Genomic DNA, 141,894 nt, shown 5'->3' on the forward strand with positions numbered 1-141,894 from the left:
GGGTCGCTGGATAGAATGGACGGGAAAAAAGTGTTTTTGCTTTAAATTGCTTTTATTTTTCTTCTCTCAATTCTTTACTTTGGCTTGTGAGGCACTGGATTGTTTTTGTCGCTCGAAATAATTTGAATGTAACAATCCCGATGTCAGGGAATAGCAAGCTTCTGCAAAACACAGACGGCTTCAGTGAAGGTGCCTGGCAGAGGGAGACGCCAAAGAACGAGAGCAAGAAAAGAGCGGGTACACTTCGTGCTACCGTTTCCACTGTTTTAATGTGGTGAAGAAAGGGCTTTAATCCATAAAGGGATCCTTGGCAGGTCAAACAAACACAGTGCAATTCCATGTTCGCGTCCTCTCAAGGAACGGCCTGTCATTGAGAGGAACTTAAACCCGAAGCAACACTGCACATCTAAACTTTATTCTTCCTCACATCTTGTAGTGCTGTATTAGAATATACAGAGACGATCCAAGTTTTGCTAGCGGCACTTGTGTAAGCTAGTTAGACATTATGTTTGATCTGACGCCTTTCCTTGAGAGATGATAAAGTGTCACTCGTATTGATTTACAACCGGCTCTATAGCTGATACGCGCTAATTGTGTGTAATACATCCAGTTTTGCATATACAACTGCACATCTGATGTTAATGCAGATTGAATGATGATAGTGGGAGATACGGCGAGGCCAGCAGCCGCTCACCTTCTGGTTTAAATCAGTTGAGGGGGCTTGGGGGTCGGGGGGGGGGGGGTTCCTCTCGGTAGGTTGGCTTTTATTGCTTCTCCCCTTTGGTTTTAAACAGATCTGCCTGTTTGTGGAAGTGTGGCTGGCGGTCGGCTCCTCAGCTGGCAAGGCAGCGGCGTTTAATTGCTCTTTGTTGTGGTGGGTTGGGGGAGAAGGAGGCCCTGTGGTCGCGGCTGCACAATGGTGCTTAGTCCTGCCAGCACACAAGTACAGACACACACACACACACACACGCATATATAGGCGCTGACACACACAGGAATACATACACGTGCATTTACAATCCACATGAACACATATAGATAAGCATAATCAGATGTACATGCAGTATGTGTACTTGCAAAAATGTATATTCTCCTCTCATGCAGCCCGATTCTATGTGTTTATAATAATGTGGAAGTTACAGCTTAAAAGGCTTTTGTATTCTGGCAAAATGTAGGAAACTGCTTAATGATGTAATGATGTTGGTTTATAATGGAGGAACAAAGTGTTTGAGGAAATAAAGGAGGAATTACAGGAGCATAAACAGAAGCAGCATGCGTTGTATATTTGCCCTGTTCTGTGAATGGGCAAGCGTATAATTATCACATTTACAGGGAAGAGCTGCTGAATAATGGGTCATAGTGGGTGTAGTGGGGCAGTGTGTCCTCCCTTATCCTGCCCCTCCCTTTGTGTGTGTGTGTGTGTGTGTGTGTGTGAGAGAGAGAGAGAGACAGAGAAAGAGGGGGTGATTTCTGTTCTAAACCAACGATCCTACTGCATTCATCTCATGTAACAGTAAAGTCAAATCATTCAGACATTCTGTGTTGCAGTCGGCCTTCCTACCCTTGAGTTACCGAGTAACCTTGAGGCTCACACACACTCTATTTAAAAGCAATTTCAACTTCCACCTTCGCAGTTTTGCTGTCTCACGTGATGCATTTGTCCCTGCCAAATATTTCTTTGCCTTGTTTACTTTTCCTGCTGCCCCTGCACGTGTGTTTATCCAAAGTTAAAGTATTCTTTTTTTTTCTTCCCCTCCGTCACGGTGGCTTTTGTGCTCGGCTGTGGTGAGTTTTGTGTATTTTTGTGTAATTTACTCCCACAATTGGAGAAACGACTGCTCTTCTGCTCTGCCTAGGCCCCCCCATCACCCCCTCACCCCCCTCTTCCCTCCCAGAGAGGTTCTTTTCCATTGATACACTTACTGTAAAGTGTTCCCTCGCTGACCACATCAACTTGGCCAATCACTGATGACTCATTATACACACATAAACAGAACAAAGCACAAACAGTCATCACAGATTTACTGCATACGTTTACACATGCAGTACAGCGGAGGTTCTCAGATGCGCCTGTCTTTGTTGTTCTTCTTCAGCCTCTCCTTCTCCCCCCCCTTCCCTGCACCCACAGAGAGCGTGGATGCTCACGGAGCGAACAGAGCGCTACGCTTCTGTAATTTTTGGAAATGAAAATGGAAACTGGCACCAATTAGAGAGACCAATAAAGTAACCTCAGCTCTATACGTCTGCCAAGTAGTAGAGGGGATTCAAGTGAAGAGTGTAGGATTACATCCAGCCTGTAGGTTATCATCCAGATAACATCATCAAGTTTTATACCAGCGATGCAGCTACATCTATGCATTTTGCAAAAGTAGGACGCCATGTGAGTCAGATTCTGCTCTGTAGTTTATCTGGTAACTCTTCAAATGAACTTGTTGCTTGGTGATTGAATGTGTGTGTGTGTATGAGTAGGTTCTATCTCTGACTAAGTGTTTTTTGATCTCAGATATCACTGTTTATTTTTCAACAAGACAGACTAATTCAGTCAGCTAAACAGCCTTTCATTAGGTAAGTCGATGTTTACATCCCGTGGCAGCCAGGCAGCACTGGAGTAGTAGAGAGAGAGAGACAGAGACATGTTTTGATTTAGGTCCACTTACTTACTAATTGGGACCCCCATGGGTGCTGCGATTAATTGGTTCCCTCAGAACACTGCACATAAGAAAAGGAAAAGGAAGGGGCAGATGGGGTGGCACATTTAATCCTGCCCCTGGTAGAGATGGAGTAATAGGGTAATGATGTTGTGGCCCTCAGGCGCTGATGTGGTGTTGAAAAAGAGAAAGGGAGAGAGAGGAGAGAGAGAGAGAGAGAGAGAGAGAGAGAGAGAGAGAGAGAGAGAGAGACCTGAGCTTCAGGGGAACCGCTAAATGCTGCCATATTCTTCCAGCTCAATGACGCCATGCCACACGCCAGTCACACGAATAGCCACACACACACATGCACACACACCCACACACGCAGAAACACTCCCTCATTCTCTTGCAGACATACACACACACACACACACACACACATGCCTTTACAAACACCCACACACACACACACACACACACATACAGTAGGGCACATATGCCGAGACACTGAGCACAAACACAAGCACCACAGACATAAACTTGTATATAAGTGCTGCACAAACACTGGACACACTACACACACACGTATAATGTGTAACACACAGGAAAAAACACACTGATGCATAAACACTCAATCCAGAGTAATAGGCAATGCAAATATATGCAAAGTCACAAACATCTCTGTGTTTTCCTTCCCCGAGTCCTCCCTCACACTCAGTCACTCACTGTATCCGCTCAAATATTTTTGTATTATGGCAACAATTTCATGTGGGACAGAAGTTTGTTTTTCAAGAGGAAACGTCCCAGAGCGTTTCTCTGTAGCTCTTTGTGAGCGCCCGTTTAGCCGTATCCCAACTTTTGCCTCCTTTATTGCTCTTTTCTTTCCCTGGGCTGTCACTCCTCCTCCACTCCTCTTGTCCTTTCCTGTTTCTTTGCTCTTTTCCTGTCTTCCTTCCCTCCCTTGCCGCTCTCTTTCCATCTCTACCACCCCCTCTGTCCCCCTCTGCGAGTCATTCTGGCCCCTCTGTCTCTGTCTCAGTTGGACTCATGTGGGACTGATTGAGCTGAGGATCCAACCCTCATCAAAGGCCGAGTGTGGTTGAATGCGAGCAAGCCACTGGGGCTCCAATCTCGCACTGGTTAATGAGCCCCCTCTCCCCCTTTCCTCTTCTTCCTCCTCCTCTTCCTCTCTCCCCCCTCACCACCAGCATGCGACACTGCTCCACCCCACCCCCCTATCTCCTCCCCTCTTTCCTTCCTCCATCTCCAGGCCTCTCCACACTTCAGCATTCTCATATAACGACACAGCTCATCCATTGCTCATTCTAACACAGCTTCCTCTTCTCCTCCATCATTACCCATCCCCTTTGCATTTCATCATATTCAATCACCCCTCCGCCCCTCTCCCCCCCCCCCCCCCCCCCCCACTCTCCCCCTAGTCCCTCCACACTCCGTCAGCCACAGTCCTTCCACAGGCTCGCTTCCAAACCGAGGCTGGCGTCTGTCTCTGTGTGTCGGACCCCCTCCTCCTCCTCTAACCACCACCACCACGGCCACACTGATGATACATTTACTCTCTCGCTGCGGACTGACTTTAATCACCACATGCATGCAGGCACACTCCACTGGCACACTTGTGCAAGTGCACGTACTGTTTGCACACGCATAAGCAGGAACTGTATACAGGTGGTCAAAATGCAAACATTACGCTGCACACATCACATCAGCTTGCGGGAGGCTTAGACACATTCATAAAAAATGTGGCATTTACGCCATCAGTTCTATTTAGCCGTGAGATGTGGAGAAATGAACTACAGATGATCATATATCTTTATAAGAGGGATCTGATTGCTTAATATAGTATTTGAATGATTCTCTGTAGATTCGGTACCAAAACCATTTTAATCTTAGTGGTCTTAAGTGAATGAGGCAACAGAGACGACTCAAATTGTAGAGAGCGATTATAATATTAAGTTCTTGATTTTCCTTTCACAGCAGAGGATTCTCAATAGACTTGCAGTTTTTTTTGCAGCATCTCAATTAAAGAATATTACATGAGACTATATAGAATACCTGTATGTCATATCAAGTTAACAAAATGGCTCCATTCTTAAGGAGCAAACGTGGAGACGCAGAGTTCTTTTGCTCTGGCTGACACATTCTTTATTGTCCTCAGTGTCCCACAATCCACAATGTGCTTGTTAGTTAGGGAAGTCAAGCAATTATCATCACCTTATAAATCTGTTGAAATATCATGTGATCATAGCATATTTACCAGGACTTGTCAATCAGTGGTAAATATAAAAAGAAAGAGCTTCATTCACATGTAAATAATTGCTGCCGGGTCTAGACGGCACGTTCTGTTACTGTTAATAGCAGGAAAGTTGTCGTTTTCCACAATGTTAGTAGCTAAATTTCACGAGACGGAACCTACCCACATTTCCCGACCGGGTTTTTGCCACTTTGTTTGCCATTTGAGAGCCACGTCCCTGGTAACAAACTTAGAAATACTTGGCTTTACGAGTTGGTGGGGCTTCCTGAATGCATCATTATTTGGAAAGGAGTTACAGGTTTAGACAGGCCCAGGATGTCCTTTATGACCTGTGTCTGTTACAGGGTCAAGACTCCTCCATTGAGATGTGCTTCCTCCCTTGAAGCTAAACTTATAGTAACTGATAGTCACAGCAATACTATTATATTTCATTGCTGTCTGAATGTGGACATTAAAATTAATTTCACAATAAGGACAAACTGAGTAGGAAACAGTATTAACTTCCTACTTACTTCTTGATAATTTTCGCTCAGCTACGCTCAACTATCGTGCCTTATACCAAATTGTTGACTCTAAAATGTCCAAGTTCCTTAACAGTGGAAATCTCCTAAATCTGTACATCATAAATCTGTGAATGTATGTTTCATGCCTAAGAGTTACGGCTATTCCCCTTCGTGTATTAGCTGTGTTTTTACATTCGTACATCACTTACCAATGCTTTTGTTTGGTTTTGTTAAACCCCCGTCACTGTTCCAGAAAACGCTGCCGGTCTGTTACGAAACACTGCCCATGTCATCACCTCGGTGCTTTTGCCTCACACCATTTCTGGCTCATCTCCCGTCTTTGTTGTGTGTGGTTGTCTGGATGAGGCTGAGGTGGAGGGGGAAGACCAGCAGTCAGACCACTCCATGTGTTTCCAATTCCCCCTTATAGACCTTTCTGTCTCCTCTTTCCTAATGCCCCTATCTCTCCTCTCCTCTCCTCTCCTCTCCTCTCCTCTCCTCTCTTCTCTTCTCCTCTCCCCTGTCTTTTGCTTGCCGTGTCCACTAAATTGCACATTGGACTTTCTATTTGTCTGTCGGCCTGTTTGTCTCTAGCGTGGCAGCCAGCTAAAACTATCCTTCCATCCATGTCAATTACACCATGGGAGACCACTTCTAACATTTTATACTACTTGTCTGCCAGAACCCAACTACATCCTTACACACACACACACACACACACACACACACACGCGCGCGCGCACACACACACACACACACACACACACACACACACACACACACACACACACACACACACACACACACACACACATACGCACATACACACACACACACACACACAATTCACTGGGATGCAAAACACATGAATATGCCATTACTGTTTACATTATCATACAATTCACAAAATGTAACTCTTTCTTTCTTTCTTTCTTTCTTTCTTTCTTTCTTTCTTTCTTTCTTTCTTTCTTTCTTTCTTCTTCTTCTCCACATTCATACATATTGAAAACCATGACTATGGCTACAGGAGTGCATTTTGCTGCCAATACTTGGTTTACTTTTCCTTTACTGCTCCTCTCTTACTGGTAACTTTTCATTGCGGTACTGCTGCTTTTACTTGAGTAAAGCTTCACTTCTTCCAAAAGAAATGTTAAAACATAATACACAAGGGTCCAACGTGACATCTGTTTTTATCCTTATGGAATCTCACAAGCAGTATATGTCATATATATGTTCTCAAAGATTGTTTTTCTGGACATCTCTCTCTTTTTGGAGACATTTATAACCTGGACCTCCGTTCCAAAAACAATTGACTGATCAGCCTCACACATTTCCAGCCCATGGCAATGACCAAAAGAAGTCAAACAATGCGGTCAAATCCTTAGCTAAACATTGTTGTTGCATTCTGTAATAAAGAGAGGAAGCCTTCAAAACCAGAAAGCTTCAGAGGGAAAGTTATTAATATCCTGTCAGCAGTAAATTAGCTGAATGTGTTGAAGTACTCGTGCCTTCTCCCTGTTTTGTCTAACGGTGGTCCTTGCATGACTGCTGGATCTATGTCTTCTTTGGCGGTGAGGACACTGAGCCTGTATACATGTGCTTGTCTTGTGTGAGGATGATCTATAGTTATTTGGTGAGAGTATGTGCTCGTGTGTGTAACGTGTCTATATGTGAGACAAAGAACCCAAGGAAGAAGTCTGGTCTGACTGCATATCTATATGTGTGCACCATGGTTGGAATTATAAATGGTGGGAGGATGGAGACAGAAACTCCAACAGAAGGAACATTTGAAGATTCGGAAGGACCAGTTTATGTGTGTGAGCTGTGAAGCAATGCCACACACAGCGAAAGGAGTCTTTTCACAATCCCGGTGAGGTCTCAGCGATGACAGGGGTGTGTGCCTGACCATCGTGACTGCAGTACAAAGTAATTAGAGACAGTCTCATGCAGGTCACAGTTTAGTCTATAGCAGCCTTAAAAGAGACAGAGTGGGAGTGAGCGCACAAAGAGGAAGGTGACGAGTAAGGACCAAGGAAAAGAGCTGTAATAAAGATCAGTCACCTCAAATTGTGTTGTAGCGTAACAAAAGCTTGATGTCAAAATGTGTTCTAATATATGACATTATATGGATATATAACATATATATTAATATATATACTGAAGATAGCACAGATTTAGCATTTCAGGATTGGCTGTCATAAGTAATTTGCAGACTTATGCGGAAGAAAAAGAGCACAGATCATTGCAGCATTTAGAGGCTTATTTCCCTGGAAGTGGATCAGACTACATCATGCCTTAACTGTCCAACCTAGTTAAAACTTGTGATCCATTGGAAGCCATTGGGACGGAGGAAGTTTACTCTGCGTGAGTGCCATCCCCCCAGTGCTGGTGCAGGCTCCTGCTGAAGTCTGCATATCCCGCTCGCCGCCTTGTTAACCCAGAATACCCTAATGACTTCCCCTCTCTCTCTCTTTCTCTCTCTCTCTGCCGAGCCACACTGTGAAGTCATCCATGTTTCCATGTTGCTGGAGGAGAGGTGAGGGGAGGAGAGGAAAGGAAAGGAAAGGAAAGGAAAGGAAAGGAAAGGAAAGGAAAGGAAAGGAAACTGGACAGGATGTGGTTAAAGCAAGGAGCATTAATGAGGTGTGCTTTGATGGCATAAAGCCTTCAGAGAGTGAGGTATCTTAATGCTCTCCTGATGAGCATCCCTCACACTTATGGCCTTGTTGGGCCAAATCCTGACTGACTCGGCCATAATGTTTCTTCGTTTTGCTTCTCGTAGTATTAATATTTCTCCTAACTCCACTAAAAAGAGCAGTAAAATATGTGATTGTCATTTATTGTTTCTCATTTGAGAGAAATTCAAGAATAATGGAGACGGACAGCGTGAGTGCCAGAGTGACAGAACAGGCAGGATGTGGTTGCTCTGCGTTTGAAGGCCACAGACATGTTTGCCAGCTTTTATCACTGTCTCTACATCCATGCCAGCTTGGGAGCATTGTTGTTGCAACAGCCTCACATGTACGATTCAGGATTTAAGAATCCAAACTCCTGACTGACAACCTGAACACTGAATAGTTTATTTCTTATCTTATTTTATATGCCAGGAGGGCCAGAACAAGGTTGTGTGAGTGTGGGGTTGGGTTTCTTCTCTTTGTTTTAGTTGTTTTTCTCTTCTCTTCTTTTCTCTACCACAGCCTATGATGCGACCTATTGCCTACATTGCTGTTTGACATCATCCTGTAAAACCTGTCTACCTATGAGATCATCGCATCAACATCTCTGATGCCATCCTGGTCTCTGTGTCCACACTACTGTGCCATGCTCTCACAACCTCCAGCGGCCGTGACTTCCTGCTGTTTCAAGATCAATCGACTTGAACGTCATATTGCCTATTTTACCTCAGGGTCTTCGAAAAAAGACAACAATAATAATAATAATACAACCTTCTTTCCTTTCCTCTCTCTCTCTCTCTCTCTCTCTCTCTCTCTCTCTCCTTTCCCCCTCGCTCTGTGTTGTGAAACAGTTGAATTCACAACATATGTTTAACTTTAAGCATTAGCATTTTTTATCTAATGGTATATGTGACAATGATATGTTTATTAAAGAAGAAGTTTATTAAATTATATTCTGCCTGATGATGATTGTTGTAAGTAGGGTTACGGCAATTGATTGTCGCCACCTTGTGGTTGAGTGTAACTGTGTGGCTCGCTCAGAATAGTGCCTATGGACTGGACCACATGATCACATGAGGAAACTTGCAAAAAAATACACACGCACAGAAAGATATTTAAAAAAAAACCATACAATACCTGCATGTAAACAAGTAATCTACCCATGCTGGTGCAGTGAATACCTTTGTGCCTGTGCCTGTACCATATGCATACAGTAAAGTGGTTAGATACTTGAGGAAAGCACCAGTCGGGCCATCTGGATGTTTTCCCCTAGTTCCACTCAATAGACCCTCGGAAGAAGTTAATGTAGACAACTTTATATTGCGATGTTAAGTTATTTCTGTATAAATCTTCTTAAATATTGGGGGAAATATCACTGACTAACTCTGATCACTGATATAAAGCCTACCAAGAGGGATTTCACTAGTGAGTTAGAAGCAAACGTCAAGTTAATTTGTAAAACCCAACATGACATACAAAGTCCCACAACAGCAACGGTTCCTTGTCAAGCTCAAAGTCTCCAGGGAGACAAGAAAAAAGTACCTAAAAACCATTACATGTCAGAAAGAAACCTCAGGGGAAGAAAAGAGATCAGTTTTCCTCTGCTGGCAGGCGTGGAATGGGATCTGTATAGAAGCAGGGTGCAGGGAATTACAAAGGAAGGATATTGTATTCACAGCTTGTACACTTTGTTCACCTGTCATCCTTGAAATTCATGAGATGTTAAACCTATGAATACTGTGAATACTGTGAATAAATAATTCACATCTTGTGGCTACACCTGTAAATTCCATCTACATATTCATACATTGCATAAATCAGAATATTGCCTCTTTTGTGCGACTTGTGCAAGCTGTTCAATCTCATTTGATGTTTATATGTTTCCGTAACAGTATCTGAATTTATGTACATCTTATATATCATTAGGTAATTTTCCATATTTCTCTTGTTGAACTGTGTGGAAAGCAAACATTGACATTTGTGGTAATAAAATGATATATCCAATTTGAGAAGTCCAATAAAACATGAAGACTGCTTTTACATTTACCTTACTTTTTATTGTAAAATAGAGAAGCTACTTGTTTCCCCTTGCACTTAATGATTTGCATTCATTACATTATGATCATTTGGCAGACACTTTTATCCAAAGTGACTTACATTAATATTACCACCCTTCGCAGAGAGGGGAGCAATTGAGGGTTTGGTGCCTTGCTCAGGGGCACCTTGGCAGGGTCTCAAACCGGTGACCCTCTGGTTCCCAAGCGGAAGCTCTACCCACTGAGCCACTGCCTCCATTCACATGTCTCTCTGTGACTTCTTGTTTATTCATATAGGAAGACATTTTGTGTTTAACCCTGACAAAAGTGCTTTTATTGCCCACACACAACACAGCACTTCCTTATCCACACACTCCATTATACTGTCCATGCGTTGCAAATCAAACGTCTCCACAAGGCCATACAAGGAGCCGTGAATGTTGCTCTCTGGCGCCCACGTGCGGTTCAATGATGCAATGACCGACGTCATTTTAAAACAGCGTCTGCAAAGCGCGCGACTGCTATTGGTTAAAAATGTCATCCTCGTCTTCTCAGCCAATGGGTGCGCTCGGTTTGATTTCTCAGCCTTTTAGCTCCTCCCTCTAATTGTTACCCCGCCGCTCCTCCTCCTCCGCCTCCCCCCGCACACACACACCCACACACGCACACACTCACACACTCACACACACACAAACACACTCTCTCTCTCTCTCTCTCTCTCACACACACACACACACACACACACACAGTAGCCCCCTCTCCTCTCTGTGATGCCAATCCTCCCGGCTGCCCTGCATGTGCGTCGCGGTGATATTTTTAGTGGAAACCCCAAACACTGCACTATCAAAATAAAAGGATAATAAGGAGATACAGACGATGCATGGTAAAGGTAACTATTTTACAGCTTCACACTCACACACACATACACTAATACACACACACACCATTCTATCACCACGCTTAGCAGTTAGCTGATGGCGCTAACTCGCCTCAGTCTTATCAGATGTGTTGCTATATTATTACTTCTTCGTCTCCAATTCACGTGATCAGAATCTGAATTTTGCTTTGCAGGTATGTTGTTCCCCATGTTGAGATGAAATATAAACAGCGACAAAGAACAAAAGGGGAAATAGAGGAATCTAAGTCCACATAATCCATCTGGGCATCAAGGGGGGAAGATGAGGAGGAGGATGATGATGGTGGCTTCGTGGAAATCAACACTATTCGTTATTCTGCAGTGGGGTGAGTTCAGTCTCTCCACCATCTGTCACATGGTATTTGCACATTTGTTTACCCGTGGTTAGCAGGCAGACATATGCTCTAATAAATACACTCTAGGGATGTGATAACATGTGCCAGTGTGCAATTCTTCTGCTGTATTTCTTGGTCTGTGGGGCTCATATGGGACATGATGAGCATTAACCACATCCCTGCTGACTGACACATTATATAGATTTGACTGATGAGGGGGAGGATGTGTGGGTTATCTGTGTGCGTGTGTGGTTGTGTCTGAGATGCTTTTAAAAGCATCCTGCAGACTAACAAACATTAGAATACGCTGATATATGCCTTTATAAAGAAGAATTGTCGGATTTTAAAGCGTTCAAAGCGAGGGGAAATAAGATCATACTGAATAGAGTAGCAAGTGATGAGATTTGACTGTATTTTAATTGCAAATTTAGGAACAGACAGGACCTGGTTAAGCCAAAGGGTATGAAGGCTTTTTGCAGAACTCAATGCCCTATCTGTCAATCTGCTTCTCCATTTTTCAATTTTCAATTTCAATCCAGAACCACCTTCTCGGAACAAGTTTATGGTCGCAGATTCAAACTCAGACACTGCTGAGCATTGTCACAGTGTGCGTCAGTCCCAGCCCACTGTTAATTAAGGCTTGATCAGCTTAAGCCTCCCCCTCGTGTCCCACGTCCTTATGGGTGTGTGTTTATGTTATCACTGTATCACTGTGTGTGTGTGCGTGTGTGTAAGTACAGTTGTTTTGACGCCTAGCTGACACATGCAGGGTGTGCCAAACGTACCTGTCCCGTATTTCCTGTTGTTCAGGTCATTTATCGGTTTTTGGTGGGTTAAAGGGTAACGGGAGGTGCTGAGCCTTCTCACAGTTTCAGCTGTTGAGTGGGTGGGTGTTTACTTCAGGGATGATGAGTCGTCAGTTACTGGTATTAAATCTGCATTAAGGCTCATACCATCCATACACCCACAACGGAGGAGCGTTGTTTACTTGTTAAGCATTGTGGATGCATACATTTGCTAAACGTAGATCTACAAGGATAATAGACATTTCTAATTAGTTTCTCTTAGTCAAACTTTCATACATGACACCTAGAGAGGCAAAAACTGTTGGCTGATGACAACATTGATCAGTTTCATGCTTTCTTACTTGATGGTATGTGGATTCAGAACTGATGGTTATCCTTCAAAACAGGGCCCATACTTTAGTCAATGTCAGTGATGAAGTATTTAGTTCCTCAAACAACCAGAAACCAGTGACTAAATGTGAAGTTTCAGTGCCCGTGGCTTTAAACGCACCTGTATCTGTTTCAGAGAGATTTAAGGGGAAGTGAAGTTTCAGACCAAACAAAGCAGCTCAGTCAAACTCGGACATTTTGACTTGGATGTTTGCTGATCACCACCTCAGGCCCTCACCAGGACTACTTCTTCACTATAAATCTGCCATGTTACTCACATTTCTTGATGCTTCTTGAGTAAATTAGACTCCAATTTTTCTATTCTCTCACAAAGAATTTTTTAGATTGTCTTCCAGTCTGTTTAAAATAACATTAGTAAAAAGATTATGAGAAAATAAGCCAATAAACCCATTGAACCAAGCCGAGTGTTTGTCCACCGCTATGTTAATCTTTAGATCCTCCATTAGTCAGTCATCAGCTGAGCGTATGGATCTGTGGTGGGTCTGTGTACCAAACTTGCTCCGAGGCAAGACTGACCCACAGATATCGACCTTTCTACCATTTCCTCTTTCCTGATGTCTATCCGTTGTCCTTCCTAACTCTCTCATCCTTCTTCCTCACCAGTAATCCAGTGCGCTGTGTGCCGCGATGTAACTCTTCCCCCGGGGCCGCTGTTCCGCGTAGCAGGGTTCCCCATGGCTTTGCCCTGTGTCGTGTCAGCCTACGAAGGCCCCCGTACCCAGGACTTTGAGTGGTACCTGTTCAGGGACGATTCTGGTGGGAAGCAGATGGGAGTCGTGTCCACCAAGGACCAAAACTTCCCCTACGCCCCATTCATGAACAGGGTAAAGAGCTCAGATGTGAGGATCGAGAGAGATTCGGGGGACAAGGCCCGACTGGTGATCCAGAAGCTCCGACCTGAAGACCAGGGAAGATTCGAGTGCGCCACCCCCTTCACAGACTCGGTCTACTTGGGGAATTACAGCGATTCTGTCACTGTCAAAGGTAAGCACAGTTTCTGCCCTGTTGTACTAAAAAGAGATGGAAAAATATTTTTATTTTGTCGTCCCAAGGAAACCAGCAGACTGACGTGTCCCATAAATGGTTGCCGGAGGGAGCACAGGAATATTTTGAGGCAACTTTGTACAACCTAATCCAGACAGATTACGTTTTTCATGGCGTGATCATTGCAACTGTTTCACTTGGCGCATTTCAGCATTCCCATCCCGGGCTGTTATTTCTTATGTCTTTTGAGAGTTTGATCTCTCCTCCTTTGCTGCGTCTCCGTCCCTGTCTCACCCATGTCACCTGATGGTATTTCTCCTTTGGCTTCCATCTGTTCTTCCATGTTTGCGTGGCACTTACAGTAGTTGTTTGCTTGGCACACGGCCTTGTGCAGCATGTTATTGTCCCGGGGCAAAAATTGCTCGGCCTTGTTCTCGACGACACCATTTCATAATTTGCTTTAGTGGTCTAAAAGTAGAAAGGACTTGACAACAAACAAGGAATCTAAATGAAATTTGCCATATTTTGAGCTCCACCTGGCTCCTGCAGCAGCTCACTGTAATGTAATTTGTCGATGTCCCTTTGTCTCTCCACAGTGATCCCTGACACACTCCAGATCAGCTATTTGCGCTCACTTACCGGCCAGCCCGTCTCAGAGGGGGCAGAGTTAACCCTAAAATGCTCAGCCGGCATCCAATCGGAGCAGCTCACCCATCTGTCCGTCATGTTTGGGAAGCGTAGTGGAGCAGACGGGGAGGTCGAGGAGATTATCTCCGTCGATAAGATGCTGGGGGTCGTCCCTGGAAGCGGCGGATCGTACACCAAGAGATACGACGACGGAGAGATCACGCTGGAGAAGAGAAATGGAGAAGGAGGACGGGATCAGTATGTGATGAAGATGAGCAGACTGCAGCCGGAGGACACCGGGTCGTATTTCTGCGAGGCCTCGCAGTGGATCCGGGACCCCGATAGGTCTTGGCAGAAGATTGCACAGAGGACGATGGATATTGGCAACTTGACTGTTCAGCGACTAGGTCAGTGTTACCGAGTCATCCTGCCGGTTTGTATGTATTCGCCAAGTAACGGTTGAATAATTAATCGACCACATCGGGGACAGAGATCACAAAGCCATTGAGCTCCTCTTGTGAGCAAATAAATCCCACTGAACAGAAATAGACCCCAGACAGACACGCATAGCCGAGCCCAGAGCCAGCAAACCGGGTCCAGCTCGGCTCTCTGCGGGCCTCAGCGCTGAGAAACAGCTCGAGTTTGGTCCCGGGCCATAAACTGACAAGTCGAGTCTCTGCCTGACAGTTTTTGGCTCTGGATTTACTCCTCTGTTGTTGCCAAGGAAGCGGTGTCAGTAAGCCTTTATGCCGAGTGTTTTCGAGTGCACTGGACTCCTTCCAGGATACGAATGCAAGCCGTGGCTGGCTGTGTGAGTCACAGGCTGGCTACATGCCTCATTCACGGGCTTGTTGACTAACCAGTTTACTCATTAGATGGGGATGGATCGGGGCGGTTAACTTCCTGGGAACATACAGCCGAGTTGTCACCTCGCTGGGGTGATTGGCTGCCCGGGTGGCTCCCTGGCCTGCCAGACACTCGGCGCTCTAGTTGACGGGTTGATAGTGGGCGAGGTGGCAGATTTGTGCTGATTGTTGCCTGCAGAGAGGAAACCAAACACGATTACTTCTTCAAAGCACCACTGTGTCTTGCGTCCCTCCCTGAAGTGTTTTGTTAAACCACCTAAAATGAGCACTCAGCTACATATAAAGTCCAGACGGCGTTCTGTGTGCTTAAGCGAATGAAAGCCGCCGCCCTCTTGCGACTCTTCTTAAGTTTGTTTTGTTAATTATTCATATTTTATCGCTGAGGAGATATGCAAACGCCAACTCAATACTTAAAGTAGTACTAAATTAATTGAAGTCATTCCTTTCCAGCAGCAATGGCTTTTATATTGCAGCACGAGTGCACACACACACATTCTTCTTTCAGACACGTTCTAATTTGCACCGACACAGTGTGGTAATTGTTGTGAGCCCCTACAGTCTCTCCTACACAATGGACCGACGCGTCTGCTTTCGCTTGGATTGTTTTGGTAAATAATGCCTCCATTATTGAGCAGATCTGTGTTGTTTGTAGTTAAATGAGGCCATGCGTGCCGTGGATCACTCTTAACGTCTCCGGATGATTACATGCTTTGAAGTTTTTGCAATTAGACTTTTAATAAAGCCTTGTAATTTACAGTGTATATACTCTAATAGTAAAGAGTTACTTTGCTTGTAAAGGAGTATATGTAGCACTCACACATCCCATTACCTACTGTGGGAATATTTATAGTTGATGTCGCTTTTGTGTGTTTAGATTCCTCTCCTCCCTCTAATCCTCTCTCTCTCTCTCTCTCTCTCTCTCTCTCTCTCTCTCTCTCTCTCTCTCTCTCTCTCTCTCTCTCTCTCTCTCTCTCTCTCTCTCTCTCTCTCTCTCTGTGTCTGCAGCTGAGTCTGTGAGTGTGACTTCCACGCCCAGAGGGGAGGTGACCCTGCAGATCGGCTCTCCTCTGGTCCTCACCTGTGATGTGTCGGGGCTGCCGTCCGGGGGGAACTCGGGCGTGCTGGTTCAGTGGATGAAGAGAGGCTCGGGAGGCAGTGATGTGGAGGTGCTGTCGTCGCTTAGTATTTCTTATTCCGACTGAACTATTCCCTGTCTGCTGTTGTGGGCCGCCAGCCAATGTGGAGGAAAATCAATGAAGACATCTAAAAGTCGGCTGTGATAGATCAGCGGCTGTATCTTCAGTCATCTTCATCTATCAGTCTAAAAAGCTTTGGTACGTTTTGCGTAAATGATCCATAAAGTGTTTGCAATGTGCTGCGTCTGTAGGTGGAGGTGGCCCAGGTAAGACCGGATGGCGTTGTCCAGTGGGGCGATGACCTCAGCCGAGTTAGCGGCGGCTCTGTGGAGAAGGTGGCAGAGGGCGTGTACTCTCTAAAGCTGTTCTCCGCCCGGCCCTTGGACTCCGGTGTGTATCAGTGTGTGGTGAGCGTGTATGCTGGCAGGCCAAACCCTAAAGCTTCTACGGCTCCCACTGTCACCCAAAAGTCTGCGGGCGTCACCGTCAACCTCAAGACCAAAGGTGAGAGGCACGGTCAATCAGCTGCATTATTCATAAAGTACATTTATTTAGATTTATAGGCTCTTGTGATCTCGCCTTCATCCAAACGTTTCATTGGCTGCCTTTGCCTGACACAGACGTCCTGGTCGACGCTGTGGCTGGACTCCCTCGTGGTCCCTTACTGCAGCGAGGCAGCACCATCACCCTCCTCTGCAACGTCACCGTGACAACCACAGGCCCCGCCCAGGTGCAGGTGCAGTGGCTGGTGCGTCCGATCCCCGAGCGACTCATCGCGCGGGGACAGAGCCCGCCGTCTGAATCGCTCCTTCCGGTCTTGGAGAAGCCGAGGCTGGTCGCCGCTCTGTCGTACGACGGCGTGGCGCGGATCTACTCCAACGGCAGCGAGGTCAGCGTGGACCGCCTGTCGTCTGTCAGCTACAGACTGAGGGTCCACGCGGCCGCCGTGGACGACCAGGGCCTGTACACGTGCCAGGCCGAGGCGTTTGGGCAGGACCCGCATGGGGGCTGGTACAACACGGGCGCCAGAGCAGAGGCACCCGAAGTCACCGTTTACCTCTACGCCCGACGTGAGTGTGTCGCCAGCTAAACTTGTGGATTTAATGTGATGATATTCTGACATCCAGTTTTCCCATTTCAAATGACATAAGTAACACTGTAAATCTGAAATGTATTTATGTTGTTTGTCTTTCCTCGTTTTCCGCAGCGGCCGACCTCCTCCTCATCCCGGTGGCCGTCGGCATCGCATCTGCCTTGTTTGTGGGCATCCTGATAGTCGCCACGGTAACCTGCTGCTTCATGAAGCAACTGGCAAAGCAACGCGCTCGGAAATAGACGGCGTACAGAAAGCTGAGTGTTTACGAAAATAGACGGCGGACGGAACGGAAGATAACATGACTCAAAGACTTAAAGACAAAATGAAGTGCTGATGGCTTTTTTTGTTCTGTTTCTCAGTAATTTGTCGCCCTGTGACGGCCCCCATTTGATAAAACCTGCCAATAATTATTTTATATTCTGTATTTTCTATCAAAACCTCTCTGAATACAGCCTATATGTGGCGTCTACTGCCTCGTCTACTCACAGCCTTTTACAGAGGTGCTGGAGCAGGAAATCAGCCATTGACCCGGTTTTTACTTTTTAACGATTCCTCCTCAATTTCTAACACACCTTTTCAATAACAAATAAGTCGCAGAAGCAAACTACTTCTGCGGTGCCGTCTCATGCTGTCTTTAAGTGCTGGAGTTATGAGAGCTTGTGTGTTTGCAGTTCTGCAGGCTACGTTTGACCTTCGCTGCAAATGGGAAAAAAGTATTTGCACCATTCAAAGGCCAAGCGAGTCACAATTAGATTTTACAAATTCAGCCTGTCAAGAGTTTTTATATATTTCCTGGATACATACAGTCGAGCGTCATCCTTCACTGAGTATTGATTGATTCTGTGGATCCAGAGGCTTTCCTGCTCAAACTGCGCTCTTTTTAAATCCAAGTCTCGTGTCTACATGTGCATGTAGTTACCGCGCTCACACTGCCTGACAGTCACATGAATGCTGACGGGGAGCAGTGAAGCTTCCACACACACACACACACACACACACACACACACACACACACACACACACACACACACACACACACACACACACACACACACACACACACACACACACACACACACACACACACACACTCACACACACTCAGTATGAGGACCAGGACGTTACACCGCCTGCAGGTCCCGCAGCAGTTTTGCATGTAAACAATGACGCCGTCTGTTGCTTAATAAGGACGGCACAGGCTGGGAGGAACGTCTGATGCCAAGACCGATTGATTACTATTCGTCTCCTGCCCCGTTTAGCTGAATGCTGTTTTCTGTACATAGATGTATACATGTGAGAAAGAGCGTGTACATTGTGCACTGAGCTGAAAGTGAATACTCGTTGGAGTTTTTGCTGTTATATTTTTCTTAATGTATAAAGTGAGACGATAACGTAACGCCACACTCTGCTGCGGTCTGTTCTGTTCCTTTGAAGCACTTGAGACCAAAATGGGACCGGGACCAAAGCTCCCTCCTTTTGGTGTCCCGCTTTTACTTGATCGTCTTTCAGTTGAACTCCAGTGAGTTTCTTTCATTGGGTTTTTTTTCCCCCGTCGCTTTTGTCTGAGACAGAAAAACGGTTACTGTGAAATAACGAACCCTGTTTGTTCCACTGAGTGAGGCCCAAACAGGACCGTTCTTCAAGTGTGTGTTTGTCTGCCATGTTTGTCCCTGAGGTGAAAAATGTCATTAGGCCACACAGTCATGTGACGGGAGCTCTGCGAGGTCTCTGTGTCGTAGTTAACATGTGATTCAGTTCACGCCGAGAGCTGTGAGCTGTGGCTGACTGCTGGAATCTGTTGCTGTGACCGCACACGTGAAATGAGTGAAATTCATCCTCCTTTGTCTGACTGAAAGAAAGGTTTGAGAGGAAGAATTGCTGCATTCTGTTAGATTAAAGGATTTGTTGAGGAGGAAATGCTGATATGCATCCCAGGGCTCTTGATGAATTTCAGGTAGCTTTTTGTTTCTTCCCCCTCCCTGATCTTTTTCTTACTCTATAAACACTGAGACTACTCAAGTGTCTCTGTCTCGCTGCGTCTCCCTTCCTCACTTTGAGCCCCTAAATCTGCCTCCTCCCTTACCCGACCTCCATTAATCCTGATTATTAATGTTTTTCATGAACATTAGTGAATAGAATCACGGCTGCACTCGATCCCAGAGCCACTTTGTTGCGGTTCTACCACTCAAAGCCGATTTGTTCCTCAACATACACACCCACTGCATGATCACACACACACAGTAACAACAGCAGCAGCAGCACGTCGCCGGCTGACATTTCAGTGTGTATCTGCACGTTCATCTGTAATCCCCGTTTATGGCTGCAGTGTGTGTGTCCTGCTGCCCTTCCCCCGCTCGCTGTGTTACAGTCTGTGTGCTTTCATTTGTTGCATTTTTATCTCCGCTGCTGTCTAAGTTGTGCTTTATTCGAAGAAAAAAGAAAGTATTTACCACTTTTCAGTAAGGTGTTGTGTTTTGTAAGGTTTGTTTACACTCTTGCTTGAATACCACTCTTGCTGAGTGCGATTTGCAGTCGCTGAAATGTACAAATGGGGTGAACGCTCAGTCTGTTTGTTATGGTGCTTTGGCAAAGTCGCCAATTGTTAAAACCAATAAACCACTCTGGCTTTGAATGGATGTCATCCACTTCTCTTCCTGTGATAAAAAGTTTGTTCCATGCATAGAAATTGGAAACGTGAACAAAATCTTGAGACCGCTGGAAAGAGTGTCAGGGTTGGAGTTCATTCTGCGGGAGGAAAAAAAAACAAACTCTGATCTGTTTGAAAAAGTGTTTGTGTGTCGGTGGAGCATATTTTCCGCCAGCACATTTCTTGTGGTTTCCGCAGTTTTGGAATCAGTCGAGCTCAAGTTTGCACTTATGATCAACTTCACTCACACACATTGAGATGCTCCACCAAACAATCAGAACATTTGGTTGCAGAATAGAATTTACACATGCTTAGCAATCTAACAGGGTTCATATGCATCCCAGGACCAAACAAGTTGTTGCTTAAACAATGTCTTTGCTATAAGTCCAGTGTTTGACACATGAATGGACCATTATGAATACTAAAAGCTCAAGTAAAAAATGGTTATGTGCTTCTTTACCCAATGTGCTTCTCTTTCCATTTCATCTGTTTATGCTATCATTTCTCTCAGTAAACCAACTGAATATCAAGTCATGTTCATGAAATATTCAGTTTATTTTTCCTTGGTGAAATGATCCTGCAGTACATCAGTGGTTGAATAAATCACACACAGCTTAAATGTATGCAGGACATGGACTGATAAACAGCTTTTTTTTATTTTGATGTATCTTATATTCCACAGATCACATCTTCTCGTGTCCACGCAGGGAAAAATACGCCTGCGGATCTGAAATTGGATCAGCAACGTGTGGCTGATAACTGCCTCCCACAGCTCAATGATATATGTCAGCTGCATTGGAAAGAACAAGCTGGTAAAATAAAACCGACGACACAAAGAAAATATTTAATAGAACACGAAAAACTGAATGAATTGCATTTGAAGCTGAGGACGAAACATTTTAGCTTCTGTCAGCCATCGACTGCACTGCTGACACTCGCCTGTCAGTCTTCACCTCTTCACTCTGAGCTCCCACAGGATGACAGTGTATCAGTTTGTAGAGCATTACATCACCAATAGCAAATAATCTACCAATGTTAATCCTCTTCCTCCCTTATGGCCGCACAGGCACACAAACACCAGCGGCTGATAAGAAGACTGTAGTTGGTTACTGTTGCCGTTGAATGTCAACCAAGGCAGATGACACATACACACACACACACCCACACCCACACACACACACTGCAGGCCAGGTGACCTCATAGAGAATTCTCAGATTAAACAAAATGCCACCAGGTCTAACTTTAATACAAATATTGCACACATTCAAACAGTATGTTGTCATAGTCCAAATGTTGTCATGGTTTTATAATTACAACAATCAAACAGGTTTAATAATTAACTTCAGAGGTTTGCAAGTCTCTGTAACCTTGTAAAAAAATCTGCATGTACAGTAAATATAGTATGAACAATCAGCTGAAGGCAGAAAGAAGTATTGGTGTATTTTGTAAACATAATCTTATAAAATTACAAAACTTGAAATGTTAAAAACAGTATTATAACAACTCAATTCTGGTCGAAAACCGCCTGAGACCCAGGGAGTATCATCACATTCACATACAAAGAATTCTTTACACACTGAATAAGAAAGTGTCTGTATTGCTGCATGTCTTCCAGTCCGTCCTTCCTCACTCCTTCTCTTTCTTCATTGTCTTCTCATTCATCCCTTTATAGTTCACCCCTCCTTCCCTAGACAAGGCCAGCTGTCACAGCAGCCCCATCTCGACTATAGCTGCAGGACCAAGACCGAGGGGTCACAAGCTCCCACAAGCTCTCCTGCTGGGAGAGAGGCAAAGTTTGACATCCGACCCTTTTACACACTTTTATCAAAAACGTTTCCTGGCTGCCACTTGTGTTTGTGTATATATCTGTGTGCTGGCTTTAGACGATGACGCCTCAGCTCAGGATCCACACAGATGCCAGCTGTACAAAGTTGACCATGTTAAGTACGTCTGTGTCCATCTGTCACGCAAAGCCACATCTGTGTTTTCTTCATCAAATGTTTGGGGCTGAAAGGAGTTTTGCGACATAGTGACACGTGTGAGCTGGCGTTGATGACGATACAGTAACAATGAGGTGAGAGGTTATTTGTGAGGTCCAGCACTGAATACACAAACATCTAGTCCAGTTTATTCACCTGCAACCAAAACAGCACATCAGCAGCTGTGGTCAAAGTGCACCGCTAAAAGTGAACAAACAGCAGGATTACTAATACTACGTAACGGCAACTCTGTGTATGTTTTCCGTAAGTGGACATAATGTCTATAGCTGCAGCACTGCGATGCACATGGAGTGACGACAGATTTATCTTGTATCCTAATACAGCTTTACACATTGTGGGTGTGCGGTTGTCTACCTGGGTGCTTTTGTTTTGCCGTCACTTTCAAAGTTTGGTCACTTTGATAGAGATTTGCACATTAAAGACTCATGAGCATATCACTAAAACCATTATACTGAATGTGCTCCCTTCATACAGACTCGGTGCATGAAGCGATCCAGCATGTAAATGATTGGGACAGAAAGCTTCAGTGCTGGAAAATAAGGATGAAAAATGGCCTCCAAATAGTAAAATACAGTTTTTGAAGCTGTATTTTATTATCCTGAATGATTGACCCTGGAATGTTCAACTGGGCTGTGAGCTTTTTGTTTTGGGGAAAGCAGTTTTATCTTTCTATTTGAAGGCATGAATAATTGCCCCATTGTACTGAGCAGAGCCGCAGCAAATGTGTGTTTCCTCCAACCAAGGCCTTTGATGAGGTTGCACTGTATGGGATAATAAATTATTATAAACTACATTTTAATGAGGCCTGAGTTGAGACAATAGTGAACCCATCCTTTACATCTTGTAGAGTTCATAAATCAAACCAAGAGAGTGCTGGCAGCGGCTTTACTCTATTTATACTTCCCACCATTACCACCTTACACCTTGTACATGTCTGTGTCGTATATACGTACCCCCGTGGGAGGACAGTGTATCTGTGCGTACCACTCCAGGGAGTACAGACACACCTGGACCCCCTGACCGACGAGGAGAGCCATCCACATGACCACGTTGAACACGGGGCTCTGTCGCTTGTCAGTTATAGTGAAGTTGAACACAGCTAAGCCAAGACAACAAGTCAAAGGTCAAAGATGTAACAAGTTCAGGTGATTTGTTTTGCACTGAAATGAGCACCGTGTATTTTCCCTCACCTCCAAATGTGGCAAAGAGGAAGAACATGACCGGGTAGAAGAAGCCAAAGCCCAGGGTGAAGGCGTACTCGTGCACCGCGGCGGAGACCATGAACACGGAGAGCATGGCAGCTGAGCGGAACTTCCTTTTCGACAGCTGCAGGGATCAGAGACAGAGATGGGGGTCACGGGAGGGTTCAGGCGTCAAGCTGGTTCAGCGGGGATTTAGTGACACTATAACTATAAAACAGGCGTAAACCACTATAAGCATATAACCACACGACGGGCTTTGATTCTTCTGCTTCTTTTCATTTGTTTATCAGAAGAGTGTTAATGTACAAGCTGATGTCTGGTTTTTCTATTTAAATCCTCAAGGATACAATATTGATTTTTGATTTCCTTTGTGTTATACTTGCTTTAGCTGTAATGGTAATCAACTCACCCATAGAAAGTCTCTGTATCCATAGTAATACAGCCAGTCATGAACCACAATGTTCCAGGTACGGTAATAGTTTGCAAAGGATGTTGAGTTCCACCAGTCCTGTTAAAACAGAGGATGATCAAATCAGCCCCAGTAGGGTTCACGTCACTTTAAGTTTGGGCCTGAAATTCACCAGGCCTGCTGTTGACAAGTAATTTATACTGCACATTATATCTGACTTCTACCTGCTATTGTTCTGAGCCTGATTTCCCTAAAGCGCCTGTGCACTGGGATTTGTTTCCAAATGAAAAAGCAAATCTATCAGAGAACACTTTGAACAGGCGGGCCGTGTCACACAACATCACACACCTTGTAAAACATTCTGTCAGCGAAGCGCAACAGTTCTCCGAAGAGGTTGAGCCAGCAGTGAAGGAAGGCGAAGAAACACAGCAGGAGCAGCATTATGCCTGAGTGAGAGAGATGGCGATGGAGAGGGAGAGAGGGAGAGAGAAAGAGAGGGAGAGAGAGAGAAAGAGGGGCATTGTTCCCAGCTGACCCACAGGTATTGTAACTTGACCCTGATATCAAACATCTCAGCACTTACTCAAGGAGAGCCACTCACTTAATGGACTCATATAAAGCAGATCAGTCATTGAATATCTCTGTGCAATTGCATAATAGCATCTTTAATCTTATCGTTCACTTAAAAAACACTAGAGACGTGTTCCCACCTTCTTCATTTATAATGCATTAGCCAGAATTGACTGACACAGATGATAGAAGTCTTTAGTTTGTTGGCTGTTGCTGATAGATCGTTTGAGGACACAGAGGGAGTCAGTTGAACGATGATGGATACACTCTTTGGAGTGCGTGTTCAAATGATGCCAGGGCAGATAATAAAACAGTACCTGGTAATATCGAGTGGAACACAGCCAGGACCATTGAGCGCTTGGTAAGCGGCCGGATGGTCTCCGGTGTGACGACGGGCACACAGAGGCGCACCAGGATGAAATAGCCGTAAAACAGGCACGCCAGGATCTACAAATGGATTATTAACATAGTTTTGAGCACTTGAGGCTTGAAGATATTGAAAGAATAACATTTATGATTGTGACACGACTCATCATGTCCTTAATATGATCGTAGATTCATCTCACCATGCCAACAGTAACACCAACATACTTCCATCTAATATTGGCGTTCCTGTGAAGAAATGAATAGACATCATTATTTTAGAGATGTATCAGGTAACACTTGTGTGTACTTTTATGTTTGATGTGGCCCGCAATTATTTTATGTCTTCGTTTCCTGATACAGATTTTGATTTGTTTTCAGCCTTTTGTGGTTTTGTAAGTGGTGTTACGATAACAAGGCCTCATTTTTCCAGGGGCAGGCGGAGAAGGAAATGCATCCCACAGGCCAGAGTACATGATGGCTCACCTTGGGTACGATTCCCTGTAGATCAGAGTCGGACAGAAGAGGAAGTAGAGATAGCTGGACATGGTGGGGAACCGTGGAGTTTCTCCTGAGAAGCAAAACAACCACCAGAGTTAAACTAAACTAAATTGGGTCTAGAATTGCACTTTTGATGCCTAAGTTAGCAATTAGATTTGGGTAAAAAATGCATGGAATGTGGTTTGTGGTTGAAAAAAAGCTCACAGCTGCTATAAATGCAAATTGATATGAACTCGGTAATATGAGATGTTCTCAATCTGCTGAGCTCACAGACGATTATCACCAGAACGGCCTGAAAGCTCCAGAGCTTTCAGCCACTCAGCCTGTTTCTGAGTGTTTAAATTATTCTGCCTGTGCAGAGACTGAATGGTTGAGTCTGAGGCACCAGCCTTGAATTGATTGACAGAGGATTCCAAAAAAAGAATTCCAAAATAACTTGTTTATACATTGGCATTCGTGTAGGAAATCACAGAGCCAAAGTAAATCGTTTCAGGTTGGCATTTACTTTGTTTAACATTATGATTTCGAAGATTAGTGTCCTGCAATCTTTGTTAGTTACATTTAAACTTGTAAATACTGTGCTTTGGGCGATTATCTCATAAGTAACAAATATCAGAACAAATATACACGCACGTGTTTAAACACAGAGCTTAATTTACAGTTCTGTCCAAAAACAACGTTGACCAACTAGATAAACAAACTTTAACCTGCGGCCTTTTCACTCCATTTTGTCTGTATTTGATAAAGATCCTTGTTATTGTTTGATTTACACTCACAGGCCTCTGGAGAGGAGCTTATTTCCACGTTTCATCTCTCAGTAAAAGACCTCATAATGATGTTTCACATATATAGGTACTTTGTGGTATAGGAGTGCTGTATATTGTGTACTAAGTTGCCACATGAATCACTAGGGAGTAAGCCCCTGGTGGTGTGTTTCAGTCATTCCTCTGTGTGTCTGGGAGTGTCGCCCTGACTAATGACACTGCCTGAGGAATAAATACACATGGCACCAATACAATACGCTACCTTCCTTTGGTGTGTTCCTCATAATAACAGGTGCCGTTTCCCTCATGAAGGAGTAGCTCTTCATCAGGAATCGAATCTGAAGAATTAAAAACAATATGTTACGATGGCAACAAGGTATTAATAACAGAATATCGATTGTCTGTAGTTATTAAATGAACCGACAAGGGTTCTGGAGCCCTTTATGGTGTTATGTGTAAATAACCTAGATCTTTAATGGCAGATCTGTTCAGCTGTGCTTTCTCACGTATCGACCCAGTGATTTATGTGTATTGTTTGGGTCTCACGTAACAGGAGGAAAGGCAAACAAAAGGGAAGTGCAGGCCAGAGGGAAGCACATTTGGAGAACTACTACTGAATTAGTTTAACATCTCATTATTTCATTTCAACACCGCCTCACCCATCGTCAAAATCCTGTAAAACAAGTGACATAAATGACTGGAAAAGCATCTTAGATTTCAGTGCTCCGATGGTTTACGAGAAGCAGGACCGCTGTAATACAGGAGGTCGAGTCGGTTTTACAGTTCGGGCCCATTGGGTTCCCTCATTGGGAACACTGTCAGACCTGCAGGGACTTTGGTGGCTTTCCAGTTGGAAGCCTTCCATATCTGGCATCCTACTGTTCCTTTATCATAATGTTCCTGCCAATGGCAATGAAGCGCTGCATTTCTCATTTATGTGGATTACCAGCGAAGGTAATGTTGTGTATACAGGGTGTTTCTAGTAAAGCCCTTTACCATCTGGCCTAATAAACATTTTTACATTTTATGCTTGTTTTATTGAGATATTAAATGAAGGATTCCAAGAACAAGATGCTGTGTTCACTTCGACAGCAAGCACATATAATATAAAAGTGCATAACACCTAATATCTTTCTTCAGCATGCATACAGATCTCTATTTCTGGTTTTCTAATCTGTGCTGACAGCCCGCTGTTTAACTGCTCCTCAGTAATTGTGTTATTAATCTAGAAATGTCGACACTTCAGACTTCAGACGTCTTTACCTCTGGAGTGCTGATGCTGGATCATTAGAGGTGTTGTCTGAATCCATAGCTGTCATATAAAAACACCTCCACTTACACCGTTTGCTAATATTGTTATAAATAGCAAGTATGAACTAGTTCCCACTTGCAAGTCGCTCACCTGCTCCAGTATAACAATGAAGCGTGAGGCTGGTGGCAGTTGGTTGTGTACGACGACGTAGATGGGGAAGATTCCCAGGACGCAAGACTGCAGGGCACACAGGAGCAGGCCCGTCCCGACCGACAGGCCCAGTTTGGAGGAGAAGCTGTGGTACAAAGCCGCCCAAAGTGCCAGCATGTAGTAAGGAACAACCAGGGTGTAGACGAACATCAGCGTCCAGGCCCAGGTGACCGTCCACGGCTTCCCAAAGGCAAAGAAGAGCAGGTCGAACTCCAGGACCAACCTTAGATAAGAAACAAAGGTGATCAGTTGATGAACTATTTTCGGAAATGAAATAAAACATGATACTCATTCAGCTCCTCCTCAGGCAGATTGCTCCATAAGCCAGCATAATAAATAGAAACATCCCGCTAGAGAAAAGTTACAAGACATATCGGTGTATCTATTGATGTAACACTCTTTATTAATCATTGTTTGAAAACCCTGGAATATGTAGCACAAATACTTTCATTCCATTTGTTCAAATTAAACAAGCTTATTGCAAGTGTGAAATAGTTTGGGTTTTTTGAAAATCTTAAGAATCAAAACCCTCGCAACACAGCAGCCAAGTCATTACATTATTGCTGCCTGAAGCGATGGCGGAAACACTCGGAGGGATTGATCATTCTGTCTGTTCCCAAAGAGAGGGAGGGATGCAGGGAGAGATGCAGAGAGATTTAGTTAGAGAAAGAGGAGGGAAAGTCGGGTGGAGAAACTTTTTAGAACGCCTCAGGGTGAGAAAGTTTTATTTCAGAATAGCCGTGGGGGTCATAGAGTTTGCAACACACACTGTACCTGCCCTGCTCTATGTAGTCCACCACCAGTGTGCTCAGGCAGAAGATGAGGAACACGGCTATGAACATGTGGTAGATGGTCCTGATGTGACTGATCTCAAACAGGTTACTGATGAAGACGGAGACGGACAGAATGAGACGAGGTAATAGTGCTGTTTGTCTGATTTATGTGTGTGTGTGAGTTGAGACAAAGCGAGATTTAACGTCATACTTACTCCAACAATGAGGCCCTGTCCATAAACACTTTTCCGTCCTCCATCCTGTTAGATCTTATACAAAGGACACGGATGGTCAGAAAGGAAGACAGAAGCGCACACACACACACACACACACACACACACACACACACACACACACACACACACACACACACACACACACACACACACACACACACACACAAACAGAGGTTACAAGACTGCAGTGAATGAGACAAACAAGTCAACAAATGTGTACAAGCAATTGAAATCACTTATTATTTAAGTCTGAAGACCAAAGTTCAGTTCTCACCTGGATGTGCAGCCATTTGTCACCTTCCCATTGGTTTCTGGTCGGCTTTGGCTTAGGGCCTGGACAGATTCAGTCACACCTCTGTCCAGTGGCTGCTACAAGGAGGATCAGGAGGGGAAAATTACATTTCTCTTTTCTAATCTTGAGTAATTTTGAGAGAGAGAACGGAGCAATAGTGGAGTGAAATAGCTCCATTCTGCTGTATTGTTTACAACCTGATAAGAGTCTTGGGAGTTATGGATGACCTGCGAATGCTTCTGCCAGAGTCTCAGATCATCTGTTTCTGTGCAGTTACGATCCCCAACAGTAGAGAGGAGAACAGGAGTTCATTACAAGTGTTTGACTTTGAATACATTATAACCTCCTGGATCTGAAATGAAATATTCAGATCACAGCTAGAGAGAAAAATGAGGACAGCCTGAGCTGTCGTCTATCTTCTGATAACTGCTCAGAATCATTAAAAAGACCAACTATGTTCACCCCCAAACCTATGAAAGTGTGTAATCCTTCAGCTGAAACTGAAATATCATATATTTGGTGCTGCAGGCAATCACACACACACACACACACACGCACACACACACACACACACACACACACACACACACACACACACTCACACTAATGGAATTTAACGAGTGTTTAAATATTGCATTAATCCCACCGTGATTGTTGATGATCTCATTTGACTGAACGGTCTTCATGTTTCTGTGCCACAGTCCATTAAGCGCCTCTGCGGTTGTCATGGTTTCTGCCTGAACCGGGACACAACACGTGAGAACGTGTGCCGACGCTCAGGATGGAAGAGTCTGCAACATGCATGAATCACTTTTCAGTCACACACACTTACAGCCATGGGGCTAAATGATGGATAATGAAACTGGGTGTGTGTGTGGAAGAGTCGTTACGATTGGCTCATAGCTCATCTTACAGTCACACTGGGCAGGGGGGGAAACTGCAGCTGCACACAATCTCACGTCAAAGCAGCCGTGTTGTAATTGACGGTGCACTGAACAGTAGAGAGCAGCAGAAGCTTTGGTGATTCACTTCGCTCTTATTTGACAGGATTGTGAATCTTGATGATGCATTCAGGACCGGAGGCGCATATTGTGGATGATTATGACGTAGAGCTCAAAATCTCCAGCCATAACTCCAGAGTCCAAATGAGGTCATAGACAGACAGAATGTTGGCAGCTTGTCAGAATCAGTGACATAGATAATGAACTTCTGTCCCAAAGATGTACGTTTATGTTTACAAACCTAAGGTCTGAATGTCCTACAGGTCAGGGGCGTTGAACCATAGTTACCTTATCCAATCAGCAGTTTCACCTAAACAGTGATCTACCAGGTCCCAGTGGACGTTTACACACCATAGATAACGTAGATGTGCTGCACAACAGAGTCTCATGCAGGAAGCAGCAAAAACACACACTGACTTAATTTTCTAATCCGTGTTGTTTGCTCAGAGCTCGTGAGAAATGTCGCTGGCAGATAAGGATTGCACAGATAATATCACTTGGAACTGAGCGAGACACAGAAAAACAATTCAGAGGGCAACATCAGTACGTCAAACATTGTGCAACATTTCTTGATAAAATCCTTTTTTTATCACTCTTGCAGCCTGACCACCTTCCCTCTTCTTTGCCTATATTATATGATATTATACTATTATATTATATTATATTATTATATTAGTTTCAATTGGCCGTGAATTAGACTTTTATAGCCGTCCATATGAATGAATGTATTGCATCAGACTTAATGGTGGCACTGGTGGATGTAGCTACTCTGACGTCACCCGTTAATTTGTATTCAGCACTTCCTATCTTTGGCAATTAGTTTAGAATGATCCAAATCCAGGTCAGAGACTGATTTTAAACCCATAAATACTTGAAATACCAAAACAATCCTACAAGAACATAAAGCATCCTACAAAGAGTTAATGCCTACAACCCATTTTGCACCAGAATGCCACATAGAACTTTATAATACTGAGAAGAACCTGTCAATAAAGCAAGTACACATCACAACATAAACCCCGTCCAATAATAATGCCTCCTTGAGAACACGATGATGAATTCAGAGAGCCGAGCGGAGCAAACGAGAACAATCTGCAGGCAAACTTGAGACTGTTTGTGTGAATTCAATCTTTATTTAGATGTAATAATTCAGCCTATAATTGACTACAGGCCAGGTTCAGGCCACTCTGACGCCGGGAGCTGCTGACTCTGCCAAAACCATCTCACAGTAGAGAGTTTATCCCACTTGATGATCTATTCCGCAGGCTTTCCCACCCTGTTTATGTGCAGGAATAAGGCCTAACAGAGGATATCATGCCAGGTTTTGTCATTATTTGTGTCTGAAAAAACAATTTAGACATTTTTGGTATAAGAATGCTGTATATATTCCGTATGCCCTTGGTATACAGCATATTACTACCATTAATACTTCAAACCGAATTTACGTTTGAGTAATATAAAGTGTAACGACCTGCACAGTATATGATGAGAGTGCAAGCGTCCAAACAAGTTATTTTGTAAGTAATATTTGAAAGGTTTGATGAAAGAGAAGTCACATTGTCCTCATCAGAGCCAAATGCTGTATCAATTATCAATTACAGATGATTATAATTGTTATTGTTATGATTTAATTTTTACAATGGACATTAAAATGTCAGCGATTGAAATCCATTTAAAAGTGATGATCCTCAATGAAACTGTCTCCAAGTCTGCATGACTGATGAGTGATGATGAGTGTATCACATTTACTGTTCCTGTTTTGGTGGATGGGTGAAAGCTGAGTGAAGTGATTTCCTGGTTTACAACATTCTGACTGAGTTACTCTATTCCACAAAACACCACCACTACATAAAAATGATAAATTGTGCAGTTGTATGAGCTCAAAGCCTCACATGACAGATACAGAATGTCTGGTGGCCGTGATGCTCATCCTAACATCTGTCATTGTCTCATATTTGTACTCACAGGGTCTTGTGGGCCTCTCAGGCTCAGCCGGTGGTCCACTGGGTGAGAGGCAGGTGTGTCTGTCAAACGCTTCCTGCTGGCAGAGTGTGTGTGGAGTGTGTTTTAATCAGTCCCTGTCCCACTTTTTGTGGTCTGTGTCCTCTCATATTCACCGTCAACATGCTGAACTTTGCCCTCTTTGGTTTGTGGCTTTTGGTCTTAAGTCACGCACACATTCCCTCTCCACATGATAGACCAGCAGACTGGAGTTTGTCTAAAGGTCTGACTTTAAAAATGTTCATTTATTTCCGATTTCCGATTTGCTTATTTATGAAAAACCTTTCCATGCACTCAATGCACCCGATGCACTTGTGTTCTTTTTCTTTCCAGAATTTGGGACAAAACAGCACAAACAAACTCATTGCGCCATTCCCTTGATGTGTACAGTACCTCAGTCCTTCTTGGCTTGGTTTATCGTGGCATCTCCAATGTTCAACCAGTACGCCAAATTTTAAGCAATCAATGAAACAAATTTAACAGACAAAGTGCAGAAAGAAGCCGCTTTTGATAGATGTAACTGTTTGTTTTGCTCTTATCAAAATACACTTTAGCCTAGCAAATATGTTCGGGGCAGATACAAAAAAACTGATTTTCTTGATCCAAAAGAATAGGCAGCACAGTTGAGTCGAGGTAATGTTTCAGTCAGGCTAATAATGAAGACATAAGAGAATAAAAAGCCAAAACAAGATAGAATTGTAAAAAAAAAGTAACAAAACCACAATTTAATACATAGACAGTTGTCTTTATTGAAAGATTTTCATGGATTTTGTTTCTCAGCTGCTACAGATACGGCATGCACTAAACCACACGCTATAAACAAACAGACATACAAATGCACAAGTACACAGTTTCCCATTCTCGTCACACCGCTGTCCCTAAACTACATCGCATCACATTTCCTTTTCCGATTTATTACAATTAAGACAAACAGACCAACAATACAAAAAAATAATTTCTACACTCATTTAACTTCAAACAGCTTGATATATGTACATCCATAGTGCATCTCTGAGGAATGGTTGTTTTCTTTGTGGTCGTCCTTGCGTAAGAACAGGTTGATAAAGGCCGTTCACATTTAACTCACGGTTTCTATAGGTTACGTAAACACACTCAACTTCAATAATGAGTGTACTTGAGTTCAACGGCTGTTTGACTCTTTGGAGCAAGTTGAATTTAAGAGAGTGATAGATCATCAGGGTCATCATCATAAACAAAGAGGGACATCAAGAAGCAAATCCTATGCCAGAGTCCATGCATAGCTGAACCAGTGGAAACCATTGTAGAAAGTAAAAAGCAGTATAGAGGCAGCTTGCGTTACCCCCAGAATACACACACACACTCACGCTCACACACACGTACACACGGTTTCACCAAGGTTACCATTGGCTCCTATCCTGACTGTCTGATCAGGATGCCAAAGAGTCATGGGTGGTGTGGAGCAAACAAAACAAACCAGTCAACTATGAGGTGTGTTCATTCGAGTTCATGTGTGTATGTCTGTGTGGGTGTGTGTGTGTGTGTCCCTGGGTGTGTGTGTGTGTCACAGGTTTCAGCCTGGGCTGCATCTATACTGCAAGCTCTTGATAATCTGCAGTCACCTTATGGCCTGCAGGACGTATACAGGCGACCATAGAACAAGATCCTCACCAGGAGACACCAGGGACAAACTGCTAACAGACCTTTGACTACAATCTGAGGTGGCTCACAAACAACTATGAGCTTAGTCATCTTCTCTTAAAGGAATTCATTTCACACATGCACATATTTCCATTCAATGACAAAACAGCTGAAAACTAGCATTTAGCAATATATCATCACTGTCAACACATGTGCATTACATTCAACACTTGCTTTGACTTAATAGAATAAAAGAATAAATAGCAAATAAATAGTTATTTCAGTAAAACATAAAATAAATACTTTTGTATATTTTTTTCAACCTAGAAGTTGCAGTACAAAAATAGTTGCTACACTTTTCTTTTTTTATCTTTTTTAACTGCCATGCTATTGGATGACATGTCGATGACTGAATATCTCAAAGACGATCCCTGACAGGCAATTTTTCTCGGGATGATTTACACCTTTAAAGTCTCTTCTACTCTGACATTGTCAACTCTTTAAAAAATAACCTCAAGTTGTTGTTTTTTTGTTTTTTTCAAACCTTATTCGTGGCTCAATGCAGTTGAAGCCACTGCTGTGTGACATGTTGTAAAAGTGCCAGACGTGCTCTTGCAGCTGTTTATCAATCAATATCTGAGTTGTCACGCTCTCATCAACATGCTGATGTAGAACTGGATCCTCCTGGGCTCAATGAAATCTTCCAAAGGATTTTTTTTTCTATTGCTGAGGCTTTCTGTAAGATGATACATGAAAATACTGGATATTTGGTTTGTTATTCCTCTTAAACCCACAAGAATCAAAGTATGTGAAATTTTTCTTCGGTGGAATGTAGAATAGAAAACAGCACAATGTGTTTTATGTCATAAATTAGAATTTGAATAAAAAACAGTGAGTAGTTGTGTAGGATTAAGGCTTGGCCAAGCTTTCAGTTCTGTGCAGTACCAGACAAATGATCTAATACCCCCCCAGGTTTTGGTTGAAGGTCTTAACACTAATTTCCTTTTCTGTGATGGCATTTCAAATGTAGTCAACATGTTCATGTATGTGTGTTGTTGTGTTTAGACAGTTGAATGCCCTGGAAATCTCATTTAAGTGTTTTTTAAAATGCTGTCATCAAGTGCATATAACATATAATAATGTAATTACTTTTGTATATGTTTGGTGCTATATAAGTGTGTGTCTGTCAAAGCCTGGCCAGGAGGAGAGGTCAAACAGGATAACAGACGCTATGACTAAACATTATGGACTACAGCAATGACTCGAGTAGTTTTTAAGACTTTCATCTGAAATAGTCTGGGGATGCTCAACTCATTTTTTGGAGGGCCTTTCATTCTCTGCCAGTCTTTGTAGTCATCATTGCAAAAAAACAACAACATGCACAGTTTTGTGTATTATTAGTATTGTGTGTGTTATCTGGACACAATCTGGTACAAATTGATTTCATATTGTTAACAAGGTTCAACACAACATGAAGTTTTCTGACTATACTGGTGTTTTTCTTGTAAAATCTTTATAGGTTACAAAAATGTCTATGTTCAGTTTTCCATTGAGGGAAACAGCACACCCTAGTGGTTATTTGCAACACTGCAAGCACGGCACCTCGTCTCCCCTTTCACCAGCTCATGGGAACGATAAGGTTTAGAGAAATAATGTGGCCAAGCTGCCGGCTCATTGGAGACGCAGTGTTTGTCATTGATCCAAAAGATTTAAACATCCCACATCACCTACAGAGATCGGAGAGGAATGAGGACTGAAGAGGAGCGAGGAGGGAGTCAGGATGAAGCCGGAGGGAGGAAGATGGAGGCTTGTTTACAGCAGGTGAGGGTGGGAGAGGAAGGGCTGGGTAGAGTGATCAGCTGCATGCAGATTTACAGGAGAAACGTCTGCCTGAGAGAGAGAGAGAGGGAGAGAGAGAAAGAGAGAGAGAGAGAGAGAGAGAGAGAGAGAGAGAGAGAGAGAGAGAGAATGTCAGGTCGGCAGTCAAGTACATTTGGCAGAAACAAAGAGAGAAAGATGAAAGAGAAGAAAAAAGGCAGCCTGTGAGTCGTGCTAACATTGCCACAGGGATCATGTCTGGGCTCATTTTGTTTCACTTCACCAAAGTCACCTGCACTGTGTTCTATAGAAAACTATTACTCAAACTACCATACATGAACTCATTACATTTAACCATGAACCATCTACAGTCCTGTCTTTAAGTGGCACATCATTTCACACACACACTTGCTTGTTCTGTCTTAATTACATAGTGATTCAGGTCTGTATATGATGAATGAGGTCATTTCACTCAGTGGTCCCAATGACAAATGGTGCCGACCAAGATTAAGATGAATAAAGAATGAACCTAATGAAACGGTACGAGGAAGTAATTACAACCCAGAAGCTGCTGTACTTTAATCCCCCTTCCTATGGGTGCATTTACTAGACACACACACATTACATATAGTCTGTAATGTTGAATAACCAAAGGTAGGGTTTTGGAATGGCAAACATTCCCCCAATCCCCACTCATATATATGTCAATGGAGCATCAGGAGTGACAGTTTTTATGTCCCGGGAGAGCGTCTGGTTTATTGTGCATCCTTACCTTCTCAGCACTATTAGCTGGCTGAAGCCTCTGACTGCAGGTTGTAGCGTTTGGCTGGATCCTGATTATCACAGACGCCACTTCTGGGCATAGAATTGACATTCAGACACACGCTGCACAGAATGGCAGAAATACAGGTGGCAGCACCATCATCACCCCCAGCAGCAGCAGCAGCAGCAGCAGCAGAAGCAGCAGAAGCAGGGGCAGCATTAGCAATAACAGCAACAAGGGGGCAGCAATGAAGCAGATGTGTGGAGCAGTGAATGAGGAAAAGCAGTGATACCAGCTAGTTAGTTACACAATCTTATGTTGCGTGTTAGGGATCAGTGCATTAGTGATGAATGTGGCAGGAACGTTCTATTCTTTACGGCAACATTTCTTCTCTATGACGAGTAATAAACACTGAAATGAACTACTTTCTGTATGATCCTATACACTACCTTATACGCCATTTACCTTACATACAACAATGCCTGCGGTAAGAAAGCAACAAACAGGATGGAGTGTTCTGTGGTACGTGAGTGAGGGTGCGCTGGTCTTACCTGTTGTCATTGATATCTGTGGTGTTTCCTGTGGACAGACAGAGGTGTGTAAGCAGGCAGGCAGGTGCACAGTGACAGGAGGTGTGTAAACTGAAATAAGTGGATTTAGGTTTGACAGGAACAACCCGAATCCAGTGAGGACAGATGGGTTTGGAACAAGCAGGACGTGGGTGACATTGTTACAATAAAAGTTAGAATAGCACTACTATGTCTGCTGTGAATACTACTTCTGCCATTACTAGTATGTGAAGTGAGGATAAGGCAGTATATGTTTTTAGATGACGCGTGGGCCAAACCCTGCAGCAGTGCAGCACTTGTTTGAGAAAAGGGCCCTTCCACCATGGCTTTATCTGTAGGTCGTCCATTACAGTTACATTTGGCGCAGCCCAGTCCAATACATTTCTCTTCCCAGTATATCCTTGAGCAGAAATATGTCTAAAACCTTTTTTTTTTTTTTTGCTACTACTACTCCGACAATCTTTACAGTGCCCTTGAGCAAACCTGGCAACCGTCCAGCTATACCACAAAATCTTCATTAGTCCTCATGTGTGACACAATGAATTGACACCCGGACAAATCAAGGTGTCAGCAGGCGTGTGGTTCTTTCAGTGTTAATTGTGTAGAACATGCATTACACAACGCTCCTTTCACCTATTTAATGAGATGTTTACTACCAGGGGAGCTCATGCTTGCCTGGCTTTAATATCGCTCTCTCGCTTTAGTTTTAGGATTACAAAAATCGATTCTGACTATTTATAACCATCTTATCTCCACTCGCACACCTAAACACACTCAAAATGAACACCAGAGAGGAGGGGAACGGGCGAAACGGAGCAGTTTAGCTTTGACTTTGACACTTTATTCACAAGCTCTCATTCAAATTCAAGACACAGAGGAAACTGACAAAGCTTATCTCTGAAAATACCACAGCAGGATTTTCCCATGGCGACCTTATTTGCTCCCCTGTTGCATTCTATGACTACAGGATGAATTATTGTTATTACACTTTCCTTCCAAAACTTTCATTTAGAGTACACTGCAACAAAAAATAAAGAAATGGATAAAACATACATTAAAAATCTAAACTTAATTGAATGCAAATCTTTTTGAGATGACAATGTTGGAACGACTGCCAATGGCTGCTGCTTTGTGCCAATATTGAATAGCTTTTCAAAACAAACTCAAGTAAATGCTCAGTGGTTTGCACATCATATTAGATTTGACAGAAAACCCCAAAAGTATTTAAGAAATCATGGGAAAACTAAAACCCCGGCTGATTAAATTCTTTAAGGGTCAGCAGCTTGTGTTTTGCCTGTGAACAAAGTAAATATCCAATATCTCATATTTAATGAAAGGCAAACACTGTCCCAGCCGACTGATGTATTGGCTCCAGACCTACTTTGGAGCGGTATTGATAATTGTGTCTTCACTGGGTCAGAGGCTGAGGAGCACCCAGTCTGCTCGGCCGGCTATCTGTCCAGCTGAGTAATGGCACCGCAAAGCTAATCTATCTCATCAGTGTCTGCTGATGATTGGGACACACAACCACAGAGGTGGTTAGAGCGTTTTCCCAGACAATATAAAAGGAGTGCAGGAAGGGAGGATGTTGTGAATATGCAGACACTATATCTTAAGACCATTACAACTCTCATAAGGCTTAAGTAAGGCTGTGAAACCCTATGACTCACATTGCAATTACAGCAAAAAACGACAAAGACGCTGATGTGAGTGAAAGGAAAAGGAAAAAAGACGTAGTGGGCAGAGTTTGTTATCTTAGCAGTGGGACAATCACTATAAACTGGTTTAACAGCTGGCACTCTGAGTGTATAAAACAACATTCAGAGCAAATGGCTGATACGACAGCGTAATCGCAGCAGCAATGGGAAAAGGCTGGAGTTGGCAACCAGGCTCCGGGCCTCGTAAACCCGGCTATAATAACAAGAGTAAATGCCCCTGCTGATCATGGTATTATTTCTCATTATTTTAACAGGCGTAAGCTGTGAGTAGAGCTCACCATTCTCTGAATCGAGCATCTCTGCAGCTTTGTCTGTTTGGCTCACCGCTTCAGAATGATTCCTAGAAAGAGCAGAAAGCAAAGTTCACATGAAACGTGTATCAAAATCCTCATGTTGCTCTTTGGACGTCTAAATGAAACGACAAATGCAGAATCTTTCACTGTTTGAGCATCGTTTGCATGACAAGTTTGCAGAATCAATAGGCATTAGAATACAACATAGCTTCCAAATGAATTCCTACATTGGTTCATGCTGTGACGTTGTATGTTATGTCAGTGAATTGGTCAGTGGAACATCCTTAACATCTCTACCCAGCGTGTTCAGTTGCTGCTGTGTGACCCACATGGACCTCCCATGTGACCCACAGAGTCGTCTGACGCTCAGAAATGCTTGGCTGGGTTTCTGCTCACCACTGACTCAACGGGTTTAAGAAGCAACTGGATGAGAGTCTGCAGAACATACAAGTGTTTACTCACATGTTGTTCTGAGCATCACTGTCACGCCCGTCATTGTTCTGTGCGTAGACGTGCTTGGCGGAGGGGGAGTTTTGATTTTTGGAGTTGTTCTTGGGTAACCTGGACTCTGCTGTAAGAGGAGGAGCAGCGGGAGGAGCAGCAACAGGACTAGGAGCAGCAGCGGGAGGAGCAGCAGCAGCAGGAGGAGCAGCAGCAGGAGGAGCAGCAGCAGCCGGAGCCTCTGCCTGCTTGTTGCTGTTGCTGTTGCCAGCAGCATTAAAGGAGGGGATAGGGTGCTCGCCGTAGCTTCGGATGAAGAAGGGGTTGATGGGACAGCATGCTGGGTAGTGGCCAGCACGCACAGGCTTGGCTGTTGGAGAGAGAACAGAAGTGATTGATCCCCTTATTCCCTTTCCCTCCATCCATTACTATTCATTTTTGGGGGCGAATTAAATGTCAAAACGCACATTATTTACAGCACCCTTAAGTGTTTGGTATTCATAATGTAGAGCGCAACCTGACTTCTCGGAATACCACCAATATATATGACTAAGAAGCCTTGTACGTCAGCATTGATATTAATGATAAATGCACTGTAGTAATATAATTGCAAATGCCTGAATTACCACTGCATCACTGCCTGCACACAGATCAGAAGATTTGCTCTCAGCATTTAATCAGATTATGAAGCTTTTATTCAAATGAAACATGCAGCCATGTCAAGTATCGTTACTGTAAATCACTAACAGTTATTATTTTGAAATGATTAAATCATTGCACGTGTGTGTGTGTGTGTGTGTGTGTGTGTGTGTGTGTGTTACCTATTTGTGCAGTGTGGGGCCTTTTGAAGGGGTAGCGGGTCCTCATCACATCTTTGATGCGTTCCACCTCCTGCTGGTAGCGATGCCGGTCCTTCATGGCTCCTTCCTTCGCCTCCTTCAAAGCGCCCTCCAGGGCTTTGACTCGCTCAGCCGTATAGCGGAGACGCTTCTCCAGTTTTGGAAGCTCGCAGCGAAGATCTGCATTGTCACGTACCAGCTGTGACAACATATTTATTTTAATGAAGTGTTTGTTTCATTATTACTGGTGAGGTATGCAGAGTCCAGAATATGCTGATAACAATGCATGTGATAATAAGAAACTTCTCTTCCTGTTACATTTTCAAACATCAATTTATCACCGGTGGAATAAATGTGACATTTTGTTATGATGCTTTTTGCTCCACCTGTGTTGGATTTGAAAGCTGCCTTTCATCCATCCTGCCTTTTACCGAATCGAGAAATGTTAAAAGCACCAACATCAAAGCTACACCCCTGCTCGCTCGCAAACACCAACCCTGTGATACAAGCTGCTAGATACCACCTCTCTCTTCGAGGCAAGGGTTTTGACTGATGAAACAAAATGAATGTGGCACCAATTTGCTGACTGTACTTAACGTGACAATTTATTGACTTAACGTAGCACAAAGCATCAAAGGAAAGTTAATCTTAGGCATCTGGTTTTGCTGGACCTGCTTGCATCCGAAAGGCTTCTTTAGTTCTGAGCTCAGAGGTGAGGTGAAACGTCTTCAAGCCAGCAAGTCCATTTGCTTTAGATTTACTTTCTGTGGATACCATGACCTGAACTGAGAACCTTCACAGAAAGCACAGAGCACCATTCTTATAAGTAGAGACGCTGCTAGGTGATATTGAAGAATCGTTCTGATATTCTTCTGCGTGTTCGTTTGTGGTGAATCAAGAGGAAAAGATGAGGCAAAGATGAACTGGAATCTTCAGAAGAGCTTTACTGGAATAAGACTTTGGACAGCGCTGGTTCCAACTCTCGCATGCATCAAAGAAGGACGATCAAATATTTCCGTGCTTCCCTATTTATCCCGCATATACATTTTAGTTTACATAATATTCTAATTCACTGATGACAATGTAGTTTAACTGTTATCTATTGGTCAGCCAGCTTCAAGAGGGGCAGCGCTAAGATTCAAATCTGAGGGATGAACAGTTGTCTGTGGGGGAAAGTAGAATACTCTTTGTGTAAATTAAAGAACAACAGTATAGTGTAATTAGCCCTTTGATCTGAAGAAGCTCACCCTGACTGCCCGTCCATGCAAACCCCCTCTCTTCCTTCTTCCTGACCACAGATGCTTGAAGCTTTGATAAAGTGATACAGTGACCTCTTCACCCATTGGCAGATATGTGTTATCTAGCCCTCCTGGAGAGAGAAGCAGTAAATGCTCGTATGTATTACTCCATCTCCAGACTTTCCCGGGGCCAGCCATTTGGGTACTTGTAACTATATTAACCTCAGTTACTGCATTTACTTATATGTGTGTTGACATTATTTGTTATATTCCAACAGTGACCATGTGCTTAAATGGGGGCGGCAGTAGCTCAGTCTGCTGGTCCGGACAGCTGGGAACCGGAGGGTCGCCGGTTCAAGTCCCCCGTGTGGACCAAGTAAGCAGACTGGTAGCTAGTGAGTTGCCAGTTTGCCTCCAGAGCACTGCCGAGGTGCCAATGAGCAAGGCACCGAACCCCTAACTGCTCCACGGGCGCCGAAAAATGGCTGCCCTGCACCCCCTCTGTAGTGCATGTGTTTGTGTGTGTGATATGTAGGGGGTGCAAGACAAATTTCAATTGTGTGTGATTGCTGTCAGTTGCACGCAAAATGACTTAAATAAACTATCTTAAATCTTAAATGATGATGATGAAGAGCAACCATTCAGCTGAGGTTTTAGCAACCAGGCAAAGTCTGCGAGCAGGAAAAGTAGGATAACCACCTGGGGGTTGGAGATACGTGTTTATAGTTAAACTGTTTCAAAAGTAAGAAATGGGAGCAGGATGAATATAGAATAGAATGATATCAGAGATCTTTTCGCTGTGTGTGTGTGTGTGTATGTGCGTGTGGGACTGTATGTGTGTGTGTTTGTGGACAAGCAGATAGACAGCCATACTTTATTATATTATTACATGGGCCACATGTACTGTGTGCTGGCGTCTGTGGGAGCCTTATCACGTTCCGCTGGGAGCGTGTTGATTTATGGACGTGACTTTGGTTCCTCCATTCCCTCAGTATCAGCAGGTGGTGGATGGGATGGCCTCTCCCAGCAGCCACTTTCCGATTGGTTTCTTTCTGCCTGAGAAACTACTGCACTGCACTGCAGCTCTCACCAATCTGTCTGAGTGCATGAGCCAGTGTGCAGAAACATTTAGCTCATCAACCTTTCCACTGCTGGGGTCCACTTATATAAAACAAAAGGGTGTGTGTGTGTGCGTATTTATGCATGTACACCGTCCTGCACGTCCACAAGGACTGTTTTTAATGCAGGCAGATTTTATGTTCACCTGCGCGCGGAGTCATTCATTTTGGATATAATGAATGTGAGACGGCTCGGCTGTGTATTGTCTCATCCCTGCAGGCTGCTGGTTTAACCCTCCTGCTGCTCAGTCACATTTCCAGAGGACTTTCATGTGAAGTTCCTTTGATAAGATGATTGATGGAACTCGAGAGCAAAGAAAAACACACTGCAGTCTATTTTAATTTGCTGGCTCTTGTTGTCCTCCCTGTCTCTATTCAGACATTTCTGCTTTATTGCTACTGCACTGTACATGCACATTTTAAATTGGATTGTTTATTCGAATTTATAAAGGGATGCTAGACAGGTGACAGGTAATTTCCTGCCCCCTTAAATAAAATGTATAGTTTCTATATTTGTTGCTCTTTGTGGACTCTCTGGATCGGGGTTCTGTTCTTCCCTGCCTATGCCTTATTGCTACAGGAGGGAGATCCATCTCTAAATTGCCTCTCCTGAGGTTTTATCAATGTCTCAGAGGGCCTGTAAAGCCCCCTGAGACATGGAGTGTATGTGATGGGAAAGACAAATAATCTTGACTTGCTTCTGTTACCTGTTTGTGAACTTTTGAAAGCTGCTCCAAGTTGTTCTCAAGAAAGGAAATCTTCTGTTTTTGAGTCACGTACCCCCGACCGTCATCAGGCTCCATCTTTGAACACTGCCAACAGATAGAGGAGATGTAAGACACACACACACACACACACACACACACACACAAACAACATACTTATTTATATTACATATTATGAAACATATTCATTTGCATACTGCATTTAGCTCATTTACAATATGTGACCCAACTTGAAAGGATGCTGGATTCATTAGTTGTGTCGTACGTACTTTTCTAACTCGAGTCGTTAGGTCTTGAACAAAAAGCCTACGAAGGTTGTGAAGGGTGTGGAGCTCACGAGCCTACAGAGAAAGAGAGAGAGAGGGGGAGAGAGAGAGAGAGAGAGAGAGAGAGAGAGAGAGAGAGAGAGAGAGAGAGAGAGAGAGAGAGAGAGAGAGAGAGAAAGAGAGAGAGAGAGAGGATGGAAAATAATACCGTAAAGTGAGAGAGAGTATTTATTGGCTCAGGATTCTCTAAAGGAAACTGAGTAAATAGTGAGAGCAAATAAGGACTTACAACCGTTTCTTCCAGTCCTTTGAGGTCTTGCTTTGATTGTTCATGTCGCTCATGGAGGAATCTAGAGAGAGAGAGAGAGAGAGAGACTTTACCCAAAAACCTGAACCAGTGAGTGAGCTCTTTGTCCCATAGAGACTTCACCATAGACACCTTTCTCTCCATGTGGGTGCTGCCTGCACCCCCCCAGAGAATACTTCATAAAAGAGGGGTACAAACACGGTAGACCACCTGACCCACTAGTGGCCCGCTAACCATCTGTCATCTGGTGCAACACACTGCAAAGGTCAGCCGCAACCTCCCAGATGCTGCTACGATATTCCAATTGTCCATAATGAAGAGTGAAGACAGAGAACCATAAAGGAAAAGGAGTCAATCTTTGTCTAATTTTAGCCACAGGCTGTGTTGCTCCGCTGTAGCTACAGACAGGTAGAGTCACACAGAGGGAAGAAAAATGGAGAAAAAGAGGAAGAATGACAGAGAAAGATGAAAGCTGTGAATTAACAGAGGCAGCTTGCCTGCAGGCGCCCATATGGTGAAGGGTTTGAGTGCCAGCCAGGACAGTAAAACAGACTCACGTCAGCTCCTCCAGCTGCTGGCTCTTGTGATGCTCTCGGCTCTGGAGACATTCAAAGTCGCCATGGAGCTGCTCCAACTCTAGGTGCTGCTTCAGGTTATGGCTGAAAAGGCAGAAAGTGAGATTCACTCAACTCATCATTCACTAGCTCAAATACTTTTATTGTTTTTATTATTCCTGTTGTTGGATGTAGAACGTTGCTCAGCCTGATTGATGGTTAATTAGTCTGAATAGATGTGAGGTTGGTTTCCTTTCTTTCCTGGAAACCTTCCAGTGATTCATTTTAATATGGAAAAACACTTAACACATTTTCCTCCCCAGTTGAATGGATGTGATAGATCGGTCTGCTTCTATTTTCACCTCACAAGAAAACTATTTTACCCTACAAAAGTAAGAAGACAGCTCATTCATTGTACTACTGGAGTGATCGATCACAGATTTCCAACGGTTTGACGGAACAATAACTAAATCGGAGCTCAGGGAAGAAAACATCTGCCCGGATGTCTTTGAGCAAAACATTGAATCCCTAAAAACTCAAGATTGTCCGACTGTCTGACCTACATTTACTGTTCCGGGTGCACGACTGCAAATCTCTAACTAAAGATGCAAATCAAGCAGGAAATCGTTCATCCGTTCACTGTCAAGCTGCTTATCCGGCTCAGACTTGTGCCAACTGGGCGAGCGGAGCGTGACCGGATTTGTTCAGCGATTCTCTCCAGCAAAAGTCGCACAAGTGGGACGGCCCCGGGGTCTCCACGCAGATGGCCATACCTGCTGAAAGGAGGGCATCTTTTCCTTTTCCAAGCACACGCCTCACTCAGCGGCTCGTTTAACAGCGATGGAGCAGAAACCACGTGGCTCCTAAATGCAACGTTACCACCCTTTGTGCCCACAGACACACAGACAGTTGGAGCGGTTCAATTGTCTGGATCCTTGTATAATTCGCGCTGTGTTCTCTCTCCTCTATCTCCCCTACACATACTCTCTCTCTCTCTCACCGTTTTCAACAGTTTTTAAATTGTAAAGGTGAGCCGACGTGCCCTGTACAGGAGTGCAGAGCCTTAAATAAGCTCTTACATTGTCCAATCTCAAGGGCGAAGTGCCTTTGTGTTCTGTGACTCCTGCTGATCCACTTTGACAGCTCTGATTAGAAACACAAACACAGTGCTCTGCTTGTGCTGCTTAGTCGGGTGTAAAGACTTCCAACACGGTAACTATGGGTCAGTCTGCATGCTAGAAAAGACGAGGGATCAAAACGAGGCACTGACTCAGTTAAGTCGTCGATGAGCGCCTGCTTCTCATCGATTTCGTCTCGGAGGCGTCCAAGCTGTTTGCTGTGCGACTCACGGCGCGACTCCATCTGCTGCTCCAGGGCTCTCTGGAGTTTGGGCGACAAGAGAGAGCGAGAGACCATCACATGTAATGAGAGAAGATAGAGAGAGACGGAGGCACACCTTGGCAAAGAGAGGTGTGAAATGAAATGAAAACAATCTGCCCAAGTAACAACAGAGGGAGGAATTACACACACCAGCGCACGGGTGGATGGACACACATGCACACACACTCCGGTCTGTGTCAAACACTGCCAGTGAGTATGAGTTTGGACATGGCTAATTAAATGGAAGTGGTACACTCATTAATACACGTATTAAACACAACAGGAACAAGAACACACACAAACACCTGCCTGCGGTTAGGCGGCGGTGTGGCAGCTGTGCGAAGAAAAGGTCATTATGTCAAACTGCTCACCGTAACCATGGTTACCTTTATGTCACCGGATTCCTGGACGGGCGATCCGCCGTCCCTCCTCGCCACCTCTGACACCGCAGCTGAGACGAGCAAGAACACACGTGAGGGGCAGAGAAGACAGAGAGAGAGAGAGAGAGAGGGAGAGATCTCACTCGCACGCCGGATTCGACATCCACTCTGTGTCAGGCTGATCTGCCCTGTTGCCGGCACCATCCGGCTTGCCCGCTGTAATGATGTGTTTACAGCGATCCACTGGCACTGAGATGGGCCTGACCCGCAGCGCCTTTTTGTTTGTCTGCTTCATTATGGATGAGCGTCGCCTCTCTCTACGTGGACAACAGCCAGAATTGATTCCCGAGCCCTTTAAATCCACTGCTTGTTGCTTAATGCACAGTGTTTCTCTTGCAGGACTCCCCGTGTGTCCTTTCATCAGGAGAGGTGTGACTTGTGTGTGTCCTGCTACCTGAACAAACTACAGCTTCACTTACTCCCAGACCTTGGAATTTAAAGTGGGCTATTAAAAACTCCAGTGCAGTGTAAATGTATTGAGGTCTCAGCCGTTCATCATTGATTATCCTTGTTTTCCCCTTTTTCCTGACTAAACTGAAGGGCCTCTGGCATCGACTTGAAATTTCCTGCAGAAGCCAATAAAATTCCTCCTTGCAGTTCCACCTCAATGGAGCGGAAACATGGTGGAAGATGTTTTTGACTTTGTGCGGAGATCATTTTGTTTGATGGTGTCTGATGATTCACCTCCCATCTGACTTTGACTCAAGTCAGCAATTAGCAAGATTTATAATGTAAATCAGCCTGATTATTGTCCTTGACGGAGCTGTGAGTGAGGTCGTCGTCCATTTATGGTTTTACAGCCTCTCTTCACGTGTCTCAATCAAGAATAATCTCAAACTCCTATCAGGGATCTCAAGAGGAACCTGTCATTTGTCTGTAATTCTCTTAAATGGTCCACCCTGCTGATTGGCATGAGTCTTATGCCACCAAAAATAATGACCATGTTAATAATTTCCTCTTTGACTCTAGAATCAAAATGAAAAATCTTGGTTTGTTGGCTTTCACGTGAGAGCTTAGACTCCTGTTCTGAACTAAACATGTTTTATCCTCAATGCGATTGTGTATTTGACCTCTTTGAGTTTACGGAGGAATGAGGCTGATGCTGTTGTATTTCAATTATAGTGCGTTTTTGACCCGTTATGGATTCTTCTACCTTGAGCTTGGACTTTGGCCAGCTCCTCGCTCAGATAATCATGGCCGTCCTCCAGCTGTCTTTTCTTCAGCTCCACAATCTGCAAGTACTCTGTTACAGAGCAGATCTTCGCCTGGTGCTGAAAGTCAGATAATAGCGCGACAGATTCAGGAAGAACACTCAACTCAATGCAGAAGAACACACTATTCTCACAAACTGTATAGATGTCATTTACCAGCTGAAAAAAAATGTCATTTCTTCTCACTGCGGCATGAATTTAACCCCCATAAACTATTTACAAGCCCTGTTTCATTATTTACATCATAATAGCGCCAAACAAGCAGATGACCCTGTAAAAGTCATCATAATTACTGTATTAATATCGATTGCCCACGTCAAGACAAAGTAATTATCACCACGAGCCCCTTTACTCCCCCACATACTTTACTTTCAGTTACATTATCATGCCGCTTCCTCTGTTCCTGTCTGTTTCCCCTCCTTCACCTGTGAAATGAGGAGGTGGCATGAAGATAACTCTCTGCCCGTCTGCTCCATTTTACGATGGCACTCCATCTGAAGGTTCTCCAGATGGCGGCAGCGCTTCACCATGGACTTCACCTCTGACTTGATCTTACTGATGTAGAGACGAGCCACTGTGAACTCCTCCTCAATCACGCCGGTGATCTCCATGGGCTGAGATAAACGAGAGGGGAGGAACAGAGGACGAGAGCGAGAGAGGGAGAAAGAGAGTGAGAGAGAGAGAGAAGATTGAGTGGGAGGAATTTAAAGACAACTGGAAAGGAAAAGAGAGATAGAGGGATCATGGAAACACTGCGGCATGTTGAATGTGTCTCTATTATGGTAAGAGCATCATTTGGTTGATCCTGTGGCTGGATAAAAGACGAGAATAACCACATCAATATTGGGAAGTGAGAGTGAGGTAGCAGACATACAATAATGTCACATATACTATTCATAGACTGAATGTTCTCGCTCCTGCTTAGAAACTCGCCTTAAGGCTATAATTTAGTTTGTGTACCACTGCAAAAACAGCTAAGCTCACACTTACAGAAATGTATCTTAAATTCAGGTCTTGCTGTGGAGGGAATTAGATGGAAAAATGCATTTAAAGTGATTTAAAAGACAATTCCCCCTTTGATGTAATGGAGCATCATAACAGTTTAAGTGAAGCTTTGGAGCAGAGGATACAAAGTTAAGATATGTGACTTTATGCTGCACCGTGGACAATGTATTCAAGGGTAAAATCTGGGCCCATTGATTTCTGCAGCCACACCCACCAGTTTGATGTCTCTGTTTCCAACGATGGTGCTAAACTCGCTCAGATCCCTCATCAGCCCGTTGAGAATCTCAGCTATGCGCTTCCTCTGATGGCTGCTTACTTCTCGTATACGGGACAGCTCCGCTTCCAACGCCATCAGGTGGTCCTGCGGGAGGACAGGGAAGAGAGATGAAGGAGAGAGCAAAGCACAAAAAGAGGGGCGAGGGAGAGAGAGAGAGTAAGAGTGATGAACAGACGTGTGGGAGGAAATTGCTGCAGAGAATTGTGATGGTAAAGCCAGAAGATGAGAAAAGGGCAAGAATTAAGGTGATAATGAAAGGAGGGACGTTTATGAGAGAAGGAACAGATGGAGATTGCGACCACACCCAGCAGTGTGAGGCATTCTAACTCCGACCTCATTCTTATCCGAGAAATGCAAGTAGCAAAACATAATGGCTGCTAAATTACAAATCAATAAACTACAGAGATAGCGGGTGATAGCCCAGGTAATGGATGAGAGGAGGGTAAAAGTGAGTGATGAGGTTCACTTCATCCCTCCTCATTTTCTGCAGCAGGCTGTTTGTGAACAACACTGTCTCGCCGATAACATTTTCGCGATGAAGTAATTTGCCTTCAATCATACGAAGAAAAGAAGCAATAAATTCAAATAGAAGGTATTAAGAGTGTATTAAGAGATTGGTGATTGAGCCGGGGTTTGTTCAAGAAGAACTGCACTCAAATTACCTCAAAAATGCATGATTTCATTGCTTTAGTGTGGCCAATTTCAATGCAAATTTATGCACCGCAAATACAATCTGCCGTCAAAGGTCTGCTTCCATACTGGTGTTGCTACAGTAACTAAAGACTGAGGGTTTTTCTGTTTCTCAGCATTGCAGATTGAAACACTGGCGTTTTACTTTCATAAATATTGAAAAGATCATCTCTATTTGGAGGAATAACACACTCAGGCTCTGTTTTTTTAAGTGTGTTTTTGCTCTAAGGCTCCGTTTAAATTGCATTCCTTGCTTTACAAACTTCTCTGTCTTCATCTGCTTCGTTGCCTGAAAGCCCCCTGAGCTTTTTCTGGGTCACTTCCCACATCAAAACATTAACATAGGATAAATGGCTGTAAATAATTCACTTAAATTGATTCATTCATAAATAAATAAAATGGGAAATAAAGAGGGGTGAGTGCAAAACATTCTGTTTTAATTTTCTGCTAAGACACTGATGGCTCACGGACTGCTCTTAGAAGGCCGCAGGGAATGATGGATGGATTTAATCATTTTGAACGAAGGTGAGTTACAATGGATGGACGGTTGAACGGATGGATGACATGGAAGAAGTAAGGAGGTTCCAGTGAGAGTAGTGATGAAGACAGCCGAGGAGGAAGAGGCACTGGGGTGAAAGCGGTGATAAATGGAGTCCATTCTAGGTCAGTGGCTCGTGAGGTGGAGATAGGGACTGTTTGAAAAGCCACAACACCGCACATTAACATTAACAGCTGGGGTGCAGCAGGTGTAGAATGAGGCCTAATGAGTCAGGGGGCCCGTAACTAAAGAAAGGTCTTAATAGCCTCAGATAAAAGGAATTCATCGTGGCCGTATGGTCTCCTGTGCTCAGCTCCACATCCTGTCAGTCACAGTGAGCTGCCAGGTGGCTTCCCTGTGAAAGAGCAGCGCCGAGTGAGAGGTCACCGTATAGAAGAGGCGTGCAAAGTGACCATGATTGAGGAGAAAAGAGGGTATTCAGGGAGGATTTGGTTGACTGAGCCGTACAGTGAGCGGCTACACTGTCAGCTTCTTCCGTCAATTTAACAAACTGGACAGGATTCCTGAAGAAGAAAGAGAAGGAGGCCAGGAGGGGAGGAGGACATCCTGGCAGACAGTCAAACGGTTGATGAAATATTAAAGAGGTTATTAGAGGGTGAATAATGTTCCACTGAGCTTGTCATGATTACATTATTAGGGACTGATCAGTGCTGCCGGCAGTCGTCCCTCTTTTATTTGCAGTTCAATATTTCTTCTTCTTCATCTTTTCATTTTCCTAACAGTATCAGTACTTTCTGTTCAGAACCAGATCCAAGACACCACATCACCCTGTAGCACCCACTGTCATCTACAAATCCTCAAACCTAGAGGGGCAAACCAAGCACTTCTTCTTCTAATAATCTTCTGGTGGATTCTTTGCAAGTCTCATTTGTTATTATGCAGCATTTTGATTGATGCCAAGTTCCAGATCCTTAATTTACATGACAAATTAAGCCAAAGGATCAATCTTGGGATAAAAATGGTTATTTTTTAATCAAAACTTGTTGTATTACTTTGCAATGTTTGGAAATCAATGAGATCATTTCTGATTCCGCCCTTGGATCAGAACTTTATGTGTTATCATTATCAAGTCCCAAACCCCTGCTGGGGATCGATGAAAATAGTCTGTGTCATCCCCTGAATGAACAAATATGTAAAAACATAACCTGCATGCCAGAGACAATAACACAACGCTGGGATATTCCCAAGATTTGTTTTACTGCAGTTACATAAGGAATCAATGCTTCTTCAAGCCCAAAAGTTCACTTCACCCATGGTTTGTTAACCTCTCAGTACAAACAACAGCATTTTCAGGCATTTACCCATTTAACCACTCACCCACCATTTTCTTTGCCAGCTCCTCAGCCAGCAGCTTATTCTTCACGCTCTTCTCCTCCACTTCTAGGCTCTTCTGGTCATAATTGACTGCCAGCTCCTCCAGGGCTTGCAGGACCTCTTTCACCTCTGCCTTCGCCAACTCGCTCTCTGTCTGCAGTCTGCCCAGCTCCGTCTGCACCCTCTCACTGTCGCCCCTGGACGAGGCTAGAAGCTGAGGGACATAGATTTACTCCTAAACATGTGAGTAGAAAATCAATACAGATTGACTAAAACAGCCAATAAAATGAAGCAAATGAAGCACTATTCATGAGATCATCTCTTTACTTTTAGGTAGAGCTCATATTCACTCACTAACAAGACAGCATGAACTTGGGATGAATGGCTGTGACCGCTCCATCTTTGTTCACCCAGCGGGAGTGAGCAACACAGCACAACCCTAAATCAGTGGCACTATAATTGAAGGCCATCATAAAGTAGCTTAATTTCTTTGAGGGGCAGCAGTGAACCGTTACTGTTGTGGTGTTGTTGTAAAGTGCATTGCAGGTAAAAGCCAAAACAAATTTGCATGTTAATGAGCAGCTACATATCTAAAGGACCGCTGCCATTGATCAAAGCCGGCAGCATCAACAAACTCATTTGCCACATTTTTGGTGAAATGTCAAAGTTTATTTGGTACAAAATGCTGCAACTTATAAATTGCAAGAGAGCAGAACCAATGAATGTTCTATCAGAAGCAATAGAAGTGTCGATAAAGTAAAGTAAAGTATTGAAAAGAGTGCACGATGAAAAAGTGTGATACAGTGTGTGAGGACACAGATGCGAGCTCGTCTGTGTGTCCTGCAGAGGCTGACAGTTGAGGAACGGAGCTGTGGTGCTTCTCTCATCTCTTATAAATGAGGGAACATGGATCTGCTCTTAACGACACATCAAATCTGACCCTGTATTACATAAATTTCCCCCCAATGGATCTACATATTTGTGTCGCAGTGCAAATTCTGCTGAGTTATAGACGCTGATCCCAGAGCTGAAGAAGCCGACCTTATTCTGCAGCCGTGGTGGCTGTGTGTGTGTGCCTCTGCAGCCCACTGTGGGACATTGTTCTGTGCTGGATGGATGTCATTAAATGTAGATGCTTCTCTATCCCAGGATGCACTGAGGCGCACAACCTCTGTTTGACCAAACGAATCTTAATTCATGTTACACAAGCTAAGGTTGGGTAGTTACCATGTTGACAGCTGGTGTGAAGTACGGCCCGCTGCAGGCCCATTTTGGAGACATACTGTAATTGAACCAGTTTTACAAATGGAGAATCTTCCACTGGCAATGTATTTACTATTACAACATTTTAAATAATTTTGTTTAACCCGCTGGTTTAGCTCTGAGATGTTGCTTTTTTTACCAGACATTTAACTGTTTTCCCTCACAAGCAGGCTGTAGAAGCATACACTTACACTGTACCTGTACACTTACTATGTTAGAGAGAAATTCCAAATTCCAATCATAATCTTAATTGCATCATTATAGAGCATTTATTTTTACATTTTATCTGTAGTTCTTTTCATTTTTTCCTCTCACCTGGAGGACTAATGCATCTGAAAAGTGGCAGAGGTGTCCTTTGGTCTCAGTGTAAACCTTTCCTTTCTCTCCGTTTTTGTGCTTCACCTCACTATTATCATTTTCTGAAAGGCAAATTCCCTGAATATCAAACAAAGATGTCCCTGAAGTACCTTATGGGAACTGAAAAGATATTTTTTTTAACCGTCTCAAGGGCAGAATGATAAATATCCCACGACTGAATTCTATTAAAAGTGTGACTTTGATTGCCACATTTATAGACGTAGCAGCCTACAGTGGGCCATTTAGCAGCACTCATAAAAGGTTACAAAGCAGAGGTCCTTTACCTCCTCCTGGTCCAGCATCTGCTCCTTCAGCTTCTCTACCATCTGGCTCTGATGGTTGATCTCATCATCCTTTAATGGTAAATATAAAAATAACACAGATATTGTATAAATTGTCATAAATTACACCCACGACACAGAAACTGGAGACCCCTTGTTGTTTTGATGCCTTCTTCAACTACCTGCCTTTATCTACTGATGCAGAAATTCAATAGAATTCCAGAAATACAATGACGCTCACTATAATTACCTAAAACAAATGTACAATGGAAATCTGTCAATTTATGATTCAGAATGCATTTGTTTTTGCCACGGTCAAGTGATTATATGCTAAACACAATTAGCTCAAAGCACAAAAGCTGAAAGTGATAGAAAACAATTGATTTCCCCTACGTGCGAATAAGAAAAGAGTCAACATCAAATCTGCTGCATCAGTGCTCCAACCACGGCTGCACTGCAGAAGGAGAAGATAATATAATGTATGCATCCCAACGGATTCCTCTGTGTGGTGAACTGTGCACCAGTATGTGCCTGCATGTGTTCAGATGACAAAAAGGGTTGTGAATTATTGTGCAGGCTTTCTTTTTTGTTTTTAATCTGCCTTACATCCATTTTAAAGGCAAGGAAAGAAGCTTAAATGAAATGAGCCAAATCGGTGACACTCAACTGGTTCAGCAGCATCTGGGGAAAATCCATTGACAAATTAAAATAAAAGGCAATGAAATGACACATTAGACATTGAGCGGCGTGTTGATAATGTATGCAGGCATAGCTGATAGTTTCAGTGGGTATCAGTGTAACACACGGTTAGTCCCTCATGACTTCCCTTCCTAAGTGTTGCTAATGTGCTTACTATTGTATCTGCCTGAGTCTGCATACATGAATAAAACATGTATACACAATACAATCTTTGCATTCATATATGCACAGCAGTATAAAATCTAAGCCGTCTTGATGTACATCACTGCATACAAATGTTCCACTCATCACCTTATCATCCAGCTGTTTGTAAAGCTTTCGGATTTCCTCCTCATATTTCTGCCGCTCCTCTTCGGAGATGCGCACCACTATGGAGGAGACGTCGGACGAGGGGCTGCAGGGGCTGCAGATGTCCAGCGGGGGCTCCTCGGCATCGGGAGGCATCGGGCGGACCTCGGTTGACCCTGGGCTCAAATGGTCAAAATCGGGAAGCTCCTCATCTGGGAAGAGGAGGAGGGGAGCAAACGCCCATCGTTATAAACTACTACCCGTATTTCTGCAAATGAGCACACAGAGAGAGAGATTATCGCGCTCATCAATACTTTTGTAGTTTAGATGAGACATTTTAATTCGTATTTGTAATCTAGCTGTCAGCACTGATGCAAGATAAAGATCAATTCAGAAACTGTGACGTATTTCTCTTCAAGGCAGCATCAATACAATCATTAAACCTCTCACTGACTCTTATTGACCCTCCTTGATACCCGACTTCACTGATTAGTTCTCGTTGTTTCTTTGTCCGTGCCCTAATCAATACAAACTAGCAGTTGGGCCGTTTAAGTGCAATGGAAACCTGCACACACTCGACTCTGGAGATACATAGATAGAACATAGAGGACAAGCGTTCCTGTCTTTGGCCATCCTTGGCTAAAGAGTGGGGTAATGTGCTACAAGAAAGGGGTCAACAACATCCATCTTTGGGAATTTCCGGGGGGCCTGGGGAGAGCGACGATACGGAGGGCAGCGTGAGAGGAGTGCGGGCAATGAGGTTGTCAAGATGATCCATTAGGAAATTAAAGGTGCTAAACTGTGAGTGAGACAGAGAGGAAAGAAGGGAGGGGCTGTGTGTGTGTGTGAGAGGGAACATGAGAGAGGGACAGCGCGGCAATGATGTGATAAAAAAGGATCATTTTCACTGATTGGTGTTCAATAAAGATGTAACGGCATTTTTTAAATTCCGGTCAAGCACTGAGGGAAGAATATTTACAAAAACACTAAAAATGATTCATTACAGGGTTGAATGTCAACCAATCACAGGCATTGAGTGCATTGACATTTGGAGGAGGCTCAGTCGTCTGTCTGGATGTGTGAATGGATGCACTCATGTAACATAGCGATCTAATTAAGAGTGAATGAGTGTAGCCAGTGTTTGTCTGTGTGTGTGTGTGTTTGTGTGTACATGTGTGTGTGTGTCCGCGCACTTGGCAGGAACCCAGAGTAAAATATGAATGAACTGTAGATGTGATTAGACCTTTTTTTTGCACAGTGGATTATTAATACATGAGGAAACACAAAACAGAAAGCCGCCAACATCTCCGCCTCCAGCACAATGTGAGGGAATCCAATTATAGTAAGTGTGAAAGTCTGAATATTGTGCAAGCAACATAGCCTGAAAAGGGTTTTTGAAGTATTTTGGGAATAAGTCCTGCAACCCAAGCTGTCCTCCTTCCACATCTCTCCTGGCATTCTGTTCGGATTAACTCGAATGAGTTGAAACGTGGACTGAGATGAACTGAGACATCATGGCGTCTACGGGCCTGTAGAAAATTCATTCCCTTTAATCCGTACGGGACAGACAGGAGGAGAGGGAGAGATCTGTGTGAAGTGAACCGTGCGAGATACTGTGTGTTTAACTTTAACACAGTGTGCATCACGTCTCGCTCAGAATACTTTACAACTTGAATGTCTTCAACTCCGTTCAGTGTGATGTTCAGTGTTTTGGTGTGATTACCATTCCTCCTGCGATTCAGCTCCGCCTCCAGCCTCTGCATCTTCTCCTTCATCGACCTGTTCTTCTCCTTCTCCTTCTCGTACTTCTTCTTCCACTGCTCTGCCGTGAGCTCCAGATTCACCGTGACGGTATTCCTAATGGTCTTTGCTCTAATTGGAGGGAAAAGTCAAAGAGAGAGAGCGCTGTTGTAAGAGGATACGCACTGTGGAGTAAACAGCGTGAGAGAGTGTGAGGGGGTAAAACAGGCTGAGAGGAGTGGAAGCTGTACAGAATTAGCAGAGCAAGAGAGAGAGAATGGAGGAGATGACAGAATGTGTCACAAAGGGGTGTTTCTCATCGCTCAATGAAAATGGGCCTGAATCTCATTAATCGCTATGCAAATCGAGCTTCTGTCGACCGCTTTTATTGACGGGCGCACCCACAGGAATGTATAAGGTGACCGGGGAGACCACTGAGAATCTAGAAATAGACTCTACCTCTTCTATACGCACCAGAATATAGAGGAAGCTGTCGTTCAAACAGAGCTGAAGTATGACAACGTGCTCCGACCAAAACATGGAGCTCCAGCTGTAGCTTCATTTCACGCTTCACGAAGAAGATATAATGAAACAAAAAGCTTTTCTGGATATTCCACTGTTTCTACTCAAATAATCAAACAATACTGATTTGTAATATTAACTCTAAACCTCGGCTGTCTGCATTTAACGTTGTCACCTGAAATCTGCAAACTTGTGGACCATTAGTGTTGCATTGTAGTCCCATGATGTTAAATTATGTATATCAACTCTGAACTATCAACGTAAAGTGTGACAAAAATACTTTATATATAATTATGTTTGATCATGTTGCACCTAGTGATGTTAATGGCCAGATGAGTGAGGTCATTGCATGGCCACACTGACTGAAACTATAGGAGATAAAAGAGGAATATTCTCTGTGCGTGCTGCAAATACTCTCAGTCATTAATTATTTAGATGGACCAAGGATTCCATACGGCTGGAATCTGTTTCAATTGCCCGTGAGAGGTGATGAGGCTTTCCCCCGTATCTCTCTGAGTTAATTTCTCTGTGCCGAGAAAGCGAGAAATAGAAGGTAAAGCTGCCGTGGCAACCAAACGTTCTCACTCTGGGTGTAGCTAAGCCTAAAGATTAGCAACATAAACCCTCTCTGAGGCTGTTTGCAGGTGGTCAAAGGCAAACATGGAGGCTGTAGTGTTTGTATATCAGAGCTGAACACATTTCAGCAGACACACAGAGCAACACCGGGGACGTGTTGCTCCACACGGAGCATCAGGCTGCTGGATGAAGCCCATATTACCTTTGGCCAAACATCAGTGTTGATTTGGTCTCTGCATCATTGTAGCTGGATGGAGAGCAACAGATGAACATGGTGGTGCGACAGTTCCCACCCAGCGAGTCCTGCAGGATCCGAGTCATTTTGCTGTCCCGGTACGGAACGTGAGACTTCTGCAGAGACAAAGAGCAGACCGGGGGGGAAATTAGAGATAAAGGAAAGGAGAGAGAGAGAAGATGTTCAAGAAGTTGTAGATGTTCACCAGCGTCACGCCACTACGCACGCACACACACACACACACACACACACACACACGTGCCTTTTCCCAGGAACTAAAAATACAACCTGCTGCAAAAGAGCATCAGTGTGGAACGAAGAGAGGATGTGATTCTCTCTCTCTCTCTCTCTCTCTCTCTCTCTCTCTCTCTCTCTCTCTCTCTCTCTCTCTCCCTCCTGCTACATTCAGATAAACCACATGTACAACCACCTGGAAGCTCTCAAAAAGAAACGTGTGTCAAGCAAATGAATAAAGAGTGAATGTCAGCCCGGCTGTCACTACATGGATTTGCAACGCATTTACAGCTTGCAGCTTTTTTCCATGAGCTCTATGAGGAATTCAGTAAACCCCCTTTTGAGTTATATAAGGAGGAGAGAGTGGATGTTTTAATTATGACGGGTGGGCAGAATGGGTGCAGCGGATGAACACGCTGGCTGGGTGTAAGTAGAGGAGATGGGAGCACAAATGGATATAAGACACAGTTAGCAGTTACCAACGAGCAGCACTGTGGATTATGTAACGCTGCGTTTTAAAACACGTGAACTGGAATAAATCCCTTTTTTTATCCATGGTAGCGTTATTCAGTAAAATGACAGAAAACAAACTAAGATCCTTTGTCATCGTAGCACTGAGTGTTCTCTGTTAGTCGGCTTTATGGACTGCTGGTGCAGCTCATTACTACACAAATTGCTTCACTGAGGACATCAAAGTTCTTCTAATCAAATGTTCTTCTGTAATACTCTGTAGCCCGGGACTCAAATTTGCAAAATTTAGGTTTGTTAATGATCTAAATCTGTTGTTTTGTGAGGTTTGTGCAGCTCACCGTTCCCTCAGCCAGGGCTGAGATGACGTTCCCCAGAGCAGACAGTGACTTGTTGATGTTCTTGGCTTCATCCAGCACTGATCCCTCAGCGCCCGTCTTACTGACCTGAAAGTGCATTAGAATCCTGTCAGTGGGATGATTTCATTACCCGACAGGCATCATGTATTTTTATTAGCCTTGTGAGTTGCCGTAAACAGATGGAGGGTAAACACATTTTTGCTGGATATTTCGGTTTAATAGGAACACCATAGCATATTGTTTCAGAATTGTCAGGGGATACAACTGTTTACTGTGAAATAATGAGGAGCCTAATTAGGCACAAGAGCAACTTATCCTGTCTTTAGTGAAGCATAAGCCAGCTGACAGGTATAAGTTTTACAGGAAAGTTTACTGTGAGAAAGCACTGCACTGTTCCTCCTCCTCCTCCTCATCATCACAGTGGGTCGCACACAGCATCAGCACTTATATGTCCTGGTATTGATACGACACACACTTCCACAAACCAAAGGTCACATTCAGTTACGTCTCTGATGCATGGTCTGTCTGTGTCTGTGTCCTTGACAAATTGTCTTTGGATACCATAATGCCTCCCGGCTCAGACTTTCATCCAAAAGCCCTTGAGACAGGGAGACAATTAGTTCTTTGTGGCTCTCCTGCTTTTGTCCTTATGTCTTTTGAATCTTTACGACTTGAAAGAGATTTTCGTAGCTTTCATTGTTTCCAATTCAGTGGAATTGAATGGATTTCTCAGGATGAGCAAACCTGAACTCTTGACATTGCATCAATGATGCAGATGCAGATGTCTAGCACTCTAAAACGGAGACTGCGCTATCAGCATCTGAAACAGATTCATTGAAATGTTCAGTGTAGTGCCAAACACTGAGGAGATGCAGCCGATGAGGACAATGATCTCTGGTCGCTGAGTCTCACTGACAAGAGAAGTCAGTGGTTCAGAGCTCTGCTAGTGTACGATAAGATTCTCCATCTCCCTTACCTTCTCACTACCAGCCAGGTCGACAAGGTACAGCTTCCCACATAGCTTCTGCTCTGTCTCCACATTCTCCTGCTTGATGTTTATCAGGAAGATGCTGTGACTGCGGGAACTGTGCTCGTTCATGTCTAGAGACGAGAGGAGAGGAGAGGAGAGGAGGGGGGAGGAGAGGAGAGGAGAGGAGAGGAGAGGAGAGGAGAGGAGAGGAGAGGAGACGCTGACAAATGTGTTTACACAGACAATCTTTATCACTTTGCACCTCATTGTGCACTTCCCACTTTGCATCATGATAATTCCTTTAATTAAACTTTTATTGTGTCAAATTCTCACATTAAACGTCTGACACAGCGAGTGTTTCAGATCAACAGCAGGAAAGTGCGGCGTGACTCACTAGTTACAGCGACGTGACGGTTGGCCTTTCCTTCATCTATCACATCCATCACCTCCTCGGGACTTGTGACAAAGCGTTCGGTGCAACCCTTAATCAAAGAAACACACCAAAGCATGACCTGAAAGAACCCCACAACTGCACCTCATATAGCAATTCAAAAGTCTGGATGCAAACACGCGTTAGGCTGCAGGCAGGAAACGCTGACACATGCTGTTTTAAATTGAATCAGTGCTCCCAAACATGCAATACAACATACGTATAAGAGACAGAGGGGAGACATGTCAAACAACTCCATGGCTCACCTTCACGAAGGGAACTCTGTACTTGTCTTCGTGCACAGACAGGTTAGTTTTGGTCACTAGGGTAAGAAGGGAAGTCATGAGAGGCATCATCACATAGCGGCCAAGAATCACCCAGTTAAGTCTGACATGTTTAGCTTCCAGAGGATCAATGTGTGTAAATACTGTGAGAGAATACATCCCCCCCGAGCCAATACATGAGGTTCAGAGCTTTAATGAAACTTAACTATGTTTCCCCAAAGTCAGTGAGAGGTTATGAAATGCTAAATAAGCAGCGAACCTCACTGACCCACATTTGCACAGGGCTGTTCATCACTTCACACCCAAAGTCCATGTATTGAATCTTAATTAAGTATCCCTGGATTGTGGTGGTTGTTTTATCCTGTGCGCACGACACGCGTGTGTGTGTGTGTGAGAGAGAGTACAAGGCTGTGTATTAACACCCGACAACCCCTCTTTCCTCTCACAAATACCTCCTCGGGGTGCTGTTCCCCTGCTCTGCCTCAATTCATCTCGCTTGTTGTCTACTCTCTTTTGTTTTTCATAGCTTTGAAATGTCCCACAGCCACGGTGAACCGCCCTGCATACCAATCGGGGATTTGGCCACCGTTTCTGGCTCCATTTAAAATGTAATCACAGCGATACCGCCTTCAGATCTCTATCAGGGCCACTCCAGCGTTAACGTTAGTGATGTTGCTGGGCCCTCAGACGCCATAATGCTGCTGTGTTTGTGCAAAATCAACAAGCTTTACAGTCTAAAATGAGGTTTCAAAGCAGCGAGTGTCTCTGTGATCACCCATCTCCATGTTTTCACACCATTCTGAGCTCCTTGACCTTATCGTTCTCATAGGGAACACAATCGTACGCAGTGACACATTCTAGGTGTGTGTTTATGGTTCATGAACGCACCGTCCAGCAGGTCCCGGATTTTGTCCATGTAGATCTCAAAATAGGAGACCTGCAACATGAATAAGAGAAAAGCACCAGACTGCTTATATTTGGAATAAAGGGCAGAGACAGAGACAGAGCGAGAGGGAGAGAGAGAGAGGGAGCGAACAAAACTGACAATAGCAGTGATGCAGATTAATCGGGCGTATGGGACGAATGCTGATTGTGCAATTTCTTCAAATTGATTGTAGAAGAATTCACCCCTGTGGGCGTTGTAAGGTATTAAGCTCTCGTACAGTTAAGACTACTGGGAGAAAAAAAACAATAAAAAATGTCTAGACTTTCACACCAACCTTAATGTGGAACTCTAAATTCTCATCCATGGCAAATATGTGTTCAAAAATGTCCTCTGCGATCCGAGGAATGATGCCCATTCCCTGGGGATCGTGAAGGTTTCCCTAAGAGAGAGTGGAAAGAGGCAAAATAAGAACACACACGAGAATAGAAGAAGAGGATAAATGCCGACTTTGGGGTTGAATTAGGTCAAGGGAGAGAGTTTGAACAGTAAAAGAAGAGCGAGCAGAGAGGCTTTTGACTTGAAAGGGAGCAGGGTTATTTCCCGTGGAGAGTTGCAAAGGAGGTTAGTTCACACGCAAGGCTGAGAAAAGAGCGCTGGGATGGTGATGACAGTGATGGGGCGGGGGGGCGGGCGGGGGGCGGGGGGGGGGGGGGGGGGGGGGAGTAGAGAGAGAGAGAGAGGGAGGGAGAGAAGGATGTGTATGTGTCTGTATGTGTTTGTGTGCCACAGCAGGAGGGTTACTGTTTGAATAATTTAGTACCACTGTACCTCCATGGTATGTGTCTTTCCAGAGGATGTCTGCCCGTAAGCGAAGATGGTCCCGTTGTATCCACCCAGTACATCTTCAATTCAGGAAGGAAGCAAAGCAGAAGGACAAGTCAACCAGCTGTGACAGACGATAAGACATGAAGGCGTCTGTGACCTTTGATCTGGAAAGCAAAACCAGTCTCTCAGTCTCTCTCTCTCTCGCCCGTGTGTGAGCCGGGTTTGCTGCTGACCAATGTCTACCTACAGCGTTTAAAGCGTGTCGTGCAGCCTGAGTGGAAACAAATTGGTTTCCCCTTTGCTCCGATTGCAATCAAAACCAAGCAAAAATCTTGTTTTTGGTCCCCGGTGAGTGTGTGTGTTATAAAGCATCACACTGCTGACCGCTACATTACCAGCACAGAGTAATAAACCCCAGTGGTAAAAAGGCAAAACGCCTCACCCTGACAAACTACCTGCAATAGGTTATTTGACTTCCTTAAGCTTTGCTACTGGCCCCAGTCATGCTCGCCTCAGCTCAGCAACCCGTCTCACTGCCTTGGAGGGGAAATAAAGGCAGTAGCAATGGAAGATAAGATCATCACTCCACAAGAGACCACAGCAGAGGGCAATATGAGAGGAGTGATAAGGTGTGTGTGTGTGTGTGTGTGTGTGTATGTGTGTGTGTGTTTGTTAGAGAGAGACCGCCAGATACGCAGAGACAACAATAAGGAGACACAGCCAGATACGACCAACAATGAGAGGAGGTGTGATGGTCGTTACGGTCCGGCCTTCAGTCAACCTTTTCCCGTTTCATCTCGCTGACCTCGTTTCTCAAATCTTCTAACGCCGCAATTAGTCCTGCCTTTTTTTTCTTTCTCTTCCCAGGTAAATCAATCTGTCCCTTTTTCATGTCGGGCACAGGGGCACGTTCTTTGAAGATGGTGTAAGAATAAGATCCTTGCCGACAAAAATGAGGCAGACAGATCGGGGAGGAGCAGAGAGGAGGAAGAGAGGGAGGCAGGGGATCGACTCCCGGGGGTGTCGGATGCGTTTGATCTGCGCCTGTACTGTAGAATGCCGCCGTCTCCTGCTGTGCGATGCTCTTTGTTAATCTGTACATTCTGACACTTTTACCTGTAGGTGTGTGTGACTACATCATGTCAGGGAAATTGCTTCTCTGTCTGTGTGTAACAATGTGCTAATCTTCCACAGCAGGAGTCGGCGGAACAGACGATCCACATGATCCAGCAGATCTGATAAGGAGAATCCAGGGATATCGCAATTATCACAGCGTTTCAGCTTCCCATCGGGGCTTTTCCTGTCACCATCTTCGCATCTTTGGACAAGTGAGACAGAATGTCCACATGGGGACTCACCTTTGACGATCTGCTTGGCGCAGGCATTGTAGACTTGCTCCTGGGTGGTGTTGGTGGGGAACACCTGATCGTACACATAGGACTTCCCCTGCACAGAAACACACACACACGGTTAGAGACTTCTGCAAGTTCCCGTCGACCCCGTACACTCCCCCTGTGCCTGGATGTTATAATCTGACATGTGTGTGTGTGTGTGTGTGTCGGTGTGACAGAAGGAGATTCAATGAATTCAGACATCAAGTTTATGACGAAAACATTATGTAACCAGTAAAGCCTTCATAAAATATATTGGCGCGTCAATATTTAGCTGTGGCCACCGTGAACATGCTTTATAGACACGACGTCCATGTGTATGTGTTCAGCCTCGGGAGCTCACAGAGCAGCGCATATATCACTTTAAAGGACCCACAGCACCATTTATCCAGAGTGTGCATGTCTGTGTGTGTGTGTGTGTGTGTGTGTGTGTGTGTGTGTGTGCACGTGTGAATGACCTCCACCAAGGATGTTATGTTTGTTAGTGTGTTTGCAGGATCAGATTGGATGGATTGACTGATTTTTTTTTATTACATTTTGTGGAGCGGTGAGCCTTGAGCAAATTGATTCCATTTTCAGCCGAATCCAGATTTTGTTATTTTTTTCATTTTTTGGGGCAGTTTCTTAAAATAGCCTTGTGTCTTATTGGGATACAACTGTGTAAAGTCACTGTCTTCTACTTGAGACAACGGGAATCGACCAACGTATAGCTCTAATGTACATATCTTTCAATCTCAACCACAGGTTCTCAGAGTGCTCTCTTGTTTATATTTGTACATTTGTCGTGTTGTTGAGGATGTGGGTGTCTGGATGAGCAAAGAGCGGAGCTGAGTCTGAAAGTCTGCTTGACCCCGAGAGACAGAGACCGAGAAGGAGAGAGAGAGAGAGAGAGAGAGAGAGAGAGAGAGAGAGAGAGAGAGATCCCATCTACAGTGAAACCATTAGAGGCTGCATTCAAGGACTTGAATAGAGAAGTGCTGGAGCAGAAAGGACGGAGGAGTAGAAGAAGGAGTGCAAATGCAAGGCGGTTAAAAGAAAACAGATGACCTGAAAAGAACATGAAAAACTCAAGGAAAGAGAGAATGAACGATCACGGCTGTTTTTCTGACTGGCTTGTTAATGGCCTGGTGTTAATTAACCAGGCTGCCAGCCAGCAGAACAGGCAGCGAATTGCTGTAATCACACAGCCAACCAGCGCCGCCATCAGGAAAACTGTCCACTGCTGTCTGTCAGTCACACAGCCAAAGCGGGATTTCTTAATTCACCGGGCAGGCTTTGGGCTGCCTGTCACACAATAAGGCAGCAACAATCATTCAGCTGAGCAGACATTTCAGCCTGATGTTTAGTCAACCTCTCCAGTTGGACGTCTCACACACACGCACACACAGACACACACTCCCATCTCCTTGATAAAACACAGCGAGTGTCTTTCTCCATCTCCCCTGCCACGGTGCTTCCCCTCCCTTGACTGCAAAGTGTGTGTATGTGTCTAGGAGTGTGTGGGTGTGCACATTTCCCTGCACCGGTGATATGAAAGTAGAAGAGACAGCTGAGCCCGCACAGCACATCCCTGTGGGGAAACACAGTGTGTAGCAGAAACACACAGACAGACTGACTGACCAAATATATGAAAGTACTGAAAGATGTGTGACCCCCCACGCCAACCATTTCACACTTCGATATTTTGCCCTAATGCGCTTATTTGCTGCCTCGCTCACAGGCGGAGGTGAAGATCGATATAAATTTCATTGTTGTGGGGTTAGTGCTGCAATACCACAGGTCGATTGATAAGTTCTGACCCTGCAGGCCTCGCTCCAGCTCAGGTATCTCTCTGCAACCTAATGAAGTTTCTTGGCTCTGATGAGGGCAAGTCAGGTGTGTCCAGAATGCAGTGAGCTTGAACAAAGACCAATGAGAACCTAGAGAACTTCTTTTATACTGTGCATTAACCCGTAAAAAGCATTAGTTAGATATCAGGCTCTGAATTTATCAACAAATTTGTACAAGCTCTGCTACTTTGATGATCTAAGAGTTCTTGTCTGTACAAATTCTTAACAAAATGTAATAATCCACTTACTCGTGCAAATGGTGCTTATAATGCATATTTAGTCCAGTTTGAGTTAGATACGTAACATAAACCTCATTTAGTTTTTTTGGCCCCATTAAACACAGAGCAGTAAAGAATATGACTGCAGACTGTCTAATTTGTCAGTATTTCATTTAACAGCCGATGATAAAGATTATTGTTGCTGATCTGGATGGATTACAGAGCGTTTAAATCACACACACCAGCAGTTTTCCATTGTCTACACACTGGTGAGACAATTGCTATAACTCTTGTACCGAACAGTGTTGAAGGTAATGCATCACAAACTCATGTGTTCATTTAATCATAAAAGCCTTCCCACTATGGTCGTAGTGTATTGCTCTTTCATTTTCAGATTTACAGTATGAGCCAGCAGGAAATTGAGCAAATATGTTACTCATAAACCCTCTGCAGTTATGCCATGTCACACTGTCTTAAAGACGGTGTCAGGAGAATGATTACTCCTCAGCTCATAGATCATTCCACTATAAACTCATGAAGAACATAAATAAAGCAGAAAAGGGCAGAGGGGCCTGGATGCTGTGATAAGTGGAGATGTTTCCCTGTTTTATTTGTATTAATGTCTCATGAAGACAAGTTGTGTCCGGGTCAGGACTGCCTCTCTTTGATAACAGAGATGTCCCATCATGTGAGAGAGTGTCACTCCGATAAATGGATTAAGATCAGTTTTACAATAACGTCTGATTTAACCAAATTCTAAAGATGACTCCACTGAAGGTAAGAGCTGGCATCGCTACTATTCATCTCCTGAGTGATGAATAATGAAATCTCGTTTCTATTTTAAAAAGGTTTTAGGATTTAATGTTTCATACATAATCTACTGTGAAGAAAATGAGTTTTCACTCACTGATTGACCTTTACATCAAAGCCATGTTGCCCTGAAGCATTATTACTGTATGCATCTGCAGTCTGAGCTCCAGGATAATAAGCCACTCATCTCCTACAGCTCCATATAGGCTGCTAACCTTTTTAAAGCCACAGGGAACAACACTATAGACACAAACTCACTGACTTACAGGGCTGTCAAGCACCGGTGCATTCCTACTTCAACATCGAATCTTGATGCGTCAAATCACTTTACATTGGTTTATTTATCCTATGGATGAACGCAGAAATGCTGCCTGGTGCTTGGGTTCAATACACACAAACACAAACATGACCATTAAAGGAAAGCAGATGAATTATTTAGAACCTGAACCCTACCAGCAAACTAACATCAATATACAGAATTGACCCACTGGGATTAGATGAGCCTTACATATTTTATCCTGCTGAAAGACTGTTTCCTCTATGAAAGCATGTGCAGAAGACATAAACCTGAAAACTGCACTACTTCTATACTTTATGCTTCTCCCAAGAGGGGATGTATGGGAGCATTGGACAATAATAACAATGGCTGTTGATTGGAACTAATTACACTGTATAACAACCACGGCTTTCCATTTTTATCTGTGCATGAAAAGACAGACGACAATGTGATTCAACTCTGTATTCATAAGAGGAAGTGCTGTTGTTCTCAAGTGATGTAATCACAGCTGCAGGTACAAACAAGCTCCCCATCAGAACTGATTAAGTCGGGCTCTTTTTCCAATGATGCCATTTTAATGGTAGACACACACACACATGCATAAGAACTAAATAATAGACAGGGAGGGAGAGAGAGAGAGAGCCCTGAGAATTATGCTGTGGCCTTCAATGGGGGGAGGGGGAGAAATGAAATGAGTCAGTTATATAAGCTAAATGAAAAACATCCATTTGCCTGTCATTTGTTCCAGTGGCTGTACCATTAAATCTGTTCCTGTCCTGCTTACACATGATAATAGCATGTAGGAGACGTTCTGTCCGCCTCATTGCTGCATGAACAGATTGTTTCCTGTTTGGATTAAAGGACATAATTGCAAATACCTTAATCTGCACATGAGCACACATAACAGTGGGGACCAGAGTGCATTTGCATGTGATTGTGTGTGTGTTTATCCATGTGTGTGTGACTTAATAACAGCAATTATAGTGTGTACCCAATTTTGAGTGTACAGTGCGTGCGGCGTTGTATGCCACCAACGAGCCCAGCCCAGCCTGCAAACTGCTGCCTGCCAGGAGACGAAGATCCACACGCCAACGAAAAAGAAAAAGAAAGAACAAACTGAGAGGGGACGAAGGGGAAGAGGAGAAGAGAGAAGAAAGAGAGGGAAAAAGTATGATCGAGTGAAACGCAATCAACACTGAGCAATGAAAGAGCGGGGCAGAGAACGAAATACATGAGAAGCAATCGAAAGAAAGTGTGAGAGAGAGAGAGAGAGAGAGAGAGAGAGAGACTGTGGCAGAGGAGAGAGAGAAGAAGAATGGAATGAGCTGAATTTAGATGAAGGCCTGCTTGTAGACAGGCTTCTAATGGCGAATACCCCGGGGACCAAAGAGGCCCTTCACTTAAGAGCGTTGGGCATCAGTCTCTCTCACACACACACTTACACGCTCACACACACCTGAATGTCTGTAGTACATGACACATCCACTAAGGTACGAATGATAATGGTACCACAACAGCGCCTGTGGCATTTATTTTCAAATGTTTTGGACATTTAATCAGTTGATTAGATTAATTGACCATTTTCCTCACCACTGTAATCAAGTGAACACACTGATAGATGAGAAAAACCCTCTCCTCCTCCTCCTCCTCCTCCTCTTCCTCTACCTCCCCTCCTCCTCCCTCTCCTTCCATACCCGATCGATTCTCCCGCAGTCTGGGAAATATATGTAAATATTTTAAAGCGGAGCTGATGGAGGCCATAGGAAGCTCAGCAACGTGTTTCTCCTCCTCCCACACTATTATCGACAGTTCATCATTCCGTAAGCGCCGACCCAGGGCAGCGGGGTGCAGGGTTGCTGTTTTCCATCAGTCTGTTTGTGTGTTTGTCTTTGTCAATCTCACTCTCAACCTCACTCTCAACCTCATCAAAACTCCTATTTCTCACTCTCACGTACACACACACACACACACACACACACACACACATATACCACGAGACTGACAGGAGAGAGCTTGAGGCACAACTGTCAGCTCCATCCGTCATCCTAATCAGGCTTTAAGTTCCAGATAACACCATCGTTAGCCGTTCTTTCAAGAGCAAAGAACTCCTCAGAAACCTGCATATGAGCTCCATTCAGGCAATATTGCTAAACTGCATCGTCTTTCCTGATTCACTCTGCTGACAAGTCTATGAATAGATGGGCTGGCATGGCGCCTGCAGTTTGAAGAAGCTCTCATATATACGACGTCGCTTGAGAATCAATACAGCTGTGATGGGAGCTGTATTGTTTTGAAAATGTCTTCTGTCGTCTTGAGAACGAATGAGAACTTTTTTGCAGTGATTTTAATTAAATCATCTGGGGGAGCTGAAGTTTCGACACTTAATCTGATAATTTCCTCTTATTTTCCCGCAGCATCAACTTGTTTATAGATTCTCACACGGAAAGTGGAGCAATTAGTCTCCCATCAAAGAGAAATACGCTCTGCATAATTTATCAAGGGGATTCGGGGAAGAGAGGAGTTAAAGAAAGACCGGGCTGTGTTTACTGATTGAGACAGAGAGAGGGAGAGGGAGAGGGAGAGGCAGAGAGAAAGAGAGAGAGAGAGAGAGAGAGAGAGAGAGAGAGAGAGAGAGAGAGAGAGAGAGAGAGAGAGAAAGAGTGAGAGTGAGAGTGACTTGACTGATGATAAGGATGGAAACCTTGACATGTAATCAACTGAGAATTACAGCAGTGATGAAGAGGCAGACACGCCCAGATACAGAAAGTACAACAATCAACACAGAAAGAAAAATGACTTTGTTTTCACTCAGTAAACATGCATACATACAGTACATGAGGAGGGCCAGGGACATACAAAATGATACACACACACACAAACAAGCTGCGTGTTGATACAGATGGATGATGGGTAGGGTTGGGGTGCCTGGGGTGGATTTTTTGTCAGCTATGACGAAGATTGTTCGTCATCCGGGCAGCACATTGGTTGTTCCACCGGGTGCTCCCGATGTCACATGGGATTCAGCCTCTGGCCATCACATGACTCCCTGCCATTCACATTACACACACATACAAAATGTAATGTGAAACAGAAAGGAACCTCCAGTAAGACGTGAGTTGCGTAACATGAATTGGGATCACTGACCTTCGCCTGGAGGAGAAAGGTTCGATCACAACCTGACACATTCTGATAGAGCAGCTATTAGCCACCTCCCATCTCAAAGGGAATATTTGATGACAAAGTGAATATGTAATAGCTTACAGTCTCACAGTCTCACAGTCACTGTCTCGATGTCTCTGTCAATCGTGTCTCTGTTACGATTTCTTGTGACCTGAAGTTCTTTTATCTACCTATGTTGAAACGCACTTATTGGAAGTCGCTTTAGATAAAAGCGTCTGCTAAATGATCATAATGTAATGTAATGTAATGTCTTCATTTCTGCTAACAGCCGCCTTCTTTCAGCTCGACCTGTGTATAACGAAATCGGGTCCAACGCAATTCACACGGGACAAAAGATTGCTCCTGACAGCAGCTTTGTCACCAGTCAGCATCTCTTCTGCACAGCAGGAAAAAAGCCAAACAATATCTGGCATTTAATTCTGATGGAATTATGTAGGCAGTGAGCTTGCATTACAGTCCATACTGCCAAAGTGTAAATATAATTCTCAATGTGTAAGTGATCGTCGCTGTGTGTGTATGAATCCAATTAACACTCACAGACATTGAGATATCAAACAGAGAATATTTGTCACAAGTCAAAACGGGATGAATATGTATCTATAGCATTAGGTGTGGAAAGGATTGCGCAAGGATTTTAGTGTAATGTACCGCTCTGCCTGAGAGTCTGGGAGTAAAGCCACCTTGTGTAAGATCGCTCGAGACAGAGCCATCGATCCCTCACTACCAGTAATTCAATTAGTGCATAAACCTGCAAGCCAACTGTATCAGCTGGTATAAGGAGAACGGAAACGCTCCAATGAAATGGTAATGGCAGCAATGTTTGCGGTGGACATCTTGGTCTTTGCCAAATTGCGATGAGTTTTGTGTCATTGTGATGTGCGGCCCAGCTTGCATGCGAAGTCAGAGCTTGGCGCCGTGAGTCATGCTGAAAAAGCACGAGTGCCAGAGGAAGACACATTACACATCCAATATGTGAATGGATTGTATCACAACATTAGCATGTGCTCAGATAATGACCACATATGCCAGGGAATGAATAATGAATCACACCATAAAAGGCTGAGATGGAAACCACAGACATCAACCAAAGTAAGCACACTGTTCTATCAACACACAAAGGCTGTTGAAAAATAATCCATCTACGAGGAAGCACTGAGCAATGAATACAATCTGCTGCAAAACCCAACACCTTAATTCAAAAGAGTCCCTCTATGCCTCTAACTGGACTAAGTTGGATTGTAATGGCTTCTAGGAAATGAGCATAAGAAATTGCATGAAATTGAATTTATTACAAACACAGATAATAAATTGTGGTGATCATCAATGCCTGCTGGAAACCATGAAGAAGAATCAACATCAAGATGCACGCAGCAAAGATTGGGACTCAATCCTGTGTCATGCAAGGGTTAAAATAAGCATGCACTGTTATGTGAAGTTGTTTGGGTAAAATTGGGTTGGAACCCTAAAAAAAGTAAACAATTAACACACTTGAGATCAGAGAAAGTCAAGTGAACCAGGCTCAGCAAAGACAGATTGACAAACCAACGCCCTCAATGACGTCAGTGCTCCCACACTACAATTCAATGAGCTGAGCTGTAATCAATATGTGAATACGTCCTGGGCAAGCAAAAGGGCAGGGATTCTCTTTTCTTCTCCTCAGGATTCCTCGCTGTTATATCACCAGGCATATATAGCGCCAGGCTCTTGGCATGTGCACACGTGTGTGAGCATGTGCGCCACGTTATCCTGCTTAAAGATGCCAGGGGGCAGACATGTGAATCAGGCAGGATCCAGGGCAGGCAGGGCTGTGGCTCACTGGGAGGAAGATGCTGCCTTTAATGTCCCACCCCCTTGAGCTAAAAGCCCTGTAGTCACAGTCGGCATGTGCCATCATGGGAGAGCCAATGTGGACAAACTGGCACAAGCTTATCTAACTCTGGCATGTGTGCACACTGAGTATAAATAAAGACGAGCTGAAAGGACCGTCGCTGGAATCCTGCAGTGAGTGGCTGAAGGGGACTAACTTGGTGTCTGTGCAATATTAATGCTAGAGAAAAGATTATGGGAAGAGTGGCGGCCCTTTTGGATATGAATTATGGGTAGATTGGGTCCTCTGTAGTAAACTGTAAAATTGACTGGAATATTGATTCCTCTCTCGGCACTCCTGAAAATATCCCTAAAGTGAGTCTTTTCTCATCATGCAGACCCTCAGCTCTCTGCCCCACACTTTGTTCCGTAAACCTCACCGTTGTAACTTGATATCTTAATGTTCCGGCTCTTGAATGACAGCAGCTCGCCATTTGACACCATTAAAACCCTCCAGACGCCTTCGCCCCAAACTTAATGAGATGGGAGACGAGGCATTTCGGCTTCTCCCACCATCTTCCCAAACTGCTGCTGAGTCATGGGGAAATGAGCAGCCGAATCCATTGCACCGTGAAATATAGCTGGACAGAGAAAAATACAATGGAGCACATATTGGGGTTGGGGAGAGGAGATAGTGAGAGAGAGAGAGAGAGAGAGAGAGAGAGAGAGAGAGAGAGAGAGAGAGAGAGAGAGAAAGAGAGAGAGAGGGATGAAGATGAGGTTTGCTCTGTCTCTAGAGAGACTTAATGGCAGCTGCTCTGACACTGATGGTGGCATCCAACAGAAGAAATGAGTGCAGATCTTGACCCTTCGCCACAATCCCATTACTGTGTCTAATTGGATTGGGTGCCTGCACAGCAGTGATAGAATTAGAGCACTAAAAAGGGGGCACTTCGTACCTCCATTTCTGATAGAATTTGCCGAAAAATATCCTCAAGGAGATACAGCTATAAACAGTATAAGAATAAATAACAAAATGGTAGAAGACAGGTAGATGGCATCACGTGGTGCCTGACATGCTCTGTTAACAGTTTGTTTCGGCAGCAGCTGTTTCTCCCCCTATTTGCTACCTTGGCGTGTAATCAAGAAATGGCGAGGAGAAGAATGAGCTCTCAGCCAAGCATGACAGGAGAGGAGCTGCTGTTCCATCAGAGACCATGCGAACGTCTCACAGACGCCTTATGAAGCAAGCAAGGTTGCTGTTAAAAGATCAATTCAAGGTCTATACAATGAGTTGCCTATTTGCTGCAACATTGGCACAGCGTATACGATCTCCTTTCATTTTCATAGATCTCATCTGAATATAGGGTGACATAGTTTAACGTAATTGGCAAGGCCATGAGCTTTGATGGAGATGTTCACACCGCGCTGTTTCTAATCTTCCTTGAAGAAAATAAATATAAACATGGTCAATTCCCTGCCGTTAACATGGGAGGTTTTGTCTGCTGAGCAAACACACGAAAGAGCAAAGAGCCATAGGTGACAAATGGTGAGCAGAAAATGGAGAATCAATATTTCTATAATGTTAACTGAACTCGCAAACAGAGGCGGACGGACCAATTTCAATGCACACATTACAGCCTCCTTCCCGCTCCTGTTCCTCCTCCTCCTCCTCCTCCTCCTCCTCCTCACTATCTTTCATGGTCACAGATGGCATCAGGGCAAAGAAAGAGAGCAATTTTATAATACTAGTTTTATAACAGGATAACACTGACACAGTAATGGCTGATGGTTCGAGTGACAAATAGAAGCGGCAATAGAGATTCTTCCTGTTTCTGCTTTTTGGCCTCAGTAAGACAACTAAATGAGTTTGGGGTTGCTTCAGCATCCAGGCTCATTAAAATACACCTCTTATCTTGGCAAGTAATGGCCCACAGTAATAAAGGACTCCTGATTTCCGAGATCTACTGTCCTGCCGTCCAATCCAAGCCATCATCGCTGAATTCTACATTAGCATTTCGCCCAGTAGGGAAATACTAATTTGTGATAAAAAAAGGTCATGTCAACATCCTTTACCCCCTGCAGTTAAACTCAGCTCAACCACGCTGCTTTAAATAATCGCCAGAGTTTGTAACGACGACAGGCAAATGAACCGTTAAATTATATTTCCCCCCGAATGCGGGTTAGTTTCTTAATGTTCTTGCAGCTTGAGAGGAAAACATAACAAACAATGAAGGAGTGAAGAGGTTATAGGTCTTAAAATGCAGTTTACAACCCTCTACATCATAATCGGTTATCAGATACAGTCATTGATATGCCTCATATGCACACAATCCATCTATAATAACCCTTTCTTATGCACACGTGGCACTAGTGTTTGATATCTACGCGTCATTTCCTCTGAGCACGGGAATATTCCACTGAGTTGGCCAAGCTCATTTATTTATTCATAGTCCTGAAGCGTGATTCATCTAGGCAATTCTTCGCCTGCCAAAAGATAAGGAGGAGCAATCTGGCCCTGTGACGTGCAGATCATTGCAGACAGCGAAATACTCCAGACAGCTGTGTCAGTCCACCACGGAGCAAACACAAAGGCCAAGCCTAAAGGGCAGAGCAGGGTGAGGACGGTTATTACTGTCATAGACCCTGCAGGACTCCACAGGTGGCTTTCAATGTGGGATGGAAACTAAAAACAATAAGGCTATTAGTGATCTCAGTCATTTTCATGACACACAGGTCACAACTGTTCTATAAGCTACTATTTAAAAGACTCTGAACCAATTCCTCTCAAAGTTCTTCCAGGAAATAGTGGAAACCCTGACTTTCTATTCACTTGCTTCATTTTAATTGGTGATTCTGCTTTGTGCTCTTGCAGATGTCCTTATGAAGCAAAAGTCCTTTCTGTTTTTTCACATGCTTACTGCACCACACCGTTGCAACACAAAGCATCACACCTTGAACTATAAGACTTGAATTATTCTTCCATACCGTGACTGTGTGGGTGTGAGATCAATCTCCTATGATGGCAGTGGTCAGTGTGTAAAATGACCAAACCTTGACTCCATACACAGTCCAGTCTATAAAATCAATGACACGCACGTGTAAGCTTTGATTCTGAGTCTATATGTATTGATTTCATTTCATTATTTCATTATTCATTTCATTACGATCATTTGGCAGATGCTTTTATCCAAAGCGACTTACATTACAGTTACCACCCTTCGCAGAGGGGGGAGCAATTGAGGGTTCGGTGCCTTGCTCACGGGCACCTCGGCAGGGGCTCGAACCGGCAACCCTCCGGTTCCCAAGCAGAAGCTCTACCCACTGAGCCACTGCCTCCCTTTCCTTCAAATGTCAGCGAAATGCCATAATCAGATTGCGCTTAAGCAGCAATAAAGTGCAGCCTGAATCATAGACCTAGATTACACAAATGTCAATCAACTTTACTCATGCATGTAAATGCTCCATCTTTGAATCGGGGGGGAAATGTTCCGTGCATGCATTTCATCACCTGTCGTACTTCATCCGTTAAGCCGATTAAGCAGAGGATTTGTGTATATTCCCTTGACAACAGAATCCTATTAATTCCATGCATGTATATGTAATCCCCATTTGCCAACTGCATTAGAGACAAATTTCTTCTCGACTAGAACTACAAATGTAGTTACAACATTGACTGTGTATTGTGGATTTTTGCAATTGATTTAGTTTAATGTACAGCAACAGATATGTTTCACCAGTCCAGCAGCTGTAATGTTGGTGAGCAAATTGAAGGTGATGCTAGAAGGACGTGCAGCCAATGTCCAAGGAACTGGGGCGTTAACTTCAGATCCTCCAGATCCAAGTTTGAATCCAAGTCAGATGAAATTCCAATCCAACCAGACTCAGGAATTTTTTCAGCAGAAAAATGTTCCTTGGTCCATTCGCTGCACAGAAACATGACCAAATTTCATTATTTCTCCTTTAATCTCTCCAGACCTCCTTCGCCTGTCACCAAGGTGGCACCAAAACATCACTCAACATTTCAAAACCTTGTCTCTGTCAGATAACAAATGCTGTGAGGAGCCTTCCTTCAGCAGACATCTGCAGCCATCAGCACGGGCCAGATGTAGAAAAAAAATTCAATCAAACATGAGGCTACGAGTGCTTTGTTGCCACTACCAAGTCCTTGGAGCGTCCCTGCATGCTTGCTTGACGGCCGGATATTTGTAATCCTGATCTACTCTGACGGCCACCGCATTTCAACTCTCAGGAGACACATTTTTTACATCCTCCACTGGGAGAATTGCAGAGCTACAAGAGGAATTCTACAAAGATGATGATGATGATAAAGAGCCTCCACACTGAGGATACGAGCTGGAAAAAATAGCCTGCATGTCTCCAGAGTAATTACAACCTCAAGGATGGAAACTGCACATATTCTTTTGTAATTGCGCTTATCTGAGCAAATAGAAATTGAACAGAGGGAAATTGAGGGGCACTTATTCCATTACATGAATAGAAATGTAAGTGGAGAGCTGCACAGTTATATTTCTGGATGTCAGTTTGAAAGGCGGCTGTGGTTGGTATCACCAGTACGCTGGTAGAGAACAGCAGAAACACCTTTTCCTCTGTTCCTGTCACAGTATTAACAAATCATAATTCCTTTCATTGGATAACATCATTTCAGCACACTGCAGGCTCATTTCCTCTATCTGTCTTAGTACGCCTCAAATGAAACCCAAACTGTGTTATCATCAAAGGAATCATTTCAAGAGAATGACTCCAGCGAATATGGAAGATTTTCACCTGAGATGGTAATAACTTCACAATCCACAAAAATGATCCTTGTCCTCATTTTTCATCCCTCTGCTGTTTTCAACTGCATCCTCAAAACATCTCACGACAGTCGCCAAATGTGATGCGTCTGTGATTTCAAGCTGTTTGTGGCAGTTTGCTGTTAGTTGCTTTCCCCAAATAGAATACAAATCATGTGATAATGAGAATTCGATCTGCTTGTGGGAAATAACATGCTGACAGAGAGCCACAGTGGGATGTCTACCCAAAAAAGGTCGAGTGTTTCAGTGTGTGTTTGTGTGTGTGTGTGTGAACAGAGTAAGACACTAGGGATTTTCTGCTGTCTTCACGATGACTTAAATTGAAGCCATTGGGCCAACGGGGTGTGGATTTTTGTGAATGTCTCTCTCTCTCTTTCTCTCTTTCTCTCTCTCTCTCTCCCTCTCTCTCTCTCTCTCTCTCTCTCTCTCTCTCTCTCTATGTACATTGTAAGGTTGGAAAGAGCCCATGCATGTTTGATATGCATGAAAGCTTCACAAACAACGCATCTGCAGCTTATGTGGAAGTGGCTGTACGCACAAACGTGTGTGAGCATTTACATAATGATATGCCCCTGTGTAATCTACAAAAATAAATCCATTTGTAAGCACTTTAATCTTACTCCTTATTATTGTTATTCCATTATGTTAAAATATCCCCGTGCTGCAGACCACAATCATTCTCTTATCCTCTACCTCAGGTTGATCCAACAAACAAATACTATCACTTTATCGTTCGGATAATTGTCACTGCTGATTTAAAGATGGAACAGCAATTATCATCTGCTCTTTGCTTCGTGCTGACACGAAGCCAAAATCCATTCAGAGAAGTGAAACAGCCCACAGAGCACAATTAGGACTCTCATTACGTTTGGAGGACTTGATAATTCAACTGTGCAAGACATCTGTCTGCAACATACAATACCAATGGGATCAATCAACCATGGGTGCTTATACTCTGAGACAGGATACACACCTACATCCAATCCAGTGGTGCTAGAAAAGCAGCAAGTAATGACCAGCAGAGGGGGGGGGGGGGTTACAAAGGTGGGGTCACAGGAGATCTTTTCATCACGTAAAGATCAGGCTTGCTTGAGTTAATTGATCTTAACACTAGATTTTTAATGAGAAGCATATTCTGCTTATCATGCAAATCCTTTTGGTCCGAGTCCAACACACACACATGACATGAGATGAATTGAGATGAAGCCTTTTTTTCAGTGCTGATCTATAATGGTTAATTTATGACACACAGTATGCAAACCAAGTTATTATCATTATATCGTTATGCAACATGCTGCTGCTTCCCCAAAAATTAACGGGAGAGGCCAGACTTTATCCAGTTTGATCTCTGGGTTAATAACAGTGTGTCCGGCGTGTCACAGATGTTAAGTGTAACCCCTCTAGCGTCAGGCTGCGTCGATTTCAAGAAGAGATGACAGAAGCAGGGGATCGGCTGGATCAACTTACCCCGAGGATGACAGTGTCTTCTCGGTGAAATATGGGGATGAACTTATCTCCACGGAGGGTTTCGGATCGATTCAGAGGACGAAAACGGCACAACACCTTAATATTACATTCTGCATTCGCATCAGCCATTGTGCCAAAAACAATTTGAAAAAAATAGTCTACGCGCTTCCAAAAGAGAAAGAAGAAATTCCAAAGAAATGAAATCAATAAATCCTGTGCACAACCTTTCACCGTGGGCGACTTGTGCGTCGGCTAAATCGGGCTGTGCAAACAATAAATGGCAGACGAAGCATTTGGGCGAATGCAGTTTCGAGTTTTACGAGTGTAAAGCCAAATATATTAAAGAAACGTAAAAACAATTGAAGGAGCCATTAAGTTTCTCCTGTTTCCGGATGTCCTCGAGCCAAACTCAGCTTGCAGCAGAAGGTTTGACAAAAGATGGAGAGTTGTGGAGAGGAGTGTATTCCAAACTGGTTCGGCCTGTGTGTGAGTGGGTCTGTGAGTGTGTAAGGAGTGTGTGTGGATCGGCTGCAGGATTTCCAGAAGCATGCCCTGCATTACTGTCAGACTGCTGCTCTCTGACTGGGGGCGGGGCTGGAGAGGGAGCGAGTCCCTCCGCTCTCATCAGCACCACTGAGCAGAGGGAATGTGAGAGGAGAGGTACGACTCTGACTCTTACTCATGCTCCCATAATCTCTGCTCTCTGTGTAAGGGACCCTATGGAAACACATGACATCTATTATTATTGCATTATTAATTATCCTATTAATTGAATTAATCTAGTGCTTAATCAATCTACAAACTGTTATGCATAATGTCCCCCTGTCCACGTTCTGCACATGCTCCTGACTTGATGCCTCCTCAGCTGGTTCCTTTCAGCGGTTCCACTCCAAACTCTTTCCCCTGTCCCTAAGGGTGAAACTGACACCCTGTAGAATGAAAACTAATTTCATTTGTGTCCACAATCTCATTAATTTGGTCTCTATCCAGAATTCATGATCGCAGGAGAGCATTGGTATGTAGATTGGACAGTAAATTGAGAGCTTTGCATTCAGGCTCAGATCTCTCTTGGGAACAACATAATGATACTGTGTCCACATCCCTGCAGAAACAGCACTGATCTACCTGTTCATCTAATGCTCTATTCTACCTCACTCGTGAACGAGAGACACTAACGTACTTGAACTGCTCCACCCCCGGAGAAGACAATCTACCATTTTCTGGTAGGCAGAGAACCATGGCCTTACATTTAGTTATGAATGAAATCGAGAAAAACGACCAATTGTAGGCTGTTAATGTAATGTGTGGTTTATCTTCTCATTTGACGATCTTTGGTTAGAAAGTTTAGTGAGTGGCTTGCTCGGGGCTGTAGCGCCACCTGGTGGCTGTTATGTACACTAAAAAATCATCAACCAAAAAAATAAGTGAATAAATGTGATTTGTTATACACGAATTAATAAAAACATAAATAGAATAGTCAAATACACCGACGCTGTAATGAGATAGAGGACACATTTGAGTTATATTGGACCGAAGTGACGCATGCGTGGCGATGTTGCATTTTGTGTGGCGTTTGTTTTGTTGATGTGGGTAGTACGGGAGTGAGCGATACTATTTTTCTGGGGACGTTGGTTAAAAAGCACCGCACCTTCTGCTACGCCGTGAACAAAAACTAACGCCCACACTTCCACGTCAAGTCCAATGAGCGCATCAGCAAGCGAACTAAGCGAAGCTTTCACCGGCTGAGGGACCGCTGCTGCTGCTGCTGCTGCTGCTTTTGTCACGGTTCACTTCGGTTCATCGATACAAATCAAACGTTTTAGGCACTTTTCTTGTTTTCCTTCTTATCCCTCTGGTGTCGTTAACCCACCCACTCACCAACAATGGCTGATCCTAAATATGCAAACTTGCCAGGAATTGTAAGTGGTTACGCTATCCGACAGATTAGCTTGTTTGCTAGTTAGCTACATTAGCACAAAGCAAGTGACAGCTATCGGCACTTTTGGTCACCAGGGTTTGTGTCCGTTTCTTTCTCCCGTTTGTTTGTGCTCTTAATCAAAAAATGGCGAGTCATTGTTGAAAATATTTCGCCGGCACGCTTTAAATACTGCGTGTTGTTCTTGACAGTGGCTACCAAGTTAGCCGCTGTTAGCTTATTTCGTGTAGCTGACTGGACCGGGGCGTTGGCCGGGCGAAGCTAGCAGTGCCGTGTTGATGTGTTTGTATTTGACATTTTTAACTTTATTTTTTATCTTAATAGGCTTTCAACGAACCGGACGTCTACGAGACCGGGGACCTCCCAGAGGATGACCAAGCTCAGTTTGAGTCGGTAAGTGAACGGAGGCAGTGAACGCACCAGTTAGCTTCAGCAGGAATGTTGAGATGTGTTTACACTGAATATCATGCGTAAGTCGCTTATTCTCAAGCAAGCGATATTTACCTGTGCAGTTAACTCACTATGACATCACCAGTATTCAATTATATATGTTATTTCTTTGCTGCTATGTCTGAATGAGATTCTGTGCATGAAACGTAACGTAAACTATCAATACTTCTCTTCTATTGAGACGTTAGTGTTATCGCTTATTTTTCACTAGAAGGTTCTAGATTCCGTCCACCTCTGATCTGACTGCTTCATTATAAATTGTAAATCAAAGCTTTTGATGCCACGTTTCATTTATTGCACTATCTGCATATTGACACACAAACAGGAGTAATGTCAGTCCAAATATTATATCTAAATTACTTGTTTGTCTTAATAACAGCTCAACGAAAACATTATTGATGACATGTTTACTTGAAAAATGACTAAAATGATTGATTATTGACGTTAGCTTTCTGAACCCTAATCAGAGTTATTCACCACTGGTCATACCTTAAAATTCAACATGTTTGGGCTGTTTGCTGACATAGAACAGTTCATTCTAATTGGCTAATTCTCCCTCCCATCTTCTACATTCTTCCTCCCCTTATCCTTGTCCACCATTTGACTCTTCCTCACCCCTCCTGGGACCCTAGTGTGTACAAGTAAGACCGGCTCCATATTGCCGTACTTTCTGCATGGGCTTTTCTACCCTCGTACTCTCTTAACTTGCCTCTGGTGATTTGGGATGGAATGAGAATCAATTGATTTTAGTAACTCTTATCTGCGCTGTAGAGTCCTCCATCAAAATGCGATGACTTTGAATGCAAGGTGTTTGTTTTGCTAATTGAAGCTATCTAAGGGCATAATGAGGTTATCAATCTTCAGTAAATCCCCTCTTGCGTTGGGTTATTATGTCTTGACAAAGCAGTGAAAAACTGAAGTGTGTTGTTGTCTGACAGTGTGAAGTATGTTGCCTATTTTTCTGTAGCGTTTAACCCTTTATAACCTGCCACGTTCTAACAACTGCTTCCCGATTAACCCTGCTACTCTGACTAATACTTCTTTATTCAGAATAATTTGCACGAACCTCGGCTGAACAAGTTTAGACTCCTTGAACAAAATTCAATTCGTGGTCACAGTCTTTGTAGCCTACAGGTTTCATGACTGTATGTAGGCACCAGTAGTCCACCTGCCACCCTTCATCCTCACTCATGCATCTATCTCCTCCTCCATTCTTAACATAATGTGGTGCAGCCTTTATAGCGTAGCCTGGTTCTAACAGAGAAAGTAACAAATGGCTGTTGGGGTTGACAATCCACCCTGAAGTGGGGAAGAATGAAAGAACTGGAGACATCATAAGTTACAGGAATGAACAGCGTCTCCAGTCTTTGCTGCAGCCGCTCTGGGCACACTGCTTTCTTTCTTTCTTCTCTTCGTCCCCCCCCCCCCCCCCCCCCCCCCCCCCCGATCCCAGCCAAGTGTTCCTGATGCGTGCATGGCATGTGATAACCACATTAATCTGTGTTTGTATTTCTCTCTCTCCCAACTTTTCTCTCTCTCTCTCTCTCTCTCTCTCTCTCTCCCTCCCTCTGCTCTTCCGTTACTTTCTCTAACTCTCTTTGGAAACCCAAGGAGCTGGTAAGAGCCTGAGTAACCCCTCCCCTCCCTCCCACTCCCCATACGACTGTGTAACTGTCTCGTGTCTGCATGCCCCCGTTGGTCTCAGTGTTTTCCACTCTTTGGACCTGAATCTGTGTGTTTGTCTGTGTGTGTGTCTTGTGTTTTTTTTAATCTTAACCATTCTCTAGTTCTCACCGCATATTGATCACGAATGATGTCGTGATCAAGTGATTCACAAATTTGTGTTTTGTGCTGCTCAAACTCATCTAATCCACCAACTGTCATTTAGAACGGCACCTTTTAATGGCTTTGAGCTTTGGTTCTACCTTTTCCATTCCGTAACCTTGTTTTTACCATCGTCGACTTATCGTTCTACGGATGTCGAGCCCGCCTGAAAATATCCTGGGTGTGAATTCTATGATTTGCTGATCTGTTTCTTTGCCTGATGGTATTCTGAGTTGTGCTGAGATCATTTCATTCTCCTCGAGTCTCGAGTCAACCTACAAGTCTGAAGCTACAGCACATTTCCAGGATTGGTGGCTAAAGTGACTCTTCAATATTTACACACTGGGAGATCTACATAATTAAGAATCTTTAAAAATCATATTTCTGGGGCAACAATCAAGCAAAACCGTTCCTCTGATTGGATCTAATCTACCTTGGGCCTTCAGACTCTTGGCTTGCTGGCTCAGTTAGCCAAGGTTCACTCTTTGCTGCCTGTAAGCTCAGAGACTGCTTTGATTTTCTGAGTGTTTGTTTTGCCCACACTTCCTGTTTTTCCCCTGGACAGGAGGAGCTGTGCAGTGACAGCGTGGAGAGGATCGTGGTCAACCCCAACGCCGCTTACGACAAGTTCAAAGACAAGCACGTCAGCACCAAGGGACTGGGTCAGTTTATGAAACGGCTTATAAATCAAGAGAATGCTGACAGTTTGGACCATTTCATTATTGATTCATTGACTTATAGATTATGGCTAAGACTGATAAGATCAGGCTTTCGGAGCAGTTGTCATGGCTACAAAAACAAACAATCTTCGGAGTCTGTGGTTGCCTTGGCTCTTATTGTTATGAGTCTGCTATCTTCTTTTCACAGATTTCTCCGACAGAATCAGCAAAAGCAGACGGGTGGGCTATGAGTCAGGAGAATATGAACTCGTGAGTACAAACTGTTCTGCAGAATCCATCACTTCGCTTCCACTTAGCATGAAAGGTGTATTACATTTTGCAGCATAACAAGGTCATAACAATTTTGTTTTCTCACCAGCGGGACGTGTTTTCTTATCAGATGAAGCGTTGTGTCTCTGAGCTGCTCTCACACACATTTCACACACCTGCGTTTCTCTTCTCCCTCTCTTTGTGTTTAGCTGGGGGAGGACTGCGGAGTCAAGGAGACGCCTCAGCAGAAGTACCAGAGGCTGGTGAATGAGATCCAGGAACTCACCCAGGAGGTGGACACTATCCAGGTGGAGAGAGGGGGACACACACACACACACACACACACACACACACACACACACACACACACACACACACACACACACACACACACACACACACACACACACACACACACACACACACACACACACACACACACACACACACACACACACACACACACACACACACACACACACACACCTCCTATTCCCACAATTGTTGATGGCTAAGGATGGTCAACCATTAAGCCCCAGACATCAACACTTTGGTTGTCATTGACCTGGGACACAGACAGGACATTTCTGCTCTGAGACCAACCAGAAGATTGAATCCCGGCCAATCTGGCGTCGCAGACGTCCTGTTTTGAGCTCACCGTGCCACCATACGGCAAATCAAGCCGCCCGGTGTGAGAGAACCAGCAGCTTCTCCGACCCCCCGTCTAAATTTAACCTTCCATAAAGCCTCTGTGTCGCAACTCATTTGCACTGCGCTCTCATTAATCAGAGTGAATGTTAGTGGCTGGTAAAGTCTGTCCTGCTGCCAATCTGAGTGCTCTGCGTGTTCCCTGGTGCATGCAGCATTTAACAGGGGGGCGATGGCGTGTTTTGATCAGAATGTCGGCGTTCTCATTACGCCGCAGTCTCGGCTGTTTGGACGTTTAGCAACAAATTATCTGCCGTCAACAACTTTGAACGTTTTCCCTTCAACTCCGAGTATTTTCAGTCACTGTGTCTGAAGCTTAATCAGACTAAGTGAACTGTGTGCGTGCGTGTGTGTGTGTGTGTTGTTGGTTCATACTGCAATTAAGCTCCTGCAGCATTTCTTTTCTGCTGTGAATTATTACACAAGGTATTCTTACAGTTCTTCATCTAATTACTTTATTTAATGTCTATAGGGAATGAGGCAATGCAAGACACAAATATTTATTGTGAGCATAGTACAAACATTCATCTATCCACTGCATGTTAAACACACCCAGTCTGCCTCTTCTGACTGGATGCGGCCAAAGTTCAAGCAAAAGGTTTCCTACAGCACAGCGTGGGATTTTGTGCGTCCTCTGTGCGTCCTGTGCCCAGAGTGACAGTGATGTCGCCCTAACAGTGTTTGCTGCCTAAACCGCTGTGTCACTGCCGTCACACGCTCAGTTATTTATAGCTCCGTGTCTCCCCTTTCCTCCAGGCCGCCACAAAGGAAAGTAACGCGGAGGAGCGCCTCACCCCGGTGGTACTCGCCCAGCACGCCGCTCAGCTCAAACAGCAGCTGGTGTCCGCCCACCTGGACACGCTGCTGGGGCCGCAGGCGCACATCAACCTGGCCGACCCGGACGGAGCGCTGGCCAGGTTAGAATTTCTTAGACTGTGGGAAAGATTGTGATGAGGATGAAAGAGAGAGGGAAAGGAAATGGGATGCATAATGAAATACAGGGAGTAAGAGCCCAGAACTAAACAAGAGCGAGGTGAAGTACAGCTGGTACTTACTTCCAGCAGTTGCCGGGGGAATATGGAGGACGGGTAGATGGAGTACATGGCTGAACACTTACTGATCGAGGAAGGGACAAGAGATTTGGTGAGGCTGAGTGATGAAGCGAGACGAAGCGCAGAGGGAATATAGAATAAGCGGCCGGGAAATGTTACTCCTCAGCCCGGTTAGGGGGGAAGAGAGCTGAGGATGATGGAGGTGGAAAGAGGCAGTGGCAGGTGAGAGAAAGGGACGAGGCAGGACGATGAGCGCCTCGACCTTGGGAGTTTACAGACAGAGGGCGGGAAAGTTGGGAGACGCCGAAAGCGATAACGCTGTTCAATGTTTAATCCTCCTTCGTCTTCCCGCAGGCGTCTGCTCACGCAGCTGGAGGCGGCCAAGAGCAGCCGCGGTAGCTCGGCGGGGGGCAGCAAACCCGCCGCAGCCAAAGGCCCGGACGGAGTGGTGCTGTACGAGCTGCACAGCCGGCCCGAGCAGGAGAAATTCAACGAGTCTGCCAAGGTAAACGAGAGAGAGAGAGTGCGGGGGCGGCGGGTGTCTGGGACGAACGCACGCCGGCTTTATACAATAAGCAAATGTTTCAGATTTGTTTTGTGCCTCATGGGACGACTGTTTTGGTGGAAGGAAGCAGGACAAAAAGCTGGAAGCCGCTCGCTCGTGCGCGCGTGTACGTGGGCGTTTGTGTGTGCGAGCGCGTGTCTGGTCGGATTCTGTTGTTGTCCCTGCCAGCCATGTGTTGTTGCCTTGTTTTCCATCTCCGTAGATGGCAGAATTGGAGAAGCGTCTTGCTGAGCTGGAGGTAGCTCTTGGCTCTGGATCAGACAAACAGGTACACCACTGACACCCACACACACACACACTTATCGTCTCGTCGTTTTCTCTCCCTCACTCGTTCTTCCTCTATTATACACAGACATTTCATTTCATTTCCATGCTCCTTTTTCTCTGTCCATGAAACGAGAATAAACCCCTCTGATTTATGTAAAGTGTGGGTGTGAGATGCTCCTTGTTAAATGTGTTTTTCTTGCGCGTGTGTGTGTGTGTGTGTGTAACGTTGCAGGGTCCTCTGTGTGCCGGGGTGCAAGGATCCAGTTTGATGGTTAGTATTCCACCGCTTTCTCTCACAACATGGGCTGGGAGTCTTTGTCTGCCCGTTTACTGCCGCAGAACACACAAGCTGATTTTGTCTCAGAGCTTCTCTATGCCGTAACGTGCATTATAACCCCTCTGTGTTCTAACCCCGTCAGGAGATCATAGAGCTTCTGCAGGCGAGGGTCAGCGCTCTGGACTCTGCCACTCTGGATCAAGTGGAGGCCAGACTGCAGGTAGCCGGACGCTCACACAGCCAGAGGGGCAAAGGATGCTATTTGAAACTGTTTATCCAGTACCAGTCGGGGAAATGAACCTCTTTGTCCATCTTGCAGAGTGTCCTCGGGAAGATGAACGAGATCGCTAAACACAAGGCCGCCATCGAGGACGCTGACACACAGAACAAGGTTTGACATTTTTGGGAGATTTGATATTCCTCAAAGTTTAAATTCCAGTCAATCTAGACACATTTTCTAGAAGCCGTGTTTCTAGATGGTAATGATATTAATAAACGTGTGTGTGTGTGTGTGTGTGTGTGTGTGTGTGTGTGTGTGTGTGTGTGTGTGTGTGTGTGTGTGTGTGTGTGTGTGTGTACCCGTCAGGTGTCGCAGCTTTACGACGTGGTGCAGAAGTGGGACGCCATGGCAACGTCCGTACCTCAGGTGGTGCAGAGGCTGGTAGCGGTCAAGGAGTTGCACGAACAAGGTAACGCCTCGCCGCCGCTTGAGTCCCGGGTTAACGCGCCGCACTTCCTCTCCTCGCTCTCACAAAGCTTACCAGACCATTGATTAAGTTACTTCACATGCAATGTTACATCAGCGCGCTCTGCGTTTGAATAAATGCTTCACGTTGCAGATATTGTAGCAATTTATCTCCAAGGGCAACATCTGTAAGGGTTATAACAATGGAAAGTTGTGTCTTTCATGTGGGGGGAGAAGAACCTTGAAATGACACCCATGAGAGTTCAAGGAGAAGCTGTATGTAGGTCAGTGGGGGGAAGGGGGCGGGCATTAAACATTCACCATATGTACGATGTAACCACAGATCCTAACAAGAGCGCAAACCCAGATTCATCTCAGTGCTGCGAAGGAGAATGCATTGTGGGAGATTTGCATGCACGGCGGCGTTCCGGCATGAGACAAAAAGATGAAAACGATGCGATAATGGAATTATCCTCAGCCGTGCTATTGTTTTACAGCGGAGGGCACGAGAACGGCAGGAGAATTAGACTAAACCAAGCAAAACTATTAAAACGCGCCGCCCCCGAGGAGAAAGGAGAGGCGGCTGGGTTTGTGTATCGCATTAACATCTTTTTATTATTTAGCACATGAAAGCAGAACCTCTGTATTAATAGATTGTATTGATAATTCATTTGTCGGCGGTCATTTATCATCCAGACTCTTTGCTCCAATATGTCACAGTCTGCAGCTTAAGTCGATCAATATGGTTTAGTTCAGTGACTTTTGGTCGGGCGTATTTTTTATTTTTTTTTCTGCCCGTCTCTCTCTCTCTCTCTCTCTCTCTCTCTCTCTCCCCCTCTGTCTCTCTCTCTCCCTCTCTTTTCAATTTCTCCTCTGAATACAAACAAGCTTTATCTTTTGCGGTCCTTGTCTTCCCCCCTCCATCCTCAAAGCCACAACTGAATTTCTTTCAGCAGAAATGTAGAAGTCTGACAAGCAACACTCTTATCTGTCTTATTCTCTCTCTCTGTCTCTGTCTCTCTCTCTCTCTCTACCCGTCACCTTGTAGCCATGCAGTTTGGTCAGCTGTTGACTCACCTGGACACCACTCAGCAGATGATCAATAACTCCCTGAAGGACAACACCACCTTGTTAACACAGGTAGGTAGATCGATATCCACAAAAATGCCAAGGCTGTCAATCCTCCGTGTTCAGGCAACGCGGGTGGACAAACCAGACAGCTGCCATCACTACTAGAATGTTTTAATCTTGTAAACCGTGTAAAATGTCAGCATTGGGTTTGATCCACACCTGCTGTAGGAACGCTGGAACTCTACGTTGATGTTTGTGGCTAAGAGAAGCAAACTAAGGAGATGAAGTTTCCTGTTTTGGAGCACTCTGAATGTTCTGAATGAGTCTGCTGTTGTTGGGTTTTGTTAAGAATCCGCCCGGTGCAGCCCGTGTAAAGTCCGGGCCTCTTGTTTGTGTAGACGTTGCTCCGCGTTCTTTGGAGTGTGAGAGCCACAGAGGTTTTGCTGATTGATACGGACTTGACGCGCCTTCACAGAGAATGTCAGTCCTTGACCTGTTAAGCAGCAGTAACGTGTCAATACAGCGTGTTTCTGTAACACCTCTGCTTTCATCCTCTTCCAGCGCTCCAACTCCACATCCTTCCACGTTTCACCTTCTCTTTCTCTTCCCTCCTCAGGTCCAGCAGACTATGAAGGAAAACCTGGTGACTATAGAAGAGAACTTTTCCGCACTAGATCAGCGGATGAAGAAGGTCTCCAAATAAGCCAGGGGGAGACTTTGGATTGGTCCCGGAGAGTGTGTAGAGTGCGTGGGGGGCAACATGTGGGACTGAACGCAGACAGGGGTGGGCGGGGGTGGGAAAGGGGCTCATCCCCCTTGCGGCCATCTCTCCCTTTGTCTCTTTCTCCACCCCTGCCTTTTTTTTTTTTCTTCACAAAGCAGAATGTTGGAAACCTGTTAAAGCCGGAGTACGAAGAAGGAGACCAAATGTCCTCGCCTGTCCAGTTCTTCCTCCCTCCCGTTCTTTCTTTCTCTCTCGCATCAAGTTGATCTCAACTGAAAACACTTAAGTCCACTCTAATACATGCCACTGATTGCAGTCTCCTGTTAAGCTTATTGCGTTTTAGACTGGATTGTTTTTATAATTATTAATGTTGAACATGATCAGTTCTTTTGGACCTCACACTAGCACTGGGTTTGTACAGATGGCCGGCTAAAAGGGTTCTTGGTAAATGTGGGACGGCTTAGTTAAACACATTAATGCACACAAATGGAGATCTGTCGTCATGGAGTTAGCAGCAGGAGCGACTGAAGGAAAAGCTTGTAAATACGCCTGTGAACCTAACCTTTCTTCATGCTCAGTCGCTTGTAACTATATTATTATGACTGAGATCAGATGCCACAGACAAACTTTTAATCTGCTTTGTCATCGCCTACAAAATCAACTGTGTTGTATATCTGTGGTCACGGAAACTGATCAATAAAAGGAAGTGTGATAAAGCGTGTTCCTTTTTATTTGGAAAAGAGATGGTGTGGAAATAGTAGTGAAGTTACTTTACCAATTCACTAACTCTTAATTTATTACCTTTTGCCTTATCTACTATCTATTACCTTAATTTATCTACTGTCATGTTAATATGTTCAAGTAAGGATTTAACAGATTTGCATATTTTGACTTCTGTCCTCTTAATTCAATGCTGATCTGCTGGCATGTGTTGGGATTTGTTTTGTTTTTTAAATCCTAAATAGTTGGTGATTCTGTGGCGCTGTGGCTGTGCCGTTAATGAACACTAGATGGCAGCATAGGGCCTCAAGAAGCCTCAGCTCCACATGGCACACAGGTATTCAGTTTTACCAAATGGACACCGTCACTGTTCCTCTTGCTACAGTTTTCATTTACCAGGAGTTTATTACGCCTTTAAACGTGTCGTTCCCAGCAATTCCTTACAACCACAGATGGTTGAAAGGATGGATTTGAAATCTATGATCCATCTCTTTCTCTTATTTTATGTGGTGGGATTACTCCAATAGTCCCTCAGAGTGACTTTACGTGAATATGATCTGGATCGTTTTAGCTAAGCATGAAAGCAAATGATGTCAATTGATAGGTGTTGATAAGGGATTAGATAGGTGAGAGAGGATCAATACTACTAATTTACTGAGATATGGCCTGAAATGCTGGTTGTGCATAGAAACAGGTCAGATTGTGTCCTCATCAACTGAGTCAGTGTGTTCAGATAGGATGGCCCATTGTTTAATTTGCCTAATAAAACAGGATAAACCTCTGTTGCTCATTATCTGGATCACTCCTTTATTTGAGGCTGAACACAGAGCTGCCCTGTGTTCCTTCAGAGAACAACAGTTTAGCACACACTAGAGTGTTCGATTTCCCCTCCCTCACACATACGGAGAGGCCAAGTGCTGGCCATAAGCGTTAGCGTGGGCAGAGACCGGACAGCTCAAGTATGACTTGCAGGGAAATAGATCCAGCGCTTGAACTTAGAAGGGAATGCCACAGAGACAAGCTGCATACTGTATATCATGTTATACTGTATTTGTCCTTCTATTTTGGGTGTTGTACACGTGGTCAGCTCCACCCCCTTCTGTTTAAAAGACATATTTACCAACTTTTGGCTGTCAAAAATGGAAAGTGTCAGCTCAAAATCTCAATAACAGCAAAAGTGTTTGATTTTTATATTCACCTGTAAGCCCACCGATCAAGATCAATAATGTGAATCACTTAAAGACCAATCAGACACCTGTTTCAAAAAACATCTGATTTTAGTGCCATAATCCGAACTGAACCTCTTAAAGGTATTTAAGAACATAAATAGAAGCGAAGCTCTGGTGCAGTGGAAACACTGAACTCGAATGCCCCCTAACTAGGATTCCTGGCCCACAGACCTTTAGCCCACTGGGCAAAGTAAATATGGAGGCTTGTAAAGTCTTCAGGCAGCACGTTTGTCAATAGAGCGGCTGAACGCTGAGGAGGTTGTAGAGAATTGCTCCAAAATCCTCATATCTGGTGCTGATGAGGAAAACTAAGAAAAGGAGAAGAGAAGGATGGAGGAAGAGCCCGGAGTGTGTGTGTGTGTGTGTGTGTGTGTGTGTGTGTGTGTGTGTGTGTGTGTGTGTGTGTGTGTGTGTGTGTGTGTGTGTGTGTGTGTGTGTGTGTGTGTGTGTGTGTGTGTGTGTGTGTGTGTGTGTGTGTGTGTGTGTGTGTCTCTCTCTCTCACTGCAAGCGATCACACACCTGTTCAGACAGGCTTTTAATGTTTTATGCCCCACAGTCTCTGCTTAGGCTTGGTTTTTTTGCCTTTGCTTTTTTTTTTCCCTCTTCGCGTCTCATCTTTGACACATGTCAGAGCCAAGAAATGTCTGACAAATCATGGGCACTGATCGTGATTTAAGATGGTGACAATAACACACGCTTATCAAAGTCGTGCGCGTTGGAATAAACTGTCCATCTGAATTATATATGTGAGAGGAGTAACTGAGGATAATCAGCCTGATGTAACAGAGCATTAATAGCTTTGTGGAAAGTGATTAGAGACATATACAATCCAATATTTCACATTGTTAAGCTTAACAACAGTGAAATTAGCACCTATAATAATAATCCTGAACCTAAAATGTAGGAGGGAAATACAGATGTAGAGAACTTGCGTGAAAAACATCAAAATCAGAGACAGGGAAACGAACAAAGACCATCTGAGTCCCTGCATCCATGTGTCATGCTTCCTGAATGAGTCTGACCAGGACAGATGAAGATGAAGGACAGACGTATATGTGGAGGTCAGTGGAGTGAAGGAAGGTGGTTACTGTTGTGAGGCAGAATGAGGCACAGAGTGAATTAAAGATGGCAAACGGAGAGAGCTGAGTGAAGGGAGGTGAGGCTCCATAGTGTTTAACGCGCTGATGGGGTTTTATGTAAACAGGGATCACATCTAACAACAATCTGACCGCACATTTACTTAAATCCGGACAAAGATCACACTCCGATAAATTAATAAATCCCTGACGTAATTGCTGACTTTATAGGGATAAAAACAACATTTGCCACATCGCTTGAATGTTAAACATCCACCTTGTAACTGATGATCAATGGGGAGCAACTTGGGGGAAATTCAACGTATAAGGGAGATGATTAATGGCCATCTTCTATAGACAACAGCATTGCAATATTGGCCTCAGCTAAGATGGGCATTGGCAAATGAGATGAATGCAATAACAGTGTGCGACGGGGTAAAAGAAACTTCATGAGAAAGCATTATTAGTCCTAATTGTCAGCCTTCAAATCTTATCTTGTGTCACTGCCTTTGGGGACGCACATTCAAGTGTCATGGCACATGTAGACACAATGGCACATTTCCTCTGTGGTTGGTGAAAACAGGGCAGCTTTTCCTCAGGTTTAGTGAGCAGCTGCTGATAAGGTGATGCGTTACTGCCGCATGTTTCAGGGAAAACACAGTAAGACAACGAGAAAGGGCAAGCAGGGGTAAAGAGGATTTACTGTATCACCATATATGTTAACAGCTGTATCACTTGGTCTCAGTTCAGAGAGGGAAGGATTCCGACAGCTGGTGTGTGTGTGTGTGGTTGTGTGTGTGTGTGTGTGTGTGTGTGTGTGTGTGGGTGGGTGTCCAGGGGAGGCTGGGTGTGGAGCACTGACCAAGGGAGAATGGAGAAGGGAGAGCATGGTGACTGGAAATTCCCCAGCCTCTTTCTGCCTCTAAAACAGGACAAACACATGAGCCAACACGGATTCAGAGAGGGGGATAACAAATAACTACATTTGAAACATTACAATTCATTCTGAATCTGTGTAGCAGCATAAGGAGGAGCAAATGACAAAGACCTTTGTCCATATTTAAAGTGGAAAACAACAATTTAAGAATTCAATTCACTGACTAACAATGCAGATCATTTATATTTAGTGGCTGATTCCCGTCCGCAGCCGGTGCCCATATCGCAATAACACTGCAATTTATTAGAGCTTGAACAACAGCGTAATTGCCGGGAATTGATATTTGGAATTTCCGAGCAAAAGAAATGAAAAATATCTTGATATATGATTTTTTTTTTTTACACACACATAACACAATAACACATTTTTGCCCCACAGCTTCATAAAGCAAAGATATTAAACATTTGTAGCCATAGATATTCTGAAGTGCTTTGTAAAATGTATTGTTTTTGATGAAAGCAAACACAACAGGAATGAAGACAAAATGAGGTCATACACTGAAAAATGCCCTGCTGGTGTAGAATACATACAATATTTTTTATAAATATTTATTGAATATATGATACAACAATTAACATCTGCTCATATGAAAGTGTCTGCTGAGCTGATCCAGGTGAACAATGCAGTTTGGTGCGCTTGTTTACACTCGTGTCAGCTCAGCTGGCTTGACAACCTAAACAAGAGAAGACACTCCCGGAGAAACTAAATGAATTTTAAATGCGATGTGTATTGAATTATTGACATTGCATCTTGACTTTATTTGTATTATTTTCTGACTTTTATCCCTTTCCTACAGACGTCTTTGTTGGAGATAAGCTCAGAGACACAGACGCACAATGGCAGAAAAGAGAGGCAACCCAGATTTGCGGTTGTAAACAGTGTTTTATAATGACCGCAGCACAGACGACGGGACTGACAAAACAAACAGACGGCAGGGATGGATGGAGAGGAGGAAGAGGAGGGGGGGTTAGAGAAAAGTGTGCTGAACTACTCAGCAACAGCCACTCGGTTGGTGACGTGTTCCCGGTGCTTCCTGTAGCTTTAGCCCGGGTCCTAGAGACAGTATTGGAGCTTTCTATTCGCTACTTGGCGCTGTTGCTATGGGCTCCATGCACGCTGCTGCTGCGCCGTGCATGGAGAACAGTTGTGTGCTGAGTTTGGGATCAGGGCAGAAGTGTCAGGACCCACAGCAACATGACGAAACGATGCTTTTCCTCCTTGTGGCACCTCTTGATGTGGAAATCTGGACTCAACATTATAATAAAAAAAAATACACGCACAACATCTAGAAAAAGTCTTTATTCGAACCGAAATTCTTCTACGCGGACTTTGGTTATGCGTGATGTTGTTTGTTTGTTTGTGGGGCACGTTTCCTTTGTTTTTGGAGGATGATAGCTTCACGTCCTCAGTGATGTTCTGTTCTGGGTGTCAGTGTGTAATGAAGCAGGTGTGGTCACATCCATGTCCGCCGCTGTGTGTGTGTGTGTGTGTGTGTGTGTGTGTGTGTGTGTGTGTGTGTGTGTGTGTGTGTTTGTTGTGTCTGAGGGAGTGATAGTGACCTCAATGAACTTTGTGGCATGAATCTCATTCTATATATATATTCTATAAATAGTAATATACGTCGTATTTTACGGAGTTAATTGCAAGTGTGCTGTCCTGCGGTAAGTTTAAATTGATTTTGGTTGCCTTTTAACTGCTAAATACTACATATATTATATATTAAATATTACATTTGTCACATTTTCATCTTCACCAGTAACATTTAGACGTGACCACAATGTGTCTATAGGTGAACATTTTGCGATTGGAAAACAGCAAAATAACATTCTATATTTTGACCTATTTGCTATAAGCTCCAGCTCCAGCACACTGTGATATAGGGGTTTACACAGTGTGATGTTATATTGGGCGTGTCGTGCCATATGTCTGTCTCCTGTCTCCTACTCTACACTATTGTAGTAGGTGGGAGGCTTTTGTGCTTTTTTTCTCATCTCAGTACGTTTCATGTGTTTATAATGGAAAAAAAGGGACACAAATGAATCATTATTATTAGTAGTAGTATTATTATTATTAATATGAAATCACTCCTGTGACAGATGATGAAAGTTTTCATTGTGTCCCAAGTAAGAATCGTGTTGTTATAAAGTCATCATTTTATGATATGGAAAGCAATACGGTGTCCGGATGGTTCCGCTCCGCCACCGGGACTCGTATAAGGCGGTGGAATGGATGGATGGTCTCCAGATTGATCACACCCCGCTCAGACCTTGCGTTTCATTTCTCCCTGCGTGTGTGTTTGTGTGCGTGTGTGTGTGTTAAAGTCAACCATATGCAAATAGAACAAGATACAATTCAAATTTAAAAACAACACCTGTCCTCCATCACCACACATGTTGGCCCGTTTGGGATGATGGTCTTTTTTTATTTATTTTTAATCTGTCTAACATGTTGTTTTATAAGAAGGTGTGTGGTCTGAGTGCGGGGCAAGGTACAGACAGACACACGCACACACACACGCACGCACGAACGCACGCACACACCTGTCACCAAAACTCGGGAAACTCAGGTGAAAACTCTGATGGAACCGTCCAAACAATTTACAAAAGACATCCCGAAAAGCTAAATGTAGTTTTTAATGAATTAAAGACCGTTTTACACCATTATAAAACGTATCTGTATGAAAACCGTTTCGGCTATTGTACTCCGGGAACCAAACAATTCTTCGACATTAGATATCCGTGCATATATGTATATTTTTAGATTTTTGTTAGAGCCTAGTGTGTTTAATAAAACATGTTCTGATTCTGCTGGTGTTATCCCCAGCTAGAAACCGGTTGCCAAGCATTGCATCATTCCTTTCATGTGACTCCCATACGCCCCAAATTCGTCCTGGCCGTCTTACGACTGCATCACACTCGCTGCTCGTACAAACTATACAAAATAGACAGGGAACGACCAGCAGGGCCCGCCCTTAACCCCGCCTCCTCACCGACATGTACCCATCCCATTGGATGTCACCAAGGAAAAGATCTTAACTCTCTCTTTTTGGTTGGCCTGTCGGTAGGCCAATCAACGTCGCGATGTTCGGTTGTAGCACAACGTCCTCCTTTGCATAGTTCGGTTGGCCTCTCCCTCGATATAAACACCGCCGGGAGTTTCCGAAAATTCACATTCAGCCATCAAGACTGAACAATGGTTAACATGAGCTATCACCAATTTTCACTAAAATATCCACATTCGAGTTCCAGACAGTCTAGAAGGCGAGCGAATAAAAGAAAAAGGGTAAGTCGGACTTTCGTGTGAATACTTTTGGTGGAAGGTTTTGTGTCGGGGTGTTTGTTAAGTTGAAGCGTGTGGTTTACTGGGGCAAAATGTGCATGTTTTTGGCAGCTTTCCCAGAGCCATTTTTAGACAAACACTTGTCTAACTCCATCATATTGTGCACTGACCTACTTGTTTTTACGAGTTGTGCGTAAATGCAGCGCGGCCACCAAGTTGTCAACCCCGTACGACTCACGGCAGGGAACTTTTGACAGTTCGGGGTCCAGGCGGCATTACCGGAATGTTACGAATGTTTTTTTTTTTTGTAAAGACACCATGTCGTTTAACAGACATTTAGGACTCAAAATATTGACATTTGTAACGAATTCCACAACAGTGCGGACATGTCTGAGTGCCCACTTCGCGTGACGTCTTGATAGTAATTAACGGGTCTGTTGACGCGACGTGGAAACGCGTCTATTTTGACGGCTTTATTCGGTTTCTACTTTCCCACCGGTTGGACATACGCGGTTGTAGAGTAACGCGAGCACGTACCAGTGAATAAAAATAAGTGCGTCTTCTTTGTTTTGTCCTTTTTCGTTGCCGTCTATTCCTCCCTTTTGTTTCGCCCATTCCTCCGGCCGGACTTGCATTTCCATGACGTAATTGTCTCGGCTTACAGTGGACATGAAGCCTCAATCGGACACATACAAGGAACACACTCCTCATGTGAAGTCATTGTAAATACATACCTCGAACAGTTTTATTCATTTTAGTCGCCCGAAATGAAGTTTTAATACCCACACGAACGCACAGGAAAGGGAAGTTTTGCATCTGACATTAATTGGAGGAGTTTTATTATAACAAAATGACTCTAAAATCAATAACATTGATCTAAACCGAGAAGCCAAAGTAACACCCACAAAATAATGTGATTTTTGCATTACTTTTCACCTTTTAGGAATTAATTTAATCTTTAAAAAGCAGATTTATCTTGTGGGCTAAATCAGGTGAATTTTGGCTGAGATTTAAATCCAGTTTTTTGTGTTCAGTCTGTGTTTTCACTCCAGCTGCAGGTGCTCGTCAGACCCAGATGGCTCAATATGAGCATATATTGGACCTCTTGTTTTTGCGCCCAGCGTGTCTTGTAGGCCGTCGAAAGCAGGGGGCGCAGTAGAGAATTTATTTTTTTGCCTTTTGTTTACAACAAATCTAATAATATGAATAGCCTCGTTATCTCCAGCACTGCGGTTCACTTAAGCAGTTATTCAACACACTTATGGTTTGCTTTTAAAAGCAGCCATTTGTTAAGTTAACATTGTCTTTTGTTTCCACTTGAAGTTTGTCCTGAATTTGTGCAAATCATCATTTTGATTCTGAAATCTCAGCACATTTCAGACATCCCAGATTACATATTTGATTTAAAACACAACTAACCAATATCATATTTTTGTCTTTCAGAATTGTTGGGACAAGCTATCTCCGACAAATTGGCAGACTTGATTAACAGAGACTTTCTGAAGGTGAATTGGACTTCTGTTTACGTTATGATTATGTATGTCCGCCAACTTGCTTCATTTTGATTTATTCACTGATTTATGCTGCTTTTTCTATTGAAATTAGGAGGGAATATTAATATTGAAATTAAGCCTTCCATGTTTTTTTTTTAAACTCTTCTTTTGGATCTTCTGGTTTCTGTCATCCCTCCATCATTTTAGTGCAGCACGGTAATTAATCACTTTGAACTTGAGATGGCTTTGGTGACCTATATTCCCGTAGTAAAGGTTGACTGCAGTACTTTACGACAGTGTAAAGTATACAGATAAAGCTGTTGGCTGTCTTGTCAGCAGTGATGGACGCCCTTGTTTTTCACCTCATACCTACTAACAAGACGACAGTAGTGCGTCTCGCCCCCGTTACCTCCGTTAGTTTCCTAACTCTCTGATGTCACGCTGTCCTCCTCAGGTCCAGTGTGAACTGTGTGGCCGAGTATCTGTGCGTTGCGACTGAGTGGCGAGATGACTGCCGAGTGGCTACACCTGCCCCCGCCGTACCCCCCTGGCGTGGGGCCGCTGTGTGGTGCAGAGTTGGAGGCGTGGTATGAGGACCTGCAGGATATTCTGGGCTCCGATACGGGAGGGGCAAAGCTGGCACGCGCCCCCACGTGTACCGAGGTCAGTAGCAGAAAGAACGCAGCAGCTATCACACACACACACACACACACACACACCATGAGTGTGAGTTCTTCATTGTTTTGTCTTTGCCTTAGAATTTCATTTTGGGTTTTAGTTGCTTGGTGAAGACAAAGTTCCCCTCACATATGAAGTGATGGGTAATGGCGTTATATTTAACATGTTGAAGGCGTCAACAGTGTTTTTTATTCTTTCTTTCTCTTTGTTCTTGTAGAAGGAACCGGAGTTTCTGGATGTTCTGGAGAGTTGTTCTCTGACGTGGCTGACGGACGGAGGCCAGACATGGGGTGAGAGTGTCCAGAGAACAACAGAGGAGGTCCCCAACACTCAGCCTCTGCATCACACCTCTTCATCTTCCTCTTCGTCTTCCTCCTCCTGCTTGAGTCCAGCTGGTGGTGAAGAGCGGCGGGCGGAGGATGAAAATGGCAGAGGAGGCTCAGGAGGAAGTGGCAGTGACCTGCTGCCTCCTGAGTTCTTTGAATTGCTGAGCGAAGGAGGAGTGGGAATGGTGGAGCCAAGCGGCGTTGTGGTCAGCAGCAGCTATTATCATCACCACCACCACCACCATCACCAGGCTGATGTTCATCCTGCTTCCCCCTCAGCCAGCGAAGAGGAACTGCCCTGTGTTCCTGATTCTCCATCTTGCTCCTCCTCAGCCTCCCAGTCGCCATCCCAGATTTGCTCTTCGCCCTCCTCACCCATTTCTTCCCCCTCAGCCTACCCAGCCTCCCGCCAGGAGAAACGCAAGAGGACAATCAGCGAGAGGGGCTCGGGTACCCCGTCCTCTTACACGTCCTCCAACCCACGGTCATCCTCATCATACTCGTCTGCAAAAAAGAGCCGGAAAGAAAGAGAGCAGGAGAACGAGAGGAAGGTACATGAGTTGACTGAGCAAAATGAGCGCTTGAAAGCGGAGATTGAAAGGCTTGGAGAGGAGGTTCAGAGGACGCGTAGAGCTCTGATAGAGAGACTAGTCAACACCAGGAAATGAAGGAGAGGTTAGGATGAGAACGAGATGACAGGTCCTACAGAACTAGAATAACCAGCGGTATGGAAAAGGTGCGATATTGCGGCCGTGAAATGCCTCTTAGACAGAAAAAGATGGAAACCAAAGATTTTTATTGAAGAGAGGAAGGACAGTACGGTAGGAGAGGGAAAGTGATGAAAGTAAGACATGAAAAGCAACCGAGCGAAGGGGCTGCAACAGCACTGCGGCAAAGACAGAGACACAGCATGTAAGGAAGAGGGAAGAACAGAAAGCTCCGGACGGTTTTGATGAAGGTTCGTCCTTTAAGAACGCCTAACCACGAAGCGTCCTCAGAAAGGGTGGAAAGATAAGGTTTTGATGATTTGTACGTCGGACTGAGAGGAACTCGGTGGTACTTGAGTGCATTTCACCCTCCTCGTCCCTTCCCACCTATTTTGCAATAAATTGTAATTCCTTCTTTAAGGGCTGAATTCTGGCTTGCAGAGATTATTTGCCCCAATGTACGAAGAGTTTAGGAGCTCAGGAAGTTTGAAAGTGCCGGTGCGGTGTGAGTATGAGAGAATGGGTTTTTATGAGATAGAATCGTACGCTTTCTTACTTTTTTATAACCTATGGCTTTGTGTGTATGCGTGTTTTAGATATGGGCGAGAAATACCTAGCTACTCTTTCTAAGCTGACTTTTTCTATTCAAATAGAAGTTGGAGGTAGATGCTGTATGCTTTGTTCTACCCTGATATCATATTTTTCTATAATAATAATGTAATATAGTGTATCCAGCTGTACTGTAATATACCAATATATCCCCCGTCATGTTATTTTCTCATTGTAGTCAACTTAATTAGTTGTAGGATAATTTGCATGGCCTTTTATCATTACAAGCGTTATACATGTATTTTACCATAACCGTTAAGTTTGTTCTTCACTGTAATCTCAAATTTGTAATAAAAGGAAAAACAAGCAATTCTAGTGTCTTGTATCGTTAATGTATTTTTTTTTTTAACTATGTGGAGGAATGTGACAAATAATTGTTCCGGGTAATTACAAAAAGAGACGGGACATCCAAAGAATTGACTTTCATCGATTTTATTTTCCGGATTCAAAAAGGATATTTACAACAAATGGCATAAGAACAATTTTCAAGGGGATATAAAAACATACCTTTAAATGCCAAACACACCTTCCAGCGCTAATATGGTATGCCGACTTCATCACAGCAAGAGTATAAAATCAGTTTCTTTTGGTGTAGGGATTTGGAAAAATCCCTCCATTCTGTAGCTGTATTCATTTCCCTCTCTCTTTGTGTGTTTTCGTTTCCCTGTCGGCCTATCCAGCATTTCATTAGTCCTCAGTGCCAATACCACATTGTCTTAGATCCTGTCACGGCTTTGCCTTAAGCTAATACCCTCATCTCTCTCTTGGTGTACATCTTCTTCCCATTCTCTAATATTGTATCTCAAACCATTTGAGTCTATCCTCCGTCTCGCTAACAGCCATCATTTTCCTGTCTCACTTCTTCTTGCCCTTCGGAGGTGTGGGCTCAGGGCTCTTCCCCTCAGCCAGCGCCAGTTGTTTCTTCAGGTCTAGCAGGACGGCCACCTCTGCTGTGATCGCAGCTTTCTCTGCCTTCTGGACTTTGAGTGCTCGCACTTTCTCCCCCTGAAACACACACACACACACACACACACGAGATGACAGGGAGCCGTCAACTTCTCACACCTACAATCTGTGACGCTTGATTACGCTTGAGGACAAAAACCGGAGATTGTTCTAATCAAGTGTTAAGCCATTAGTTAGTTTTAAAATTTTTGTGAGCCCAAAATTAAACATTTCTGTCTGCATGAATCGCTGTACCGACATCATTTAAAATCACATTTTAACCTGCTGACAGAACAGTGTGTTTCTATTTAATCCTTACCTGATAAGACGTGCTGTGCTTTAAGGTTTTTCAAAATTTCAACCACAATGTGCAACACGAAAATATTGGCAAATCTTCAAAGATCATTAAATTGTGATAAATTTGAATACAATTTTAAAAAGAACAAACCAAACCACCGCCAGCTGATTCTTTAAATGGAGATCAGTGAAGTGATTAAACAACGTATGTCTGTAAAATGAGCCGCTTTTTATTTACAGCGGGCAGTAACTCCCTGATTTGATTTTTGTTGTTTTTTTATTTCTCACAGTTTAACAGCTGCTTTGTTTTGTGAAAGCAATTCTCCGTAAACGACATTGCAGTCAAAATAATGAAATTGATAACGATGAAATTTAGCACGCGGAAACTTCTCAGTCTACTAAAGGGTCTGTAATAGGTTATTGATCGCATGTTGTGTTAAAATGCAACCTTGATTAAAACGTTATCAGCACTCCATGAATTAACAGGGTGTCGTTGGCCAGCTGGTGATCTCACCTGCTCAACCACAGCCTGCACAAGCTGCTTGGCTTTCTCTGGGTCCACGCCGTTCACCGCCGCCGACGCCTCAGCAGCGGGGACAGGAGCAGCAGGGGCAGCGGCTGGCTTGGTGCTGGCAGCGTTCTGGGCCGTCACCTGAGGACAGACATGGATGAAGATCAGTCTTAAACAAAGCATCTTAAATGTTATAATTTCAAGCAATTATTAGTTTCGTCTCACAAAATATCACTCATCACTCAACTCCAGAATGTCACAATTTCACGAGTCGTATCATGCAAATGGACGATGAATCACATCGGACAAACACATGAATGAATGAATTGAAATTCAAACATGTTAGAATGTTAAATGAGCCGCTGCCGTTAGTGAGAGTAGTGCTGAAATCAAAACGGCACGTCAGTTTGTTCAGTCTTCACAAACAAACGGCGCTCGATACCTTTTTTTTAGGTGGTTCCTCCTCAGGCTAGATGAGAGCGGGTTGAGGAAAAGGTTTAAACAGGGATTATTTGTCTCGACAGCACACGCTAATATATCATTTAAATATTCACTTTTTCTCTGTATGTTTATGGTACTGGACGGACTCTTCAGTCAAGTATGAATTCCTATTAACAACTACGATCTGACAGCGCCCCGCCTGTGTGTACGCTCACGTTTCACACTATGCATTAACAATTCTTTCTTTGTATGTTATCATTCATTACCAGACAACCAATCTGAACACACCACCTGACTGAGGTGAGACCATTAGACATCATGAGCATCAAGTACCTGCTGTCCACCAAATTTCTTCTTGAAGGAGTCAATCTGCTCCGGCTCCAGCTTCTGGAACAATGGGCTGACCTGAGGATTGAATTGTTTGCGAGGAGGATTAAAACGGTAGAATTATAAAAAATACATATATTTAAGCAATGAAATTGAAGGTCATGGAGGTTTTCTGGTCATGTTTCAACAGGGAGCATGATTGGAATACCTACATAACTATGTATCATAAATCGTGTGTTGGTTGTCAGAGGAGCTTTGTGAACATGAGCAGTGTATAGGGCTGGTATGATATACTACTGCAGCTTGCTGCTCCTTGTCGAGAGACCTCAGTCACGATAGACTCGGGAGATTGCAAGCGGTGTTGGCAGCTGCTGCATAACCATACAGCAGACAAAAGTCACTACAATTAGGCCTGAAGGGACAAGTGTCCTGAGAGAAACATGCTGTGCTCAGGCTAGAGGCCTCCAAACACCAACCAGGCTATTATTCTTGAGTGTGCGTGTTAGTGCCCTCTACGATAATGTCCTCCAGAGGAGTGAAACACTGACAGACTGTTGCATCCTCATTGTGTCACCCGGTGTGAACTTAAATGGAAGTTCCACAGGTTTGTCTCTGCACATGTATGCACTGGCGGGGTGGTGCAGTTGTGAGGCTGTACTCACCGTGCCGATGCAATGGCCGGCACTCAGGGCGCACGCGAAGGTGCCGGTGCCTTGCAACATGGTATTGACGCAAGAAGGCGGCGCATTGAGTTGATCCCTGATGGTTTGGCTGACCGTTGGCATGTATGGAGACAACATCACTGACAGCAAGCAAGCGATGTTCACAGACACTCCGGTGACTGTGCCTGCACGCTGCCTGAAGAAGAGAAGTACAAAGGCAGCGGGAATTTAAATCTTTATTCTTTTATCGTTCTTCTCACGGAGGACAGACATTTTCTTAGACACCGCTCTACGTGACAGCACACGCAAATATCTCTAATACAGTTTGATGTTATTTCAATGTCTTCACTCCACTAATGAGCGGTCTGTGCGTTCTAATGCTCGATCAGAATTACACATTTGTGTCGGTTCATAGCGTGAGTGACTCGTGTGCGTCCCTGCATTTCTTGCTGGAATTACAGATGAAGAGTAAATTGAGCAAAAGAAGGACACCTCACCTTTCTGCGTCCCCTCCCTTGATCTTCTTCCAGGGCTCATTGACCTGAATGTATTGGTTGCCATGGCGAGAAATGTTCAGGATGTGCTTCAGAGCATCACGGATTCTGAATGAAAATTAGACAATCCCGTTCAACTGACAGCATTCCAATGGTAAAGTAAACAGATTTGACATTAAATCACATCGTTTTCCATTACTTTTCAGTCTCAGAACAAAATGGATTATAAATGTGCGTTGAATTGAAGCAGTCGAACATTACTTGAACAAAAATACCAATAATTTCTTCGGCTTTCGTAAGTTATTCAAGTGGTCTTACTTGACTTTGTCCATGAGTTGGATGTACTGCTGCAGCTCCCAGCCCACCTGAGCCAGAAGCTTCTTATCCTCCGGCTGAAGCTCCATCACAGGAACACAGCCATCAAAGAACTTGCTGACAAACATGCCACCTCTGAAGGGCGGACGGACGGAGAGAGAGGAGGAATAAAAAGGAAGCGGGGAGGAATAAAATATGTAAGGGATTATATAAGAAAGGCGGTTGGAGAAAGAACAAAAGCAGAGAGAGCGACGGGCATGTTAATAGACTTGCTAATTATTTATAAATTATAGATTTTGTTGGCGAGATGTAATGCGGTGAGACTCCTCGGCGCTACAGTGCCTTCACACTGCAGTTGTATCTGGAGCGAGCGATTGAAATGAGTTTAGCATGCACGTTAGAACCTTTTTGTCAAGTCGGATGCAGTAAACTTTACACAATTTAAACAAATCTCTTGTTATGAATGTCTGCCAAACAAAATGCTTAGATATGAATGTCATATCTCCACTGCGATGTGCTCCTTACATGTGAGGAGGAATTGTGTCTGATCTGTATTCCGAATTAATGTCAATCTCTTTTTAATTAGACTGAAACTGTCACACAAGCCACTGCTTTCAATCATAGGGAAAAATAAAGTACTATTTTCATTGTCATTTCTCATTGTTAAAATGATTGAATCATCCCCTGTCATCAAATAACATTCGCTGCTGGAGAATAGAAAGTTCTACTCGTCAAGCTGAGTGTTTCAAAAAAAGTGTGACTGAAAGGCAAACTGCAAAACCAGAACCTTGAATCACCTATGAAAGGGTGGCCACGGCGACCGTACGGCAGCTAATGATGGCACTGATGCTGGGGTTGGATGCGGGCGAGGGCCGGGCTTCCTTTGCTAAGACAGAACTCTTTCTACCTCAAACACCTCAGGCTGGATGCAATCTACAAGATATTTTTGAACCAATTAGGCATCAGTGTTGCTGCCTGAGACCAATTTTTAAAGATCAAGGTACTCCCCCCAAAAAAAAGAAGCTGCCGAGAAAAATCTTTGATGTAAGATTTAATCCTGATGTTTAAAGAAATCATTTGAGGCGATGTAATTGAGGGTAAATTACAGCATTGCAAATGATTTTTTAAAGAGTGCGACTCTAAATGACTTTCAGAGTGCAACAATCGAAAAAACTTGACTCAATTGGTGTGGCAGTGAGTTTTGCAGTTTTTGCAACACCTTTACTTAAATTCAAGGTTTCCTTATTAGAGCCTCTGTGGCATGTTGCTTGTATGTATGAGGCCTTTTCTAACAAAGTGATTTGTACTTTTGCACTCATCACAGGTAGAAATCCATGAAAAACTAATTCCATCCCAGTATGACCTACCTGTTGATGAAGTTGCCTAGATTGTTGAGCAGCTCCGAGTTGTTCTTCAGCGCCATATCGGCCCAGGAGAAGGCTGAGTCCTGACCCTCAGGACGCACGTACAGCAGGTAGAACCTCCACACATCAGAGGGGATACCCGTCTCCTTCGCCATGTCTCCAAAGACGCCCACGCCGCGGCTCTTGGAGAACTTGGTGTCCTCGTAATTCAGGTATTCTGAGGGAGAGATGCAGCAGAGGATACTGTCAACACTGAGCCTGGGGCTGAATATGCAGGCTTTGTTTGTTTTAACATGTTAACCAACAACGTACAGCATAAAGGTTAATATGTCATCACTCTGTACCGCTCAAATAACTTACATCAATGCGAGAACCTGTCATGTTAAAAAAAACAGTGTTTACCAGTGGCAATGAGGTGATTGACCAGAGTGTAGTTGTCCTGCGCTCCCAGCAGGGAGCAGGGGAACACCACACTGTGGAACGGCACATTGTCTTTGGCCATGAAGTTGTACAGTTCCACCTAGGGGCAGAGACACACAACTGCAACGTGAGGATGACATCATATTAGATCATCATGAGATCACCCAGTTCAAAGAAGACTTATCAGCTCTCCCCAACCCCCATCTCTCACGGTCTCACACACACGCTTACACACACACACACACGCTTACACACACACGCTTACACACACACGCTTACACACACACACACACACACACACACACACACACACACACACACACACACACACACACACACACACACACACACACACACACACACACACACACACACACACACACACACACACACACACACACAACAGAAGCTCAATCCTAGGTTTTAGATGGAGAGGGAAGAGTCACTGTGAGGGAAGAAAGCAGCGATTGTTAAAAGAGCAATTAGAAGTGAGGTTTTTTTCCTGCAGCTTTTAAATGACCTAGCAGCTACACAAACTTCTCATTTAAACAAAGTGGCTTAGCGCTTCATTATGAAATGAGTACGATCAAAATGTTAAATGATTTCCCCTTGTGATATTTATTCTCAATTTTTTAATTTGTTTTTTATTTATTTGGAGCAATCAAGTAAAACTCATTAAGCTATATTCATTTCCTGAATGGAAGATACAATAAATATAAAGTTAGATCAATGACCGTGTGGGCAATAAACAGATAATATTACAAAGAACCAAATATGTGTAGATTCTCTTTCCCCTCCCCCTTAAACTTAATCTGGCATTTTGTTTTAGAACATAAACATAACATTTGATTAACAAAGCAGAGCCTCCTCTGTTTCTCAGATCTAGTTTAGATGAGGTTAGGAATAAAACTATGTTCCAATGAGGACTGACAGAGACCAGATGGGCAATAAAAAAGCAATCAGGCCCATTCTGTGTTGTAAAAGAGGAGAAATGCTGCGCCAAGCTTGTGTACCAGAACTCTGGTTGGCTCACAAATTCTGACAAGCCGCGCGTTGCCGGAGAGTTCTACCTGTTGAGGATTCTTCCACCACTTCTCCCAGTGCTCTGTGTAGTTGGCAGTAATGGACAGGTAACCGATGGGCGCATCAAACCACACATAGAACACCTGCGGAGGAATAGAGACAGTTACCACCGACAATGTAAGTGTATTTCCTACACAGCTGTGTGTTGGAGAATTGAACTGCTGCTGAAAAAAAAGGGTGATAAGGAGAAACCAGTGTTTGCAACGCCTAATATAATGTTACATCAAATACAGACAAAAAAAGACTGGAGTGGATCTTATGAAATGGCCACAAGCAAATGCCATGAAAACAAAAGGTGTGTGACTGGTCGTATTTCACTCTTATCGACAAGAACCGACCTTTCCTTTGAAATCCGGATGAGGCACCGGTGTTCCCCACAGCAGGTCCCTGGTGATGCAGCGAGGTTTGAGTCCGTCTCTCAGCCAGGAGCGAGTGATCTGTTTGGCGTTGGCTGTCCAGTCTCCCGTGCGGGTCGACTTGTCCAGCCACTGCTCCAACTGAGCCTCCAACTGGAGGAGGAACGAGGATGAGAGTGTTGACAACGGTTGTAACGGCATGCTTGAACTCCAGACAGAGAGAAGCAATTGAGGGGCCAAACAAAATGCCATGAATACTAGATACGGTGCAACAGTGTGACATGTTTACCTTTGGCAGGTCCAAGAAAAGATGTTTGGAGGAGCGGATGATAGGAGTCTGCCTGCAGACTTTACACTGTGGTTCCTGCAAAAGAAAAAAAACGAAATTGATCGCACAATGGTTACAATACACTCACCTGTGTAACTGGATCAGAGTACGTAAAGTCTCAACTTATATATTAAGTATGGAATGGATACTCGTTTAATTTTAGGATAGCCTGTAGGGAACGCAGAAGGCCACAAAATAAAGTGAAAGGGTGTGTTTTTGTTTCTGTCAACATCACCCTTATTAAAATTAGAACTGCATCTTCTTCCTGTTGATCATCTCTACACCAAAAACAAAGTGTCCGTCTGAACACACCCTGAGTTCCACAGCATTGATGAGCCGCCCACACTTGTCACACTGGTCACCACGGGCTTCTGGGTAGCTGCAGTGGGGACAGATGCCTTCTACAAAGCGGTCAGCCAGGAAGCGCTGGCAGTTCTCACAGCGGAGTTGTTCGACCGTGTCCTCCATCAAGAATTCACGTTCATGGAGTCGCCAGAAAATATTCTGGGCTATCCTGAAAAGGCGGACGACAGTTTGGGTGGAGACATTGTTTATGACTATTTCACTTTGGCAAATCATTAGTCATCAGTCATTTATCAAGTAAAGATGCTAAATTTGATGGTTTTAGTTTCTCAAATGTGAAGCTGTCCTGCTTTTGTCTATTTCATATCACTGTTAAATGAATACCAGTTAGAATTCAAACAAAAGCAATTCTTTTTTACCCCCTATTGTCACTGGCCTTCCCTGTCTCCACTTACTCTGTCTGCTTCTCAGTGGTGGTTCTGCCAAAAAAGTCAAAGTCAATCTGGAACCACTTGTAGATGTTGGAGTGAACAGCATGGTACTTGTCACAGATCTGCTGTGGTGTCAGACCTTCCTCTCTGGCTTTGTTCTCTGTGGCTGTGCCGTACTCATCTGTACCACATACGAACAGCAGGTTCCAGTCTCGCAGGCGGCCATACCTTGGGGCAGAACAGAATGATGAAGTCAGTAGCGGACGAGTGAGATGAAAAAACAGAAGAAAGAAGTGAAAACGAGGTTAAAAATATAGTGAGCAAAAGAAAGACGATTATGAGAGCAAATAGAAATGAGGAACAAACAATATTTGTGAGGAAGAATATGATGAATAGCTTTAACTGAGAGCAGGTTAGTGATGTAGCAAGAGTAAACATTCACCTGGAGAAGACGTCAGCGCTGAGGACGCAGCCAATGATGTTGCCCAGGTGGGGGACGTTGTTGACGTAAGGCAAAGCGCTGGTCACGAGGATGTTCCTTCTGCCCTCCTGAGGCAAACTGAAAAACAAAGCACAGATCTGGATTTCATTCTTTCCATCCCACAACGCTTAAAAAGTGTCTATCCTAAATAGGAAACTGACGACTAGATGGCAAAGGTATTTTGACAGGATAAAAGCTTTCACGTGAATTTTCAGAACAATACGATTCAATACGTGTGCAAGTGCAATATGGGGTCAATGCTCAAGGGGACCTGCCTCACAAAAAGCATGGAAGTTGCAGGACAACATGTTGAGACAGACTCACAGGTGGATTAACTTAGTTGCTTTTCCTAAAACATCCCATGTGTTCATTTACAAGTCAGAATTCCCTTGGACTTGATGTTTAACCACAACACACTCACTGCAAACTCTCAACAGGAGCGTCTCTTTATTGACACAAATGGGAAATGCACCTTTAAGATACTTACACTGGATGCTGTCTGGCCGTAGTCAACGGAGAGGAGCTCAAAGCTTTGCTCCATGTGAGAGCCGCCGCCTCCATCTCCTCTTCTGAGAAGGCACGCTCCCCTTCCTCACCCTAAACAAACAGCAGACTTAGATGAATTCCATAGCGTGAGGTAGTTTATCTCCACAAACAGACATCTACATAAAACCTACATATATATTTTAATCCTGCTGTTTTATTAATTTGGATTTGCACAGGGGTTCAAACTGAGGCCCCAAAAACTGTATTTCATTGGCTTGCCTTCCAATATCTACACTGGAGTGTTTTCATGATTGCGAACAACGACAACAAGAGGATCAAGAGTTTCATTAAGTTGGCTGTAAATTATTAGGAAGGAAAACAAGTCCATTCATTAACAATGGACAGCACTAATTTGACCTTTAACACACAATTCAACAACATTGCAATGTGACGCAAAAAAAACCCAACAAAAACAAAATAATGAATCTCCGTGTTCACAACATCCATCTGGTGCGATGAGTGTGAGTGACTGGAAGAGTTCAAACATTTGTTCAAACAACTGCTGCGTCTCAGAGGAAAAGTTGTTCAGAAATTTATAAGGAACTGTCAGGAGCTGGATTAGAAGTCATTTTTCTGTTAGTATTCTCTTCTCTTGTCGGGGGGGGCAACAATTCCCCTTTTCCCTCAAGAAGCCACCCACCAAATTTCCCACTCACTTAATTTCAGATAATTGACGAGGAGCTTTTCCTGTAGAGGTCTTTAATCACACATTCCACACGCGTCAGCAACTCCCACCTGACCTCAGCCCTTAACCTCGGTGCATGTAGCAATCCCACATCCACACATTCTGCTGGGGAGCCATAATTGCTGTTGCCATATTTGATTGGCACCTGTTCAATCCCATCCTGCTTGCACATAAAGAAACGGTGATGTAACCCTATACACACTACATGCTCAATATCCTAACAACGGTGTTAATTTAGCTCTCATAAAGCCGAGTTAACTCTCACTTGGGGAGGGTATCTTTGTCTTTTTTTACAAAGGATCGCAGCTTAGTTTAAGTGGGGTGAGTTCAAGTCTTAGTGACTATAGGAAAGCTTTAAATTTCATCATAATAAAAATGAAAATGCTGCTGTGTATTGAAGGCAAATAGAGAGAAGTGAGCATTGGCACAGCATGTAATGTGCCCTTATACATGTGTAAGGAAATCTGGGCTTGTGAATCTAAGCATTCAAGGAAACTGGCAATATAAGTCGTTTGAACATCCTCAGAGGCTTCAAGTCTCCACAGGCAAAAGCACAAGTTACAACTGAGGCGTGTATGAATTTCTGTTCATTACAAGGCTTCAAAATCGAATAGTTATCCACATAAATAAAGCTGGTACCTCGGCGGTGCTGCTGTTGCATAGCTGTGTGTCTCTGCACTGGGGGGCAGGCTGCTTCTGCAAATAGCTCTTCATGCCCAGCAGGCCTTTCCCCTGGAGCACTTTCTGAGCCGCAGCCCGGCAGCTACACATACCAGCCACATGATCAAACCAAGCCTTCACACACTTATGCTCACCTGGAACAGAGAAGGGGCAGGGCTGGGGTTAGGTGAATGGTTGGGGAAAGGGTCAGAGAAAGGTAGGGAGCACCAAACTTTGATCTCAATCGATCACTGATCAGAACTTAAAAACACATCATTTGACAGTAAATCAAGTCTTACCAGATGCAAGTGAAGACTCGGATAAAACAGGATGCAGCGCTGCCCACAAGACAACATCAGCAACCGAGACAGCTTCCTGGAACACAGCACAGTTTACATTACTGTATGAATACACACAGTCCATCTGACCCTTCCACAAGGCCTTTCCTGTCATGCCATCAAAACCTACATGCTTGTTGTTTTCCCACCCCTCTGACTGTTATACAGTACACTCAAAACAACCATTAAGACCAACGCTGTCAACAATTTAGTTTGTGTGCCGGCTTCTTAATAAACACTGCTTGTGCTGCTGCAACTGCCTCGCTACGTTTCCTTCCCAAGAGGCTCCACAACACATATTTCTGTATACATCAAATACGACACTGATGCAGCCGACTGGTTGCCATAGGGGCTGCAAATACCAAAAAGAACCGATGCCGCCCCCTCCACCCACGCTTACACACATCAGTAACAAAAGGGACCTGCTCCCCTGATAAATCATGTTAACTTAAAGATGCATCACCAGCTGATGAAAAAGAAAAGAGAAGAATATTGCCAGAGGGGCCTGGGAAGATGTTCAGTTAAGCTCAACTGTGCTTTCATGAAGGCATCATGAACTTTTGACTTGATAACGGACTAAAAAAGAGTCTTTTTTTAAATGAGTGGATTAATATAATTGGTATATCTGTATACATTTATGGAGCCGAAACGGGGAGCAGAAATGTGAAGTACACAAGCAAGGACATAGGCGCTGGAGCTGTACCCCAGTTAAATATGGCGTGTTCCCTTTGCTCAAGTTTTGGTCCAAGTAGTTTAGGGGTCCCTGGATGATCTTAGACACCTCTGCTCCTTTTCCCTGCAGAACTGCCATGTGAAGGGCCTGCAGCAGGGCCGGCTACACAGATGAAATGAAAGAAAAGAAAGAAAGCACGTCATCAGGTAAGATATTTGTCTTATCAAACGATAAATCATGCAGATTTCCTAAACTGTATGTTTTTATAGAGATCTGTGGGTTTATGTCTGTTTTGACAATATACAGAGTTAACAAGAGATTATATCAGCGTGGATTGAAACTGTTTTTCAATGCTAAAGATCACCGGCAGGCAAAAAGTCTGTTTCATGTTGAGTTTACCTGGAGATCAGTGGCCTCCCACTCAAGCCACCTACTGCAAAGCTGACTCGGCGATCCCTGCCCACTTACTTCAAACAAATACCTGTGACGACGAAAAGTAGAAAGCAAAAGGAAGTCTCATTAAGTTGGTACTGTTTTGTTTTAATTTATTCTCATGTGTGCCGAATGAACAAACAGTTTCAGGCACTTCAAACACAGAGTTAATTAGTGTTCTTCAACATCCTATGATATTGTGAATATATTCTCAATGCACCCATGATTCATCTATTAAATGAACCAATACGTTACCACATCTCAGAGTTATCAATCATTAGGTATGTTAAGTTCATTTCAGAATTGTCATCACAATCATTAATGACTAAGGAGGTGGAGGTGATACTGACCGGCAGATGGCATTAGGGCTGAATAGGTGTGTTCCACTGGGCAGGAGCAGAGCGGGTAAGACTGGACGGCTGAGGAAGGGCACCACTCTCTCTGAAGGAAAATAGTACACAGCACAGGTAAAGTTAATTTAACAGAATATGCAGTTGTCACGTGGCACAATACTATTTGTTGTGGTTTGCCCATCCAACAAGTTTGCATCTTTGGACACATTAGATTGAATTCTTCTAAAATAAGCCTATAAACCTCTAAATATAGGTAAAGCTATCGGCATTGTTTACAAGGCACACAAAGGTCACTTTGGAGATCAAGGATTTTAGTTCCTCAATCGGGAATTCTGATGAATTCCCGATTAAGGCATGAGAGGATTCTGTTAATCTATAATCTGTGATAAAATTGTCTCCAGTGTTTTCATACATCTTGTGGTTGTTACAAGATAAAAAAAGAGACTTGTATTATTTACAATCCAATAATTTGCCCCATTGTAAGATTTGTGTGTACTCAACTCCCTGGTTTAGAGGCCATAGTTACCATTCGTGACTAGTGATGTATTGAGGTGATTTTATACTCTGTTTGACCCTTTTACAGTCGCATACTCTAGCATTACATAGTAACACATATAAACACAACATATGGGTGGCAAATTATTTGTGTGTATCCAAGTATAACCAGTGAATGCACTGGTGGCAAGTCTCTCATCACTTGTAGCTATGTAATCATAAACAAAGGCTGCTTGACGGTGACAACATGAGAAACTAAACAAAGGAATATAAACAGATTCTAGATGTTTCTTAAATGACAGCTACAGTACAAACAGAGCGGAGATTCCATACATTCATGCTAGCAAGCAGCCAATACAAACAAGCAATACAATGGATTATTGGCTAGACAATAACAGCTGTTAGCAACCATTTCTTCTTTTCTATCTTATCCACTTTTAACCAACCCCACTCTCTTACCGTCGTGGCTGACATACAGAACTTGACATGGTTCTCCTGTCACTTCTAAAGCCGCTAACACCTTCAGACAATGCGGATTGCCTTCACTTACGAAGAGTTTCATCTCACCGGTGCTACAGAAGCTACTAAGCTATAACGTGAGCGATGGGTGGCTTTAATAATGATGTTAGTTTACTTTAAACAAGACAAGTAGGTGGCCGTGACTTCGCCGGTGGCTGCCGTCCACACACGCTGATGCAAGTAGTAGACATGTTACATATGGCGGAGTTGTAGTTTTTGAACTAGTCTTTGTCGAGCACAGGCTCTGTAACTGTCTCCTTCATGGACTACAAGTCCCGGTGACCAGTTACAAAAGCAACGTTTCTATATCCAGCGGGTATGCTTGTTTTGTTTTACCGTATGGCACCCCTGGGCGGAGCGTGTTGCTTTTGAGTGCTTGCTAGGGCTTGCTGTAATTCCCCGGGTTTATTTTTTAACAATAAACGTTCGCACCCGGCGCCCCATGTTCTGTAATATGATTGGTCGAAAGTGTAATCACGGGGTAGGTTATAGCCAATCCGACGACAACGACCGCAAAGTCATTTTTTTCAACGACTTAAAGAGGTAAACGGCTGTATTCACGTCAATTTAGTGTCGCTGTGTGGTTGTTATTAATTTGGTAAAGTGAATGGCGGAGCTCCTCCTATGCTGTCATCATGTGAAGTTATGAAGGGTTTGTTATTTTTCTCAAAGCTGAATTACACGGAAAAGCGCCGAGAAACTAACCAAAAATACTCCATCACTTCTTCCAAAACACAACTGAGCTGACCTGTCACCGCGCCGCTGCAGGGTGAGTGATGTTCTACTTCATAGCTAATTTAAGATGACATCTCCGCTAAGGTGTCGCTTTAATGTGGTTTTTCACACTCCCATGTGTATTCCTGCAACAATTGCATAGTGCAATTTTTGCTCTAGTTTACTTTTGCTCTGTCAACCTCATGCAAATTTTCGACGTTGGAAAATGTTATAAATGTCGTTATCGTTCATGTTTTTGTTTTTGCTAAGATTAAGGCACAAATCACTTACATTAAAAGTTAATAGTCGTTATGCTCTAATAATAGTGATTTCTTTTATGCACTGCCTTTTCTATTTAAACACTTATCACACTTACAATACACAAATACTATTTTTTAAAGTAGCCTTCATTATAACTTATTTTAACTGACATATGTACAATGACATAATTCACTGTAAGTTTCAACATGCTATCTGTCTCCTTAGTAGAGCAAAAGGTTGTGAAATTATGAAGCCTTGCAGCCATATTTGGTATTATTTTGTATTCACTTGACCAATAAGGGTCACACATGTCATATTTGGTCAACATAACAACACATTTACATATATAGTTTCAAACCATGCATGTCACATCAGATCAAACCCAGCTGAGGACAGTAGTGAAGCCATAAAGGGCCAGCTGATGTGTTTTGTATCCGGTAAGCAGTCTTTCACCGCCTTCAAAGCATTTCCTGTGAAAGACTAAACTACTTTATCTGTGCGTGATTGACATCTTTGCACTTTGTTTTACTTTCTCAATGCATAGGGTGTACTCTCCCATATTTCATCAGCGCTATTGTGTGAACTGCAGTTTTCATTGTCTTTAAATGTCATACTGATAATAATCTCCAATCTCAACACATGACAAACCATATATGATAATATTTGCATGCTACTTTGACCGATTTAGCCCTTGCATGTAGTACAGAAGGGCACAGATGGGTTAACCGCAGGGTGTGATTGAAGCCGTGTGACGTATGACATTTTTACTGCTTCATAATCTTTCTTAAGACCATGCATAGCAGGAGATTTGCTCCCCTTTGCTTTAGCCAGCCCGTGTTCACTCATACGTGACGATGCAGGCTTCAAAGATTACTCCCCTGTTGCAACTTTGCTGATTAAAAGCCCCTTGTACCATGTATAGTATTAGCAAGGGGTTAGGAGTTGACTGTAATTACTACAGGCTCCATAGACTGCTGCTGTGGGTGCAGTGTCAAGGGGAGATTGAGCGTTAGAAGCGGTTTATGTCGTGGTATGTAGTATGTTGTGCATTGGATTATTCCTCTGCTCTGGGGTATTTGGCAAGCTGGGGAATTGTGCTCGTGTGCGTGCATCTCTTTCTGTCTCAGAGACATAGAAAATGTGTCTTCTCTGTCCCGCATGCAGTCAGTGTAAGTGTGTCTGAATCTGTGGCCTTGTTTGTGGCATGAGACCATCGCAGCCCACAATTTTTATGTGATTAGGGCAGGTAAGTGATATGAGTACAAACAGAGGCAGTCTGTGTGTGTGTGGAAGTCTGTTGGTCACACAGGTCATTCAGCTGATCTGTGGTGAGATAACACAACAGGACCAATAATGAATGGATTGTCAAACTGGATACTGTTATTCAACCAAACCAAGTCTGCCAGTTACTTATTATTAGTTCAGTTTCCCTTTAAAGTCAAAGTAACACACTTAACCCTTTGAGAGCATCAAAGTTCTCCCCGTGTGTATCTCTTCTGCCTCAGGAGGTTTAGCTGCTCTTCCTTGTGCCACAGCACTGTCGTGCTTTCCTCAGCAGCACAGAGCTGAAAGTGGGGCTTTGAATTGCCTGATAGCTTTTGACAGCTCACTCTCATCCCGGTGGATCAATGGAGCTCAGCGCGCTTCATTAGAAGCATCAATGTAACACACACTCCCACAGGCTCAGCAACCAACCTCCAGCCCTGTCAATGTGGGATTTATATCTATATATGTTAGCAACAAAAATAATCATCTTTATTTCTTGATTCATTTATTACAATTTGCAAAGTTCAGTGAAGAAGTGACTCATCCTTCATTTGCATAAAACTGTCATTGGGAATTAACTTTAAATGACATTATGAAACGAGTTAGGATGCAAGCATTTTTTGACCATTCAGTGCAAAGCAACTCTTCATATCATGAGCATTTGTCTCATTTTCAGGCATACAGTCGAGGTAAATAATATGGCGCGTTCTCACTATTAGAAGGCTTTCTTTGGCATTTTGGTCAAAGATTATTTTGTGTGTTCCAAATGTATGTGTTCAATATTTCAAATAGTCAAAAGTTGTAAGAGTTCAGCTTGATGTAATAGCAACACCTAAAAGCCCTCTAGCTTTAAAATGAGTGTGTGGTCAGATAGAACCTCCATAATACTACACGATGAGCAAAAAAAAGAAGTTTCAAAATAAAACCTCTACTGGATAAATACCACTTACTGAAATAAGCAGTATTTCTCCTGCTAATGTAATTGATCTTTATTCATTTTTCACTTCCGTTTTCTCTTAAATGCATTGGCCAAGTAAACACGTGACACTAATAGTACTAATAATCCTTTAAAATGCTCCTTAACCATTTCTGCTTTGCATTGCTGGCAACCAAAAACCGGCTGGCCGTTGTTTTTCTTCAGAAAGGGAGAGGTGTGTGATATGTCGATGTAAGCTACAGGGTTCACTGTAAACAGAAGTATTGCATCAGCAAATACTTTGAATGATGGCATCACATGTATGAAGTGTTATTATCTGCAACAAGAAAAGCTAGAACGTGCCGGAGACAGTGGCAGTAGTAATTGGTCACAGCGGCTGTTGTCATGATGTAGGGTAGCAAAGATGAGCCAATGGCTGCTTTACTTTCATCACCCTCTTTTTGATTGGTTTGCTGGAATTTCACACAACTAATCACTAGCACCCTTTCCACTGAGGAACGACTACAGCCCACCTGTTTAGTCACATACACACACACACACACACACAGGCACACTCGCGTGCACACATATCTACAGACACATAGGGAAAATGCTGTGTGTGTTTCAGTGTCTCTCTCTGGTCTGATCATCAATAATGCATGGTTTTAGGAGGATGAAAGGCTGTTTGGGCTTGAGGCGTGTGTCTCATATGGAGAGGGACATCAGTGATAGCAGTTCAAACTCCATAGATAGACAAAGTGAATGTTCCATCACATGGCCCGACTGCTTTCACCCTAACTGTTTTTATTAATTTTTCCAGTGAATCCATATAATGATTCAATTTTTTCCTTTTTTAAGATTCTATGTTGTGATTATTCAATTTGATTAAGATGACGTTGAGGTAGATTTATGTAACATACAGCATGATATTGATCTTAGTAATTCTTTGCTCATTCCACGATCCACTGCTGATTTTGAACTCCATTTACCTACAACCTGTGGCATGAATATATGATGCAATACTCAACAGTTCACACATTTTAAAGCCAATAGAGCAGACAAACGGCGAGCTGCTTGTTTTCATAGAAACAGCAGGAGTCGAAGAACTCAAGTAGGAGCTGAAGTATCTACCTGTTTTGATATTTCCGAGGACATTTTTAATAGTGATTGCTTTTACTGAATATCATCTATTATGGGGAGCAACTTGTTCCCTCTGAACTCTTTGGTTTTGGACATTAATATGTAAAAAATAGTACTGTTTATGTTTTATCAGGCAATGTGTGTGTGTGTTTGCTGTCTGTGTGTGTGTGTGTGTGTGTATACGGATGTGGAGAATTCTTTGAAGTTCCTCATTCACTCGAAGCTCCTCTTCGCCATGTCTCATCACTCTTTGAAGACCATGTATCTGTGATTATTAAAGCCATCCTCTTTCAACTTCAAACGTATGGAATGAATACGAATATGACACCAAACATTGCACCAGGACACTTATTTCACTGCCATGCCATCCTGCCATGTGCTGGAGTTTGATAGAGCCACCGATCTCCAACGGGTATCTGTGGATCCTTAAATTGGTAGTTCAGCAGCTGGTACTGGCTACTTGGATATACTGTGTAGTTAGTTAGCGTTCACTGAGATACTGTATATTGGCAATCTCAGACAGCCTTGAAGTTTCTGTAACCCGATTTTCATACTGTACCATCATAACAAACTAATAACGGCCTGGAGGTATGATTCTGTATGTTTCAGGCCGCCGTGTTCAGTGTTCAGGATAGTTTAGTTCGAATTAAAACTGCTCCGGCTGTTCACGTCCCTCAATTTGGCGTGGAATCACTAGTAATGCACAGAAACATTGCCCTGTGTTGTAGCGATCTCATCCTTTCAAACACACTGTGTGATGGAACAGCTATATCTGTGTTGACCAGGCAGCTCTGTGTACGGATCAATGGCTCAATCAATGAACGAGGCTGTCTGTAGCTGTTGGTTTGATCGGCACAAAGGCCCTTCAGTTTCTTCCTCTTTCTCTCCGTGTTTTTCCTTTTAAGTCTGACAAAATGACGGGCAAACAGGGTGGAAGGTAAGGTCAGTAGGAATTCACAGAGCAGAGGCAGGATCATTACACTGCATAGGATTAAGTTAAGACTGTGTGTATGAGAGAGCAGAGGGAGAGAGAGAAAGAGAGAGAGCGTGTGTATGACTTTCACCGAGCGAGCCGCCAGCTTGTGTCTAACATTTACGTTCATCTACTATTTTCCATCTCTACTAGTTGCATTATCCCTTCCCTTTATCTGCTGCTCTCTTCCTGTATGTCCTCCATCTTTAGGCATTAAGCCCTCTGCCCACAGCACCTGGCACACACACATTGTCTCTCAGCAGCCCTGACAGGGTGCCAGTGTCTGGCTCTGACACCATATGGGCCTCTCTGTATGTTTGGGTATACAGTATGACGTCAGTGCCCTCTCCACTGCCACGGCACCTACAAATAGAAACACAAGCTATTTTAGATCCTAAATCTGCCACCATGAAAAAGTGCACCTCTTTCATTTTCATCCCAGCTCCTTTTGCTGATATCGGGATTGTTCTTTTTGCTGTGATGTTAATACAGTATAATGACTAGATACTGCAAATAACATCTTGAGTCATGAGGTGAGGAGGTTTTGTGCCGTTGTTGATTGTACACACTCAATAATACAGCTAGTAACTCATTTATGTAAGCTCTTTCTTTACACACAACCAGTACAAAATATGGATATGTTCACAACAGCTGATTGTTGGGGCAGAAAGAGGAAAATGGTAATGGCTGTTAGAATTCTCTCTGTCTGCAGGGAGAAGAACTCGCAATAGACTATCTGAACAGGTTGTATGACTGAGCATCATGGTGAGACCTAGGCTGTGTTGGCAGAGCTTCCATCACTGCCCATGGTAAATAAGGCTCACACCACTTTAGCGTGCAAAAACAGCGTTAAGCCAAAAACTTCTACTACTGCTTCTCACTACTCCAAGGCTCAGTGTGCTAGGAGCTGCTTATTAAAATGACAGGTAATAGCTGAAGACTTTGCACAATTCAAAATGGTGATTGAGGATGATCTGTGCAGCACTGTACTGGAAACAAATGATGATTATACAGAGGATATGACCCAAACTGCGGTTGAGCCTTGATGTGCCTTTGCAGTTTCCTGTTTGCGTGCTTGTCTTGTAAAAGCTCTTGACTTTTACCTTTGTCCTTCCTCCAGAGCTCGATTTCAACACACAAAGCTGTGCACTGCAGCAACAATTCTGCACTCATCCATTTCTATAGGTGAAATAAGGTGGAATAGCATTTCCATAAATCCCAGCAGGATTTATTTTAATCGGTTTTAAGCATAAAGACAAATATCATCAATCCTGTGACCGAAATGTCACAATAAAGTCGATTAGATGTGGAGACGGTAAGCAGGACTTTGATTAGTTTGGCCTTTGCTTCATTTATTCTCCTAAGCACACATTGTTTACATTGTGACAATAGACATATCAAATATTTACTCATTGATCAGTTTTATTACGATTAACATTTTATATCATTTAAAATGTGTGAGTGCTGAACCAATGCCCTTTGACTCTAATGTACTGCGGAGGGAGGAGAGGCAATTTTGGACTTTGATGCATTTTGTTTCCGTCCCCTTGATACACCCATGTGTGTGTGTATGCGGTTAACTGCCTGCAGCTGTGCGTCTGCCCATGTGCTGCTTCAGAGTGGTTTTCCTGTAATGCTCTCTAGCTTATGGGGGTCACAGAACCATTGCTGTGCTTTAATAACAGCAGGATTATCAAGGTTCAACCAGCTCGCCCTGCCCTCCTGCCCTAACCAGTCTCATCCAGTCCTCCACCCTTCCTTTTCTCCATCAGTATCTGTTTCCATATAGTTTCCACTCCTTGCTCTCCCTGCACAGGCTGTATCTCAGTGTATCTGTTATCTAATTCCTCTCCCCCGTCACGCTCTGTCCCAAGTTAACCAAGGTTAATGGTTGCTCAACCATCTCATCCTCAGTAACGGCATCTGTGGCTCTATTAATTCTCTGGGTGTTTTGTTGTTGTTGCCTGCCTCTATGCGCTTCACCCAAACTCAAATGGGTTTACTGTGACTGGAGCTCTGTTGCCGGGTGCCTTGGGGGTGCTACCCTGTGTGTATTCTTGTGTGTGTGTGTGTGTGTGTGTGTGTGTGTGTCTGGGTGTATTTGCATGTGTGTCAGTGAGGCTGTATTGCTGTGTGGCTGGTACAAAGTGAGACACTCCCTTATGTAAGACGTGTGTCTTGGCGGGACAGAGCAGGTGTTTAGCTTGGGGATGCTGGCTCAGGTGGAGGGAGGGAGGGAGGGAGGGAGGGAGGGAGGGCGGGAGGGAGATTCTATTTTGGGTTTACTGCGTTACTTTTATCTCCAAATGCCTAAAAGAATGAATGCACAATAGAATACCCACATTATACATAACCATGACAAAGTATATATGTTGAAAAAGAAGTAATTGAATTCATTTACACGACATGTTGAAGTTGTCACATTGCATAGAGGTATATTGATGTAAATGAGATATATCGTGTTTATAACGTTTCACATTTATCCCTACCACACAGGCTGCTTCAACAAATTAATCTTTACTGATAAATGTGAAAAGACAAATCATTTTAAATCTATTTCCCTAATGTCATTGAACAGGTTAGTGATTTCCCCAGCTTAACCCAGTTTTCCATTATTAGACTTAAAAGGATTCATGTTCTCTCTCTGTGAATGTGCATTCAGTCGGGTCTCATTGTTCCAGAGTCCAGACACATTGTCCTCCGGCAGCTTCACTAATCAACGTATTATTATCTTCCCTCTCTGTCCTCTGTAGATGTTTCAGAGCATGGAAGCGGCCTTGCTCCAGCCCCGGGATACCCACGCCAGTGTCCAACATCAGCGCTCGTCTTGTAACGCTTGCTGAACAGGAGAGTCATGCTGTCTGGTACCTGGCGGCGCTCTCTGGGGCACCGTCAGTCTGCTGCGGCACCTGTGGGGGCCAGCACGGCCATGACTGTTTGCGGGGTCCCCAGCGGGACAGTGGTCCTGGAGGCCCAGTATGACTACATCTACCGAGCTGCAGATGGACAGCAGGTCTGCATAAGAGAGGGAGAACGTTTTGTCCTCCTGAAGAAAACCAACGCTGACTGGTGGCAGGTGAGAGGACAGACGTCATCTTTTTATTCCTCGGTCTCAAATGAATGACATAATAGCGTAGATAGATACAACCATTGATAAAGTTATTTGTTGGAGCATTCAACTGTTGTGGTTGCAACCAACTAAGGCACATTACAAATGCATTTAATCTCTGACAGGTGCGGAGGATTGGGGCAGCCAGTAAAACCAAACCACTGTATGTACCTGCCACATATGTGATGGAGGTGCCTATAAAGCCGCTGCCATCACAGCAGCGCCTCGTCATGTCTGCCTCGCTGAACTCCAACCTGAGCACAATGCAAAGGGTGTCACTGACTCCCAGCCCAAAGCCTAAATATAACGAGCAGTACCAAGGTAATGTGTTGGTGTGAGAGTGTGACTGTGTGGGAAATTAGTGCTTTGTCTGTGAAAATCAGTACAAACTGAGACTACGTCCTAGGAATATGCAAAGACAATCAGAATTAAAACAGCCCTCTGCAAAATAAACCAATTTCTGCCATCCTCCCACAGTAAACAGACCCTTCTACCGCTCCATGGAAAACCTCAACTCCAACTGTGCCTTCCAGGGGCTGGACCGCAACGGCAGCACAGGTGGAGGCCGCTTCCCCACCCTGCCGCTCTCTGGATCCACTTTTGCCCCCTGCTGTCACAGCTCTGCTTCGGGCCACCTCATGGTGCCTGGATACCGTGCGCACCCCACCACCCAAGCAGCACGATCAGCCCCTAAGGTGGTCCCCACCATCACTCGAAGTCAAAGCTCCAGCAACCTGCCCGAGGGTCTGCCGGAGAACCCTTACGACGAGGTGGGTGGAGGGTTCAGGAGTCGCGCCAGCACTAAGATCAAGAAGAAGTCTTGTAGCCAGTGGGACGTGGCATCCCACAGGAACAACCATCTGCAGGTAGGACGTTCTAACAATGAATGACAGTTAGGATCCATCCAGATTTTTGCCGGAAAGTAGTTTGATGTTTTTTATCGATAGAATCATCCTGGATATATTCAGCTGTTACTGTCTTCAGATCCTTATCAGTGTGTCACCAAGAGAAAGTGGAATCATTTTTCAGATCCATTTTGACTGCCACTCATTCAGCCCAACTGTAATCTGGAGGAATAAAATGTTCAAACTGCAAAGCTCCAGTACACCTGCTCGATACTCAATCAAACTATTAACAAAGTGGAATAATCCATGTGCAAAAATAAACGACAACACAATTTACCACTGTTGTTCAAGTAAACAGAAGTTTAGTGTATTTTATACATTTTTGACAGTGAGACGAGCTTTTGCGGATTGAAAGAAAGTAATCGTCAGACTATTTTTTGGTTACTGTGTACTGATTTGTTTGGTTTGGTCCGCCCTCGTTTTAAATAATCCCCAGAGCTGCAATCAAGCATGGTCGTGAGGTCAGAGCATCTCTGTGTTACATCAGAGGCAGTTGCACAAGGCTTTTATCTGTGTGTCTGTGCAAACGAGCAATTACAAAGGCAGTATAGGTGCTCCGGCATCGCCATGGTTTCACGTACATTCTGTAGGTTTAATCTCAGCGTGAGTGACAGGGCTCTCGCTCTTTCTTCTTCTCCCTCTCTCTCCCTCTCTGCTTCCCTTTCCCTCCCTTTGCTTGTGTCTTTGTGTCTTTAATCCCACCAAGCAGGATTATTTACTGCCACATGCAGGTCACAATTACATTTATTATTTTTTCAGCCACGTCTCTCTCTCTCTCTCTCTCTCTCTCTCTCTGTCTCTCTCTCTCTCTCTCTCTCTCTCTCTCTCTCTCTCTCTCTCTCTCTCTCTCTCGCTCTCGCTCTCTCTCCCCATATGTAATAATCATATACATTCAATGTGTACCAGCCCCTCCCAAGTGCACACTGAATTTTAATGTAATCTTATTCCTGCAGGTTGTACATTCCATTCAGTACTCTGCTATACTGCTGCACAGAATTCTCCAAGCTGTCTCCCCTGCCTCCCCTTACACCTGCTGTACCACAGAGCGCCCGTGTCAGAGCCAAGCAGCACTTCATCCCTGTTTTGTATTTACAACTTACCTTATTTGAATTCCGCCGAAAGTGCAAATAGCAAAGTATGTTACTGGAAAAATAACATGCAGCAGACATATTCAAACAAAAAACAAAAAACAAAACAAGTTCCTTCCAGTTGTGTGCTGACAAGCTGCGCTTCGGAACACACACGTACACTGCAGTGTGTATTTCATTTGAGCAGTGTAGTAGTACATTGTTGTGACTCTCTTGACAGTATATTGCAGTATTTGGAGATTGTTATGATAGCCAGCTTCATACAGGTTTCAAAGACAATCCACTGTTCCAGCTGAATCTCTGTAATAACTTTGTGACCGATTTATTTGTTTAACCTCAGCATTTATTCGTAGACACTCACTCATGTAGGAAACATTTAATCTAATGTGACAGCAAGTATCCAGCCAGTTGAAATGTCCATAAAAAGACATTGATTTTGTTTGCACATTAACACCCCAAGGGATAAATATATGGAAAACAGTACAACATTTATGAGTCACCGGTGTGATTTATGTTTTGCACATTATTTATGTCCTTAAGTTATCCTCCTACTGTAGCGTACTGTGGCGTCTTGTGACTTAAATCAAGCCCTTGTCCAAAGGGAGGTGGCATGTTGATTTGCATGAGGCACAAAGGATCCATATGAATGATTATAGGATGATAATATCCAAATTTAGAGTTAACCTAACATAATCTGTATAACAAAGTATAGAGGTTTATATATTTATTTCCCTTTTTTCAACGACACCGTTTTGAATGCATTTTCCCTTTTTAGATTACTGAGTAATATGGTTAGTGAGCATTGAGTCGCAACAAAGGTTTCCAGCTGAATTTATAATTAACAGTGAATGTTTACCTCCTCACAGCTCTACAGCAGCAGTTGGATGCCTTAGGCGAGCTCAGCTGTTGAATCTGTTCTGCCCCCTAGAGTCCACTACGATCACATATAAGCTTTACACAATGCCTTCCACACACACACACACACACACACACACACACACACACACACACACACACACACACACACACATACACACAGTCACGCACATGCATGTTCCTTCAGTCATTATCCGAAATGAGTATGTTATGTAAGAGGGATCACCAGTCAATCAGTTAGTGAATTATGTCTGAGCTATAATTCGTGGAAAGAAGATCTTCCATGCGTCCATCAGTTTATTTCATTGGATTTGTAGATGTGTAGATCTCCTCTTGGTGGCTTATCTCTCTCTCTCTCTCTCTCTCTCCAAAAACGTGCATTTCTATAAGCTCTGTTGTAATCCACAGACAGACTATTCTATAGTAGGAGGTAGTGGGATTTTTTTTTCTCTTTTTTCACAAACTGATGTGTCAGTTGAACATGTTAAACCCGGCCAAAGCATGAGCATGTTTTGGCCGCGTTTAACATGTCTTTGTGTCTTAAAGGTGCTATACAAGTAAACACGCCTCATCTTGCCTACAATGTAATCTAGTAATCAACATCTATCTGACACAAAACACAAACTATATATTTTTCGTAAGGCTGCACTGGATTCCATAAGATCATACAAGTGTACCTAACAACAGAAAGGTGAATGTGTATATGTATTTATGTTAGTAAAAGCAATAGCTTCCATTTTCTCCTTTTCTCTCTCCCTGTCTCCCTGTTTCTACCCACAAGGTCCCAACAGAGTCCTACATCTCCCAGCTGTCCTGGCAGGACTCTCCCATATACACTGAAGTCCAAACGGAAAAACAGTCAGAGCCACCCAGCCCCGCCTCCGGACAGCGACCTCTTCAGATATTGGACCTGTGGGACCAGTACTTGGACTCAGCCACGGGGAGATGGTACTATGTCAACAGCGTCACCAAGGAGAGGTCCTGGAAGCCCCCTCGCAGGTCCCGTGGACACGCCAGCAGCATGGTACATCACCTAACACAGCAGGAGCTTGTTACTCCTCCTGAATCGACATTTAGCTTTAACCCAAATTGCACACTATTTGAAAAAGTCTGCATTTTCCACAGCCTTTCTTCCCCTCTGAGGACAGCAGAGGGTCAGAATGTAGAGTAAAAGACTCTTCTCATTTATATGCTCACATGGTGCGACTGTATCAGCACTAAAAGGGACTCCTTCAATCAGAGAACTCCAGGAGACCCAAAGGAGCGCAACCTGCCTTGCATATTTTCCCTTTTCTTAGAAATAGGCATAATTCAAAGAAGGTTGCAGACAATGAGCCCAACTTGTGTACGTGGGACTCAAACACCAGTCTGAATTGCCTTTACTTTACATATTGTCACTCTGGTGTGGGTTTCTTAAGTACAAAGTACTTCTGAGTGTTATAAGCCAGTGGTTCCCTCCCTTTGACTTGAGATTATTAAATTTGAGGCCATCTGACTCTTAAACATACTTACTTTTTCTATTCCCAGAGTGTTTTAATTTGAATATGTTTAAGAGTCCTGAAGAGGTTAAACTATTCAAAGAATCTGCAAACAAAAACTGCCTTGAATAAATGTGTTTTCTTCTTTCCTACCCCATTATTCATCTTGCAACCACTCAGATTTATGTTGCAACCTCTCATGAGGTATGGACCTGCAGGTTGGGAACCACTGGATACTGGATAATCACTTTTTCTCTGTCACAGAGTTGTCAGTTCACTGTATGTGGTACGTCCTCAGGCTGTAATTTGTGGTATTACTGTACTTACAATAACTGAAAATAGTGTTTACGTAGTGGTTTTGCAAAAATACACAGTACTTGCGACCCAAGTCTCAACTGCTCTCACTTTTCCTGTTTCACAATCTGTCTTTTCCTGTTCCTCTGCCAGGCCTGTCCAGGGCAGCCCCAAACGTTACCCAGAGAAACCAGCCATCTGTCACTACAACTGCCTGATGTTGGCAATAGAAGGTCGCACAAAGTATGTTATCATTTGATTTTATTCAGCCAGTGCCATACTTAGTAGGCAAAATTCAGGCTCCTGGTGAACATGCTGTAGTTACATACTGTAGTTACATACTGTAGTTACATGCTGTAGTTACATACTGTGCGATTTGAACTGCGAGATGTTGAATTGCACCATCTATCTCGCAGGCGTTAGCAGGGGTTGTGATATTTTAGAATTGCAAAATCGTAACCCACAGAAGTGATTGACTATCAAAAATGGATTCAAACAAAGACAGGGAACGGCTTTATATCATGTAATGTTTTGCTCTGCTCTCTGATTTGAATAATTAAGAGTGTTAGGTAATAATTGAGACGTCATGTATTTTTTGGTGGCTGTGCTACACAAAAAGAAAACCAAATTAAGATACACAGAGTATGTATAGTATAGTAAGTGCACACACAAACACACGTGAATCTACAGTATTATCTGCAAGTCAGAGTGCAAAGGGAATCCAGATTAAAGCACAGAGCAATAATGAGTTAGTGTGAATTGAAAAGGAGATTACATCTTTCTAGTTTCACCCCCCCATAACTGACTGACCCAAAGCTTTATGCACAGTATTTATCATCTACCCCTTACACACACACACACACACACACACACACACACACACACACTCACACTCACACTCACACTCACACTCACACACACTCACACACACCCTTCATCTCAAATGGTCGTGTTGTTGAGCTAATCCCTGAGGAAAAAACAAGGAAATATCTCTTGATTTGATGCAGATGATTAGTAGTTATTAGCCATTATTCCTGTATGGAATGAGACGAGCGACATTACCTAACATTGCACACATTTAAACCGCTCGCTTAGACTCCCAGGCGAACCTCAAACACATCCCTAACCACACAGATGCCGTCATAATCCCAAACGTTCCAATTTAATTCTTTCAACCGATTTCTAAACTTGATTGAGAGTTGCTGCAGAGACTCGGTGTGAGGAAGTAGCCATCTTTTGATCCAGAGTGGAACATTTTGGGGCACTTCTGCAGCAGCTATGGGTGGCTGAGAATGACCTTTTGACTGTATCTACAGTAGAGATCTGTGTTGTAAAATAAACTACACGAGCCAGATTGTCATAGATAAGCATTTTGCATCTTCAGATCACGTTGCCTCAGTGTTGCATCAGTGTTTCAAATTTAATGTTGCTCATCAAAAAATCTCCCATGATCAAAGCAGCGATTCACCACATCAAGTTAGTTTGAGTTGCCTTCTGTTGACCCATATATTTCACATCTGATTATGTCATACACGACTGTCATTACCCAGCGGGAAATTCATCAAAGATTAATAAAGGCATTCTCTGTGCCACGTGAATTTATCACCCAGGTAACTGCGACCGTGTCCCGTTTCACACACTTTATAGACATTTATATTTAATTAGTGGACACAATATTTATTTGAGCTATTCGGTGGCAGTACATCATGTACACCGAAACTGTTGTACACCAGTCGTGGTTTCATTAGTTTGGTGAATACACACCTTCCTTCTTTACATGAGAATTGATCTTGCCAACAGATACACTCAGCTTCCCTCTAGAATGGGGAAGTAGACACAGGCTGAGAGAGGGGAGAGAGAGAGAGAGAGAGAGAGAGAGAGAGAGATGAATGCCGTGACGCAAAGAGACCAAACGACATACTGACTACTTTAACTGGACAGATTAACAGCACGTAAGACACAACTGGCCTGGATTATAGACCCGATCGATCGGTGATAATGAGCACTGTTGCTGTAAGTGTTTGAATTTTTTAATTAATTTTTTTGGCAACACATCTGTATGCCGGCAGACTATCAAAAGTCTTGGCGCTGACATCGTTATTCTCCCAATGACCTTACTCACGCTAGTAGGTGTTAGTCAAACTGGTTCTACAGTATCTATGTTTCACTATTACTGAGCGACTGAGAATGGGTCCAACTGCCATTTATGTGAATGTGGCAGGATGTTAGTGGGGAACGGCCACAAGGTCTTGTAGAGGTGTTGCCGTGTGTCTTAGTCTGAGCTTCATGGCGGATCTTAGCGGAACACATTTATTGTTGTTCATCCGTATTTCCTCTCTTGCTCTCTCGCCCTCTCTCTCTCCCGCTCTCTCTCTCTCTCTCTCTCTCTCTCTCTCGCTCACTCTCTCTCTAGATGTCACCCGACTTTCTCTTCGGGAGTCACCAGAGGAAAGCTGACGGTGGCTGGCAGATGAAACAGGTGAACGTCTTCTCTTAACGTTGTTTCTGTAGCAGTAGATGCTTTCATGGCTTATTGGAGCGCCCTCACATTGCCACTGCAGGACCTTAAAGGGGAATTTCCTGTTAAAAGTCAATGATCTCTAGTTCTTAGATTTGCTGCAACTGCATCCTTACTGTACTACTGTAGAATATATTAAGATAATGCCTGATATTTACATTCCCACAGATCAGCAATTATGCATATTAAGGTGGTGAAATAGCAGTTTGTGGTGTAAAAAGAGGGGCTGTTACTCAAGCAGTTCTTACTGCAACATGTTGCATCACAGTGGGGTGTGGGTGCATTTGGTTTAAAGCCCTTTAAAGGCCTCGTCTTAGCAAAGGAGCAGATTTGGCACTTAGTGGTAATCCTCCTTGCATGAAGAGATGGCAAACATTAGGAGGCGTATTTAGTCTGATTGCTGAAAATAGGTTAGAGGGATTGGGAAAGTTACTTGGTTTTGGCTATTGCTGCATGGAGACTTGAGGACATGCAATTGTGTGTATGCTTGTAGACTTCCATATTTGTGGGTGAGTGGGTTTTTTGGAGGCCTATAACTTTTTAATGTAAAGTACAGGTGCACGTGCAAGCATGCATGTGTGTGTTTGTCAGTCCCACCTGTGTTATTGCCTCTTGGCACTTTCAGTTATATGAGGCAAAACAAGTTGAACACCACAAGGAAATAGAACTCGGTCACCAGCTGGAACTGTGCAGCTGCACCTATAATCATACTGCCAATGTGAGCACCTACGCCTCTCTCTTTTAGAACAATATACTTCACTGTCTTACCAGTCTGTTAAAATAATAAGAAAACATAAATCTTGTTTTAGATGCTGCTCATCTCCACTGGCTCCCATCAAAAACAACAAAATTAGCAATAGAAATATATATCCAAGTCATATCTTAAGTAGAGTGTAGCAGACGTACAAAACATATGTGGCATTTCTATGTGGCATTGATAGAAAGTTTCCGACGAGTTGGAAACAGCTTTCTTTGATTGTGTGTTTTCTCACTTATAAAAGATCCAATTTCCCCAAGAACAATTGCAGCATTTGTCTGATGCCTAATTATTTGTGTGTTCTGTGTTCTCTTGCATAATGAATGAATTATGAATGCAATGAATTCATAATTAGTTTACCTAAAGGTCACAACAGACTAAACATAAACATGGTGGCAGAAGAAAGACTCTAATGAGCTGTGGTTTCAACCCCACTGCAGCTGCATTCAGGGTATAAAAGAACAAAGCTTCAGTTTAGACTCGAATACTCAAATACTGGAATTAGAGGTATTTTTAAGATCTATTCCATTCACTTACATGCTAAATGTATTGGATTTAAAGGGGGAAAGGCAGTTTGACTCATTATGGGTCATTTAGAAGAAAATTAAGTACTGAATGTACAGAATTGTTTTAATTGATCTATTGTTTGTGTGTTCAGTCACCTTTAACTTGTAGAATAATATGTTGTAGTGTAAAGGTGCTGACCCTTCTGCTCTTTACTATTGCTTGTTTGTGATTGTGTGTCTCACTGTAGTGCTAAGGGCAGGAACACTAGAATAAATATACTGATGTATGAACAAACACACATCAGACTGTACATACTGTATATTGGCACAAAAACAGTTGGATCTTCTTGTATTTTCCGTTGGAGTCTACAGTATGAATCAGCACGTGCCTTTTCCTGTCTTTGTGTCATCTACCATTGACCTCTGACACTAATATTTGCCCCCGACCTTTAACCCCTGTGAAGAGCATGCAGCGTGCTGCCTCTTCAGATAACTTGAGCATGGTGGCGTTCCAAAATTCCGACGCCCAGTGCCGTAGCTGCGCACCCCTGCATGATGCCAACCAGATGCTCAGCCACTCCCAATCTCTGAACCTGCCTGACAACAGCAAGGTACACACAGGCAGACCACAAACAGGGTCACGGGTTATGTGTTCACTTTGCACAGACCTACAGAAACATATCATAACAAACTACTGCATTTGATCATGCACATACACACACCTGACACCCACCTTCTGTCCTCCAGCTGGTCCAGCAGCGCAGAGATTACTCCTGCAATGTCACCAATATTATTGTGGAGCCTCCGTCTCCACAAAGCTCTCCAGACCACGACGTTTGCACACCGGTGAGACAACACTACTTTGTTATTAACAATCAATAGCCTTTCTTAAGAGTCACTTCTAATTGTATCATTCTTTTCCCTTGCTTCGATCTGTTTTAGTTTTCTGTCCATCATTTTATTTTGCTGTGTCCTCCTGAATGGTGTATTGCTCAACATCTGTCTTTATGTCTCTCTAACTGTTGTCCTCAGTCAGATATTAAATTGTCTTCATTCCTGATTTTCTTCTTTGTCTTCAAACACTGTATTCAACACATCAGATTTAATAGTTACCATTAATTCTCTTGCACCCCAGGGTGCTGTACCACAGTGGGAGATTTTAGAGCAGCTGCCCTCCTGCTATTTTTTCAATGATGCAACAGTCTTGTTAAATGGGTTTTCTCGGGATGCAGTATGTTTCACAGAGGAAGGCCTTATGCTGTACATTCAGAACTGATAACACTAGTTTAAAAATGTAAATACCAAATTAGAAGTTACCTCCCTTTCAATAGGAGCTGGAGAAAGCTGGGCTGCTGAACAAGACCAAGATTGCAGAAGGAGGTCGAAAACTGAGGTGAGACCCCATCTGGTCTCGTGTCGTAAAGCCAAAACACATTTAATTTGAACCCACTGTAAACATAAACGTGTGTTTATTGGACTGCAGGAAAAGCTGGAGCCCATCCTGGGTGGTGTTGGTGGGGAACAGTTTGGTTTTCTTCAAGGATCCTAAATCGCAGACCCCCTCCAGCTGGGTGAGAGTTCAGACAAACTCAGCGCTGACAGAATACAACAACATGACATTTGTGTATGATTGTGCGTTTTCCTTTTATCATCATCAGAAACCGGGACACAGCCGCCCGGAGAGCAGCATGGACCTGAGGGGAGCTCAGCTGCACTGGGCCAACCAACTCTCCAGCAAGAAGAACGTCTTCAAGGTGAGAAACCAACAAAGGCAAATCCAGGTCAAGTGTAATCCAAGCCATTGTGCAATAACAGTGAGCAGCGTTTCCTTTTTAAATGTGCAAAATCATCTTTTTAATCCTTAACATTGCAAGAAAGGGTGTTTCTGATAGCTTAATTCAAAAGTAATACACTTAGATCAATGAAACAACGTAGGCAGAAATGTTGTCTTGGCTTGTTCGGCCTTGGCTAAGGTATGAATGGTAAACAGTGCCCTCTTAGCTGATTGAATGTACAGCGACAACAGCAGGTACGGGGTGTACGTGTCCACATCAGAAGGGGAAGTGAGAAAGGGAAGTCTGCTCTGTTGATAATGCATCGCTGACCTTTTCGGAACTTGGAGAACTCAAAAGTGCCCCAGAGGAAGCATTACAGCGCGTCGGGTCCATGACTCGCAGCGTTTCCCTCTGCCTCAGCCTGCACGCCTGTCACAACGCTGCATGGTGTCTAACCTCCAGCTATGTCGACAAAAGTGAGCTTAGCATTTGTCGGCTTTTATTGAAACTGATATTACACAAGTGATAGACAGAGAAGTGAGCAAAAATAAATAAATTCACCGGGGAGCTGTGTGTGGAGTTTAGTGCAGCGGTGGTTTGACAGCAGTGTTCTGGTGTACATGGTGTACGACATATACGTTTGTGTGTGTGTGTGTGTGTGTGTGTGTGTGTGTATGTATGGAGCACCCTCACACTCTCATGTGAACGTTTCAGCTGAGGACAGTGACAGGCAACGAGTTCCTGCTGCAGTCGGAGACAGACTCTCTGATCAGGGAGTGGTACAATACCATCCAGAGTGTCATCGACAGGCTGGTGAGACTGACACACACACACACACACACACACACACACACACACACACACACACACACACACAGTGGCTGATTCAGTTTTGGCTATATTATTAAACAGACATCCTAACTATGAAACACAACATCTAATCTATTTAGTAAGCATGCCGAGTTAGAGGCTGACTTACATTATTTTTTTGATGAATTTCTTTCAGACCAAATGTCCAAATCTACTAAAATGTGTCTGAATGTGCCTTTGCTTTGCTTTGCTGTGGGAATAATCAGAAGCCAGTTTGTGTAAAGGTTTTTACAGATGCATTTTAATTATTTTGTAGCTGTGAAATTGCATAAATATGTGTAAAAGCCATACTACTGAAATACTCAGACAGCTCAGAGTCAAAGCCAACGTGTCTCATGCAATTTCCTTTTTGAAAAGCTGCTGAGAGTTTGTTTTTACTTGAAAGCAGTATATGACTTTCACCTCGAGACACATACATATGTTCATATTTGAGCAAAAGTATTGATATTGATGACCTGATTAACAGTAAGAGGACTGTTTGCCTCTGCAGGACCGTGAGAACCCTTTAGACAACGTCCTCCTGTACTCCCTGAGGAGAGCAGGCAGCGTGGAGATGCTGGAGCACAGCGGAGACGAGGACGACAAGTTCAGAACATCACGTAAGTCTCACCACGTCGCCGTCCCTTAAACGCTGTCTCTCTGCTCGCTTCATTCAACCGTCACCCATCGCCACGCCCACGCTGTTGCTCTCACGCCCGCTCACACCTTTCATCTTCACTCTCTCTTCCAAACACCTGTCCAGGCTTCTTTCATCCTTTCATCCTGTCCTCCATTCTCTCCTCTGTCCAACCTGCTTACATCTTCACGCCACCGCACTGGCAAATCCTCTCCGCGCCCGTCCTGTCTCGCCTGCGCTGTCGCCCAGCGCTTCCCCTCTTCATCCTCACCACCATCCCCTCTCATCTTCTCTCCCGTCCCGTGGCCAGCCACCCCGCACTGACCTCCGCCTCCTACACCCCCAATCCCTGTCTTCCCTCTGCAGTCCCTCGCTCGGTGTCCAACCTGGAGAACACGGAGAGGAAGAGAGTGAAGAGCCGGCTGAAGAAGCTGATCCTGAAGCGGCCTCCTCTTCAAGCCCTGCAGGAGAAGGGGCTCATTAAAGGTAAGGCTTTATCATATATAGCCATTTCTATCTTATATCTTAATTCCTCCTTCACTAACATTCTAATCTGCTAAATGCTGAGGGTTTCATGTCTAAAGTGGAACCAAAGAAGCCTTAACAGAATAATGCGGGAACGTGACAAATAGATGATTATCTCCTGCTACAGGCTTCTTATCTATAAATTAAACTTTGTTCAATGAATTGTGAAATATACCGGAAGTATCACAGGATATATCTCAATTTATATCACACCACATTTATAACACACGCTCTTTACTATATACAGTACATTTGTGTGCTACATTGACAAGCTTAAGAGAGGAAAGAGCAAAAAGTCTCCAACACTGAATAGTAAACTGATATAAAGTTCTATTTCCTTACGTCATGACTTGTTGTCACAATATCATCAGTAAGTGTGTGCCAAAGTCACAGCTATCTGAGAATGAAAATGCACTAATGCGAGAGTGTGTGTGTGTGTGTGTGTGTGTGTGTCATCACCCTTTAGATCAGGTGTTTGGCTGCAGCCTGGAGATGCTGTGTGAGCGAGAAAAGAGCACAATCCCTCGCTTCGTCAGGCTGTGCACAGAGGCTGTGGAGAGGAGAGGTAAAGTAGCTACCACCTCCTGCTAAACTTCCACTAAACACACACACACATACACACACACACGCTGTTGTTCTCAGCCCGGGCGCCGCTGCACATCTTGCAACCGTGCGTCTGTGTGACAGAAATCATCAAACCAACAGAAAATCCTGAAAACGATTTCGATGTTTGCGCAGGAATGAAGCAGAAGTAATCAGAGAGAAGTGAGTACAGCTGCCAGGCAGAGTGGGATCCAAATGAGAGAGAATAGAGCCGTTTAGAAACAATGCCGCCCTTATCAATGTTTGATAAGCTAAAGAAATCTGTATTTGGACCACGGGGCTCTTGAAAGCCTCAGTTTGATGAATTAAATATTTCTGGGGAATATTTTTGTAAACAGTGTCCAGACTGTTTTCTTAAGACTTTTAAATGTGTGACAGATTGAGAAAGTTTTCTGAAAAATACTCTAAAAAATGTGAAACTAGTCCAGCAATATTCATCTACAGTAAGTGGAACTACTGAAGTAGGTTTACACGCCTGGAAACCACATGAATACACTGCACTTATTCTGATATACTTTAATAAAGTGTCGTCACATGAGCCAGAGAATCAGCTAATATTCAGAATCTTTATAAGAATCAAAGCTTTAGTCGCAAAGCAGGCGCGTTATTTTTCCGAGCGGCTGAACTGAGCTGTGATATATTAAATCACACTCACCGGCCCCTTGTGACTGTGATTATAACATCAATCATTGGAACGTTAGCTAATCTGAAATGGTATTTATAACGTCTCACAAAAGCACGACCAGTTCTCCAACTTCCACTACTCCAACTTGTGCTGCAATAGCAGAATGTCCACTTTGCTGTCATAACCGAGAACTGACAACTAAACTGGAAGATTAAGATTGTTCTCCGAGAATGATATGACGATGTAAAATATGACTCTCTCTGCTTTTACATGTGTATTTTTAGACACACTGCTGGGAATCATCTCAGTCTTAAAGGAAACAATTATCCTGTAACTTCCAGTTCCATCACAGGGAAGTTTCCACTGATGCGTTCCACCTTTGTGTGGTATGTTGCAGGACTGGACACTGACGGCATCTACAGAGTATCAGGAAACCTGGCTGTGATCCAGAAACTACGCTACCTTGTGAACCACGGTGAGGATGGAGGAAGCAACAGCAGAGATCTGTTGGTTCATCTCTGCCTGTCCATTCAATTCTAACACATTGCTCTTGATGATTATACACACACACGTAGAGAGAATACACAGCACTGTCTACATGCTTGAAATGAATGTCTCTGGCGTCTCTGACGTGATAAAGTGAACCCTGAGGGAAGCCGACTGAGTAACTGTTGGTTTTTGCAGAGCGAGCAGTGACTACTGATGGCCGCTACATGTTCCCAGCAGAGTTGGTACAAGGTAGATACAGGCGGGCCAGCAAAGAGACGCCCGCCCTCTCGCCTAATCCGCCCTGCTTATTTGTGCCTTTTGCCTAGTGTGAAGTCAAAGCTCATTACACTCGCTGACACACACACACACACACTCACACACGCACGCACAGATGCAGCGTGTACTCCACTGCTTGGCGATTGTGCTGCCATTTGCTTAATGTATGTGAGTCCCGTAGGCTTTTCTGCTTTAAGTTTTCTGATGTAATAGCGCACAGCAGGTTGTACAGCCGCTCCTCCTCCGCAGTCCGTCACTGCCACCAAGTGTCTGAAACAGAGAATCGTTTTTGTTTTTTTGGGGCTTTTGTGTTTGTGAAGCGCTTTCATGTCACACACACACCCTCACTAATGTTTCTCATTAGAAGAGCTCGGTGCTCGTGTGTGTGTGTGTGTGTTGCTGATATTCGTCTTCCTGGCATCTTAAGTCAAGAGTCGACTCGTTTTCTGTCCGTTTGGTACCAATTTGAAATTGAGAAGCCATCGGTCAGGGCTGGATGACAACATCTGTGCTTCATTCTTCAAAGTGTGTGTCTGCTTGTGTGATTTAAAGTGTGTCCGTGTGTCTTTCTTCCACATAACATCTCTATCTCCCTCCTGCAGCCTCCAGCCTTCACGCTACGCCTCCGACAGGGATTTACGCCCTGTTCTTTTACGAGGCATCCGCTTAATGACGCTCAAACTCTTAATTCTACCTCTTTGTCTCCCATATTTGTCTCGCCTTTCTTCTCTGACCCTCTCTGATCTGTCTCCCGTCTGGCTCTCTCCCCCCCCTGTCCACCCCCGTCCCTCTCTCATCTCTCAGAGGAGAAGCTGAACTTGGACCAGAGCGAGTGGGAGGACGTTCACGTCATCACGGGAGCTTTGAAACTTTTCTTCCGCGAGCTTCCCGAACCCCTGGTGCCCTACGGCTTCTTCACCGACATCCTGGAGACAGTCAGTGAGTGGCCGCCTTCAGTCTCATTCATAAATGATGATGAGAATGAGAGCAGAGGCAGAAATTAAAGCGCTTATCTAGTCAGTGAGGAAAATGTCTTCTCGCAAACCGCTTGCATTCACCTCTGTGTTTGAGGTGAGACATTTTCGAAGACAATAGTGATGGGATTCAACCAAGGCAGTCAGGGCCTTTACATGTAGTCAGACTCTATCAAGGTGTGAGGAAAGTCATTTTCTACGTACACATTCCCATATACTGACGACACTCCATGCCATGTCTTTCATCATTGTTAGACTATTGCAGCGTTACCTCATTTGACAAAAGCATGAAAAACAACAATGTGAAGGTGACAAAATTGTAAAGTAAGAAATAAAACAACTTAACTGCTGTGGATACTGAGGAGAGCGCTTTGTATTCAGCGGTGCAGAATTGATAAAAGGAAGTAGAAGGTCAACGACAAATCCCTCACATTAATCCTCGAGTCATTATGATAGCAAAGTTTCACCGAGTTCTTCATCTGTTCATTTGCATAGAAAACGCTGGAATCTTCTCAGCGGAAAGCCGGCGTTAATCTGGCATTTCTCAATAAATTACAACCGGCAAGACAACTTTGATATGAAGATAGCAAACATTTATTAAGAGTAATAAATGCAAATGAATGTTAGCAGCAAGACTCTTCTTCTTCTTCTTCTTATCGCTGTGTGTTTGTCCTTATGAACACAGAGGCTGATCATTACTGCGCTCTTTCAACCGTAATTGAAAACAAATGCAAGCTGCTGTAGATCAGATAAGACAGTGGGTGCCAATAAGAGAGAGAGACACACACACACACACACACACACACACACACACACACACACACACAAGCGATGTCAGCTGCCGGGTGTGAATCAGATTACTGGATGTGGATCTGTAACATCAGCGTGTGTGTGTGTGTGTGTGTGATCTGATGTGTCCCTGTGCCTGTGTCGCAGAAATGTCGGACCACGAGGACAAAGTGGAGCGTTTGAAGTGCTTGGTGCTGAACATGCCTCCTCCCAACCACGACACGCTGCACTTCATGTGTCGCCACCTCAGACGGTAAGAGGAGGAACGCCGTCGCCTTCTTCTCTTCTAGCCCGTTTCCATCCGCCTCTGAACCAGTTGACCCTCGTAGGAAGTCTCTTATCCCGCCACAAGAGGGCGTAGTTTCCCTTCCCCTCAGCCAGTTGATTCTCTTGGCCGTGACTCACCCGGCGTGCCAGTTGCTGCTGGATGAGTTCTGGGGTTCTGGGGGTTCCTGCGAAGATGAAACGCTTTGAGGAAGATGGATGGCGTACGATGTTCTGTGAGCCAGTTCCTTTTACAGTACATAAAAATCACTTTGGGTTTGTTGCCGCCTACGGTCTCTCCTTCCACTCCAGGGGTGAGGGTTGGTGTTGGGAGGCCGCTGTGTGTGTGTGTGTGTGTGTGTGTGTGTGCCAGGGTGTGGTGGTGGGCCCCATGAATCTGTCAACTCTGTGTCTTTCTCTTCTTTGCTTCTCTTCTCCTCCATCCCCCCCCCTCCCCTCGTTCTGTTTCACATTTATTACTTCTCACCTCTCCTCCTCATTTCCTTCCTTCCTTCCTCGCCTCTTCCTCCTCCTCTCCTTCTCTCCCCCTCCTTCCTCTTCCTCTGCCATCCACTCCACCTCCTCCTGTCCCTCTCTCATTTTTCTGGTTTCTCCCCCCCCCCTCCCCTTCCCTCTCTTTCCTCCTCGCCTTGAAGGTCCCATGGGAGCCTTGTGGTTCGTCTGCTGGAAGGCATACCAACACCACCGCCGCCACCACTGGAACCTCTCTCTCGCTCGCCCTCTCCCTCGCTCCTTTTTTCTTCCCTCCGCTCTCTCTCTTTTTTCCTCCTCTCCGTTTAATGTGGAAGTTTTGAGCAATTGCTGGCTGCTTCTGTGGCTTGGTGGGAATGGCATTTTTAGAAGAATGCCTCATACTGTGGCTTTAACCCATTCCTGAGTCCCCCCCAATCGCACACACACATACACACACAACACAACACAACACCAACATAGGTGGAGGTGGGCGGTAAGTTTATACTCATATAGATTGTGAAACAAAGACATGCAGACGTGCCCACAAAGAGGCAAGAAGTCCATGCTGGATGTACAAACAATGGCTGTCTTAGATTCTCTCAGGGTTTTCTTAAGCTTTTGCAAGAATAATAAAGACGTCACAAACTGACCACAAGCATGAAGGGTAGCATATGGGCATTTAGTGGTCATCTGTACGCTTTGCCGTCTCAAAGATGGGTTCAGAAAAGTGAAATTCATAGCCGGAACCCTTCATCCAAAGCCATTGTAGTGCGCCACGTTGTGCCGTGAGGCACAGGTGTGGCAGAGTTTGTCCCCTCCTGCTCTGGGTCGGTGTAATCACTCCCTTGCCTTCCCCTCTGTGTGTCTGCAGTGTGCTGGAATGTTCAGACACCAACAGGATGACCACCCACAACATCGGCATCGTGTTCGGCCCGACCCTGATGCGCCCCGAGCGGGACAACGGGAACATGGCCGTGAACATGATTTACCAGAACCAGGCCGTGGAGCTCATCCTCAGCGAGTACGAGCACATCTTCGGCACAAGAGGCTTCTCTTGATCCCTCTGTCGGACTCCAAACACCTCGCCAGCAGACACGACTACAAGTGCTGTACCATTTGACCTTTCTGTCCGTTTGCTCACATGGTGTAAAATGGATTTTTACATTGAAGACAAACAGCTGATAATCATTCATTACATCTGGCCTCCATAATAAGCCATGTTAGAACAATAAGAGCAAAGCAAAGCCATTGTGATATTACTGCTGCAGGACTTGTGCCTTTCATTGCAAAGGCACAACGGAACGAGCGCTTCCCCCATCACTCTTACACACAAACGGCTTTATCAGTTGTTAATCAGACTTAATTGCGAGGAAAGGACTCCTCCTGTCTGTCTCCTTCTCTAATTCAGACCAAATTTAGCTCAGGCGTTTCGCTCGACCTTGTTGCAGCAGGGATGCGAGCGCACAACGGAAACAATGGAAGCACTTGTGCGTCGCGGGGACGGACAGATCCCAGCTGCAATCCTAGGATGGATATTAATTATGCAAACCAACAGGAAGCAAGCTGTGTATGTAAATGTGCTGTCATCTCGCTGTAAGACCTTCAGTATTTAATTGAACACTTTTCTTGTGAATTTGAGAGTCCCGGACGTGTGTGAGATGAAAGAGGAGGATTTAAGCGATGGGGTGAATGTGCCAACAAGGTGGCTAATGTTTCTTTGTACCAAACTATGCCTATGTGTGTGTATGTGTGTGTGTGTGTGTGTGTGTGTGTCACCCTTCAAATCTTCCTTTTTTTGTAAAATACAGGACTCACCCTCTATTTTAAATAGTTTAGAATAAGTTAAAGCTATAAAGTTGTAAATACGTGACAGGCTGTCGACCAGTAGCACTTTGCATACAGTGTGTAATCTAAACAAATGTGTGATGTACAGTAGAGTAGACAAAATCCAACTTTACAACCAGCAATTTGTCATAAACTTGGACCTAATTACCTTTCCAGCAATAAAAAAATGTGAATGAACAGATTTGGGATGTGCGTCATTACTGTGTGTGTGTGTGTGTGTGTGTGTGTGTGTGTGTGTGTGTGTGTGTGTTTGTTATTTGTCCTTCTGGCACTTTGTTTGTGTTGAGCTTTGATTGGTTGCGTGAGAGATAGCTGAAGTGTGGAGGTATGCAGGCCTGGGAGAGTGGGGCAGGCAGAGACATCCCCTGTGATTGGTGCGAATGGCTGCTTTTAATAACAGAACAAAAGAGGAACTGGAAATGCATATGTTTAAAAAATGTGGATTTTCCCCAAGACCCTCTCACTCTCTCGCTCTGCGGCTTTGGTAATTTTATATTGACTGTGTGGGTTTGGCAAAAGACAAAAAAGAGAAAGAAAAAAGGAAAGGGGGGGGGAGGGGCGGCGCGGGAGCGAGCGAGACGGGTGGGGGTGGGGGGGTGTGCTTAGATTTGTGAAGTTTTATTAGATGTATTTATTCATTTTTATGTTCATATTATTTCAAGTCTTGTGTGAGTGTGTGTGTGTGCGACTGAAATGTGTTGGGAGATTGATGTGGAGTCATTTGAATGTTTGATCTGTGTGTGTGTGTGTATGTGTGTGTGTGTGTGTGTGTGTGTGTGTGAGCATTACCAAGGTCGTCCTTTAATTTGATTGACAACAGGCAACCGCACAAGTTTATCTGATCCAAAAGCATGAGCGCAGGGTCACGCATGCGTTTCTTCTAAGGAGTATCAGCGCTGATACGTTTACACCTCCAGTAGTGAGACGGCCTCTCGGATGATTAGTGACCCGCAGCCCCATATTGGATTAAACGTCTCCATTCATGACGTTACGCAAACAAAGCCTCACACACTGAAGCCATTAAGTCATTCAGTCTTCATAAGCCATTTTGTAAATTATTGTATTTTTGTTCCGCCTCCAAACTATGAAATTGAAGAGATTTTGCCTGTCAGTAAAAACGCAGGAGCAGAAAAAACACCAATCATTTCATTTAGTTCATCAATCACTAACGTAACAAATCAGTCTCATCAGCTGTTTAAGTCTTTAAAGATTTATTAATATTTGATTTGTGTGGCAACATATGAGCACAGGGTTTCCCAAGCTGCGGCTCCTGTCCCTCGGGTGGTACTGCAGAACATCAAAACTATAGAAACCTATGATATTCTCTTTTAGTTACCTTTAAGACTTATAATACTGCACATTAAAGCCTGATAATTTATTTAAAAAGTGTTGTCGGATCAAACACAGAGATCACGTGATTCCATTGTTCTCCTGCAGTCAAACAAAGTCAAAGGGAGCTGCAGACCTGAAGAATGTTTAGAGAAACTTAATCTGACATTGACACATTTTGCTACACGGGCTGATGAGAAGTAACAGCCAGACAGTTTGAATCGGCCTCACAGCTGCATGCACTTATTTTGTTTGCTGAGACACTGAAAGAAAATGTTTTTGAATATGTATAACCATTTATTGAAGTTAGTGCCAGTGACAGGATGAGAAGCTGTGAAACTGTTTTTGTCCAAGAAAGTCTCACAAAACATGAATATTTACAGTCCAAAATTAGAACACTGCACTATTTTTTTGTCATTTCCTTTCCTTGCAAACCTTCCCTCTGTATGATTTATTATCAAGTGAAATGATGGCGCATGACAACCAAACCGTGTTGCTGAATATCACGGAGTTGTTCTCTGATGTTCAAATTTTAAACTTTTCCTTTTGCTCTATTTGTTTTGTAGTTAGTGCATGAGTTCTGAGAAGAGAAGAGAAAAGGAGAGATGAAGACTGGAGCAATTTCTGTAAGATTAATTCTTCAAACCCTCTCATTTCAGCTGACAACCTTCATCAAGGTGCTCTTCACACTACAAGCTAATCCTGCGTGTTATTGTGTGTTTAATCCTGTGTGTTATTGGGAGTCTTCACCTTCACGGCTGCCTCTCTTTCAGCATGTGAAGTAGAATCAGAATTCCAAATTTGACTTGCAACTAAAACAAATCTATGGCGAGCTGTCACACTAACATTGCAGCAAACTGGTTATTTACCACAGCTACAGTTAACCCTTAAGTTTTTTTGATCAAATATGAGCAAAGCTGCTGGGCCCTTTGCACCCAAAGCCACATGTGCAGGTTCACAGGAACAAAGCGGCCCACCGATGAATCATCATGCAAATAGCAAAGACCCACAAAGTGACAAAGCACCCTGCAGATCAGATCCTGAGCTGTGATGGAAACTGTTTGTCATACAGGGAAACCAACTGATTGTTGTCATTTTTAGCGGTGGCCTTTGATACTTTTTGACTTTGAGACACTTAATATATGAAACTGTTTGACATATCCTGGAGGAGAACGAGCCTGTAAGGCGGAATTTGGGTTGAAGTTTCTCAGGCAGACACGAGAAGAAAAAATGGAAAACAAACAAAGACAAAATACCTAATTTGGGTATCAAAATATGTACATTTTTTATTACAAATATCCACAGACATGCAAAAAAATACTGTATAGGAAAAGTCAATTTAATATAAAATTCATATGGGTGCAAGTAAAAATGCTGCTTTGTATAAAAATGTTCAGACGTGAAGTGAAAGCCAACACTTTTTGCCTGATGTAGCAGAAATACCAGGTAAGGAACTACGCAAGACTAGGGTGGCAAGTTAGCGTGTCACATATGCATATCTTTGGTGAGAACACACACACCCACACACACATACACACACACACACACACTACGTGCAAGAAGTGTATTTTGCCCACGGTATGTACGCATGAATGCCACGAGCTTGGTCACACCTCATGCACCAGCGTCTTATCTCCTGGTAGCAAAAGCTTTTGTCGGCTTACTCACAGTGTGCACAGGACGTCTAAGGCACTTTTCACATTTGACTATGCCGCAGCCAGAAAAGAGGAAGTAAAAAGTGAAGTGCAATGTCCTGAGTCTTGACCCTCTCACCACACAGGCAGCCC

At 43.8% G+C, this 141,894-nt stretch overlaps 8 protein-coding genes across 22 annotated transcripts in view; 4 read left to right on the forward strand and 4 right to left on the reverse strand.

Moving 5' to 3' along the window:
• The first annotated feature begins 10,772 nt into the window (after positions 1–10,772).
• igsf8 (immunoglobulin superfamily, member 8) lies at positions 10,773–18,712 on the forward strand. Of its 2 annotated transcripts, none has more exons than XM_076141032.1 (8): positions 10,773–11,005; positions 11,188–11,358; positions 13,167–13,547; positions 14,144–14,581; positions 16,046–16,206; positions 16,428–16,680; positions 16,797–17,246; positions 17,384–18,712. In XM_076141032.1, the coding sequence occupies exons 2-8, from the start codon at positions 11,295–11,297 to the stop codon at positions 17,509–17,511; spliced, it is 1,875 nt and encodes a 624-aa protein (XP_075997147.1). In that variant the 5' UTR covers positions 10,773–11,005; positions 11,188–11,294; the 3' UTR covers positions 17,512–18,712. The 2 variants fall into 2 exon arrangements, with proteins under 2 accessions (XP_075997147.1, XP_075997148.1); XM_076141033.1 differs by having other exon boundaries at positions 10,773–10,999.
• A 2,491-nt stretch (positions 18,713–21,203) lies between these two features.
• On the reverse strand, positions 21,204–31,646 carry soat2 (sterol O-acyltransferase 2). Of its 5 annotated transcripts, none has more exons than XM_076141139.1 (16): positions 31,458–31,646; positions 29,138–29,282; positions 28,719–28,777; positions 28,474–28,565; positions 28,179–28,232; positions 27,965–28,072; positions 27,131–27,413; positions 25,991–26,066; positions 24,950–25,034; positions 24,667–24,712; positions 24,418–24,547; positions 23,879–23,976; positions 23,531–23,629; positions 23,110–23,245; positions 22,873–23,018; positions 21,204–21,696 (listed from the first exon to the last, which is right to left on the reverse strand). In XM_076141139.1, the coding sequence occupies exons 2-16, from the start codon at positions 29,217–29,219 to the stop codon at positions 21,607–21,609; spliced, it is 1,584 nt and encodes a 527-aa protein (XP_075997254.1). In that variant the 5' UTR covers positions 29,220–29,282; positions 31,458–31,646; the 3' UTR covers positions 21,204–21,606. The 5 variants fall into 5 exon arrangements, with proteins under 5 accessions (XP_075997254.1, XP_075997253.1, XP_075997252.1 ...); XM_076141138.1 differs by having other exon boundaries at positions 28,474–28,568; XM_076141137.1 differs by having other exon boundaries at positions 28,689–28,777.
• A 7,086-nt stretch (positions 31,647–38,732) lies between these two features.
• Positions 38,733–76,979, reverse strand: kif5ab (kinesin family member 5A, b). The gene is made up of 26 exons (XM_076141012.1): positions 76,851–76,979; positions 62,414–62,501; positions 61,059–61,132; positions 60,565–60,669; positions 60,233–60,281; positions 59,327–59,382; positions 59,025–59,112; positions 58,637–58,761; positions 57,643–57,747; positions 56,567–56,715; positions 55,250–55,398; positions 53,530–53,738; positions 52,543–52,611; positions 50,646–50,852; positions 48,013–48,159; positions 47,219–47,407; positions 46,736–46,853; positions 45,529–45,593; positions 45,033–45,142; positions 43,766–43,867; positions 43,191–43,251; positions 42,905–42,976; positions 42,618–42,722; positions 39,537–39,753; positions 38,885–39,085; positions 38,733–38,845 (listed from the first exon to the last, which is right to left on the reverse strand). Exons 1-26 carry the CDS (start codon positions 76,977–76,979, stop codon positions 38,733–38,735), a joined length of 3,102 nt encoding a protein of 1,033 aa, XP_075997127.1.
• A 1,541-nt stretch (positions 76,980–78,520) lies between these two features.
• On the forward strand, positions 78,521–88,054 carry dctn2 (dynactin 2 (p50)). The gene is made up of 14 exons (XM_076141206.1): positions 78,521–78,769; positions 79,111–79,179; positions 81,626–81,722; positions 81,928–81,989; positions 82,199–82,297; positions 83,454–83,614; positions 84,104–84,254; positions 84,517–84,582; positions 84,814–84,852; positions 85,001–85,078; positions 85,178–85,249; positions 85,445–85,547; positions 86,592–86,683; positions 87,231–88,054. Exons 1-14 carry the CDS (start codon positions 78,734–78,736, stop codon positions 87,315–87,317), a joined length of 1,212 nt encoding a protein of 403 aa, XP_075997321.1. The 5' UTR covers positions 78,521–78,733; the 3' UTR covers positions 87,318–88,054.
• Positions 88,055–94,449: 6,395 nt separating this feature from the next.
• Positions 94,450–98,697, forward strand: ddit3 (DNA-damage-inducible transcript 3). 2 transcript variants are annotated; one of them, XM_076141286.1, is made up of 4 exons: positions 94,450–94,583; positions 96,024–96,117; positions 96,528–96,736; positions 96,969–98,697. In XM_076141286.1, the coding sequence occupies exons 3-4, from the start codon at positions 96,581–96,583 to the stop codon at positions 97,743–97,745; spliced, it is 933 nt and encodes a 310-aa protein (XP_075997401.1). In that variant the 5' UTR covers positions 94,450–94,583; positions 96,024–96,117; positions 96,528–96,580; the 3' UTR covers positions 97,746–98,697. The 2 variants fall into 2 exon arrangements, with proteins under 2 accessions (XP_075997401.1, XP_075997400.1); XM_076141285.1 differs by having other exon boundaries at positions 96,024–96,085.
• Positions 98,698–98,809: 112 nt separating this feature from the next.
• On the reverse strand, positions 98,810–112,039 carry mars1 (methionyl-tRNA synthetase 1). Of its 3 annotated transcripts, none has more exons than XM_076141153.1 (22): positions 111,968–112,039; positions 110,836–110,926; positions 110,453–110,534; positions 110,084–110,215; positions 109,342–109,417; positions 109,022–109,197; positions 107,639–107,748; positions 107,113–107,229; positions 106,695–106,898; positions 106,249–106,450; positions 105,898–105,972; positions 105,591–105,761; positions 105,240–105,335; positions 104,152–104,269; positions 103,753–103,966; positions 102,389–102,520; positions 102,074–102,178; positions 101,577–101,772; positions 100,921–100,992; positions 100,589–100,615; positions 100,150–100,287; positions 98,810–99,398 (listed from the first exon to the last, which is right to left on the reverse strand). In XM_076141153.1, exons 4-22 carry the CDS (start codon positions 110,189–110,191, stop codon positions 99,249–99,251), a joined length of 2,487 nt encoding a protein of 828 aa, XP_075997268.1. In that variant the 5' UTR covers positions 110,192–110,215; positions 110,453–110,534; positions 110,836–110,926; positions 111,968–112,039; the 3' UTR covers positions 98,810–99,248. The 3 variants fall into 3 exon arrangements, with proteins under 3 accessions (XP_075997268.1, XP_075997266.1, XP_075997267.1); XM_076141151.1 differs by having other exon boundaries at positions 111,793–112,033; XM_076141152.1 differs by lacking the exon at positions 100,589–100,615 and having other exon boundaries at positions 111,793–112,033.
• A 353-nt stretch (positions 112,040–112,392) lies between these two features.
• arhgap9 (Rho GTPase activating protein 9) lies at positions 112,393–138,957 on the forward strand. Of its 7 annotated transcripts, none has more exons than XM_076140961.1 (21): positions 112,393–112,621; positions 119,876–120,198; positions 120,357–120,552; positions 120,709–121,097; positions 123,882–124,124; positions 125,026–125,115; positions 127,286–127,351; positions 129,118–129,264; positions 129,401–129,499; positions 129,985–130,046; positions 130,137–130,224; positions 130,312–130,407; positions 131,143–131,241; positions 131,789–131,901; positions 132,225–132,400; positions 132,906–133,004; positions 134,065–134,142; positions 134,352–134,405; positions 135,237–135,371; positions 136,343–136,448; positions 137,805–138,957. In XM_076140961.1, exons 2-21 carry the CDS (start codon positions 119,977–119,979, stop codon positions 137,989–137,991), a joined length of 2,745 nt encoding a protein of 914 aa, XP_075997076.1. In that variant the 5' UTR covers positions 112,393–112,621; positions 119,876–119,976; the 3' UTR covers positions 137,992–138,957. The 7 variants fall into 7 exon arrangements, with proteins under 7 accessions (XP_075997076.1, XP_075997078.1, XP_075997077.1 ...); XM_076140963.1 differs by having other exon boundaries at positions 131,789–131,897; positions 132,281–132,400; XM_076140962.1 differs by lacking the exon at positions 134,352–134,405.
• A 2,415-nt stretch (positions 138,958–141,372) lies between these two features.
• The window catches only part of LOC142991236 (zinc finger E-box-binding homeobox 2), a 25,440-nt gene continuing 24,918 nt past the window's right edge, over positions 141,373–141,894 (reverse strand). Inside the window, exon 8 of the mRNA XM_076141289.1 lies at positions 141,373–141,894. This exon is cut by the window's right edge and continues 1,295 nt beyond it. The gene's annotated coding sequence lies outside the window, so the exon portion shown is untranslated.

The sequence above is a fragment of the Genypterus blacodes genome, unplaced genomic scaffold (assembly GCF_046128005.1).
Source record: "Genypterus blacodes isolate CSIRO-AG114 ecotype Tasmania unplaced genomic scaffold, CSIRO-AGI_Gbla_v1 ptg000017l_1, whole genome shotgun sequence".
Lineage (NCBI taxonomy): Eukaryota > Metazoa > Chordata > Actinopteri > Ophidiiformes > Ophidiidae > Genypterus > Genypterus blacodes.

Coding starts and splice junctions, on each gene's coding strand:
- kif5ab (XM_076141012.1), bottom strand. CDS start 76,979: ATGGCTGATGCGAATGCAGAATGTAATATTAAGGTGTTGTGCCGTTTT. Junction 52,612..53,529: donor ACAAACAGCTGGATGATAAG/GTGATGAGTGGA, acceptor TTACCATTAAAG/GATGATGAGATCAACCATCA. Junction 42,723..42,904: donor TAACGACTCGAGTTAGAAAA/GTACGTACGACA, acceptor ATCTGTTGGCAG/TGTTCAAAGATGGAGCCTGA.
- arhgap9 (XM_076140961.1), top strand. CDS start 119,977: ATGCTGTCTGGTACCTGGCGGCGCTCTCTGGGGCACCGTCAGTCTGCT. Junction 121,098..123,881: donor ACAGGAACAACCATCTGCAG/GTAGGACGTTCT, acceptor TCTACCCACAAG/GTCCCAACAGAGTCCTACAT. Junction 130,225..130,311: donor CGCAGACCCCCTCCAGCTGG/GTGAGAGTTCAG, acceptor TATCATCATCAG/AAACCGGGACACAGCCGCCC.
- mars1 (XM_076141151.1), bottom strand. CDS start 111,895: ATGAAACTCTTCGTAAGTGAAGGCAATCCGCATTGTCTGAAGGTGTTA. Junction 107,749..109,021: donor GCAACAGCAGCACCGCCGAG/GTACCAGCTTTA, acceptor CTGTTTGTTTAG/GGTGAGGAAGGGGAGCGTGC. Junction 100,616..100,920: donor AGAAATTTGGTGGACAGCAG/GTACTTGATGCT, acceptor GCTCTCATCTAG/CCTGAGGAGGAACCACCTAA.
- ddit3 (XM_076141286.1), top strand. CDS start 96,581: ATGACTGCCGAGTGGCTACACCTGCCCCCGCCGTACCCCCCTGGCGTG. Junction 96,737..96,968: donor GCGCCCCCACGTGTACCGAG/GTCAGTAGCAGA, acceptor TTGTTCTTGTAG/AAGGAACCGGAGTTTCTGGA.
- igsf8 (XM_076141032.1), top strand. CDS start 11,295: ATGAGGAGGAGGATGATGATGGTGGCTTCGTGGAAATCAACACTATTC. Junction 16,681..16,796: donor CGTCAACCTCAAGACCAAAG/GTGAGAGGCACG, acceptor TGCCTGACACAG/ACGTCCTGGTCGACGCTGTG. Junction 17,247..17,383: donor CGTTTACCTCTACGCCCGAC/GTGAGTGTGTCG, acceptor CGTTTTCCGCAG/CGGCCGACCTCCTCCTCATC.
- soat2 (XM_076141135.1), bottom strand. CDS start 29,219: ATGACAACCGCAGAGGCGCTTAATGGACTGTGGCACAGAAACATGAAG. Junction 27,414..27,964: donor GACTACATAGAGCAGGGCAG/GTACAGTGTGTG, acceptor TTCTTATCTAAG/GTTGGTCCTGGAGTTCGACC. Junction 23,977..24,417: donor GTTCCACTCGATATTACCAG/GTACTGTTTTAT, acceptor TCTCTCACTCAG/GCATAATGCTGCTCCTGCTG.
- dctn2 (XM_076141206.1), top strand. CDS start 78,734: ATGGCTGATCCTAAATATGCAAACTTGCCAGGAATT. Junction 81,723..81,927: donor CGTCAGCACCAAGGGACTGG/GTCAGTTTATGA, acceptor TTCTTTTCACAG/ATTTCTCCGACAGAATCAGC. Junction 85,548..86,591: donor CAAGGAGTTGCACGAACAAG/GTAACGCCTCGC, acceptor GTCACCTTGTAG/CCATGCAGTTTGGTCAGCTG.